At 42.0% G+C, this 142,164-nt stretch overlaps 1 protein-coding gene across 1 annotated transcript; it reads right to left on the minus strand.

Moving 5' to 3' along the window:
• Window positions 1-63,614: 63,614 nt before the first annotated feature.
• On the minus strand, window positions 63,615-107,257 carry tox3 (TOX high mobility group box family member 3). The gene is given in 8 exon segments (XM_048263001.1): window positions 63,615-65,980; window positions 66,610-66,690; window positions 67,302-67,529; window positions 67,937-68,200; window positions 74,855-75,054; window positions 75,057-75,093; window positions 82,111-82,176; window positions 106,432-107,257. Coding segments are annotated over 8 exon segments (1,881 nt in total). The 5' UTR covers window positions 106,534-107,257; the 3' UTR covers window positions 63,615-65,077.
• Window positions 107,258-142,164: the final 34,907 nt, after the last annotated feature.

Raw genomic sequence — 142,164 nt, forward strand, 5'->3', positions numbered from 1 at the left:
AGCCAGTTTTACAGGGGGAGGGGGTGTCGATTTTGTCCAGCCTCTTTTTTTTTGTCAAAGTTCACAAGCCCACAGCGCAAGAACTAAACCATGTAGGAGGCTCAAATTTTGCATGGTGGTCCATCAATAGGAATAGTATGTAGCAAAATCGTCACGTTTGGTCTGGATAATCCTGCATGGTCATAGCTGTCCCTCAAAGTTGATACAAATTTTATTGGAGTTTTTGGCTGGGCTCTGTTTAAGCCTTCAGAAGACATATTTGTACTCAACATAGGCTCTTGATTTATTTTCCTTACTGAGATAAGTAGAAACACTCTCACAAAAATCAATGAACAGAAAATAAATCCCTTCAAGGTCTGAACAGCAGACCTCACAAGTCTGAAAAATCATTTTGGTTATCATTTTCAGAGCACCCAAACACCTTGTGGGAATATACAAAGATTTTTTAAATGTTTTTCCTTATTCTCAATGATCCCTTCTTTTTGAAAACACCAATTTGACTTGTCTTATTCAAATCTTTCTTTTTTATTTTCCACCCTGAACATGGGCAAAATGCCCCATTGACATCAATATGTTTTATATTTATAACATTTGAGCCTCCTACATGGTTTAGTTCTTGTGCTGTGGACTTGTGAACTTTGACAAAAAAAAGAGCCAAACAAAATCGACACCCCCCTCCCCCTCCCCTGTAAAACTGGCTGTATCTTGGAAAGTATTGATCTTACATAAGAGTAATTTTACAGTGTGTCTCCTGGGTAACATAGGTACACCTGGTAATTTTTTCAGAATTTTTTGAGACCTAAGTGCGTGGGCCCTGGTTGAATTGACGTGGAATGACCCCACTGTGTTTCCCACAGAACGGAATTCTATTTGTGGGGGTAGGTTTGCAGAATTAACTTGAATTCAACAGTTTTTAACAAATTAGCATAGCATGGTTATGATGAACCACATTTAAGCACAATGTAGTACAACCTGGAAAATCATTGTGTGGTGGTCAATGTTGATATTGTGGTAGGCCGCCAAAAATAAGTCAATGTATGGGAAACACTGATACATAAAAAAATATTTTTGCATTAAGTAGGCTAGGCCTATTAGTGTTACAAGTGTTGTAGGTCTGATTTACATGCACTGTTAAAGCGCTATGAGCTTATTTTCTGGTTTAGGCTAACTAATGACAGACAGTTGAATTTCCGAATAAAAATAATTTTGGTGAAATTCATGTAGGCATATCCTATAACGACGACACCCCCACCCACCCCCCGTCCTGAATTTCACCCATTCTCATCTGGTCACCCTAGGTCATGGCCACACTGGCCATCACCATCCTACACCAAGGGAGGTTAAGACCTCATACAAGTCTGGAACGGAATATGTGCATTTCCCACTCAAAGACATGCGAAAGACTGCGAAGTACCCATCAGAACCTGACTGCACTGACCTCTGATTCAATATTGATGGCCTACCCTTAAAGGGACACCAGGCAAGCCTGATGCTTTTTCTCTACGAAACTCCCCCTCGCTCGGTCTGAAGCTCTTTTCCTTTTCTTTGCATCTTCCGTTAAGGGTTTTCGCTGCTTCTTCACCGGCTCTTGCATTATACACACGTTTGCAACAATCGCTAGCGTTTCGTTAGCCTCCCTCTGTGCTGTGGATGCAGGATGGAAACTGAAACTGCTTCGGTCGCCGGGTACGATACACTGAACTTGCAAGCGGGATATTCTTCCTACAGGCAGTAGGGGCAGGCGAGAGAGTCTTCATTCGCCCTGTAATGAGTCATTTAACCATATACCGACTTACGAAGATGAGTAATTAACACGAAAACGTTGCCTGGTGTCCCTTTAAGAGTTCTGGAAGAACAACGTGTCCCATACTATGTGCAGTCCACCTGAAGCCCATCTCTGTGTTTTCTATAATGTTGACTTATAGAGGTGCAAAGCCACATGATCTCCATTTCCTGGATGACATGTTGACCGCCATCGACCACCTGCTCTCCAATGGCCCACAGGGATAAAACAGTGACCTTCAACCTCCTGTGCATTGTGTGTGATGCTCCTGCAAAGGCCTTTGCAAAGAAAGGTGAAGCTGCATGTGCAGTGGGTACTATGGGTGTCACAGGTGTCTCCAAAAGGGAGAGTGGCACCATAAAGTCACTTACCAAGACACGGAACCCATGGCACGCCTTAATTAGTAGTTCTGTCAGCAGGGGCAGAGCAAGCACCACCATGGCAGCAACCCCTACTGGATTTGCCCACTGATATGATTCGAGCCTTCCCTGTGGACTACATGCACCAGGCCTGCTTGGAAGGAATGAAGAGGCTTCTCGTTGTCTGGTGCAGAGGAGAAACGGGATGGAGAATGAACACCCACTTAGTGCTACACATCGTGGAAGATGCTGTTTCTTTCAAAGGCCTGGACACCTTCAGTGCTTTCAAGTTTGAAAATTACCTGCAAACAGTACGATGGTGAGGCCATTCTTCATTAAATATCAGTATGTTATCTTTCATATTTTCACACGCACATATTGTTTATGGTTTTAGCTTGACTTTGACCTCTGTTTTTGATTACAGGATTTATAATATTGTGGAGTTCCTTGAAGACAGGCTGGTTGTATCGCAATGTTGGACCTACACAGAAAGTGGGGTAGGTATACAATGAATCTGTGACACTGTGACACACCAATTTTCCAAGTTCTACCAACCACCCCACCTCAACCACCATTCATATTATAACACAAACATCCCGTTTTAAAGCAACACCAAAGAACTTTTCCTCTGTCGCACGCACTATTTGTTTATCCAGTGCGGCTTTGCAAATAATAATGTCCACAGACAAGGTACAGTGGCCATCGCTTTCAAATGGCCACTTCAGTCGCGCATTACGAGGCGTGAAGCTGCGTGAAGCTTTAGTACCACTTTCAGCCACTGTGCGTCGCTCTGCCACTGTACATCGCTCGGCCTGCCGCCCCTTCTGAAAAAGCTCGATTTACTGTACCTTGATTTAGGCTACTTTGGTATGGCTTAAGGCTTGACTACACGGTGGTAACGGAAATCGAAATTTGCTATCTACATTATTGTCAGTGTTGGGTTAACGCAACTACGCAAATCAAAACAGTGGTGTGATAATTGAGCCAGTAGAGAAATAACTGTTCAGAATTAATCTGTAGCCTTGGGTAGGCTTCTGCGATGTTTTTAACAGGGGTTTGCACGGCGTGTCATCAGATCTGGACATCGCCATATTGGAGATACTCGCCTCATTAGAAAGCATTAGGAACTGAAGTAAATCCCTAACATCGTCAAGGAAAATGGTTAATTATTGCCGTGTTTTAGGTTGTACCAATAGGTCAGACTGAGAAAAACATCTGGTGTAGGTATCGACTTCCAAACGTTATTAAAAAAAAACAGGGAGAAGGGACAATAATGCCAGAAGTTATCAGAGGAAGGGGGGAGCTTGTGGTTGAACTTGGTACTTTGTCTCCCTCACCCAACTCATATGGATCTGCGCTGCCAATAATCCGTAATTTCTCGAAATATCGCGCCTTTTCTTGTGGTCCAAGTCCTGCCCTATATGCCTTTGCATCTTAGACGCATTTTGATGAGCTTTTCTGTTGTTTAGACACGGCTACAACCACGTAAGATATCCAAAGTGCATAATACTCCATTGTACTTCATTCACTGAGTATTGCCAATATGGAAACTATCATGGTCCAAACTTACAGTACTATGTAAGTACGACAGTTTTGGGAAACAGTCGTAACTTACATGTTGGTTAGTTGAACGATGCATCCTGTTAGTAAAAGCTAACCTCCGTGGTTGTAACGGAAACGCACCCCAGATCAGCTTGTAGGCCATTAGCAATCTGTTTATTTTATTTTATGAAGCCTACACAGTAGATCACATGCCACATTCTCACTTTCAATAGACAGATGCAATAGCCATTGGTCAAGTATTGAGTATAAAGCAATCAAGATAGTATGAAGTACTTTTTGTATAGGGTACTATCATAAAAATTTGTTAAAACGAATAGCATTTTGCAACTTGACAAAACACTGGATTAAATATTGTAGGCACAGGAGAAAACTTGTACATCCATTGGCCCGTGGGGAGATCACATGCCAGTTGCCTCTCCCTTCAATGCTATGACTCGTTCGGCTGTGAGCTTGTTTCGCCAAAAATAAACTATTGCAGATATAAATGCGTCTTTGTTCATGGGTTTGGCCTATAGAACGGGCACATTTTGGAGAGAATAGAGAATGTACACACGCAAGAATCTGTAGGCTATTTGTGGCTGGTTACCAGCAAACAATGTTTAATGCATTAACTCAAGACGTCAAACATTTTCTAAACTATACAAACAGAAAGGATGCAGCAGGCAGCAAATGTAGAAGAGTCATTTCCAGTGGAAGAACAAAATGCTAAATGAAGCCCAAAGATATGAAGGCATATCTGGCAAGTTGTTATTTTTTGAAGACGTAAAGCCCATTTGTTTACAACTAACATTACATTTAATTAAACTGCTTATAGGCTATGCCGAAATAGTTTCAACATTTTGAATATCAGTGTCGGGTGAATTAGGAAATGCCTTATGGCTGAAAGCTGCTTGGGATCCCCCCTGTCAAGCAATAACCATACAAAAAGTTAAAAAACAGATGACATGATCTGGCGTCACTGACATAATGCGCCAAATAATATAGCCTAGATATTCCAATATATTGAATACATGTGTTTATTTTAGAGGGGTAATTTTTTCGAACGTAATTTTTGAGCAATTTTGACAGCCCTAGTCCACTGTAGGCTACGCCAATCGTCTATTAACACCTTCCACCTAACCCCGGTGAGTGGAGGTCACTATAATGCGTGTGAAATAGCACCATTGAGTAGCCTATGCGAAATAGCCTTAAAATCGTTCCGGTGTTGTGTGCCTTCTGGTTTCTCCACCTACTGGTTTCCCTTTATGCGTGCATGCTGCAGTAGTTGTCAGACATTCACAAACAAGTTGTTTTAGGCGGTTTGAAGTCGCTTTTCATACGCCATGAGCGCTCGGCTACATTACAACCACTTGGACAAAAGACATGTCAAAAATATATGTTTTGAAAACTAGCATTAAACTGGATTCGATCCCGCAAAAGCAACACACGCGTGACTCTCTCCATCCTGATTCCCTACTCTTTGAGCCAACTAATATGTTACGCGAATCAATTAACTATTGTAGGCTACCATTAATTAATAACGTAGGCAACACCCAGGTAACATGTTGTCCAGGCTATCTGAAATAAGGGGTTGCCTCTCATCTACAACAACTGGTTACCTTGGGCTGCTACAGTCGTCAGTGCACTGTGCACAGTAGGCCTATGCTACTCTTTGTGGTTGATCAACCAAAAAATAAAAGATGTATTTGGTGATGACGTTATTGTAGGACTAGTAGACCTAAATTCTGAGAAATTAAATGGAATGAGAAACGATCTACATAGCGCACCAGACCATGATGTCTTCAAGGGTTGAATGAAGGGAGTTTGCAAAAAATTAGTGTATTTTTTCAAGTCAATAAACATTCTTAATTTTGAATGTCTTTGTCAGGGAACATCTGACTTTTAAAACCATAGGCCTGGTAGTCGCTCAGACAAGGAGTTATAAGATAAAGGCAATACCATTTGTGTCACCTTATGCAGTTCAGTGAATTAGCAAGATACCATCAGAAGGCAACAATCATAAAGCACAGCACAATGCCTTGGCCTCTCTCTCTCCCCCGCATAAAGCTGTCTGCGTGTTGTAGGCTAGATTTGCGTGAGTTCTTTCTATCTGCTTTACTTTTTGTGAGTTGCGACCACCTAGGCTATGTTATAGACGTTCTATGAGGTACCAGTGTTTAGCTGTGTCACAAAACAATAAGCTTTGTCAGACTACTTTTAAAATGATATTCAGGGCTATATACATTTTAAACATTCGGGCTGAAGACCGACAAAGCCTTTCGTTAATTCTTCAGGTGGGAAGTGTCAGGAATTTTCATACGAGAGACGCTCTCATTGGTGTTTAGTATATGAAGTAGGGAATTGACAGCAACATATCCAATCACATTATGAGAGATGCTGAATTTAACATAAACTGCGATGTTTGATTTTAAATGAATGTAAATTAAGCGGGACTGTAAGCTGGCTGCGTGGGTGCTCGATGTTTTCAGTGGGTGCCCGAGAGAGGGAGCACCCACGGTATCGGCGCCTATGACAAGCGTATCTCGTGGTTGCATCCATTACAAACAAACATGCAATGTGAATGTCTGGGATTGGGGAGAGCACTAAATGCTCTTCTGAATAAGCACGAAGTCAAGCCTTTAAATGAAAAACACTCTTTAATAATCAAAGAAATAAACGCTAATGAAGTAAACTTGTGACCATCAAAATAGTTTATCGCCTGTAACTCCATTGATAACAGGACGTAACAGGAAGGCATTTGGCTGAGCAACGGAGGTTAATATGCTCTATATTTTGTCCAAATGATGTCTGTGTATCATCGTTGCACTCGGAGAAAACCAGAATGTTTAATTTGTCCTGCGTTTCTTCTACGACTGCAAACGGGATTCACTCGCCGTTAACCAAATATTTCTTTATTAGGGCAGGGCAGGCTGGCTATTAAATTATTTCTAAACCAGTCTGCTAAAGTCTGTAGTGAAGTCTGTGTAGGGTTTTCCAGCTCCATTTCTTTTTACGAGACACCCTGCTCACTTGAGACCTCTGCCGGTTGTTGCAGCGTCGTTGCAGCGTCACTGGAAAAATACAAATTAAAGTCGCGTGATGCCACGTGATCCCGCGCGCGGACCGCGAGGGAAGCTGGCCAAGTCGAAGCACTGCCCACTATAGAATATGTTGCATGATTTTATGAAAGTACGATGTATTGCGACATCAGATGCAAGTCAAATTTGTAGTTTCTCATGTCTCAGTCCATCGAACTACAGATCCGCTACCCGATCCGGCAAACTTACATAGTGCGGTTATAGCCGATAGAGGGCCGCAAAGCGAATGCAGAAAGTGCCGTTCACCCTGTTACGAGTTGATGAACCACTGAAACGATTTTTGAAACATTATTTTAAGGTACAAAAAACTCTTTGGTGTTGCTTTAAAAACGCTTAGCTTGCTTTGAATTGCACCCCGGCATTAGCCGCCCAGCCGTCTGTCCTTTTTCACGCTGCACCTCCAGTTGTTACCTCAGATCCTCAGCAATATAGGCGCGCTCACTCAAACACTTAATAAAGTATTTTGGGTGCGAGTTAAAAATGTCAGTCTTGAATTGGAGGAAACCGCACTCTCTTGTGTATTATACTTTTAAAAGGAATTATTGCACCATGCCCTTGACTACAAATGCGCTTCGGCGTGAAGCCGAACACTGGTTACAAGGTAACCAGCGTTCATACCTCAGATCCTCCTCCATCACCTCAAACTGCTCTCTTTGTAGAGAGAAGAGACTAGTGCTCATTTCAAATAGATCAAGCAATTGTACCGTCATTGGCAATTAGGCAGGCACCATACTTAACACAATAGCAAACCTGTGTTCAATTAAAAATAGATAAATATATAACAGTCTCTCCCATAGTGAGTCTACCTACAGTCCATAACGCATAAAAATCCACCAGTATATCAACAATCAGTCTGTAAACAAGGCACAAGATGCACAGGGTATAAAGTTAGTGTACAGTATTTGACTACAGATCATTTTTGTCCATAGCCTATATGGCACTTGACACACACACTGGATTTAATTTTGTCTGCAACTGATCTCAAATTTTTGGGAAAATAAGCATTGATAAACACCAGCTTGTACTAACACAGCAGACCATTTATGGCAAATTTGCCTGAAAAACTAGCTTCAACTAAATAAACAGGTGTCTTGTATAAGAGCAACATGCATAACAAGTCAGGCTTATAACCTGCTTATGTCCCACATTAACTCAAGTGCAGGGTACAGTTTTGCGGGATGTAAGACAGATGTGTTATAGAAGCTTGTAGTGCAATTTAGCTAATCTACTCCTATAAAACATTTGTAAATGTTCATTAAAATGGACCTGGATGGTTTTCCAACTTAAATCAAGCTATGTGTATTGTGATCCAAACAAATTCTGTGTATTTAATCCATATTTACATTTGTGAACAACTACTCATCATTACTGATATGCCCAAAACAGACAATAGAGTCAGGGATACAACTCTATTGAATATAATGTCAAAATCATCCCTCAAACAAAGTTAGGCATCACATGAAACCAGGCATGAGAAATCATTTTCATTGGACCATAGCACAGTTAAAAGTAAAATTAGCCTAACCTCAATGACTTTCTTTCAGCTCAGTGAAAGTTTACAGAACAAATGAACTACCGGTAATAAGGCCTGTGTACCACAAATCAGCAGCATGGCTATTTAAAGTGGAAAGACCATATTGCATATTCTTTTATAGACTAAAAAGGGGCCTCTGTTCGCTTACTTCTATCAGTGAGAATGTTTTCTGGCTTGCGTCCACTAGCACACTGTTTATCATCAAGTGTTCAGTTGGTTGGCTCTACATGGAGATGTTATCCATATCACACTAATGAGTTCCCTGACGTTTTTGTTCTAATTAATGCCTTTAATTCCTGTTAATTAATTGTAGCCAAAGCTTACTCCATCTGCTAACTTGTGAGAAACCTAAAATTAGGTCAGTATTAAAAGAGAAGAAGATAAAGTTTATGTATGGTCTTTGTTCCAAGAAGAAGATAAAGTTTATGTATGGTCTTTGTAACCACCACCTCGAGATCCCATTAGAGTATCTAAGGCAGTGGAAAGGAGCAAGTGTTCTGTCTCACATTTGTAATAATAATGATACAGTACATCTGAAACAAGAACTAAAACATGGCCATATTGTCAAATTTTAGCTTTCAATCAGAAAACAAAGGAAGCTCCTATACACTTGCAGTTAAAAATGTATATATTGCAACGTTTAGGTCAGATGACTATCATCAGGCAATTCTAAAATAAAATGTTATATTCATGTTTTAATATAAGAGGCTGACACATGTGTTTTAGCTAAATTATATGACTGTACTACAGTATAATGCAGTGGTTCTCAATGTGGGGTTACACATCTGCCAGAAAACATGGGATAGTGAACCTGGCTACAACTTCAGAGAATACAAATGGCATATGCTTAATTCTTCAGATTATGAGAGGGGACTAGAAAATGTTCTCCCCCTAAACGGGTCCATGGAACCAAAACGTTTGAGAACCCCTGTTGTAATGAAATGCTGGAGTTAATACTGACTAAATAAATTTTTTTCTGAGATCAGCATTTTTATTTAATCAAATTTCATAGGTTGAAAATGGCTCAACACACCATCTTATCTCCTGTATTGTCATTAAAGCAACACCAAAGAACTTTCCCTTTGTCGCACGCACGCTATTTGTTTATCCAGCTCCGGCTTTGCAAATAGCGATGTCCACAGACAAGGTAGAATATGTTGCATGATTTTATGAAAGTATGATGTATTGCGACATCATGCAAGTCAAATTTGTAGTTTCTTATGTCTCATTCCATCGAACTACAGATCCGCTACCCGATCTGGCAAACTTACATAGTGTGGTTATAGCCGATAGAGGGCCGCAAAGTGAATGCAGAAGTGCCGTTCACCCTGTTACGAGTTGATGAACCACTGAAACGATTTGGAAACATTATTTTAAGGTTTAAAAAACTCTTTGGTGTTGCTTTAAAGGCTGATGCTGATATTTTTTAATTCTGATGCTGATATGTTTTAATTGGAGTAAAGAGCGTAATCGGACTGAAATCTGATTGTTTGTTTGCATGTAGCTGAAATGATAGACACAAACAGACACAAACAGTTGTTACCTCTATGCACTGTATGTGTCTAAACAATCATATGATGTCATTCCATAAAGGAAGAATGACAGCCCCGTCAGGATTCTGTTATCTTGCATTTTTACCGGGTCATGAATCCACTCACTTTTTACCACAACACACCACACACATTCCACATCCACAACACAGCACACATCCACAGCAAACCACAATAACCTGGAGGGTCTGGGATGAGAAGAAACAGTATTATCTAACTGAGAAAGTTTAGACTAAGAGTCCATGTATACAGTATCATAGGGATGCCTCTCATTCATATTAATAAGAAATGTGCATCGCTAGGACTCTTTAATCAAAATGCATGCAGGTTCCATGGAACATGTCTCTATTAGTCACCAATTAGTCTAAGAGACGATGCTTTGACTTATGCTACACATCTAATTATGCCTTGAGGTAGAGTCAGACCCTGTCTCCGTAGCAGTCCGCTGGCACTTGTGTGATGAGCGGTAACCTTGCTCCCATGGTTGGCATGCACGGTGTCACTTTCAATCACTCATACCTTTTTTGGTGGTTTCATTTTGTATTATGTGCAGCAAAATTGAAATTTTCATGATTAAAAGGCTCCGAGATGTAAGCATTAAAAATACTATGACCATGAGAATCTATCAAAGAGAGATGGAGAAAGCTTGTCTAATGGAGGGTTTTTTCCCTCTCAAATGCATTAGCTTTTCGTAGATATTATTCATAACATTAGCAAAGCCCAGTCTATAAACTCTGTGTTTAATTATATACATATTAAGCCAACCTTCTGAGGCACAGAGAGGATTTAAAGGGAAAACAGGAGGTAAAAATCAAGACCTGTTCAGAATGCACATGATTTAAATGGTGGCAATTTTCTTGATCTATGTCTGCTTCAAGGTCTTTTAATGCAATTTCCTCTGTGCAAGTTGTGAGTGAATCGTTTTAATAGAGAGCAGAGTAGAATGCGGGAAATGGAGGTGATAGAAGTAGGCCTTTGCCTGCAGGAGTCAAACAGAGCAGCTCACAGAGCAGCTCACACAGCAGCGCTTACTTTCCCCACGTGCCCGGAGAACAAAATACGCAATATGGATTTAATCTTCCACTCGACCTGGCGCTTTACAAGGAAATTGTTGTCTTTGTTTTAATACAAAGCTTAGAGCCATGGTGTAAAACTCTATTTATTTCTGTCCTCTGAAATGAGCAGATTGTCACAATGATTACCATCAAGGAAAAGCAATAACACACACACACACACACACACACACACACTGTTGCTAAGGGATGATTCAAGCTCCCTTTGCTCAGCTAACAGAAGCCGGTTAGAGAGATGACGTGATTACATCTGTGTGTCTCCCTCAATAGTCCAATCCACATAAGGCATGCACGGGCAAGGCCAACATAAGATGGCCGTTATTTTACAACAACAGCACACACACACACGTTTATAGGCACACCTGCCCATTGCCCATAAGTGGGATCTTAAACATGGTCTTTATTTTAGAAACTGTTTTTTCCCTCAGTGTTGCAGTCAGGATGACTGATAGGGAATTAAGTGCGTAGTTACTCGTTGCAACCTACAATTGAAGTCCTTGCAGGTGGGACCTGGGGAGAATGAGTGTGCCGCAACACTACAAATGTCCAGCTGTTTGCTTCTCAGCTTGGGCCCAGATGTCACAAAACACAAGCTTCTCTTTCTCAACCCTAAAGAGTGTGCACAGCAAACCAACAAAGGTATAATCTGCTCATCAAACCATCTAAAAGGGTAAAGACTTAAGGGTCTCTGTAAAAATCTATACACAGCAAAGTATGTCAAAAGTACAATTGCACAAGTCTAAAGTAATATACTAATCTTTGACAATGATTTGATTTTTGGAAGTCTCTTAATTATAAGATGCAGCAATATCATTACAGCAAGGATTAACACTTGTGTGAAGGGTCCTTAAGCTTGGTATTTACAATTAAGATGTAAGAATTGTTTAGAGACACTAACAGACTCAATGTTAATTTTCAATGTGATGTGTCTTAATGAAAAATAAAGATCAAAACGGCCTACTTCTGTTTACTTTCCAGTTCATTGGACAGAAACTGTATTTGCACATTCAGAAAAGGTCCCATGCAACATGCAAGCTGTCCCTTGTGACTTAGTAGACCATATGCTACCAGATGTGTGTAATTTGCCATTATACCTCAAAATAACCCCATTCTTAATGCAGCTACAGCTACTTAATGCAGAACAGTATTGTTCAAAGTGCAACTCAGTGTTCTTTGGTTTTGGCTCTATGTTTCCTGTGCCTCTGTAAACTGTTCTGCCAAACTTCAGATGGTGATCATTATCATTGACCAATCCCAATTATGAACAAAAAGCACACAAAATATAGGCAAAACACACTTTTATAATTGTAGAAATAATCTGTGTTATATCTTGATGCATTGATGACATTTCCTACTTAAGACACAAAAACTGGATTGCCCTGACAGTCTGGGAGAGAGCTCCATTCTGATCAGTAGGGTTGATTTCCACTGCTTACAACAGGCCATGTCTCTGGACACTTGCCACTGTGTGTGAGCATGCCAACTCCATATGTTGCAACATATGTTATCTAACATTTCAAAGGACCGTAATTATTTTTACTCATTGCATATGACTAGAGAAGGCTGTGCACAAATAACAAATAAACAACAGAGTGTAGTGATTAAGTAAATAAATAAGTCTACTTCGTGTCTGCCAGACACAAAGACTAGTGTGTAATTTAGAAATAAAACCACTCATTGCTACTTTGACATGCTTAATTCTGTCTTTGCCACCTGACAAGCATATTGAGATTATAAATATCTTAATAATCCATTTGCAGACTTGCTCTCAATACAAGCAATAAAGCAGAATGATCTTACAATGTCGGTGACCTCAAAAGACAAAGAATTAGGCTATTCAATGAAGCAGTGCAAAGACTCCGATCACCACTTAAAAAAATAAAATCCTTATCAAGCTACTTTATTCAAACTAATAAAAATCATGTGCATACAGATTAATTTGCATAGGTTAATTAAAAGTACTGTCCTACTTTCAGATCCAATTGATGAGCTGTTATGTTATGAGCTGAATACTAATAAGGATACAATTAATTTATTCTGTTAATAATGCTTTGGGCTGTTCCCACAAGTGTTTTCTCCAAGCCAATGGGCAAGGAGACTGTCATGCACTGTGTGCTTTTTTGTCATTTTACTGAAGCTCATGACACCAAGAGAACTTTCCAATGTTGTTGTGGTGTAAATGCCCAAACCTTAAATAAGGATGCCTCGTTCACCTGGAGTGGAAATATGCTTAATTAGTATCTCAGCGACAGTCCAACCTCAGTGTGAGGGTGAGTATCAAGAGACATCTTACAGGGAAATTGTATAATGCCTCTAGCAACCAAATGCCCTCACAACATGGTTATAAACCATAGCATTTTTTCACCTGCTACAAGTTGCAGAGTCTGCAGATAGATTAATAAAGAATATTATCAAAACCTTTAAACTGACACTTAAAACGGTGCAAGACAGTCACCTGTGATTACCACCATTTAAAAAAAATATTGTCCAATTAAAAGTAAAATATTCCACATTAAAGAAACATTGGGACATAAGGCAAAGTGTTGCTCCCTTTTGACTTCCTCAAATCATCTCTCTAATGCATTGCTTTTGTGGCTGTCGTTTATTAAGTCTAGTAGCAATTAAGATCACGCAGCTGCTCAACCAGATGCTTGCACACCCAGACTCTTTCCTTTCTTGAAGGAATTAGGAAAAATTAATCCAGACACTCACTCAAACATCAACTCATGAAAATTGACCTTCACTGTTTAAAATGTATGAATTCATGCAGTGTATCTTTTAACTGACCATAAAGTTATGAGCAAATCACAAATGTGTGAGTTATATCCTGTGTAATTTACAGCTATATTGTACTATTTACTATATACTTTGCATAATTTTTGCATCAGTGCTAGACATTAAAGCCTGCAACCATGCAATATGATCTTAGCTAAACAGGCAATCTGCAAGCTATAAACTCATTCATCATTCATATATATGCCTCTCTATAATCCCCCGTCACTTCAGGGGGGATCAAGTTCAAACTGGGCTCTGTAAAGTGCCTTGAGTCATATTTGTATGTTATATAAGGGATAATGTATTGTCCGCCAGTCATTATCGGAAAATATGTCCCAACGGAGCAAACATTTCTTTGTCCTGAAGGGACTTATTTTCCAATAATAACCAGTGGAGAATACATCATCTTTCTTATTATACAGCTACTTGCCAAACCGAGAAAAGAATACAATGTGTCTTTTTAAATTATTTTGTCACCGTTTCATGGCTTCTGAATCAGAGGAATCAAAACCGTTGCTATTATTATTATTATTTTGTAGCGGTCATTATACAGAATTATTGGACATCTGAACGTTGGGCAGGCCCGTTCATGTTAATTGAACTCTTCTGCAGCATTCTGAAGAGCCGTATAATAAGCTTTTTTATAAATTAAACTGAATTGAATAGGAAAGGTGTGGGGTGTGTGCACTCCACTACTTCTGTTATATTGCTCCTTTGCTTCCATTGGTTTCTATGGGAAATTATACCTGGATTGTAGTAGCAGCAAAATAGTTTGGTGCTGGTGTGTGGAATAGTTCTAAACAATGCAAACTAAGTAGTCAGTATGCCAGTACATCATTATGTGACATGCTTCATAGACATGTCACATAATGATTGGGTTGGAAATTTCAGTTCAGTAGATTGTTAGTACTAAATTAGATAGACAGACAGACAGACAGACAGATACTTTATTGATTTAGTACTAAATTACTTGTCAAATCAATAGCATATACTTATATCAACCTGAATCATGATAGTAAGGCACAAACTGCAAATCTTTCCATTGTCCACTAACTGCATTTTTATTGTATTTTATTTTTTTCATTTCAGCCTTATTGTCATTGAGAAGCAGCTTATTGACTAGAGAACCTGCCCAGTCAGCTACGGCAGCAGGTAAGTCTATTTAGAATATAGAATATTTAGAATATAGAATATAATATTTTAGAATATATCAAGGGTAAAATATGTAATACTCACACAAGCATGTTCATTTCAAAATAGCCACTAAAGCTCAATGATGCAAGACGGTCCAGTTTAATCTACTGTAAGTGTACTGGGCTACTCATTATAATTTCCTCAGTTGCACATCCTCTGCACATCCTCTGACATGTAATAAAGACAAAGAAAGGATGACTTGACCATATCTCAGGCATTATAAATTATGTCCTGCACACAGGAGAATCCCTACACTCTTAAAATGAATGTGTTAGAAACAACACAAATTGTGTTGTCCCTATCTGGACATAGAAACAACACAAGTTGCGTTCTTTTCAACACCTACTGTGTACACTCTTAAAGTGAATAACAATAGCGAGGTGTTAGAAACAATAAAGACTATAATAGATAAGAAGGTAATAGAATAATAACAACACAATTGGAGCAGTTTACAAAAATTAACCCATCTGAAGTGCTGTCCGATCCAGCCACTTATAGAATACATCTGAAGTAGTTTTGATTCCCATTCTTTTATGTAATGTCCTACAGTATATGTCACATCTCTGTGCACACAGTCTACGTTAGCTGTGTTAGCTGGTGCAACAGTCGACATACTATACCCACCAGGGGTGCGTTTCCCAAAAGCATCGTTGCTAACTACGGTAGCAACTAACATGGTTGCAACTATGTAAGTACGACACAACTGTTCCCCAAAGCGATAGTGTGAACTATGGTGGTGGTTACCCCGATGCAAAACGATAACCAGTAGTTGCTACACCTCTCGACCTGTAGTATGTAGTAAGAACCATAGTGAAGCGATCCCATAACATTGCTGTGGGATACCATACCATACCATGCATTGTGGTGGAACTGTGGTACATAGTACCTGTGGTGAAGTGCTATGGTGACCGCAATCATCGAATTTACATGTACTAATGCTAATGTGTCAGCACAGATTCCCGTTAAGTGTTATCTGGTGATAAAAACCATAGTAGCTAGCATTGTAATTGTTATAAAAGGATAACATTGTAGTCGTATGTTAAGTGTGTTTGGATAACGCTAATCATAACATAGCACGGTATATGGACTCTACAGCCCATTATGATGTGGTGAAGTGACTGTGCTGTGGCAGAGACTGTGTAGTACATTAGGTGTTCAGACTGACGATGGGTGTGAGGTGAGTATGCCTGTGGAGTGGGGTTTGTGTTGTATCTTGTCTGATCACAAGCTATGTTTACTTGGTGTATAAGTTAGGCTACTCTGTTATTATATAGATCTTAATTTGAACAATATATGTTGGTACAATGACATTGGAGAATGCTGCTGTGAAGTTGAGTACCTTGGAGAACTTTAAGATGGGACTTAAGTGAGCACAGTGCTGTGGTCAGTGTCAAAATGTGACATGATTTTCACTGATTTAACTTGTCCTTCATGGCCCAGATGGATGATGGGAGGAAAAATGGTAAGTTGCCCTTTGTGATTAATCTGTGTATGCATTTTGATGTCCTCATAACATTGGGAGGGATCATGGGGAGAAAGTGATGGTACATTTACCCCCTCACCCCACCAAACTAAAAGGATAAACAAAGGGGAAAAACAGGTAATGTGGCATTGTGGGGTTTGGGTGTTTAGGCCAAACCAACTAATTCCCATCCAGGCCAGCAGGAAGGTTGCAGCAGCCACTGGAATGAATCATACAGTGGGATGTGATCCTGAAGGGCCATGTTGCAGAAGCGCCGCCACCAAAACTACACTGCACACCTTTGCAGGATGGAGCTTGGATTTGCTCACACACCTTTCCACATGCCCAAGGAATTCCGGCTATGGGCGTTGTTGTGCGCCTCTGCCTCTCGCTGTTGGGCTCCTAGATGGCAGTTGACATGCTTGTATTATCATAGGGGTTGATGGAATAAAGTAGGTCTTGAAATGTCAGTGCACTCACAGGGAATATAGACATGCATTTGAAAACAACAGTATAGACTTTGCTACTATCTCAGCAGCAGAAGGCAACAACATGAGCAGCACCTACAGTAACACTGTGTGTGTGTGTGTGTGTGTGTGTATGTTGGTACAGCTGGCATGAATCCTTCAACCATTTGAGCATTGAAACATTTGTGCTATGTGAACTGTGATTTTGTGGTTGTGATTCAACACACAACTTCATAACTACAATGGATGAAAAGTAATGGTAAAAAAACTGTATCTGTGCATTTAAAATATCATGAAATACTTGTGTGTGGTAACAGTATTCAGTTTTCAGTGTCACAGTGAAAACACATAACAAGGGGCAACATTGGGCAAATGCTGCATAAAGGCATGAAAATATTCCAGTGAAATGAAGGGCAATGATAAAGTAAAGTATTCATTTATATGGCTTTTTAGTACAGAGTGAAACCCAAAGCACTTACACAACAACATGTTGTTCAACATTGTTCATATTACATATCCATATTTATTCTGCTCTTACTGTAAGGTAAGTGCTAAGATACTACACATATTTATATTTCATTTATATTACTCTAAACCACCTTCTGCAAAACCAACTGTATACTACTGTATAGTACTGTATACTATGTTGAATCTAATCTAACCATGCCAATTTTCATAGAACATAATATACATGTATCCTAAGCCTAGGCTAGTAAGCATATGGTCTCCAATCAGTAGTTAAAACTAGGACTACAGGTTCTAAGCGATCATAGGAATATTTAGTGATTGAGCCTATCCAAGATTCCAACACCATTGTTAATTGATCATTATCCAAGCCCGAACCTCGACTACAAGATCCGAAATGCAGAGGTCTATCCTTCCCGCCACCTTGTCAGCTACAACAAATGAAAATATTGGCCAGTATTTTATATGTAGGCTATTGATTGTGTTTCATTAAATGTGTAACTTATTTGTTCACATTTGCTTTCGTGGGTTGGCGATTTATGCTTCACTGATTAGGCTAATTAGTAGGCTATGTTCAATAGACTGTGACGTTATTATTCAAATTATTATTATGCCTATTATTATTATTAATAGCCTATATTTTTAAAAAGCATACATAGCCTAGGGCCTATTGAAATTACTGCCTATTGTTGTAATAAGTATTATTATTATTATTATTATTATTATTATTACTAATGATATTATAACTGCTGGGCCCAGGAAACTTCATGCAATGTAAAATGTCATTACTTTTACGTGACTTCATGCGTTCGGCTCTAACCGACATAGCCCGACATTCTCCGAACACATCTGCAACTATTGTAGTCTGAACCAACATGGTTCAAACTAACAAAGTACTATGTAAGTGCGACGGTTTTGGGAAACAATTAAGTAACTTACATGTTGGTTAGTTGAACGATGCATCGTACCACGTTAGTAAAAAGCTAACCTCCGTAGTTGTACGGGAAACGCACCCCAGCAAAGTAGGAGGCAGTAAAAATGGCAGCAATACTTATTTCACAAGATAAATGTGTCAGGCAACACTGTATCCAAATAAATCCAAAACAATGCATCAGACAGATCAAGAGCCTTAATCTATTGCTAAAAAATATAATGATAATAATATAGTGATATATATTTTATATATATATATATATATAATATAGTGATGATAATAATAATATAGTGATATAAGGGAGTTTTTCCTTGCCCCTGTTGCTCTTGTTGGTGCCCCCACCCCAATCCCAATCCTCCCCACCTTTTGTATGCAGCCCTTGCCACTTAATCTACTAAACCCCCTTCTTCTGCACTTTTTACCCCCATTAATGCACAAATAGGCTGACACCAGACATAATTTCACTGCATTTCTTACTTCCAGTAACTATATGCATGTGACAATAAACTTCCTTGTATCCTTGTATATATATATATATATATATATATATATATATATATATATATATATATATATATATATATAAGAAGGAACCCGGACTATCCCCTCATATATATCCGTAAGGAATGTTTTAATGTCATTTGAGGGGATAGTCCAGGTTCCTTCTTTCATCTTTGTTAAGATCAATGAAACACCACAATATACATCTGTCTCATCAACAAAACTATTTAGATGTTTTGGCAAATGTGTAGAATGCAGTGCAGTAAAATATAGTTCCCAGCGGAGCTGAAATGCTTCAGAACTCTGAGGAGTTGGCACTTTAACTATGGTAAATGTCATTTTTTAACATGAATCTACACTGTCAAATAGATTTCCAATATACTGTACCGAATACATTTTTGAAATAAGAAGAGGATTTATCCTAGGCTTAATGTTGGCAGACTCTGGGATTGCAAAATGTCTAACCACCTGAAAATTCAGCTGAAATGAAAGGACTACTGTTAGTTTTGAAAATATAGAGCTTTTTTATATAGCCAAAGTTGGCCAGTGTGTATTTCAGCGTCATGTCCCTGCGCTCTACTTCAATGAAGTCCTTTGTGTGGAACAAAAATGAGGTAATGATAAGGGTCAAACTTCAATATATGCCACAAGCTCTCTTCAAAAAAACCTCAGGATGTTCACTTGAGACACAGCATTCCTGTGTCGACTCAGGATGACAAAATGGAGAGGTCTGTGAGGCTGTGTTTGCACTGAAGCTTTATTCATGTGCACTTAGTGTCGTCTCTTTGGTGAAATATTTGAGTTCACCAGTCACATGTCCTTCATTGATGTTGACCACTGGGCTTGCTGTTGAATCTTAAGACACTTTCTGACACAAAATTAATCACAATATTGTTTTTTTACTGGCTCTAGTTTGATATGTTAGGAATGCTTGACATGCAGTAGTTTTGTGTGCAAGGAATTTATTGTTGAATGGTGGCAAGCTCTCTTTGGCTCGTCTTCAGTTAAAGGGCCGTTGAACTGAAGCGATTTGTGCTCGACATGGTCAAGTCTACCTTAGGGAATAATGCTTACACTGTTCTACTGCAGAATTCCAGACATTTTTATCAAGGCCACTGGGCAAGTGAATACTGGATTTCAACCCCTGACCCTTTCGGTCCATACCCAAGCACACAAAACACCAGGACAATGGAATGAAACCAGTATTTTTTTAACCCCTTTTTTGAGAGTGAATTACCCAGTGCTGCGGTGCAGATTAGATTTGTCATCTCCTTGCCCCATTAAGGCAAAAATGCAATTATGCTACTCCATCTTGTTTCTGTACTCTCCAGTTATAGGCAGCGAAGACGATATACAAGAAGATATTTCCCTTCGCCCGAATACAGAGACAGTTTGAAGATATATATATATATATATATATATATATATATATATATATATATATATACAGTACATACATATATAAATTTATAGTTTTATGTTCTCTACAATTCATGACCTCGTCATAATTTGGAAACAGATTCCAAACAGTCTTTTCTTTTCTGCTATATCATGGCTTCCTTTTGTGGTAATACTCTGTGAGCAGAAAAAAAGATCTTCAAGCCTGTCTACGATGTTGTAGATCAAGTCAGCCTTAATAGTGCTCTCATCAAAGAAAGGACTATCTTTGATCTGACACATGACAATAAATCTCCAACACGTCATGGCTGATAGTATTGCAGTAAAGAACCTCAGTAGGGTCTGAATAAATGTAGTGCAGAGATAAGCACAACTAGTCAAACTGATTAAAAACAAGGTTGAATAATGTTAGAGATGAACTTGCTTTGAAAAAGGGCATTGTTTATTACTTCATTAACCCATTTGTTTTGTTTTTTTTAAGCTATGTCCTACAGTAATAGTAATCCCCTAAATTCATGTACTTAAAAAAAAGGTGTTAATAGGTATTTGTTTCAAATAAGGATAAACATGCATTTATACCAAAGTGCACTTTGATCATTACAGTTTACTGCAGCTGACAATACGTTTACCTCCCAAATGACTTGCAATTCTCAGAGCATTTTTGGTAAACCACACTGATGCTCTCTTTGTTGAGCACTAAATGTTGTGACCTAGATTTCTCACTCAGTTGAACACAGTTCAAAATAGAACGGTGGAGGAGAAACCTTGCTCTAACAAATACCTTTAGTTCATCTCCATGAAATAAAATTACCCAGTGTAAAGTCACACTAAGATCCCAAATAGGTTCAGTCTGTCCAGGGTATTCTGCTGTAATTTTGTAGAACGGTTCATACCCCAACGTGCTAAACAGGGACATCTGTCTCATCTGTTGCTATTCTATCTTGATGGGCATTCATGTAAATGTTTTACTTTTATTTTCATTTCAGTTAAAGCTGTTACTACCCATATTGTAAAATGGCGTTTCATGCTCCCCCTGGTGATCCATAATCTCATTCAGCCCACTCAATTTATAGGACCACAGATATTATAGTATAAATGGCAGAAAGGAAAATATAAAAATGTAAGATCTGTTCTCTAAGATGACAGTGAAACTGTAGGTGAAGCAAGTGGTGGTGTGTCCCTTGACTGTCAGCCAGAGCAGACATCAGAAAACAGACGTCTTTGAAAAATGTCAGATCTGAGAAGACTGAGAACAACAATACAATAAGTCAGAACTCCATTTGTTTGTCACTCAGTCTATACAGACGTAGATATTAGCCTACAGGAAGAGTGAAGGATTTTGAAGTGTTTACAGCTGACAAAAAACCTATTTCATAAGTGAAAAAGATGGAGTTTGCAATAGTATAAGCATGTAATCTATACCCTGCCTACACCCTGCTGTGTGCTAAGCCATAGCAGCATCCATCAATGCCACTCTGAACTCTAAATCCTTACATGAGTCATGGAAATCAGTAGACTACAAGTGACAATGTTTTCGGCCCATTAGGAGCTGATCTGTGACCAAAAACAAGAACAAAAAGAGAACATTCTGTGCTGGACCCAAGTGCTTATGTAAAGGTTAAATCCCCACACAAACCTATAATTATGCACTACCTGCCCCAGTTTCTGATGTTCAAAAATAGCCCCTTTTCACTGAACAGATGTTTGCATTTTAATAGCAGCTGTCATGGCGATGTTCTGGGTCCAAACTCGCTTGCAGCACTTCTACTTGTAATTGAGAGGTAGTTCTGCTTGTCGAGCGGAGAAATACATCTGTCATAACATACTGCTGCAGCCACCAGTAGAATTTATTGATAAGGGCTTCTAAGGGGGTTTTGGCCATCCTGGAAATAATTTGAACTTTGTCATGGAGCCCTGAGCTCTTGAGATTCCCGAAGCCTCTTTGCACCCACTATCAGAGGCAGCTTTAAATAGCCATCCTTCAGCAGGCCGTATCAGAAGTCTTCTGTCATGGTTAGGTCTCTGCTGGAACAACGCTGCTCAAGTAGCACTGGTGGACACAGGCAGAAGAAAAGGGTACAATTTCTATAGGCAGCCTATTCATTTGGGCTTTTTTCATCCATGTTGACAGGAAAAGTAATGTGTTCTTGTTATTTGACTGATATTTGAAAGAGCAACATTATGTGTGTGTGTGCGTGCGCGCGTGCGTGTGAGTGTGTGCGTGTGTGTTTGTGTTAATATCTCTTATCAGCCTTGTTCTTCTCTCATTAACTCAGCTACTATTGTGGACGATACACATTATATAGATTATATACCCATACATAGACCACATACAGTTAAGCACAAATATATTCATACCCAAGGCAAATTTTGATTTAATGCACAAAGGCATGGGGCAAAGAGGATATATTGTGTGAGACAGATGGAAATGAAAACAAAAACTCTGTTTTCTTGATCAAATAAGTGTGTGTGTGTGTGTGTGTGTGTGGTGTGTGTGTGTGTGTGTGTGTGTGTGTGTGTGTGTGTGTGTGTGTGTGTGTGTGGTGTGTGTGTGTGTGGTGTGTGTGTGGTGTGTGTGTGTGTGTGTGTGTGTGTGTGTGTGTGTGTGTGTGTGTGTGTGTGTGTGTGTGTGTGTGTGTGTGTGTGTGTGTGTGTGTGTACATAATCGTTTTGTGTATACATGTATGTTTGTATTTTGTTCTGCTATAATCTGAATTCCACTCAATATTACTGCCCAGTGGCCATAATAAGCTATGACACGCATAATAACTTAACAGGCTACACTGTTCATTTGCATTCACACGTTACATCCCTGACCACACTCCCATACCCAGCATATCAAATCATTACCCTTAAGTCAAAAATCATTTGGGACCTTCTAAGTCATCTCTATGGAATATTTTCTTACTGAACTAAACATAATGCTTTTGTGTTTTTGTTGTCTTGTTTGGTTTTGAGCCAACCCAAGCTTTAGAAGCAACTCTCCGGTGACCACTCCTCTCAAAGATGCTTTGTTAAATAAATAAACAAACAAACAGACAAATAAACAAGCGTGAAATGCATCCTATGCTCAATGTGAGTGGGACAAGCAGAAAAGCCCTAATGCAAACATTTCAAACCAACCCAAGTTCAAGATGGAACCAGATCATGGCGCCCCGTAAACTCGATCCCCCATTTCCCCTGGGACTGGGAGGTTTAGCCTATGTGCCAAAAGACTCTCAAGTTTACAAGGCACAAAGAGCACGGACGCAGGCCACCTGCTGCTGCCTGAACAATGCAACTCGCGGCAGCTACAGGTCACACAGACAACACTCAGAGGTCCTGGAGTCTGGCCACTGCAACGTGAGTCCGGAGACGGACAAAGGAAGCTTCTCTCCTCCCATGATCAATAATTCATAATCATTCATAACCACACTCCTTTATTAAATGGCCAGACATGTGTCTGTCACTGACTAATGGGTGTAGTCTCCCTATGATTACAACCCAGGCTGTGATGGGCCACCAGAAAAATGGAGACAAACCGAAGAACTATGAACGATGTCTTTTAAAGGTGTATGTTTTTTCTCGTTTATTTTTCTTTCACTTGTTCAAAGAAATAAATAGAGAAAAGAAAGATGGCTGGCTGCAGTTCCAAGAAATGAATGCTTAGTCACTAATGAACTAGTGACACCGATAGCTCAATCTACCCAATCCCAAGAACAGAATGTGCTGTCCTTACAGCCACAATTAAGTTGTACCAATTCCTGGCATACAATCTGCAGTTCACAGAAATTGAACATTCCTTCTCTGATATTTTTTCTCTGCTGACATGAAATAGCTAACAGTATTACTACAAAATGGATTCGCTTGCCTGTGCAAATACCATATTTTGTATTGGACTGCATTGGAAGGCAATACAGTACATCAATAACACATTTTAAATGAATACCAGATCACTGCCAGGTCAAGAAAATTCTGACGTTTTTTTTCAGTTCATGGTATCTATCAGTGTTTCAATTATAAAAGGGCAAACTTGAGTGCATGCTCTGTATTTGACATTCATATATCATGTTTAATACTGATCATATGAAGAACATAAAAATAATCTTACCATTAGATATTCAGAAAGACAGACATCAAAGGATGATGAGCATTTTTAAAGCACAACATTACATACTACTAGCTACCCAATCCCCTTTCATGTGAAAAGGGCTTTTGACACTACAAGTTACTCTTGATTTTTAAAGAACAGACCCAAGCAGGCACTTTACATAAAAGAAGAAAAAAGATCAAACCCGCGTAATTAAATAGGCCGCTGCAGGATCACTGAGCCTGACTTTCTAACCCAGGCCAACAGGCTCGGGAAAGGCGGGTTTGACAGCCAAAACAGTTATGCCTCCTTCAGCATAACTTATTTCAGGGTCCATGCTGTGGAAGTTTGAGACGGCTACATTTAAGAAGAAACCAGGTCTCTTCCTTTCCGTTCCTCCAGTCGAGCAGCTAGGCCAGTGTACTCCATGCTGCTGACATACCAGAGCTTTACATAATGACTGCTATTTTGGGCACTGCTGACAGGAGATATGATCCCAAATATCAATGCCCCATTCAATGTGCATTCCTCAGCTGCTGAGAGCCAGATTAATGGAGGGGCCGCAGCTCCAAATGTGCATCGCAAACTCACTTGCTAAAATAATCTGCTGTCAAATATCAGACGTCAACTCGCATACAGAGCAAAAAAAAGAAAGGCTGGCATCTGCTCAGTTCAGTTATGCTGTTGTTACACTATACTGTACCTTGTCAGCAATGTTAACATGCAAAGAATCACATCTTGCCCTTGTGTTCTCAGATGCTGAAAAACCACATCATTGTGGATACAGGGTGTCAGTGTTAATGTGCCAATGGGTGGGGCAGGCACAGTACACTACACCCACAAATCGCCTTCTGATCCCCTGTGGACGGCACTCGTTTCTTTGAACATCAATGTGTCAATTTTTATGGGGAATCAAACCGGCATATTGGGAAGCAGTCAACATAGCAATGGATTTAACACAGAGCCACTTGTTTGCGTTATCAACAGCACTCCTCTACTCCAGGCGCTGGTCTCCAGGCAGTGGGGCCCTCTTGCCGGACCCCTGCGGTGAGCATTAGTGCTCATGTATATAGGACTGGCAAAAGTGTCAGTTTCACATGCGAGTGAATGGGAACAGGAAATTGCACCTGCTTCTTTGTTCTACCCCCCTCAGCCTCAGGGAGACCTGCGTGTTTGTGCTGAAGCACTCGAGGGTGTAGTTAGCCAGTTTAGCCTCCGAGGCCATAGAACCACTGAAAATGAATTAAAGAGGCTTTCCCCTCTCATTTAGGGCTAAACATAACAACATGAAACCATCCTATTTTGTGGAGCAAAAAAAACTAACCAGCAGACAGCAGAAGACAATACTTGTAGGGAGAGAGCTTTGTGTAGAGTTTTCTCTTGTGCAAACACACACCTACTCACATATAAACACAATCTGTCCACACTCTCTCATACCACATATATACACAAACACACACACCTATAATATATATATATATATATATATATATATATATATATATATATATATATATATATATATATATATATATATATGTATGTATGTATGTATGTATATATATATATATATATATATATATATATATATATATATATATATATAACACGCACCACACACACACACACACACACGCACAGTCTAGATGTGGAATCAGGCACTCTGCCAAGCTGTTGCCATGCCTTTAAAATGTTTCAGTGATTACAGACAGAGAGTGCTCTAAAATAGAAATCATTTGAAGGAGGGACTGTGTACAGTGTGAGCGGGGATAATGTGAGTTTGTTGTTTAAAATTCACATAGCATCCTGGACCCCATGCTGGAAAGAGGTCTGTCCTGTTCCCTTGAGTTGCTTTCCATAGTCTTGACAGAGAGCCTGATGTAGAGGGGTGAGGGGAGGGGGATCAGAATAAAAGGAGTGTCTGTTCTCTTCCAGGTCAGTCATGCCCTGTTTGGGAAGACTGGAATTCGAGATTCAAGGATAAACATCACCTCCTTAGACAACGCCTGGTAGTCATGTTTGAATTGTGCAAAAAGAGCACGAGGAAAGAACCCTGTCAAAAAAAAAAAAAAACACAAATGATGTAACCCTTCATTGACTAATTTGCACCGTCTTGCTGGAAGGCAGTGTAAAGTCATATTTACATGTGTTGTACTACAATTTGTACTTCTGCCCGAGGCAAAAAAACAGTGCCTGATTTCAGTATGCCAATACAAAGGCTGGTGTGTACGCAAAGATTCAAAGCACCTCATCACTGTGTATCTTATACCTTACAAAGATACAACAATATTTACAAGGCACTGCATAATAGGTTAGATTACCACTGGATTGTTGATCTGGTTGCTCCTATATATTTGGATGTAATTCAGAGAAAATAAGGGCCGAAGTAGCGAACATGTTTTTCCTTCTGTCTTTCTTCAAGGACAGCCATAGAGTGTCTCTCTATCAGCAGAGACATGAGAAAACAGCTGTGGCTTTGTGTTCAGGGCGCGGTGGCTGCAGGTAATCAACAACGCATCCACTTACTCAGAACCTTCAAAAAGAGGAGATTGCCTCCGGCCGCACCGCATGATTGGATGCATTAGCTGTGAATGACAAACCACTGTTTATGTCATTTTCCACACTCACACCAAACCATTGTGTCTTTGTGCGGCTGCCTAACGGAAAAGAAGTCTCTTTTGCACTCTAGAATCTACAAACCATACATTCAGTACATTGAACCACTTACAAGATTATGATGAGGACATTATCCTCGTGTTTGTTCAAAACAAGTAGCTGCACTGAACCCATTTCAAATTAAGGGGAAAGAGTAGGAGAGGAGGAAATGAATGTTACGTTCAGACGGCCATGGTCATATTTTGAAAGAAGCCAAGGTCTTTTTTGAAAACACGGTCTACTCCATAGGATTATAATGCGAAACGGACGCCGGCAGCTGCAAAGTAAAAAGGCCTAATTGAACGTACCTTTACACATTACTTTTTACAAACCGTAATGCCTATCTTGACTTATTTGCCCCCTGTGGACCACCAGTTACATTACTTTTGCATTACTCCGCACCATCGGCTCAGAACCAGTGTCACATAATTCCCAGTTACTGTAGCGTGCTTATTTGTAATGTTAATATAAGACTGTAAGGCAGTTACTACATGTAGAAACAGTAATGTGTTACATTGCTGTTACAGTCTAGCCTGGCTAACGTCAGACCTCATCTCATTAAGATGGGGTCTGGGAACTAGACATTCATTTTCTCATATTTGAAACGTGGTTTCACTTAATGCCCAGAGCCGTTTATTGCGCCATTTTAATGTCTATCAAATGCGCCTGTACGTAGCTCATAACGGCTTCGATGTGTCGTCATCGTCTTGCTGCCCTCCCTCCATTCTGTGATTGGTTCCTTCGTTGAGGTGAAAACGAAGTCCATAGAATCCAGGCTGCCTAGCAGCGTGAATAAAATCACGCGCGTAAGGCAGCATGGGAAAACCCAGGCTAGTTACAGTCTAGTGTGTAATGTGAACCTAGTCGTGCAGTCTTTTGTAATGTGTTACACCCAACACTGCACAAAGCATCTTTTTAAACCAACACTCCAATAATGTAGCCAGCCAAAACACTGTCTGCACAGGAAGCTAAATATCATGTGTAGTGTTTTTTTCCAGCTGGCATCAGCATTTCAGATTCGTTTTCCAAATTGATAACTAAATACTTGTGCTAAGACAATACAAATTGTGTTTGTGGGTGCACGTTCTGTAGCATACACTTATGTCATATTGCTTGTTAGCCTGAAGGATATCAAGTGTGCTGGATTAATCACCTGAGTAATTATGTCATTAGTGGTTGATTGTGGCTAATAACCAGAGAGAAATTGCAATATGAAGTGGAATCTCAGAGCAGAATGACTGCAAGGATCAGTCATGTCCATCAAACTTTGGTTTTGCACCATGCAGAGCACAAATGGTACAGAAAATGTTGCCATGCGGTGTCATTTCTAAGACTGAAAGTAGTGATATGTTCCCTTAACCTGACGTACTGTAGTCATACACAATTCAAGTCAGAATTTGAGTCTGATACTGCTCCATTGGGACGTGATTATGGGGCGTGTTTCAACTGATACAGGGGGGTAAATGCATCTGCACTGAATTGGATAGACCTAACCAATCACAGCAATATAATAGCATAATAGCCTTCCGGGAACCCTGTAGGAAGAACACCCAACCCATCCTTTTTCTTCACAAATGCCTTAACGCGGTTTTCTGGTTGTTCATTAAAGTTATTGCGCTGTCAATATCAGACAGACACGATATAACAGACATCATAATATCATAACAGACACGATAGCGGAAATCTAAATGTCTAACTTCTAGCGATAGGCTTTTTGTTGCAAACAAAATCAACGCATAGGGAACATATCGCTGTAGAGCCCACATTTAAAGTAGATGTCAAGTCATCTGTTTAAGACAACAGTGCCATTTACCTCAAATATTTTAGCACTAACACTATACTTACAGTAGTAGAGATAGCATCATTTTAAATCATGTTTGGTGCTTTTAGGGAAATGGACCCTAGTTTAAATGCACCACAACACCTCAGCAATAACTGTAGCCATAATCAAATCAAATATAAAGCCTGTGTACCATGGCACTCCTGGAGAAGTTTCCAACCAAAGATTTGACATGAAGTACATTCCAGTTATATGCCATATCTTATCATATCGCACACTACACACAGGGATGACTGCATTCTCTCTGGAGATATGAAACAACACAGTGAATTGGTCTTTTTTGTACAACAGTTATGCATTTTGTTGATAAATTATCTGGAATGGAAACAGCACTGTGCTCTTTGTGTTAGCCTGTTTTGTGCTATTGCATGTCGGTATATATTTAAGTACCACCCACATCTCAGATTTCACTTTATTAGATTGCTTAAGGGGTTGCCACCAGTTACACATGAACAAGATAATATGCTTTTAAAACAAGACAGGCATTTGTGCTTTGGAGAGAAAATCAGCACATCCAAGGCTATAATATATGTCTCTGAGATTCGAGAGTGTAATTTGATGATTAATGCCAAGCTGATTCGATTTGGCCCAATGATCGTCTTCTCAGATGCACAACATAATGGTGCAAGGCACTTCTAATTCCCATCCTGTCCTATCGTCCGGCCCCTGACTTATCTCTCCGTCTCTCCATCCCAGTGAGATGTCATGCCCAATATGTCTCGTGCCAGCCAGAGTTAAGAGGACCAAAAACAAAAGCGTCTGCTCTCAGGGGTGAGCCCTGGCTACGGTACACCTTTTGCCGATCTGAGCCGGCCCATTCTCCTCTCACTCTGCTTGACCACCTGTCAGTGGTGAGGCTTAAGGAACCATTCAGAGATTCCACCTCTGGAATCAGAATCACCCTGTCTTCGGCAAGTGTGGATGGACACAGAGCTTCTTGCCTAGTGCATGGGGTCAGTGCGTGGGTCAGTGCGTGGGTCACCCCCCCCCCCAGAAAAGAAGCAAACCTGAATTTTAAGATGATTAAGAACCCTAAAGGTTTAATTTGTGGACTGGAGAACTCATTTGAATAAGAAAATGGGCAAGGATCCTCTTCCTTATCGTCCTTGTAAGAAAGAAATAAAAGGATTTTTGTGTCTAATTTACACAAGAATAATTATGGGCACACAAGGGAACTGGAAAAGAACAGGCGAGCACGGCACATGAAGAAATTGGAGTGCACATGATTATAACATAATTACAGGGCCTGGCTTACCTTGACTCCATTAGGACAGGGTGTTTTTTTTTCCGTCAAACGAACCTCTTGTGTTTTTCCCGCGATGCTGGTGGTGGTGTTTATTAACATGAATCAGCTCTGGGCTATATTTAGAGCATTATCATAGCACAGGGAAAAGGCCTGACTCCTCTTCAGTGTGACAGAGATGTAATTTGCTCTGCAAACCTCCACATACGCCCAACAACTAAGTAGCTTTATGTGAAATGTAGGCTTACATAGGCTTGTATATTTAACCTTAAAGGAAAAGAAAATAAAGTTCTATATGTGAATGTCAAGAAATTACAGTGAGAAAAGGCACAGCAGTAGAATGTTTGCTTTTCCACATTTTTACAGTGTCTAATTTTTTCCATGGATAATGGGCTCACAGGGGGTTTCTGTGAGCCTATTATCCAGGGGTTTCACCAGGGCTTCTTTTAAAGGAAGATATCCTTGATTACTGTAGCCAGTTTTTCCTCCCAAGGAACTGCTTTTCCAAGGGAGAAAATATCAGTGGTGAAATAGTCAAACCTAATTACCTTCAGCATTACAATCTACACCACATGATGAAACATTCATGTTTGGTTTGCACAGCTTTCAAAATATGTGCCACATCCCCGTTTAAGGCAAATCCATCATGGGTATATCAAATGTATCAAATATAATTGTATAATTTTGTAATTCTAACAAGAAGGTAAAATGTACTATTTATATGCATCACATGCAGTTGGACATCAGAGCTATTGCTTTTCCAACACGAGGGCAATGCACAACACACACCCCCACACACACATAGACACAATCCTCTTCGTAGTGCTTTGTTATTTACCACTGGCTTGCCTGGAGCTGTATTCCAGCTCTTGCTCCAGTTGTGTTGTGTTACATTGGATTAGAATCACATATGACAGCCCAACAAGTTTGAGGCAGATGGCTCTCAACGTGGCATCAGTTACAGGTCTTACAAGCAGACCCTTTCATCCTTTTGTTTAACCTTTTCTTCAAGCACAGCGAAAGAGAGAGGAGAGATAGAGAGTGAAAGAGAAATAGAGAGAGAGAGGGAGGGAGGGAGGGAGAGAGAAAATCACATCATTAGAATCCCATTTTTCACCACAGCCATTGCACCACTTGGGGAGACAGATGTCGAATGGGGTGTGGACTCTGTTGTACTCAATGGCTTTGTTTGTTGTTTATTGGTTAACTGGGCTGATCCTCTCTTAGAGACTGTTCAAGGTCAAGCGTACCACCACCACACAGGAGTCCCCCGATGCCAGATCTGCTCGTTTGATCATTGTGCCGCCGAAAAGATGCCTTTGTCCTGCCTGCCTCCAAACAGGCTAACACGTGCATCTACACCACAATCATGAAGTCTGTTTTGTGAAGGAGACCGACCCCCAAACACACAACAGGGCCCTGTTTGTGTGCTGTGTGCAATCTGGAAGACGAGCAGAGGCTGGCTGCTGTCATCTCAAGCCTGCATTGTAGCTGCAGCTGCAGCTGGTGTTTGTATTAAATCACCAGGCTACTATTGAGACTGAGAAATGTGTCCTGTTGATGAGTTTGTGTTTAAGGAAATGCTTTATTTCTCGGTTTCAAAGTACGCCATTGAATTTCAAGAGAGTAAATATTGCTGTTCACTACAAGCAAGGTCCAATGATCAACATTCTCTTCTTACTTTTAGTAGAACAGCTCTTTAGTATTAGCCCTTATGATGTTCAGCTCACACTCTCTTCATGCCTGTGTGTGTGTGTGTGTGTGTGTGTGTGTGTGTGTGTGTGTGTGTGTGTGTGTGTGTGTGTGTGTGTGTGTTTTCTTCTCGGGTTACAACAAATGAAACAAAACTGCAGGTGTTATCAATTTCATAGTGTCAACACTGAGGACAATCCTGCAGCATCTTGGTAATATCGTTGTCACAATTCTCAATTTGACTAAACTGCTCCTTGGGGGAAGGCTGTTCTTCAGGTTCATTGCTCCACTGGGCTCTACTGTGTTATGGTCTCAAACTCATGCCGTTTGTGTGCTACCAAATGTGAAATGAAAACAGATTTTTTTCATAGATCCTATGCTAAGATGCTGAAACCTTTTTGGGTTATATTGCTATGAATATTGTGGAACAACCTCAAACATTTGGTAGGCTACTGCTGCTATGATGTTTATCTTATAAGCTGTGTGGTATTTACATAATTTGTGGAGGACAAAAACGGAAAAACACTTTGTGCTACACACAGTCTAACTGGTAAAGCAGTGGATCTTAAATGGGCCCTTCACAGAATTGGATCTATATTTAAGGAACAGCCGGATATGAACATTTACAGGCATAAGATAAAGTACACAGGATGTTTTAGCTGATGTCCCCTAATGTAAGATGCAGCGAGAGGACATTGTGTTCAAATCTGGAGCTCATCAACAAACTTTACTGAATGCTGCAGACTGCAACAAGTTACCATGTTGAATGTGTCTGCCTTTTCCATTTGTACAGCTGCAATGACTCACTCTGTCCATGCACTGCAGAAAATGAAGGGGGGAAAAAATAATGGATGATGTGGGTGATGCAACCAACCTGATGGAGTACATTTGCTGCACACAATAATTGATGTTCAGAAAAAGGAGTCTCGTCAAACCACCATGTCTGGTCTCAGTGTCTGTCAGCTAGCGTCTCCCAAACTCTGTTTTGCTGGCCTCTTTTTAAAAGTGCTTTTTTTGAAGCCATACTCCTAAATCGGTGTAGAACTGGAAAGATGTTTATCTCGAGACAGTGTCTCTTATTTCAGCCAGTGGTCCCCATAAGTCTGGGTGATACTTGGCTGAAAATTGCCTCTCTTGTCCAGTTAGTCTGTCTGGAAATATGGACACATTTCTGTAGTGTCTTGGTGGTATCTCCCCCTCTCTTGGTTTGTTAAAGTGGAGTTCGCTTTGGCCTCTGGGGAGAGTTCAAAGCAGCAGAACTACTTTATCTTGTCCAGCATGTTTCCTCTTCAACATTTGAAATTTCATGGATAGTTTCAAGGTCTTTTATTACCGTCAGGGGCAAGTGTGTGTGTAAGGTTCTCAGGAAGTGATGAGACTTGTGGAGCAAAGATATTTCACTGCACCATTTAAAGATATCACTGTTCGCCCAGAAGCGGTCCACACTGTGGCACCCTAAACTTTGAGGACCACTTAATTTTTGTAGCTGGTTAAAGTATCATCTGAGGATTTAGGATTTTTGGCTTTTAAGGCCATTGTCTTTACTTTACTTTTGCCATCATTGGCAGCTCTGCAGCTTCTACATAAAACATTTCCCCTCATCATTATTGGTTGATAGTTGACTAGCCAAACCCTAACTCTGATAGAAGTGATGTCCTTTCAAAATCACACTTCATACTGCATATGAAACTGTCCTAAAACAGGCTTTGTCATGGAAATGTATCAGAACACAGAATTGTAACCTGCCCTTTTTACTTCAGCATATCACATTTTATTGACACCTCCATTAACAGCTGTTTGTTGGTCTGCTTATGTGTGCTTGTTTTGTTCTGGGACAGCATAAAAGTAATTGCACTGCTGACTGCAGCATATGACTGTGTCCCAGTTTCTAAGAATGGCTGACTTTATTTTTGTGTGTCAGATTGTTTTAGACACACCATGTGCATCTGCAAACTGGAATTTAAGTAAATAAATCCCTTACATGAATAATGAATATTTAAGTCATTGAAAACAAATAGTCAACAGGGTATGCATTCAGCTCTATTCATCTTTAGAGGCTTTGGAGTGGATGTAATGCTATTCAGAATAGCATATGGCTGCACCGAGACAATATGTTATTTAGTGTTTGCAAAATTGCTTAATTAATGTAGTCATAAGGTTTAAAATATTTATTTACCAGGGGCTACAACTTATTCAAACCTTGCCAGAAAGCCAGGTTGAACTCAGATAACAGAAATGTCTTACTGAATAAACCAAACCGAATGAACCAAATCCTCCATTATAAAAGAATTCAGCAACAGCACACACTTTTCTCTTACTGAACAAACACAAGAAGCATTCTGCTGAACTGTGTCACACTTTAAAGAAGAAAAAAAAAACAATAACGTCTTTATAATAACACAATAGAGCCAGCTGAATTTTCAGCTTCCCTCTTGTTCCCTGTGAATAAAACGGTAACAAGTGTGGGTTTAAAAGGGGGCAAATGGTGTCTTGGTTACGTGTGTGAATCAGATAACAGAATGGGCCTGATAATTAAGCCCATGCTGAGTCAGTATGAAAAGAGAAAATTCAGCAGCTGCTCTCTTCATGAATAAGCCCGAGTTGCCAGCCGAGTGTGTTTAGCAGAGCTATATGGAGGGCCTCAGCGAGGCTGGATCACTTTACCCTGAGTAGACAGCCACAGAAATGTTGTTGAAGGAATTTGGGCGAGAGAGAAGAAAAAAAAAACTTCTACTACCTCGATATTCCGTACAAGCTATGTTCGCAGGTTTTCCTTTCGGTTCGCTGTGTTTAGATGAGCATTAAGGGTTCATGTGTGTAAAAATAGTCGACAGAGTATTAATGCGATTTTTAACAGAGATTAAGATGTTATTGCTCTGGTAGGAAAAAAAAAAATCAATAGGGCTCTTTGTTGAGGAGATGAATCCGCACTTCCTGTGCCAATAACAACTATGTAGTTCTGGAGTGTCTTTTACACTAGCCCATAACGGAGGGAGCCAAAACGTAAAGAGGACTACACTTATGCTCCATCATTCATCATAGAGAGCAGGAGAGCTAACATCCATCTCCACATCACCTTGTATACAACAGTGTCTATAGATCACTTTAAAGGGGGCGGCTGGGGGAGACATCGCCTGACAGTAACCTTACCAACGAATCTGGCACACATGAACATTGTGTGGATGTCTAACTAATTGGCACGCTGTTGTATAGGAAATAATTGGCTCATTTATGGTGGCTGAGTGATGGTTGAAGAGTGTGTGCGGTGAAAGGGTAGATTTTTCTGTTCTGCTGGGAGTAATCTGTGAAGTGTTCATATTTATTCGCTCGTCTCAGATAAACATAGATTTCCTTGTCTCATACGTCAAGGCTCTGAAAGAAAGCAATGATTAATGAACTGTGTTCCTCCTTCAAGTGTCATTATGTGCAGAATGTCCTCCCAGTATATGTGCAGCTCTGGTCCCTTTTGTTTAGAATGATGCTCCCTTATTAGAATGTGCAGAGGAAAGTAAAAGGTCCGACTTGTTTACATAGATTATTGCACTGTTCAAAAATACAAATTTGACCTGCCATTTTCTCATAAATGGCTTATTTCAAAAACGATCTTCAAATGCAAGCCTGGTATTAAACTTGACAAAACGTAATGCAATCTGCATGGCAGGAACACTGCCTAGCACTTATTGCTGCAAAGTTAAATATGCATGACAAAAGGCTGCAAAATGTGTTATATCAAAGCCTTAATGGAAAGTGAGGGTTTTGTCCTTGTAAACCATAGCCATAGTGCAGAACACATTGATAAACACTGTTTCAATTATACCTAAATCATGCAATGTGCAAACGACCTAGAGGCTATTTGCTTGCAACATAGTTGTTTGTGCAGTATCTGTTTATGACAATAACCCATCCTGATGGATGCATTGCATGCTGAAAATGGAAAAAGTTAGGTAAGAATATCACTTATATTGTGAGATGGTAGCCTTTGAAAAACATTAAGGAGCATAGCATTTACATCTCTGGTTGACTTGAACCCCCAACACGACAGTTTTTATTTTCTGACAGCAATCACAAAAATATCTGGATGTCAATGAATTTGTATGTGCACAGCACATTGGCAGGGAGGGGGTTATACTACCTCTCAGAAAAAATATGTGGAAAAAAACAACTATAAGAAATCTGACAGAATGTATACATATTCCATATTTGGAGTGCACAAGTCAAGTCACTGTACAAAACTAAACATCACAATCCTGTAATTAGTTTGGTCATACAAACCTGCCAACCATGGGCCTGACACAAGCATGCAAAATCACAAACCAAGAGAAGAGCCGCAAAGACTAAACAAAACGAACATTTGTGATGGCACAGGGAAAATACAGCCAAACCAGCTGGTACATCACTCCATGACATCTAAAAAAATATGATTCATCATGCTAAACAACAGAAATGTTCTTCCTTTCTAGTCCCAGAACTGTACTGAACTGGCTTTGTGAAATAAAATAGCCTCATATATTTGGTGGCAGTGTCAGCAATGGTCCACTGCACACGCACTGTGTGTTTAAATGTAAAAGAACAGCACGACCAAACCCATTCTGTAGTTCAGTTTGTCTTAATTCAATGCAGTGGAAACTAATGGTTCAGTATTGAGATTCTGACAATGTTAAGATTAAATTGCCCTACAGCTTCCATTAAATCATTGAAAGATCGCTGATGTACTTAGAGGGAAAAAAAGAAATGACAATGTTGCTGAGTATAAGGGATGAAGGATCCATTATGAGTCTTATGTCTCATCATACCACTCCAAGCAACATTAAAAGCACACATCCACTGTGGCAATATATTTGCTGCTATGTGGACTACTTTATTGTTGCAAGAGATCTAAATCATGTTGTGCCAACATTTCACATTGTTGCATAGCAACTGTGGGGAGAAATAAGCTTAACACGGTGGAAACGGCTGTGCCTCACTCTGCATTTGACTCTTCTGGATAAAAGCGCCTGTGACATCTCCTGAGGAAGAGAAGAGGGTAAAATCATGAGTAATGATCTTGCCGTGCACAAAGAACCCTTCATTCCACGAGCCAGACGGAAAATTCAATTCAGAAAGATACATAAATAATGGAATGCAATAATGTAAAATTGCTAATGAGCTATGTGCACCTGGCAGTTGGGAAGACCGTTATTTGGGTAAAACCACTTTGTAGGCAGTATGACTACATGTAGGTTTATTTTAAACCGCATAGCCTCTGTGTGTGTGTGTGTCTGTCTGTCTGTCTGTATCTGTATCTGTGTGTCTGAGTTTGTGTGTCTATGTTGGCATATGAGCAATGCATATTTCGGTTTCATTACTATCCGATCATTGCAAATAGTTACAAAAGGGGATTAGCAGCGTTGCAAAACCCCACAGCCTCATTCACATAATAACTGTGCTTGTTAAAGCTCAAAAGCCATTAATCAGGAGGGATCTGCAGCCGAATATGGTGTCATGGAGGCCACAGCCATATTGGGCCACAGTTAATCTGATGAACTGCTCTAGGCTGAAACTGAGACCATTTACAGTGGATGGGGTGTCCTGCAGTAAGTAGGCCAACACCATCGTGGAAGCTAATAATGAATGTTCCTCCTGCAGCTTCAGGGGCCTGGCCTGAGGTACAGTGTGCTCTTACAACTGACAATGGATTAGGAGCCACTGCCTGGGGAACAGATGAAGGGCCATGTCTTTTTTTCTCTCTCTCTCTTAAACCAGGATGAGCTTATTGCTGTCGTGGCTGTGGTACCCACCTACCCTTTTGTACCATTTTCCCAGAGATCTGTGACCGTGTCTCTGATGAGTTCAATTACAGAGCAGACAGAGTCCGTATAGGTTTGGACCTGATCTACTGACTCAGTCACCACCACAGCTTGTCACTGAGACACTCACTACTACTGACCTTACACCTGGGGCTGTGGAAACTCACTGCAGGCCTCATCAGAAACAGGGATGGTGTGGCACTAATGGAAGACAATAAACGTAAACATCACAAATAAGGCTCCATATTTCACATTAGTGACAAACGAACAAGTAAACATTGGTTTGTCATTAGAAGATGGAGAGTTAGCGGGTTAAAGTTCATCCATGTATCGTCATGTTCACAAATCTACACCTCAAGGCCCATTTAACTGCTTTGAGAAGACATGACGAATCTGTGTCATGGGGACTGTAGAATCGATGTTGTGAGTAGACAGTAGTAATGATCACACTTATTTTTATAAGGGCTGACCTGTCACTGTCAGGGTATTAACGTATGAAAAGGGCCATTGAGTGCTGGTGCCTTAATTATTTCCACAGATTTGTTATAGTGCAAGAGGTTCATTGACCCAAATCCATAGTCAGAGTCACCTCCTGCTACCTATCTGCTGATTCAGCAAGCTTGTAGAAAGATATCTGTAGGCACTCGATTGAACTCACTGCATTTCAATCACAATCTTGTCCTGGTAATTTACTCACACATACACACACACACACAAAATATTACTATCCCCATGTCATCATCACATCTTGGGAGAAGCTGTTAGAAAAAAAAGATGTGGGGTATGTACGGAAAAGAGATTTTTTATTAGTTGCCTTATTTTGAACGATGCATGAGTCTATAAGCCACTTTATGCAATGTCTTCTCTCTCTGAACTACGTTTATTATGTAAAACCAAGTGACTGTGAAATGTTACCACTGCCCATTGATTTCTTTTGGGCTGATGAGACATGAGCAGAGGCCATTAAGTTTGCTCCTGGAGTGTAGCAGAGTTTTTAGGGGTTTTCCCCCCATCTGTTGTCAGACGCCACAGCTTTGCAAATGAACAGCTACAAAGGTAGTCAAGTCATGTCAAGTTTATTTATATAGCACATTTCATACACAGAGGTCATTCAATGTGCTTTACATAAACAAAACCAAATTTTTGATAACCTTTTTTCCTCCCTTTGTGAAAGATATACTATCATGCTTTCAGTGGAAATATAGTGACAGCTCTCACAGTTTCATAGCTTAGTCATCTTTACTATTTGCCATTTGTACATATGTTTGTGATACAAAACAGCTGCAAGACAGTTTCAGAGAAAGAAAAGGGAGTCAACTGCGAGACGACACAGCCAGTCTAGCTCTTGGCTGCATCAGAGACTTTCTAATGAGGAGACACAGCACTCAAAAAATCCTCCATAGAAATGCATGGGGTTAGTTTGTAACGCCAATATGGCAGTTGTCTACACATATCACACCCCTTCCACGGCAAAACGTCGACATGTGAATACATTGAGCCAATCATGTGTTGTGCTGTGAATACATTGAGCCATTGATGTGGTGTGTTGTGAAGACATCGTGCCAATCATGTGTTGTGATCTCTGAAGCAAGATTGGTGTCGTGAAGCCTTGCGCACGCGCATTTCTGCTGAAATAGATGCCCGATGAGTGCCCAAAAAGCGTTGCAATATGGCCACTGAGTGGAGGGACATGCCTAAAAGGGCTTTGGCTGCATTACATTGACCCTGGCTTTAGGTACAACTTGTGTCCATGCCATGGGTCTCGTAGTTTTTGCAGCATGAGTTCAGGGGTTGGAGCAGTCAGTGAGACGTGTGATCCCTCCCCAATCGCCGTCTGTCACATTCCCCTGCCCTGGCAGTGGTGTCCAGACTAACAGGACTAAACACCCTGAGCCTTCAATCTCTCCCACGAACAGATGGACCAGTCCAGTCAGGTGCGGGGCGTCCAGATACTGTGTAGACACACTTGCTTGGTCAGTAAGTGAACAGAAACATATTATTACTGGGTGGAATAATAAAAGCTGAGGCTGAGAATGTCTGTGAACACTGGGCCCACTTCGTAAAATAAACAAAAAATAACTAAAATATAATAACAATGTTATGAACAGGGCCGTTGTTTCTGGTCTGGCCCAGAGAACGCTGTGGCCAAGCCTTTGAACTTGTTTCTGAACGACTGCAGGCCTGAGTTGTTTATCCAGTCATAGTACATTACAGACCTAAGCATGTCGACATTCAGAAGGCATCTTAGATGAAGCATACTGATACTGGATTGGTTTTCCCCTCCGGCTCGTAATGAGGACCACCTGTGCCCTTATAAGGCACGAGTCTCGCAAGGATATTAGCCTGCAATCGATATCCTTGAGGGGTTTCTACCTGTTTCAGCCGCACCCCCCTTGCTTTATTTGACAAATGCTTTGATAAAAACCATACAATTAGCAGTTAGTTGCGAGTCGTGTTAAAGCAATTAGTTGCACTCGGTTCCTGGGGACGACTGCGAGTAAATGCGATGGGAGCAGTGCACGGACCAGGACTGGCTTACATTAATCGCTGCACAGAAAAGCCTTAGCAAAATTACCTAATGATTTGAGTCATCAGAGAGGGCGCCATCAGCCTTGCACTAAGGGCTGAGATGCAGTCAAGGAGTTAGTCTTCCTATAAGCAGAGCTCCAGGCTCTGAGATATTACACAGCAGAGAAGCAGATGTGGGGGCGGCCAGAGACCCTGATCTGATGTTTGGCTGCTTACGCTCATAACAAAGTATTTATGTAAAGAAACATGCGCTGCCTTGGAAACAAGCAATGAACATATTGTTAAATCCCATATTTACTTAATTTGAAAGAAAAATGAAACATTTATACTATGCTGGTTATTTATAATCTGTCGTGCCTTCTCATTCTTTATAAGTACTCTGGCCATTTAGATTCAATCTGCTCACACATCCAGCTGAGGTGCGTGTGCTCAGCGCTACATATGAGATTTGCCTGTGCTCATTTGTCAGACAATGTGGGTGTGTGTTTGCACGCTGCCTGTTTATGCGGCTGTGTTAATTAAACGCCTGTAAAGGCCCACAGAGCCATGCTCAGTGTTTATCAAACAAATGCGATCACAGCAGGTTTTTTTGTCCCTCAGTGGAGCAGAGAGAGAGAGAGAAGAGAAAAAAGAGAAACAGGGACTCCAATAAACAAGTTCTCCATCCTTTGTTGTGCCTGATGACTGATTGTTGTAAAGTGACAACAGGGAAAAGGCTAAGATGGTTGCTGTGTCTCATCTGCTTCTCTGTATACGAACAGCAGATAACTACCGCTAGCTTCGCTTTCAAAGCAGGAATTACTGTTCGACACTAATAAATGAGAAATTCCAAGAAGGGATTTCTCAAAACTCAGACTGTGTGAAATCAAAAGATAAAACTCTGGAACAATGATTGAATGCATTCAATTTAAAATCATGTCCTTCTACCGAACAAGCAGGGGTGGTTCTAGGGGCGGGGCCACAGGAGCCCGGGCCCCATCTGAAATCTCATTGGCCCCTGACTTGCCCCTGTACCGTCAATTATCAATAAGTGTCAAACTTGTTGAGAACGACGATCAGAGATGCAATTCCATTCCCAAACAACTGGTGGCAGTAATGCACCTATGAAGCTTGAAAGCTAAAGCACACAGTGAACTGTAAAACTGGCTAACCAGAAATGTCTCTGCTAATGTGAAGAAATGATACATTTGGCTCACGGAAGTATCAGCTAACGTGAAGAACCGATACATTTGGCTAACGAAAGTATCAGCTAGAATTCTAACGTGAAGAACCGATGGCAGCGTTTCATCCTCCACAGAAGTTTCTTGGTGAGTCACAAATCTCTATGTTGGTTATTATCATTATGTGAAAGGGACGTTTATTTGTTGCTGTCACAATATGTTAAGTTTGTCAATTAAATTACGAAGCAGCAGCAAGCTTGCAGTGAACTGTTAACTGACTTAGTCAGTGAACTGTTAACATTAACTTAACGTTAGGTTACTTGAGTTGAGGTTTGATTGTTTGTTAGCATGCTGATTGATTTTATGTATGGAAAGGTAATGTATGAAGTGTTTGAAATGGTGTTATATGAAATGCAGAGAAATGGACATCCTGTTTGTTTGGGGTCCAAAATTAATAATATTACATGCGCTAGTGCGTGCGCCTTACCAAATGTACCGTAAAACTCCAAATAATAGCCCGGGCTTTTATTTTCCCAAATCGCCAAACTGCACCGGCTAGTATTAGAGACAGGCGTCTATATGAGACAGGCCTTTAATTCCCTTTACACAAAACTTTTCCTCTGCAAAGATGGAAAATATTATGAAATGAAATATGAAAATATGGTGAATGCTTTGCGACGGCTTGAAACGACGTGCAACATCTAATTCACACTGCTGTAACCTCCTTTCTGTAACGGTTTCGTGTCATTGCGAATCTTAGGTGTGAATTGGGCTTTAAACAGACGATCTGACGGGTTTTAGAAGATTAAATACAACCCGAAACTAAAAAACAGACCAGGCCTCTACTGGAGACCGGCCTTTAACCCAAACCTGTAGCCATGCCAGGCGTTTAAAAGAGACAGGTGTCTCTTTGGGACTCGGCGATTATTTGAAGTTTTACAGTAAGTAACGTTCGATTTTTTTTTGCTTGACGAAAACGTTTGGCAGCTGCTAATATGAACATGAGAATACATGCCTAATAGCTAACACTACGTTTTTGTAGTTAATGTGAGCTATCATTGCAAAGTTATTAACCACTATTCTGAGTTTATTTGATTCATGGGCTTCGCATGAATTCTGTCTCAAAGTGTTAGGACAAGGAGAGTTTAATTGAGATAAATTGGTTACATTTTCTACTCTATTCACTCAAGCTTTATATGATTTTAAAAAATAATAACTGGTTTTACAGTTGCCAGACAACATGCTGAATACAAGCATGGATTTTGTGAAACCTACACTTAGGCGCAGGAGCTGACTTCAACCCACAGTCTTCAGAACCACCAGTCACCAAGCATAGCTGCTCCTAATGGTATGATGCTATTTCCTATTGCCACTACAGTGAGCATATTTTGTCATTCATTTTAAAAACGCCAGGTTGACAGTGGGTTATGTAAGTTAATAACAATTAAGTTACTCAAACTTGTTTCATTTTCTTCTCTCCAGACATTTCCCATTCTAGAGCAGATGGTTCTGTGCAATCTCTCCTAAACTGGTATTCCGCAAGATGCAGCACGGAAATAGGAAGAGGCCACTCAATGACTTCTGATACAAAGACTTCAAATGGTAGGAATATTCCATCTTTAGTGTTTTGCTACCCCTTCCGTCGCTTTCAAATGACCCATCGTCAGTCTTCAAATCAGAATCAGGCTTTTCTAACTGGAAGCAAGATGGTGGCTTCAAAGACCATTCCAAATAAGTTGTTGAAAAAATTGTGTAAATATGATGTAGTTGTTGCTCACATGCTGTGTGTGTGTGTGTGTGTGTGTGTGTGTGTGTGTGTGTTTGTTTTAATGTACGCAAACTGGCAGTGAAAGTGGTTTCTCTTATCAACAAAAGGGGAAACAGTTTTATTGAACGAAAAATGTGTGTATGATGATGTATGATTTCTGTTTAAAATATCAATGTATTTCCACTGAAGTGTCTATTATATTTTAGTTTTATATTGTGTTTTCAATACACATTATAAATAAATGGGAAAATTGTTAAGAATTGTATTGGCTTTTTTGTTTTTTAGCATTTAGCAACAAGGTAAGACTGGTGAAAGGTATGCACCTTACTGCTGTGTGTCATGAGCATTCTCTCTCCCTGGTAACAACCTTAATTGATTCAATTCTCTGCCACTCTGCTCACTCTCTCTCTACTCTGCCTAACGAGCTCCACCTGGCTCCGCCCTGCTCTGCTCTTGTTACCTGGCCAGCTGCGCTGCATTTCCCACTCACCATCCTCACCTTGCCCCACTCTGCTCTAATTACTCTGCCAGCTGCACTGCATTTCTCCACTAACCTCTCCCAGTATATAAAGCCCTGTTTTTCAGCCAAGCCCTGTCAGATCGTCTTCAAACCTGGACCAGTAACCTGCCTGCCTGTCTACTCTCTGACTCCTACCTGTGATTCGGATCCTTTCTTGACTGCCTCCCTGTCCGTGCGTGGGGAAGGAGTTGTCACCAGACCTGTTTAAGGGGGGCCACCCTGCCCGTTCACCGGGAAATATCTAGCGCTACCCAGGACATATCCAATGTTCCGACCTGTTACCACAGCCTGAAAGAGGTGTTCAACAAATCCAAGGCGACTTCTCTACCCCCGCACAGACCCTATGACTGCACGATTGATCTCCTGCCTGGCACAGCACCTCCCAAGGGTCGTCTGTTCACTGTCAGCCCCGGAAAGAAAGGCCATGGAAGACAACAATAATGACTCTCTTGCCGCTGGGATAATCAGACCGTCTTCTTCCCCCACAGGAGCGGGATTCTTCTTCATCGGTAAGAAGGACGGTTCTCTTCGTCCATGCATAGATTACCGGGGTCTGAACGACATCACGGTTAAGAATCGCTACCCACTGCCCTTACTTTCGTCTGCCTTTGAACGGCTGCAGGGAGCCACCGTATTCACGAAGCTGGACCTTCGCAATGCCTACCATCTGGTGCGGGTGAGAGAGGGAGACGAGTGGAAGACTGCGTTCAACACACCAACCGGCCACTATGAATACCTCGTCATTCCAATCGGCCTCACCAATGCCCCAGCAGTTTTTCAAGCTACACGACATGCTAAATACATTAGTTTTTGTACCTTGACGATATTTTAATATTCTCAAAGACTCTGTCAGAACACACGCACCATGTCCAGTTGGTCCTGCGCCGCCTGCTGGAGAACTCTCTTTTTGTGAAGGCAGAGAAGTGCGAGTTCCATGCCAAGACCGTTTCATTCCTGGGGTATGTGATCAACGAGGGCAGCATTCAGGTGGATCTCACGAAGGTGTCGGCTGTCACGTCCTGGCCAGTCCCTGAGTCTCAGAAAAAGTTGCAACAGTTCCTGGGCTTTGCAAACTTTTATAGGAGGTTCATCCGAAACTATAGCACAGTGGCTGCACCACTCACGGCGCTAACCAGCACTAAACAGCCGTACCAATGGACAGCAGCTGCTGATAAGGCCTTCAATAGCCTCAAGACACATTTCACTTCCGCTCCCATCCTCCAAATGCCAGATGCAGCAAGACAGTTTGTGGTGGAGGTAGATGCTTCGGACGTGGGAGTGGGTGCAGTGCTTTCTCAGAGAGCAGCCGAGGATGGCAAGATGCACCCCTGTGCCTTCTACTCCCGTCGGCTAACCCCAGCCGAATGCAACTACGACATTGGGAACCCATGAGCTGCTGGTCGTCAAGCTCGCCCTTGAAGAATGGCGGCACTGGTTAGAGGGGTCAAAGGAACCATTAAGTAGTGTGGACAGACCACAAAAAACCTGGAGTATATCCAAACAGCCAGGAGGCTGAACTCCCGTCAACAGCGGTGGTCTCTGTTCTTTACCCGCTTCAATTTCACGCTCTCCTACCGCCCGGGATCTCGCAACATCAAACCTGATGCCCTTTCCCGGATGTTTCAGAAGGACGAGATCACCGCCATGCCAGCTCCCATTCTTCCCAGCCACTTTGTCGTAGCGGCCCTCACCTGGGAGATCGAGAAGCAGGTCATGGAGGCTCTTCGGAACCAGCCAGGCCCAAGCACCAGCGCCCCCAACCGTCTGTTTGTTCCAGCAAATCTCAGGTCACCTGTGATCCAGTGGGGGCACGAATCCCGCCTGGCCTGTCATCCCGGCATCACTTTCGCACCCTTCATCTGGTCCCGCCAGCGGTTCTGGTGGCGGCGGATGAGACGGGATGTCAAGAATTCATCCGAAGCTTGTCCCACTTGTAACTTCAAACAAGACCCCCAACCAGCCACCTGCTGGGTTGCTGCAACCCCTACTGCGTGCCCAAGCGGCCCTGGTCCCACGTTTCACTGGACTTTGTTACTGGTCTTTCCGCCCTCTGACGGACAGTCATCCTTACCATTGTTGACCGCTTTTAGTAAGATGACCCACTTCGTGCCTCTTCCTAAACTACCCTCTGCTAGGAGACTGCCCAGGTGGTCCTGGAACATGTGTTTCAGATCCATGGCCTACCCCAGGATATAGTGTCAGACCCAAGGGCCGCAATTCTCAGCAACCTTTTGGAAGGAGTTCTGTCATCTCCTTGGGGCCACCGCCAGCCTATCATCTGGATTCCTCCCCCGCAGTCAAACGGCCAAACTGAACGCATGAACCAGGAGCTGGAGAAGGCACTGAGGTGCGTGGCCTCCCAAAATCGGGCCTGGGCTCAACACCTGCTCTGGGTGGAATATGCCCATAATTCACTCACCAGTTCGCCACCGGGCTCTCCCCCCCTTTCAGTGTGTCTCACGGGTATCAACCCCCACTGTTTGCCAGCCAGGAAGCGGATGCCACCTGTCCGCCTGCTCTTTGCGATGCCCCCCGCTGCCCAGGCTCGCACTATGCTCCCTGAAGTCAGGAACCAGCCACGCCGCCGGTGCCAACCGACGGAGGGCCCCAGCACCTACTTACCGGGTTGGTCAGAAGGTCTGGCTGTCTGCCCGGGATCTGCCGCCTTGGGTTGAATAACGAAAGCTGGCCCCTCGCTTCATTGGTCCTTTTCCTGTGCAGAAAGTCATCAGTCCAACGGCGGTTCGGGCTTCAGTTGCCCACTTCCATGCGGGTCCATCCCACCTTCCACGTCTCCAAGGTCAAGCCGGTCCATGAAAGTCCCCTGGTCCCCTGAGGGCTCCGCCGCCTCCTCCCCGCCTCTTAGATGGCGGGTCCTGTCTTCACCGTCCGGCTGCTCCGCCTAGGCGACGGGGTAGGGGTCTCCAGTACTCGCTGACTGGGAGGGATATGGTCCGGAGGAGAGGACCTGGATCCCGCCAGGAGGATAGTGGACCGGACCCTCATCACTGACTTCCACCGACTACATCCTGATCAGCCTGCAATCCAGAGGGGCCGCCCCAGAGGGGTCCCTAGCCGCCCTGCCCGCCCGGCTTCCTGTCCTGTGCCTGACCCTGATCCTGTCTCAGTACCTGTCCTGTCTCCCCGACCGGGACCCTCCAGCTCCTTCTGAGGATGAGGATGCTCACTCGGACCGCCGGAGGAGTTCTGACCCGCGCCTGCTCCCTCCACCCTCCCCCGCATGATGTTGTTCTTGGGACTTCTGGGGCCGGCCCCTTAGGGGAGGTCCTGTCATGAGCATTCTCTCTCCCTGGTAACAACCTTAATTGATTCAATTCTCTGCCACTCTGCTCACTCTCTCTCTACTCTGCCTAACGAGCTCCACCTGGCTCCGCCCTGCTCTGCTCTTGTTACCTGGCCAGCTGCGCTGCATTTCCCACTCACCATCCTCACCTTGCCCCACTCTGCTCTAATTACTCTGCCAGCTGCACTGCATTTCTCCACTAACCTCTCCCAGTATATAAAGCCCTGTTTTTCAGCCAAGCCCTGTCAGATCGTCTTCAAACCTGGATCAGTAACCTGCCTGCCTGTCTACTCTCTGACTCCCACCTGTGATTCGGATCCTTTCTTGACTGCCTCCCTGTTCTACTGCCCCGGTTATCCCGACCCCCTTTACGGATCTTCTCGACACTCTCCGATCTTCAGCCCCCGGTGTAACTCGAATCTGCCTTCTGTCTCTCACCACGTTTAGTGCCTAGCCCTGGTCTGTACTACTGCCTGCTGTTCACCTTGCTGTTGTGTGTGTGATTCCCCAGGCCTCCGACCACCAGACGAGCGAGCCCCGACGCGTCACCACCCTCAGCCCGAGACGCCGCTCGATCACTGGGGGACACACACACTCAGCACCTTGGACTGGAACCCCCCGGAGACTTGGAAAACCCCAGAGCCCCCGAGAACCCTGGAACCCCTGACACCCCTGGCACTCCTAGCACCACTGGAACCGAACCTCCAAGACCTCACGGTTTCTCTCACTCCTCTTCCCCTGAACCCTTCAATAAAAAGACTCTGAATTTGAACTTGCGCTCTTGGGTCGTCTTCTGTCCCTGACACTGTGGTGTAGTCTAGTTAGCTGTAGTGGGTATACTGTGATCAACCCCAAATATTAATACCTATCCTTGTCTGTTTTGGGTAGTGGGTATACTGAGATGGTGATGCTTTTTAAGTGGGTATACCAGAGACTTTCTAATGAGGAGACACAGCACTCCAAAAATCCTCAATAGAAATGCATAGGGCTAGTTTGTAACGCCAATATGGCCGTTGTCTACACATATCCCACCTCTTCCTTGGCAAAACGTCAACATGTGAATACATTGAGCCAATCATGTGGTGTGATGTGAATACGTTGAGCCAATCATATGGTGTGTTGTGAAGACATCATGCCAATCATGTGTTGTGAACTCGCCGCTGGAGCAAGATTGGTGTCGTGAAGCCTTGCGCACACACATTTCTGCCGAATAGGATGCCCGATGAGTGCCCAAAAAGTGTTGCAATATGGCCGTCGAGTGGAGGGACTTGCCTAAAAGGACTTTGGGTATACTGCGTATAGTCCTGCATATCACGTAGACAACGTGCCTCTGCCTTACTGAACAAGGGATTTTCTGTGTATGGATGTTGACCAGTTCTTGGCCCCTCAGTGTATGATGTGGCCCCTTTATGGCCCCTGTCTCAGAAAAATCCTAGAACCGCCACTGCGAACAAGGAAGGAACATAAACAGTGAACCAGCATGAACCTTAACGGAAAAACTTTAGGCGGAAGCTCCACAAACTAAACCGAACACTTGATTGGCCGACAGAAGGCCATGACCTTATTAATTGCGCTGTTCTTGCTCACATGTTGGAATCATTTTCAGACTGTATTTGACATCACACAGCCCAAGATGTATAGCTTTTCATCACGTCACATAAGCACATCCTGAACTGTGTTGCTGTTGGCACAAAACAGATCCTGTTTATGAGGTATTTACTGTCTGTGTTCATAGCGTGAGCTGTGTGGTATGTGACTCAACAACAAGCACATGAAATGGCAACAATATGTATTCAATTATTCATTCGGAAGAAAAGGTCAACTAATGTGTAAATGAACTAAGCTGTGTGTTGGATGGGCAATTAGGTAGGAGCTTGTATTTTGGGTGCAGGGGATAAATAATGGAAAGCATGACACATACTTGTAAACCAGGGGAAAACCTGTGTGATGATGTTCATGCTTTACTGGAAGTGAGGTGACAGCCATCAAAACATGCTGTCTGCTGTTTTTTTTTTTTTTAATTAGTTAATCATTGTGCTGTTTATATTATTGCTTTGAAATGATATCATCATTGCTGTTCTGTCTTGCCTTTCCTTCCCTTATAATATTAGGGTAATATGCCAGATATTCTGAGTACTCAAAATGTAAACAGTTGTATGTACATATATGCACACTTAAAGCAGGGTATATTGCAAACTTGTAGATTAAGTTTACATAACCTGGCATAAATCCAAACCATAGAGGCAAGCATACTGTTTTTTTTTTTTACTGGTGGAATCCTCCAAATGAATGGCATTGGAATAAATAGTAGAGTTTGGTAATCTCTGTGCAGGATCAAATGCTCAATGTGCAATGTCCTGGTGAAACGACATGCCTCTAGTGTTAATGCATTTTTCAATGCTGTCAACTTTGCAGACCTTTCGGCAGCGACATGTTAATTTTTCAGATATTATTTCATGTGCACTTGAAAAATGTAACCAATGAATGTCTGTGCTTAGAATTTTAAAGCAGCTTAGAGCTTTTGGAGTTGTGTGCATTATGGCGTTTTGGTCTATAATTAGCAAGCTAAAACTGTCTTTTAGGAATGTTGATGGCACTGTCGTGTTGCAAAGGCTTTTTGCTTTTAAAAATACTGTAAAAAGACATCAATAACCTTATTTGTTTTTATGTAATACTTTTCACATGGTTGATTTGCTTCCACAGAGTATATGGTACATTTTGTAAGGTAATGTTCTGATGGATCATGAAAAATTGTGATTATGGAAAATCATGTGATTAATTAGTTATCTCTTTTAATGAATTGACAGCTCTTTTTTTTTAATAATTAAATTATGCTCACATCATCGCATGACTGCTGATCATTTCATGACAAGCCCTGATGACATTCTTACCATCAAAATCTCATCAATATTTGCCATCTCACACCATTTTGTTTCACCCCTGATGCTTAACCTATATGCCTCAGGTTAATGGACATCTGATTTTTTACTCCTTTCAGGTTATAAAACTATTGTGCACCCAAAAAAGCACAATAGTATTTCATAAACAGCATGTATAATGCCTTGTATAGAGTACAAACACAGTAATGTATACATAGACAGGCAAAAGGTGGTAAATATTACTTTTGTGTAAATACAGTATGAACACAGTACAATACTCTGAAGATATATTTACCCTGAATGTGAAATCAATTTATATGGAGTCAAACAGGATATTATATTGTACACTACCTAATATTGTACACACACACACACACACACACACACATACATGCACAAATACTCAGCCTTACAGGCTCAGAAATCCAACCATTAAAATAAATGCTTGATTATTATAAATAAAATGTTTCTGATCAGTCAGCAGAAAAACTAATTTCATTTTCTCATTAGAAGTACTGCCTGAGGCCCATTCTCATGTCAATGTTTATTACTCTGAAAACAGAAAATTAAAACCATCAGCTTGCTCAGAACTGGAGCAGTGAATCACCATGTTTATGAGAGAGACAGAGAGAGAGAAAGAGAGAGAGAGAGAGAGAGAGAGAGAGAGAGAGAGAGAGAGAGATGAAAACATTCATGAATGGAAATGATAATAGGTATCCACCTCATTTTAAGTGATGCAATGAATGTATAGTCCACCTGACCTTTATGTTCCCCTGAGATTTGTTGTCATGCACTCTGAGATCACCGTTTTGACATGTCATGATGTATTGACTGTGTATTTGCAGGGGAAACTGATCCCATTTTTACTGTGCATTTTTCCGGGGCACCGGACAACTGCAGTGGGTGTCTGAATTGAAATTGTTTGTCTGAGAAAACGGATTCCATCTCCATGGTTTTGTTTTGAATCTAACAACTTGGAGGATTCCTCCTGAGGTTCATCAGTGTGATATTTACTGTTCACTTCCACAAGAGGTCTTGAAGTCCAAGGCCAGCTGCGTAATTTATTATCCAAAAAAAACTCTTCAAAGCATTTTGAAATGCCAAGGTGCTTTATTAAGCCTGACAGCAACACAAACGTTTTCCTTACTCCACTGCAGATTTATACCACCGGGGTAACATTATTTCAACAACTATCCCAAAGCCATTTTTGTACTTTCTAGCAAGACATTAATCATGCTCTTATGTTACTTGAGGATAATATACACAACATATTGGAAATAGTGGAAAACAAATCTATAGATTATTTACTATTACTATAGACTATTATTTTCTGTTTTGTTTATTTTGGATGAATGTATGTCTATAGATATACATTCATCCAAAATAAACAAAACAGAAAATAATAATCTACCAATCTAGTCTTTAGGATTGCCCATGTTCTGTGGTTAGATGTGATATCTGCAATGCAAGTGTCTTGTTTTTCTTCCTGTATTGATGTGCTGCATCCCATCCTGCCAACATCAAAACACTAGAGTTTTATTACCTCTCAATGAACAGAAATAGGAGCCGAGTACCTTCTATGCATGAACAACATGGCCTCAACTCAATCATGTTCTCTTGATAGCCTTGTCAGATATACAACCCAGCATGTTCAGATTTCTGTGGATGCTGAAATGGGGAGCAGTTTCTGAAAACTGTAATCTGACATTGGAAGCTTTCACTAGTTCAGACCTATTCATCTTGTCTAGAAGACAAGAAGAGATTATTTTCAATGAGAGCAATTCTGAATCGGTAGTGATCTTACATATTTCACTGTAAAGCCTGCAATTCAATAAAAGTCCAGTCTGAATGCATAAATAACAATCATGTTTCCTACCCACAAACGTAATAGAAAAAACCCATGAGAAAAACCCCTGTGATACATAGCTTGCTGGACCAATGAGCAAAGGAGTCATGTGTTCACTCAATTTCAATTACATAATTGAAATCCATATGAGTCTGCAAACCTAATTTCAAACTCCAGGCAACATTGTTTTTGTACAAGGCATAGAAACATTCACGCACTATGAAAACAGCTTAAGCTGAAAAGCCAATTGCATGCCTTGTCCAATAAAACCTCATGATTTGAAATTACCCAAACGAAATAAAGAGGAGGAGAAAAAAAAGGAGAAAAGAGGCCATGGGTCTATAGAAGGGAACAATGGGTAAAGTTCATCATGGCTTGGTCAGTTCATTTGCCAGACTGTGAACAGTGCAGCTGTTAGAATAGCCCCCACACCTCCCCTCTATTGTATCAGCACATTGGCCTGCCGCAATGGCCCAAACCATTGCCAGAGTCACTGACCCGAGGTTGCACGTAAAGACCCCCAAATGAAATGTGGCGTAAGAGTTGCATAGTGCAGTCAAAAGAAGGGGAGATTTTGGGTGCAAAGCCCCTGCCTATACAAGCCTCCTGACTGTGGAGGACTGGGCCTTTTTTTGTTTCTGTTTCCTTGGCCCACTCCACAGTGTTGGTCCTGGCAGGTAAATGACTAGAAAGAAGGAGCTCACAGATGTTACAGTGAATTATTGTCAAACTGTGTAGTTAGAGACCTAAGTGGTGATGTGAATAATATTTGCCGCACTTCAGTGCAGCCTGAATGTTTGACATTCAAACAAGCAAACTAGAAAATAAATACTGAATATTAGAGATGTTTCCTAAGAAAACAAAGACAATGTTTTGTGAATGAATACAAAGTTGCTGTCATAGCATAGCATCTTTGCTAAAAGGCTAATGCTAGACCTCTCAGAAACATGTGTCCTGACCTTTCCAAAAGCCCATCCATTTACTTTTTTAATATAGTTGCTCTTGTGAGGTGCCCTGCTCTCATAAGCCGTGAAAAGGTCAGAGCAAGAGCTCATGTTTTGGGCCGTCCATCTGCCGAATTAGCTTTGTCACCTTTAATCTCTAAAAACCCTCTGCCGCTCGCCAAGGCTACAACAGGAGCCGTCGGAAAAAGTGGTTTCATCTGCTGCTGCTGCAGGCGTGAATGTGTCACAGTGCTGAGCTCCTATGACACTCAACGGTGGAGCCAAACATTGTTAGCAAAAGAGTGTGAGAACTAAATAATTCAGAGAGTCTGGAACTGTTTGTCACAGAAGAAATAATTTACAGTTGAACCCCTGAGGGAGAGGAATTGGGGGGGGGCTGAGAGGAATACAGTGTGCTGTCAATTTTGACCATCTCCGAGATACACACTTTTCCACAATGTAATGGTCACCAAGAATAAATGTGTGTGTGGTGTTTTTTGTGTGTGTGTGTGTGTGTGTGTGTGTGTGTGTGTGTGTGTGTTGTGCATGCGCGTGTGTGTACATACGTGTTTTCTATCAACATCTGAATCTGCCTTATAAATATTATTACTTGTGTAAGCAGAGCCTTCACCTGGTGTACCTGTACCGAGATAATAAGGATCCTCTATCTTTTCATTTCCCCAGAGGAAAGCATTGTGAAACACATGCCCAGATAACAATGTGTGGCTTGCACACATTTAACTTATTTGCTGTATTTGTTATTTGTTTGTCTCTGGAACTCCTGTTCAGGCTATTCAGGCAGGATTCTGAGTTATGACTTACCAACACGCAGTTAAAACTGAGTGATGTTTTGAAATGATGAACATGTTAAAGTGTCTTCCCTTTTTAGGTTATGCAAATGGGTTTTTGAAAAGGACATGTGGGGGCTGGGGTGTGGATGGGGGGGGCTTCTGTCAACTTGACGTTGATCGATGAAACCACTGAAGCTCGTGAGCACAGAGTTAACACACAAGAAATAGCATGATAAATAGACCCACCACCGCTTACAAATACAAATTGACTGTAACCAATCAGCTGAACCCTCAGACATAGTGGGTACAAGGTAGTGGGTCGAACCTTCAAATAATGGGATTCAATTCAATAGGTTGAGTAGTAGGTAAACAAAGTAAACAAATAGGCAATTGGATACGTATAAGTAAACATACTGTAATACTATGAATTCAATGTAGCAAAAATGTATGTTTTGTCAGAGCTATATCTTTTGGTTCATGTGATGTAAGTGGCACAAATCTGCATAAAGCACATTGAATGGCCTCTAAGCACATTGAATGACCTCTGTGTATGAAATGTGCTATATAAATAAACTTGACTTGACTAATGAAATGCAGGGTTTCAGGCCACTTTACACAGCACAGAACATAGATAATAATAAATAATAATAATACATTTTATTTGTTACATAGCGCCTTTCAAAGCAGCCAAGGTTTACAGAGTAAACAAAAAATAATAATAATCAGCACACACAAGACATTTTACACATAAGACAAAATATGCCGGACAGAGCGCGTAGTCGCCAGCGTTCCCGCGACAACAAGGCATAAACAAAAAAATTTACAAAATAACAAATGACACAAGACAAACGATGCCGGATGGAGCGGCGTAATCGCCAGCGTACCCGAGACACCTAACAGTAGACATATAAGACAGACGACAAACAAAAATTAACAAATTATAATAAAACACTTTAATTGGTGTTGGAATTATGTGATTCAAATGTATACCAGTTACGCATTCTATCTGTGTCATGGTCTTAGCAGACATAAACGTTAAGCTTACTCCTAGATAGGTACATCCCTTACATATGACTGCAGGATATCAAAATAATGTTGATCAATCATCAGGCAGAAGTAGTAGCATGTCACATGTTAGACATAGCTAAATATTCCTAGCTGTGAAAAGCACATACAGTTGTGCAAGCCACTCCATCTAAAATAGTGCTCTACCTTCCTGTTTCTTCAACAAATAGCTGTTGCAAATCTCAGAAGCATCCTTTACATTGTTGTCCTGCTGCCTGATCGAATTTGCACCTATCCGGTTTGTAACTCGTTGGCCTCTGTTTAATTCTCACAATTTACCAGCTGGAGAGCAGCTCTGAGTAGAGGGTATCAAGTTCTCCTCCAGTTGCTCTATCACTTGTTTACATCTCTGTCTACACTTTAATCCAAACACATCCAACACAGGCACATCTGTTTGGAATGAGCCCAGTAGCCCGCGCTGTGTTGTTTTGCCCATCTTAACCTTCCCCTTTTTCATGCACGTTGTTGCTTTTCCTTTTAATCTCTTAGGCCAACACTGTTGGTGTGCACTGAAGCAGCCAACTGAGAAACTTTACAGTGTCTCAGACTAAAATCAAAAACTATTCAAAACTACTGTATCTTATGTAATTACGCTCTTGGTTGGACCTCCCTATTTTTTTCAATCCTGATCAGATGAAGTTTTGTTTGTTTATTTTTTGCATTTTGTTTTTGGAAGGTCAAATATGGATGAAACTGTATAAGGATAACATAAGGGTTTACAAGTTCATACTGATGAGATGATTCTCCATAGAAATACACACGTTAGGGTTGCAATGGTATAAAAGCCTGACAGCCTGGCGTCTATTTGCCTAAGGCCACCACTGTCCTCCCAATTAGCTTAGCTTTAGCTTGTACCAACTCTAGCTATTTTAATAGCATGTAGTGTCACTGCATGACAACTAAAAAGTTTGGTTTTACTCTAATGAATGAAGACCTGTACAGAGAGAGTACAGTAAAAGACATGTTCTGCATTAATGAAATACAAATAAAGCAAAGCAAGATGAGAAGCTTGTGCGTGCATTCTTATTATATTTCTTCTCACATGTTTTGTCGGCATGCTATCTAACAGTGATGGGCAGTAGCTTACTACTCAAAGCTACTAGCTTAACTACATTTCTCAGTTGCTTGGTGGTAGCGTAGCTTTTTTTCTGAAGCAGATAGCTTTTCAATAGCTTAGCCGTTTTTTTGACCAAGTAGTGCAGTAGCTTTTACAGAAAGCTACATTTTCCAGAGCATTTGGGGAGCTTACAGTAGAACTTCCTTCTGGCCACTCATTCATGCAAGTATATATGTGTATATATATTCTATTGAATGGATCTGACAATCATGACACATTTGTCCAGGAGGCATTGGTCCTTTATTGCACTACATTGTCTGGGAAACATTTAGGCTACTCTATTCGGTGTAAACTTGTAAGACAAACTCATTTTTCATGGCAGAGCTGAAGCAACGAAATTGTGCTTGCAAAGATGTTAATGTGACGTATTTTTTGTATTAGTTTTAACTTATAGACTGTCTGGGTAGTCTAATTGTACTTCTAAATGTACCACCACAATTTCTGCCAAGTGGCATTGAACTGGGATGATCAAGAGATGTTATATGTTATGTATATATCCACCAAACAATGAAGATGCAAACATGCATGCACGCACAGTTACATAGTGCATTCCTTTGCTATTGTACTTCAAATGTAGTTAAGGAGTTTTGAGTTAGCTTGCAGTTTATCCACACATTAGCTTAAGAAATGCCCAAATTGAGCCTGCCCATGGGCCATATTGACTCTCTCAGTACCTGCCTTTTGTTATTATGTGGAGCCTTTTTCATGTGAAAGTAACAATCAAGGGTAATTGTTTTTGAACTGAACATATGTTATAGCCTATGTGTAAATAAAGGTAACTAAGTTACTGTGTATCTGTTTGACTGAGTTATATTGACTAGGCCATTAAAATAACTCTGAGTTGGCATGAAGCTGATTCACTTTTTGTTTATGTTAATTTTTTGTAAAAATACAAAGTACCTTCTGATGTAGTAAACTATGAATGTAACTTAGCTAGCTACATTTTGTCTAGAGGAAGCTTTTGTGTACTTAAGCTTCAATAGAGTAACTGGTAGCTTAGCTCATTACATTTTCTAAGTAGCTTGCCCATCACTGCTATCTAAGGTGTGCTATAAGTGTGCCATCATTCTGGCTTTGGTGTTGTCAGAAGAGAGAGGGTTGGTACAAGTCTGTGGCTGCCCATTCTATGTGGTTGATGATGAACAGCATCATTTTTTCAACACTGAGGAAATGTCACATTTTTATGGGCAGCTTGAGTGAAACCAATGCTTTAAAAGAGCTTAGGTTAGGAAAGCCTAATTCACATGCAATATACTGTATGAGCTTATATATCTGCCATGTTTCTGATTAGATAAAAAAAGGGCTATATCTGACTCAAGATGCATATCATGAATCGATGAGGTAATAAATGAAAAGTAGTGTGAATGTGTGTGTGTGTGTGTGCGTGTGTTTGTGCGTGTGAGTGTGTGTGTTTGTGCGTGTGAGTGTGTGTGTGTGTGTATGATTGTGAGTGTCTGTGTGTGTGCTGCAATAATAAATGAAAAGTAGTGTGTGTGTGCGTGTGTTTGTGTGTGTGTGTGTGTGTGTGTGTGTGTGTGTGTGTGTGTGTGTGTGTGTGTGTGTGTGTGTGTGTGTGTGCGTGTGTGTGTCTGTGTGTGTGCTGCAAACGTCTGGCACACCCAGAGGCCCCCAGTTCCTTCTCCCCCTGTAGTGGCCCCCTCTACCCTCCCCCTTCTCTCTCTCTCTCTCTCTCTCTTTCTCTCTCCTCTCTATCTCTCTGCAAAGTCCAAACAAAGAAAGGACACAAACAATGGCTCACTCTGAGTACTGAATGGCTTCACAGGTCAAGCACTGAAAACCCCCCTTTTGACAGAAACACAACCCATACTTGTTCAGCTCAAGAGAGGCCGACCCGCCAGGCAAAGACATAATGAACATTGCCTGTGCATTAAACTGATAAAAACTACGCTGGACTCAAAATCAACGCTGTAGACAAATCACTATGGCGAATACAGAGAGCCTGTCCCCCACACTCACCCACTTTGTCCTTCATGTGAGCCACAGTACAGTGCACAGATGAATATTTATGATTAAAGGAAGCGGAAGACTGATTGACCTCAAATGTTTTCTGAGGCAGGTAGCAAACAGCTTCGCTCACTGAATTCAGCTTGTCCTTCACATGGTTTTGCTTTAATATGGACCTCTGGCTTCTCCGAATTCCTTTTATAGCGAAAGTAGACAAGTGGGTGCTTAAATAAGGCAAATAACTCTGGCTTTGCTTGTTGCATTCTATTTTATGCATTAATTATGTATTTATGAATACATTGGAGTAAATATCGTGGTCTTAAGTGTCACATATGCATATAAACATGTATGCACTATGCACACACACACACACACACAAGAAAATGTAAACACAAGATTATGAATACATTGCATACTTATGCTCTTCACTGTATTTTGGCAGTATATATAATCACTGTACATCACATTAGCATTTCATAGAAATAGCGGATGTGTATGCTTGGTTGTCAGGTGGGGTGATCCCCTGCCTGCATGGTGGCATCATGAATGCTCTATTAGTACTGCGTTAGCAGAGCTGTGACTATAGCTCCACCAGTGGGCTCGGGCCCTCGGCACTGCAAAACGCCAGGCTGAGGGTCTGAAGGCACGCAAGCTGTTCGCAGTCTTTCACATCCTCCTCTGGCCGCCCACTCCTCCCCCAGGTCAACAGCCGTGCAGTATTATACCAGAGGCTTCCATCAGCGCTCCGGCTACGGCTCGGGGAGCCTGGTGCCAATCACACCCCAACACAGAGCATTCAGAATGGGGGAGAATGGGGGGCCTCATTAGATACACAAGCAGATGCCCTTGCCCCTGTTGAGTTCTCTGATAAAGGTCTCAGGACCTGCAAAGAGTCAGAGTGGGCGCACAGGCTGCTGTGTGTACAATATTTTTTTGGAGGCTGGACTGGAAAACCATAGCAGCTATATGATTTGATTTTTTTTAAAAAACATGTTACAGGGCAGCATTTTTAAACTTGCATATCGTAACGCCTCCAATTATCACCACTTTCGTTCGAAAATTCTAAAACAACTATGTTTTTCAATACTTCAAAATAACATTTGATAAATGAACCTTACATTTTTCAGGAGCCATAGGTGTCTAGATTTGAACAAAATCTGTTTTGGTTCTTAACGGGAGCATTTATTGCCTGAAATATCCGATCTTGTTTACCACGTTCGGAGGTTAGTGCTGGCCTGGTGGGTCGCCTATTTACGCCGTTTCAACAGCACATGAACGGTTAAACCGAGAATTCTCGTCATGAAGTTAAAATTCCACTGGAGCTCCAAGCACATGTGCCTTACAACAATGTTTACAGCTCTTCGAGTCACGGTAAAATGTCATTTTTGGTACATAGCTAATTTAGATACACCTATGGTGTGAGTGCTTGCATTTCTTTAGGAATCCGCCGTCTTGGTTTGTATAGAAATGGATATTAAGTGACACATACACGCAAGACGGTGGAAATACGGGACCGACAGTAATAGGCAGAGTTCCGATATATACTTTGAATTCAGTTTTCCCATCTGGATTTGAGCCGCACAACATGCTCATACTCATTTTCACATTAACACTAGACATTTTGTCTAGTACAGCATGGTACGCACATGCAACGCTAAGAGCATCGTGATGAACCATTCAGTCTTCTGATAGTGAATTTGGTTTTGTTCCAGCAAATAATGGACTGGCAGTAATTGAGTAAGAGCTTCTCACTGCACTACAGCATTCCCCCCCCCCCCCGAAAATATATTTTCACCGCACTGTTTGTTTATTCCTCCATATAGTATTTTATTCCTACGATGAATGGAAAGATTGCTCTGATGTGCATGTTTTGTTCTCTTCATCTGTACAATTTTTACTGATTGGATTACCAAGCCTATGGTTTCTGTCACATTTTCATCTGAGCTATCTCTTTTTTCTCTCTCTCTGTTTGGAACTTGTGTCTAACCTTTCCCTGCCCCCTTTGTTTGGCTTTTGTTTGGCAACAGCTGTTATCAGGGTTTTTTTGGTCAGCTGTGATTGCTTCAGGCAAAACAGGAGCAGATGGCGTTTAGCTATGCATGAATGGAGCGTTAGAGGAGTTTGGACTGAATAGGCCAAGTTTTGAATGGTGTCTACACAGCACCTGCCTCTTATAGCAGCAGTACAGAGACATCCTCGTGGCACGATCCGTCTCTGCCTCCCTATTGCTGGACTGAACAGGAGGAGGAGAAGGGGGGGCAAATAAATAAATAAAAAAGACAAGAGGGGACCTTGTTGGGCACTGTCCATATTTATTGATTTTTCTTGGAGGAGTGGCATAATATGCCATACAGTCAGTTTGAGCTAATTGGATATGACACAGCGTGCACATGTAATCTATCACTTTGGTCTCCTGGTACACTTTATCAGTTTTGTTGCTATAGAAACCTGTGCACCCAGTAATAGCTTACATTAACAGGCTAAGTAAGTCGCAATAAAAGGCAATTTCAGAGCTAGGCCCTCTGTCGAACACAAAGCCCATAAAATACTGATGAAGGGAATTGGAAAGTGACAATGGGGCCGAATAAGCATGGTTTTTATATTCCACTACTGAACGCGAGCGGATAAAGTGAAACCGGTCCCTCTTTAATCAAGTCTGAGGACATCCGTCAACCTCTGGGGCTTCATGGTCTGTCACAACAAAGCAAGTGTTCTCAAATCATTGACAGCCTGCAGAGCAATTTTCAATTTGAGTCTCTAACTCAATACAAAACAAATACCACATTGACACTGGCGCAGTACATTAGTTCAAACGCTAACTACATGCAGCCAGACTTCTAAGTGTCTGTGCTATCAGTTTCATATGGCCCCAGAGCGAAGATAAACCATTGTCAGCTTTCACTGAAATGATTCCTTGCTATTGTTTATCACAGAGTGTATTACATGAATCAGTGCAATACTATGAGAGAGTCTGTCATGGCTGTCAAACTGATGTTTTGTGTGAAATTACCAGGTCATGTCGTAAAGACAGTGTAAGACGCATTAGAAGGGAAATAACACATTCTCTAGGATCAGGTGCCTGTCTCGAAATGAAATAATTGAACTTTTAAATCATGAAGGAATAAATTGTGATTGGTGAGTTTAACCAAAGTAGGCCTACTAAGTAGATTTAGAGACAATATTTGAAATGTGTGAGCCTTTGCATTAGCCTGCTTGTGTGAACAGTCATTCCTTTTTTGAGTAAAATGAATAATTCCTGCACATTTTGTATGCAGCACAGAAAGAAAAAAAACAGCTTTCCCAACAGCAGCTTGAAATGAAGTTAGGACCATAATCTCTCTTGACATTAACAAAACCACACATGTATCCTGCAATCATAAAAAACCCTTTTTAAGGATTATTTCATTTTTCTTTACTCCTAGTGTGCCTCACGGAACACATGGGTTACATCTCGAAAGAGGATATCTCAAATGCCTTGGTTTTTAAACATTTATGTTACCAAACGCTGAATTCTTAACAATTTATTTATGTGGTGTGGTACTATTAGCTAATCTTGTGAATATCATTCGATAAACAATGTAAAACCACAGCCTCTCAACTCACAGATGACGTGTACCTACTGGGAAAGTGTAAGCATCTCCTGATGAACATTGTTATATATAATCTCCCTTAATGGCAATGACAAGAGACAACTGTTAGCAAGGTCAGCGCCAACTTATTTTTGGGGAACCGACTGCTATACTGGCAACTGCAATCCTACTAAATGACTGTGATCCTCATATGCCAAAATAACTAAGATCATTCTTGAGAACTTAATGTATTTTCCAGTCATTAGATGCCTTTATCAACTGGCCCCTCTGAAAGTCAAGTTTTTCCATGCAAAGGTTACCATGAGCCTGGTTCAAGTGGACAACCCCAACAGAAAGAGAGAGAGAAAGAGCAAAGAGAATCCCCCACACAAAGTTCAGAGCTGAAGTTAAAGGTCAGCAGTTCTGTAAACAATGGAATCCACTGTGCTAAGCTCAACAGGCCGCTTCACAAAGCCTGCCACTGAACGTAGGACTGGTGGACTGCTCTTCCAAGGACCAGGTGTCTCTAGTTAGGTCAAAGGCTATATGTGCCTTTTTTGGGGAGGGTTGAGGGGGTACATTTCTAATGAACAATACAGAGCACAATATGGCCGATCCACATCCCCGACGCTGCCCCAAGCTGAGTGGTGAGTGGCTGTGGTCTGGGCTTGTAGGTCGCTGGCAGCAGGACGATTGTTACACTTGCATTGTGTCTGTGCAATGAGCAGGAAAACACAAGAGCAAATCAATCATTACAATGTAGTTCAATACAGCACCCACATCTGGCATCTACAGCCATACAAAAGAAGCACTTGATCTTTATCTGATGCCAGACAATAATATCCACCCCTAGTGTACTCATTTTGTATCATTATAAACATAGTTTGACACGTATAGATTTTTTATGCATGGCTACTATATCTATATGTACTTATGTATGTGTATATAGGCTGATAGCATTCTGCTTGTGCAAAATGGATTGCTGATGTGCAGCTGATGTGAAAAGCATGAGTGGCAGTGAATATTTTTTTACTTTTTTACCCCTTTGAAACGTGCTGGCAGAAGTCATTAACATCACAGTATTACCACAACTGGAGGTCACACTAACGTTCATTGCAAATGTCTCCGTGTTTAGTGAAAATATCAGTAACCTTTTTTATTGAAGTGCACCAGAACCCGAGCTACGGCCCTTGCTGTGAGATATTTGTACACTCGCTGACCACAGTGCTAAAGGGTTATGGAATAACAAGCCGCTCCATGCATTATTGATGTCTTCCACTGTGAATCTGTTCAGAATAATAACAGCCATTTCCCAGAGCCTCATTACTGTGTGTTTTTAAAGCATGTGTTTGGTCGCCATGGACACCACTCTCTGGAATCACCCCCTCCCCCTCCCCCATTGATATTCAGGTCATGCACAGCACTTGCTGTTTTTAATTTTCATTTCATCATAAGCGCTTTAAGATGTGTTGCCAGCGTTTATTTTCAGTTTTTCCTGTGGACCTCTTCAGCACCACTCCTGACAGGACAGATGCCGCAATTAATCACGAAGGGAAGAGAATTGGGCATCGCTGCCACATTGAGCTGAAGAGCCAATCACTTCATGCCGGACTGACCCTCATCCGAAATTACAAACGCATTTGAAGACCAACTAATTGAGAACAAAATTCAGTTTGGAAAATTCTGTCAAGCTGCGGTAAAATATGTGAAGGCACATTTTTGTGTGTCTCTGAATAAAAAACATCCTTCCAGTGCATGCTTTTGATGTGTTCTTCTTTTCACAACTGCCCAACCCCCATAAACACCCAACCCTATCACCCCCCTCACCAAGTCCTTTCCAAGTCCACCCGCTCCAAATGCTTATTGTGGATTTATGATAATTAGTGTTTGCTATCTTCCCCTCCCCCTCTTACCATTTCTCAGAACGCCCACAACCCTAACTCCCTCCCACCCCATCCCTTACCCACCCTCCTCCACCCCCACTCCAGGGGCCATCTTAGAAATGTAGCAATTCAAAACAGAGCAAGAAAGAAGAGTCGGATTCAGAGTCACTGGTCAGTGAGAATGGGACTGTTATTGAGACAAGTAGCAGTTACATGCTAACCCTGTCCAGTCTCTACACTGATTTTTTTTTAAACACACACAATTACAAGGGTACTCAATTGTAATCACTGAGAAAAACAGTACACACTATCATAATGGCAACATGAACCCTCTGCAGAGGACTGCTCTATAGAAAACATACAAATGTTGCCTCTGGCTTGCTCTGAAGTGATTTTGGTGCTAAGCATAGACATTTTATTTATATTTTATTTTCAAATGGCCAACATGAAAACAGGATGAGATGCCTCGTACAAAATTATGGCTAATATCATCTTAGAAATGAACTGATTCTTTGAAATAAATATTTGTGATTGTTTTCTTTTTTTTAATTGCAAACAAAGAGACACAAAGAAATATATAATACTCCATACAAAATTATGGCTAATATCACATTAGTTAAGGAATGTCTCTTGTTTCTTGAGTGGCCAAGCAAAACTGAAATAAATTTGCCTATTGAGAGCTCAAAAATATCAGATTCCATACTTAAATGTGTTTATTCTATGGATAGATTTTTAAAAGCAGTTGATTTCTTTAAATCTGTAAGCAAAATACAAACAAATGAATTGCCGCTAATGTAACTCATAAAAAAGTATAAAAGAGCAGAAATGCACTATGTGATATAGCAATCCACAGGTCAGTTTACCAATGTTTTAATTAAAGCCTCACATATTAAAACTTTACACAAGGTGATATGAAAAATGTACATCTTTTTCTCTTTTATTTTTACAGAATCAATTACAGCTGGCACAAAATACCTCCAATGCCTTTTTCTGTTGGCTTTGACAGTGCAACGAAATGTCTCAGCTAAGTATCTTCTTTATCTTCTTCTGCCGTACGATAAGTTTGTGGTATCAAGGAATAGTGTAAAAATACATTAATCATGAAACCATCATCAACCTACAACTGGAATTTTGTTTCCCCCACCCCCATAAAATATGCACTTTATTTCACAAAATGAAAACAAATAGAAACATAATTTAAGTTCATTAAACATCTGAGGTAAAGACAAATACATAAAAGGAGGATTTATTTCTATTTTTGGAGTGCCATTTACACACCTTTGAGCAAATAAGCTTAGACCTGCTCAGATTTTTCTCTCTCCCTTCCATACACCAAACAGTACAGCAGGTATGGGGTACAGTCTGACGACGTACTATGACTTAAAAGTATCTATGACAGCCTCTGGACCCTCTGTCCAGTCTTCTTCCAGCAAGACACCATACACTGTCCTTCAGTTCCCTTTTTGTCCTCAACACTTGATAACAGAGGATGAATGTGCTCATATGTCACTTGGTTTGAAAAGCGTTTTGAGTTGATCATTGAGTTGATCATTGAGTCCCCTCAGGTAACTGTTGAACAGCTAGATCTACAGGAATGTGGGGTGGGGGATCGGTTAAAGAGAGAGGATATCGGCGGTCAGGGAGAGAAAGAAGAAGTTCGACAAAACATACTGGCCAAGGAGGAAACAACCGTTTGAAAAAAAGAAACGTGTTGACCACCGGGCTTTGTACCTGTGTTGTTAAACTCAGTTCTGGTGTTCACCTTTTTTATGTAAAAATGTCTCCTTCAGGATGTGTCATCCACCGAGGTCAAGCCTGTGCAGTTTTCTGTTTGAGATCCGCTCGCTTTGCCAAGAGCTGGACGAAGCACTGGCAGCAACGTTGACCTCATAAATAAAGCTTTGTTAAATAAAACCGGGGCATGTGTCCATGATGGAAATCACTGTCTGTGTCTCACCAAGCTTCGCCCCAAAAGTTCATTTTTAAAATCGACGACTGAGAGAAAAAACAGAGCAAGACTAACATTACATACAAACAATAATCGGGCACTCAGCAACCAGCTTTCTCATAGCGCAGCCTATTTTATAGACAAAGTCCAGCTTAAGATATTTCCCCCAGCCCACCCTCCCCAACCCTCGTTTTTTTACACATCTGAATATCCGTCTAGAACAATGGACAGTTCTTTGTAAAACATTCTAATTCTTACACACTTCTTAAGTGCAACTTAGAAAAGCAACTTGGAATGATGCTTTTATTTTTCTTCCTCTATTCCTCCTCTCTGAAATAGGATTGACCGCACGTGTGTGTGCATTTTGGCTCAGTAAATGCTGACTTGGGAGAGGGCGTGGGCCTGGATCTGCGAGGGGTGGTGCTGCGGAGGGGCCGAGGCTTGGGCAGGGGCTGGGCTGCCTAGCGTGGACGAGTGGGGGGTACCGGGGGAGTGTTGGGCAGGGGAACACTGAGACTGGTGCTGCTGCTGTTGCTGTTGTTGCTGCTGCTGCTGCTGCTGCTGCTGCTGCTGCTGGAGATGCTGCATCTGCTGCTGGTGCAGCTGATGCATTTGCATGTGCTGGAGCTGCAATTGCTGCTGATGCTGCTGCTGCAGATGTTGCTGCTGATGCTGCTGCTGATGCTGCTGCTGCTGCTGCTGCTGCTGTTGCTGCTGCATGTGATGCTGCTGAAGCTGCTGCTGGAGGTGGTGCTGGAAATGCTGATGCTGCATCTGCTGCTGGATCTGCTGGTGGTGCATCTGCTGCTGCTGCATCTGGTGGTGCTGCAGATGCTGCTGCATCTGCTGCTGCTGCTGCTGGAGCTGCTGCAGGGACGCATGCTGCTGCGGTGGGGGCTGTTGCTGCACGCCCGGCATGGGCGGGCTCATTTGTGACCCCGGCCCAGATACCTGCGGCGGGCCGCCGCCGCCTCCTCCCATGGCCCTGCCGCCTGGGCCCATCTGGCCGAGCAGCTGCGACGGGATGCCACCGGGCATGTTCTGGTGGGCCACGGCCACCGAGGTGACGATCTGGTTGCCGCCCATCTGCAGCGGCTTTGGGGCGATGGCTCGGGGCAGGGCCTGCTGGAGGGCCTGGGCGGCGGCCGCGGCCGACATGGAGGGGTGCTGGTTGAGCGGCGAGGGCAGCACTAGGGCAGGGGACAGGGTGGTGGAGGCCAGCGTCTGCTGTACAGAGCGGATGGTCTGGGCCTCAGCCGACTCCGCTGCCGCCTTGAGGTGAATAAATAGAACACTTCAGTTGGGTATTTCTTGACGTAACACACATAGACGGTACACTACATGATAGATAGATAGATAGATAGATACTTTATTGATCCCCAAGGGGAAATTCAAGTGTGATAGAAACACAGATGCACTAGCATGGGGTGGTGGTGGTATAGACAATATCACAATAGCTACCACTATTGTACCCCTAAGCAACAGAATTAACCCCGAGAAACTGTAATTCGCTCTGAATAAGAGAATCAGCTAAAAAATCAGACAAATAATATATATAATAATATAATAATTATACAATATAATAATTTAAATAATATAATATTGGATGCATTTTTATGGAATTGTTTGTGCCTCAATGTTAAGCTAGGGGATAAATATGGATATTACAGGAGGATGATAGATGGTAGAGGATATGGATTAATTTAGAATATGTAAATATCAGTGAAGACATTAAAGATACCAGCGGGCATGGAAATGTTGCTGAATACCTCACAGATGCAGCGAGTTAATGAGGCATGTGGCAGAATGTGAATCTATAATTTAGGATCATTAAATGCACTCGCTACTTGCTATTATTGCACTTCCACAGTGGGAGAAAAAAATGAGAGAAAAGATCTCACCTTTGAGACCAGACTGGCACGGTAGGCTGCGAGGGCCTTTAAATATTCCTTTTTGGCAGCTTCTGTTTTGCTTTTGTAGACCTGAGAAGACAAGAAAGAAATTGGTGTGAAAAACAGGCAATTAACAGCACATCATCTTGTAGTGTGTGCGTGTTTATGTCTGCTCCACCTGGAGGCTGTGGCATTGCAAAATGATTTAAATAGGGACACAATTAGGAGCCGATTTAATAAATCCTGAAGATCTGACACCGGCACTGCCTAGCATTGCTAAATGTTTTTATACAGTAAATGAGAACACAGCTAGAAACCTCATCCAAATAGTTATTGGTGGCAAACAACAGAATAACATTTTAAGGGCAAAATATATTTTCTTCAGGATTCAGGTCAGGATTCAGGTCTCAGGTTATTGGGAACTGAGCATGTTGTATTGTTTTTTTTAACAAAGAAAAGATAGCAGTAGACAGCTAGCTTTTACCATACATTTTTAGCTGCGGTTTATACATTGATTTTGCAAAATTTCTTCAGCTATGAGGTTAATGCAGGGGGGGCAGTTAATATGGTATTCATATGTTTTTGTTTTTTTTTGTAACTTGCATAAAACACTGTCCTGCGGCTTATACACAATGCGGCTAATACACAGGAAATGACTGTAGGCTAACTGAGGAAACAAACTACAGCCACACAAATAGTACCTGTTTCTGTTCCTCTGCCAGACCGTCCCACATGGAGGCCACAATTTTGGACACCTCCCCGAAGGTGGCATTGGGGTTCTGACCCTTAATGGCGGCCTGGGTGTCTCTGAAGAAGAGGGCGTAGGCCGAGACGGGCTTCTGGGGCTCGTTGGGGTCCTTCTTCTTCTTCTTCTTGGGGGTCTTGGGCTTCTTCCCGGCATCGGGGGCTGGACGTTTCTCCCCGGTCATCTGCTGTAGAGAAGAACAGATGTAGGAGGTTAGTGATTTCCTTGGGCAAATATTATCCAGAAAATGTTTGTTTTCCCATCACATTTACTCCGCCAGTAGATACATGTTTGGTTCAAGTAACATTTAATCTAAAACACAGCACCATGCAAATGTCCCTTTTAACCAAACACAATGACTTTGGCAAACCAGATAATAACATAGTCGATTTGACCTTTCCTGTGTTCTCTAAAATATCACTGGCACAATAACACAGTCAGAAGATATCCCTTAAGTGCGGTGAAGAACCGCTTCAGGCAAAATGTCAATGAAATTTCTATGTATGTATTTGGAGGGAGCGGTACTGGCATCAGTTAGGGAATTCTGTTCTTGAGTATTGGTAGTTGTGAAAGTAAAGAAGAGTCACTCACTCGGTTGCCTTCGTCGCCTTCGTCCTCGTTGATGGAGCTGGAAGGGGAGGGCGTGGCCGACTTGCTGGCAGGCGGGGATGGGGAGGTGTGAGCGATGTTGGGCCCGCTCATGTTCATTCCCAGCTGAGCGTTGAGCTGGGACTGGTTGATGGTGGTCAGCTGGTTCCGCGACATCATACCATTGGGATTGTTCATGCTGATGATGGACCGCATCACCATGGCTGGGTTGGGGCCGTACTGGCGAAGGTGGGCCTGCCCAATGTTCTGCAAGAGAGAGGAAGACAAAGGCAACATATGTAAGCATATATCACCTCTGATTTACGGCTGCCTGTCAGCATCTGAAGAGATATTATTTTTCATATCACCAGTCTTATTATTTCACATAAAAGAAAGCTCCTACAGAATGCGAATCCTCCAATTTTTCTGTTGCTACTGGACTGCCAAACCATTACATTATAACACTAACAGAATTCCAAGTAATAGCTTTTCACAGAAGTCTCGCCATAGCTCTGGGTTATTCTTTGCCACACCCTTGGGACCCAAAGTGAAACACAGTCCTGTCTGCCAAGCGCTTGGACACGTAGAATAAAACACAAAATGCAGACACACTAAGTACAAGGGAGGCCTTTTGGATTTGTGTTTTACAAACAGAAATCATTCAGCGTGTATAATTTTTGTGAATTCTTCCTAGAGCCTTGAGCATTGAGTTTGTGACAAAGGAACAAAATAAAATCTCAAATACGAATGACTCAAATACGGATGACATTCTTTTGGCAGCTGTCATACATAATGCTGTCAAAATCCAAATTTGATACATGTGTAAGGATAAGATGTGAGAACTGAAAGATACTCATTTTCCTTTTCCACATAAGCATAATAGTTGAGTATAATATTCTATCATTTTCCACTGTATGTTTTGCTCTCTCTCTCCTCCTCGTTTTTATATGATTTGTGATAAAGCTTTTTCGTGGACAAAAGCTCTTAGTGGAATGCGGAGGTGAAGTGTTTGCATTGATTGCACGGCCAGTGAAATTACACAACCTGTCACTCTGGCTCAGTTTAGACCGATCAGGAGGGCAGAGGCACTGACAAAGAATCGCACAAAATAACCCAGCCCAACAACGGCGACGACAACAACAACAACAACAACAACAACAAGAATGAGAGGGGAAGAAAAGAAGTGATGATTTGTTCTCCCTCAGCACATCCATCTGGCATTCAGCAGCGCAAACTCAATCTCCCCCAATGTCAACACATCATAAAGCTACGCACCTGGCCATATTGAAAAGACCTCATGAACTCACTCTCCGACACACACGCACACACGCACACACACATACAAAAACAATATTTCTAACACCTTTTCAGACACACCCGTAAAAAAAACATATTGGATTTGGAGTTGCTGTCTCTCTCTCTTTGTCTTAGATGCCAAATCCATGACTTGATTGTGATCACAATCTGCAAAAGGCAAATATGGTTCTGTTGGTGTTCCAAAAAAGATTCCACACCACGAGGCACTGAGAGATGAACCGTGGCATCGCCACACATTTCCACAACAATGGCGAGCACATCGATGACTTTGATTAGAGCGGAGCGAGGCCATTAGCGTGAGTGATTTGAGATTGACTTCTCTCCAGTTTTTAAAGTGCCATGCTTGATCTGATAGTATCATTGTCATTCCCATTACCAGGGAGCAGTGGAGGGCTAGCCGAGGTCTCAGCTCATAGAGAACATCAAAGATGCGCGCACTGTGCTCATTAGCAGTGGCCATCTGTAGAGAAGCACTTCTGCACAGCCCCAGAGGTACCATTCCACTAAGAGCAATGACACATTGTGCAAATTAGGTAAAATGCACTTTTTTTTTTTTGGGGGTCGGTTTAGATCATATCTTGTCTTTGTTTTAACTTAAGCAGACCCACACTTATGTGTGTGTGTGTGTGTGTGTGTGTGTGTGTGTGTGTGTGTGTGTGGCTCGGTGGTATACTAACAGTTTAATTATCCTAAATGGGCCATGCTTGTTTTATAGACTACCGTCACTGATGGGTTTCCTCAGTATGATCGACTAAGGAAAAAAAAATTGCCACTCTGTCAAGTGAGTCAAAATCATTAGAGTAATTAATATTATGATTAAAGCCTCTCCGCGCTGACACCACCGGCCGTGGTTGATATGGAAATGAGAAACGACGGAGCAGAACTTGCCGCTTCCTGACATGGGTGCTAACAGCGAGGGAGGGGGGTCTGAGGCGGAACATTTTCTTTAGCCACAGTGTTTTTCTGCGAGTGTGTGAGGTGTGCGCCTGTAACAGATCTGTTTATTTATGTCCTCCCGCCTCGGTCCCCATTTGCATTTTGATTGGAACACGGGAGTCACAGCAGACATCTAAATAGATACTTTGATAGTCATCATAAATCTGGAAATAAGGCCTTATCCTGAGTGCAAAGAGGCCAGATGTGCCCTTGTGTGTGTGTGTGTGTGTGTGTGTGTGTGTGTGTGTGTGTGTGTGTGTGTGTGTGTGTGTGTGTGTGTGTGTGTGTGAGAGTATGTGGGATGGAGGGAGTGGGTGTTTACGTGTCAATAATTATACATGTGTGTGTTCATGTGTGCATGTGTCTCTCTCTCTATCTCTCTCTCTCTCTGTATAACAGAGGTTTTTTGTAATGGAAATACTGAAGATGGATGCACACACAGCAACACTCAATGCTTTTAAACGCTGCAGTCTGAGGCTGCTATAGAAACCTGCAAGCACAGGGGCAACAACGGCAACAATCGCCTGTCAACTGGCCAGGCCATGACAAACACACTGGCAAGTTTGATAGATGACTGCTCGCCCCCCAAACTTCAAATACTATCCACTGGCCCTATATCAAGGGCTGATGGAACAGCACTAAAGCCCAGCTACAATGGTCACAGCTCCACTTCACAACACACGGGCTAATAAACATAACAGCTGGAATGAAAAATGTAATATTAGTCACTCCAAAGTATGCGGATAAAAATCTAAAGAACGATGTCAATAAAAAAGGGGAGCCGTGGGTCTGTTCTAAAAGATTTGGGGAGGTGGAGAATTTTTATTAAAAGCAGCACTGCGAGAGCTGTAACAGGCTGAAAAGAATGTTAACAAGTTCAATTTCCATTCAATCAGCCGCAGTGCTCTTGGAAATGTTCCATTGGAGGAGAGGGGTAAAATCATCTATATGGTAATTATAAGGATGAATCCCCCAGTAACTTTTGCCAGCATGAAAGGTCAGTCCTATTAAAGATAGTTTATCAGTCCCCTGCACATATTCCTTTACTGTGCTTTTTAAACTACAAAACGATTTTATTTTTTCTCTCAGTCTTTCTCTCTCTCCCCCCATTTATGACTACCTGCAGAAGTCAGTGCTTAAGCCAAATAATAAAAATGGAATTTTGAATGCTGGCAAAGGCTATAATAGTGTGAAGATAAATTGTTTTTGCTCTCTGCACTCCCCTGTTTCACATCACATGTTGTGCTCTGCATACTGTCTTTGCTTCTACCTTTTCTCCTTCCATCTCCATGCTTAAGAGAAATGTTATTCTACCTTCTACATTGCTTTCCTCTGGTTGACCATTGGGGTAGCAACAACAACCACCTCCACCAACCCCTTCTCTTTCCACAACCAACCCCCACACTCCCTTTATCCTTCCCTCCTCAAACCAGCTCCATCGCTCGCTCTCTCTCTCTCTCTCCCCTCCCCCTCTCTCTCTCTCTTCTCTCCCGGTGCACTGTGGGTATTTAAAACTTGTTCAACATGATTTCATTTCATTTCAAGCACTGCCTGAGAAAACTAAATTACAGAATCAATCACACAGAAGGTCAGCTTGAGACTTCATTACGAGTATTGCATGCCTGCATGAATATCTCTCATTTCTGACTGACCCAATATGTCACAATAGCTGTCTGCTAGAGCAGGAGAGAGAGAGTGAGAGAGAGAGAGAGAGAGAGAGAGAGAGAGAGAGAGAGAGAGAGAGAGAGAGAGGAGAAGAGCGAGGGTGGGGGGAAAAATCCACTTTCTGAAATTGATGTCCAACTGATGTCAGTGCTAGTCAGCTTGGAAGGGAGATAACAGAGGTGTTAAAAAACATGGTTTCTGCAACACCGGTCATATTTTCCATTTTATTTGAGATACAGCAGCCTGTGACCTGTCGCTTTCTTCTCAGGGTTTTGTGTGAGGGAATTGTATTTGCAGACAAACTGGACAAAAATCAGAGTATTTATTTGTATACTCTGACAGGCAAGGATAGCCCATTAGGTAGCAAACACAGAGAAAATCACCATGTACTGCAAGTCTGCAAACAACTACAAATCAGATGACATAAATCTACAACAGCCCAGCTGGGTTGTTATGATGGCATTTGCTGCATGTCGACAAACATCTCACAAGCCAGCAGACTAATAGTAGGATTGATTCGGAGAAATAAAAACAAGATGTGCGTGTTTGATTTTGGCTTGCACAAACACTGCATCTGAATACACTTATGAAGTAGCGGGGAGCAGGGTTTCAAGGCCAATCCAAGACAATGTTTTTATAATCTGTAATCCCATGGAGAGGAAGGCATATTGTGTATAACAATGCCATGGGCTTTAAAATAAATTAACAGGTCTAGTTCCACGGAACAAGCAGCATGGGACAGAGAGAGGGATAAGAGAGAAAGAGAGAGATAGAGTGAGATAGAGAGTTAGAGTGAGTGCTGTCCACACCAATCTTGGCAGCGCTACCACCAATGGCAAAAGCAGTGGGGGCACAATTGAAACCGAATCAAATAACCAGAGGGACTCATGCTGGGAGACAAAAATGAGAGTCAGGAGCTTGTTAGGGCAGCAGATTAAATAAATAATGACTTCAGATTCAGGCCTTGCCAGACGTCTCCGCAGCTGAGAAGTGTATTTTGCTTTGTAGGGGCCACAGCATCTGTGGCCAATTTGCAAGACATACGCGGGGCATTAGGGATTGCAGAATTAGCGGAACACTTGGCAGCGCGGTCGCTCAGAAGGGCAAGTGAAAGTAGCACAGGTACACTGTTTATTTTCTCCCCCGTTACAATATGGCTTGTATCACGGCCCGGCGTACTCACAAAGCCGCAAGAATGTCGCTTTGAAGCTTTTAATGAAACGAGGCTGGGCTATCTGAAGAGAGGTCTCATGGCAGACTCGCAGCAGAATGGTTGTTGTCTCCCCCTTTCTGCCAATCTTCGGTTTCGAATGTGAGCCCAGTAAGATTCAAAATAAGATTGAAATATGAGCAAAATGGATTTCGCTCACACAATGTTGTCCTTGGCTGCAACACGTCTGATATAGTCAACCCACTGGATAGCACATGAAAGCCCTCGCTATTGGGCATTGGAGTGTGTTACTTGCTCAAATCTTTCAGCCTTTTCATGATTGCGACAATGAGGGAAATCAGTGGGATTTCAGCGCATTGTCTTTTGGTCGGAGGGGTTTTTGGAGGGAATCAATCCCATTTGCTCGTCTGAATGAATGCCACTGAAGAAAAAGAAGAAGAAGAAGAAGGCCTCTCTATGGCTTTTTTTTCCAATGTGCGATGGGTGATAAAGTGGCAGCCCAGAGCCCATGCAACAGACTCTCTGCCACCAGGCGAAAAAGGGAAGAACGCAGCGCCTCCCATTCTTCTCCCGTACTTTTTAATAGAGTCTCCATACAATCAGAGACATGAGGCATGCAAATGGCGTTAAAGGAGGAATAATGTTTGAGAATCAAATCTAATCCTGCGCCGAGTTGTGAGAACAGACAGCGCCCGTAATTGTGTCAAGGTTCTGTTTCTTCCAGATGTAGAAAGCTTAACTGACCATGAAATGAAAATTCTTTAGGCAAAAGCCTTCAGGGACTCACTTATGCAGGGCAGATATTTTAAAAGCTGCAATTATTTTTACACGCCAGCAGCACGGAAGGTGGGGGAAAAAAGCTATAAAATTTTATAGCGCTTGCCCATATTGGAATGTAAATAAATATGCCTAATATCAGGGCGCAATTCGCCATATGTGTGGAATTGTGAGGTTTTGAGACCCATTTAAATAAATGAACAAAGTGATCATGAGGCTAGTCAGAAATGTCAGAGTCTGCCTTTCCCCTCAAAACCTCCACAACATCAAAAGCACAACATAGTACCCAAACCATGGCTCAGCTCAGGCTAGTTCATTCCTTCTGACAGTGGCTGCCTTTCTGAAACAGTGCTTTTAATGCAACTAGACAGACTGTGACATTTTCTCCTTTCTTCTTTTTCAGATGTCTTACCCTAGTCTGTGGCATTTCAAGAAAAGTCTCTCTATTTTAAAAATCAATAGCCCAAAGTCCCCAAACACATTAAATGTTATGGTTACCATGTAAGTGATTATTTGGACTGTTATTATGAAACCTCGCTCAGTGTCAACAGCATTGCTATAAACGGCTGAGCTCTCTAACCCCTGTTTCTCGTGGCTAGTAGTACCTTGTGTTCTAGCCATGGAGAGACCACACTCGCTATTGGCCCTGGAAAATGCTGGAGGTCTAGACAATGCCCTGCCACTCATGCCAGCGCCCAGCTGTAAAAACAAGCTCTGGTAACGCTTCACGTGGCTGCAGAAATGAACTCTGTGTCAGCACTCAACAGTTGCTTCTAGAAATCCCCACCAATAATGTATGAGTGTGCCGTATGGTGCACGGTAGCTGAGGCACAACGCTCACTTCTCACTAATAGAACTGGATGAGGTCTGTCATGAAGGCAGCACAACGCTGTGTTTGCATCAGCTGTTTTTTTTTTTTTTTTTACTCGGGACACAATGAGATCTTTGGTTCCTAGGCTGTCAGGATTATATCTGTTATGAATGCGCCTGTATGTTTATTTGCATGTGTTTGTTTTTTAATGTGCCAGGTCTGTTTGTGTTTGTCGAGAGCTCACCATGGGCAACAGGCCTCCGTCCTGGTTCATCATGTTGCGGGAGATTGTGATGGAGGGCAGCTCCAGGCTCTGAGGGGGGAACTGGGGGGTGAAGTTGCCCCTCTGTGGAGGTGGGGGCTCGGGCAGGTTGGGGAAGGGCGTGTCACCCTCTGACAGGCCCATGCCAGACTCCGTCTCCGGAGGAGGGGTGATGGGGGGATCTCGAACTCCTCGTCGCCCAGGCTGGGGGTGTGGAACGTCTGCAAAGGGGTAGAAAAGGTGATGGAAAAGGTGGGGTGGGGAGGAGAGGGAGGATGAGGTATAAATCAGACACAAGTTTCATTAAAGTACGAAGGCATACAACTGCAAAGAAAAACACCCTCAACACCAAACTCAAATGCAAGACAGTAAAAACTAAACCCGCAATACACTTGACAAAAATATAACTTAAAACATGAATTTTTGCCTGGTATGGGGGATATTAGAAGCAAACATGTCAAAGCGCTAAAATATCGGCCAGCCATCATGGGAGAGGGAGAAACGCGATGAAAACCTTTAATCTGGGGGCTGGGAGACGCTCGGCAGAAGTGTAGAGAAAACTACATGTCACAGGGAGATGGGCTTAAAGAACATTTCTCCAGATTATTATGCTTGGCCAGAAGTGTTTTTCTTTGTTCCCGTCGCTTGCACTCTTAAATCTGCTCATCAAACACGCTAATCCCGCTGCCTTCGAATTAAAGCTGTTGGTCACACTTAATTTGCTTAGTTTGGATTCTCCAAGGCGGGATTTGCTCACCTTCTCCTCTGGTCTTGTCTTCTACAACTTCCTGCAGTCTCTCTCTCTCTCTCTTTCTTGCTCTCTCTCTCCCTCTTTCTATTATCTACTAGCATTCCAGTAAAGTGCCTTGTAAGTCCGCTTTAGGGGTAGGTGTTTACCTGGCATACATAGACACACAGGTTTGTCTATGTATGCGTCTTGAATACAAACATAGTATCATCATCTCCATCCGTGTTTGCCTTGAGACAGTGCTCAGTCATCATTTTGTTGGGTGTAATGTATCACTAGAATGAGCCCACAACCACTCTTTCTCTTTTTCTCACTTATTCTCACTCTCCATCCCTCTCTTTTCTGCTCTATGTTCAGTATTGTCAATTACAGCCAGATAGGACATCTAGAGGCGTTCGCTCCTCCTCTCGCTGTCACTCTCTAGCCTAAGTTGTTAGAGGAGAAAAACACTGTGTAGGCAGCAGAGGGAATATGCCAGCATAGCCCTTGATTAGAGTGTATTAATGTTCCCCTTGCTTGCTTTAGCACACAGACACTTGAAACTAATTCACAGCCTCCTCACAAATGCCGCCTTGACGAGCCTGATGAATTCCAGTGGTGGTGGCAGCTAATAGAGTGGAGTGCCTTTCTTTTCTCTCTCTCTCTCTCTCTCTCTTTCCTTCTCTCTCTCTCGCACTCTCTTTCCTTCTCTCTCTCTCTCGCGTTCTCTTTCCTTCTCTCTCTCTCTCTCTCTCTCTCTCTTCCCCCCCTCTTGCTGTCTCTCTGTCTCATTTGTATTACAGCTCCATCCAAGTCTAACTTTTTCTGACACTTTATTTCCCAGCTGTGAAATCGTCTCTGGTTTCTGCACTGAGGCCAAGCCGAGTGGAGCATAGCGCAGCGTAGCGCGGTGCGGCATGTTCGTCTCCAGTCGACCCCCTTCGCCACGCCTGCAGGTTTGCACATCGCAGTGGACGCATTAGCAGCACTTGAAACTGAAACCATCGCCCACCCCTCACTCTTCACTGCACTGTTTTCAAACCCCCCCCAAACACCCACACACACAAAGCCCCCCTCCCACCCACCATCCTCTCCCTACTAGACCAGTAGCTCCTGTGTCTTAAAGCACGTTTCTTCTCCCATCCCCACCCCTACACCTTAGCCCCATTACCAAGCGAGCTAATCGAAACAGGGAGGGAGCTATGAACTATGCATGCGAAGAAGGAAAAAGGGGGGGGTGGATTCAGCCGTGACTCAAGAGTGGGAAGAAGAAAGGGGCAGCAGCAGCAGCAGCAGCAGCGGCACAGGCACATGGAAGTGATCAGGGAGATCAGATCATAGCAGGCCCGGCGCCAAGTGTTGAACCTGTCATTAACAAAAGAATGACGTGCTGGGGAAACACTGGGCTGTTTGTTTGGCCCTGTCCCACAACCCGCCGTGGGGATAGATTCAAAAGGAAGGCAAGCGAAAGGGAGGAGGTGATGGAGGAGGACGTGGAGGTGGAAGAGGAGGAGGAGGAGGAGGGGGGAGTCATATTCATTTGCTTTACTCCGTGACCTTTTCCTTCTCTGCAAGAGATGGGGAGTTGCTCTGAAAAGCAGGTTTTCTTGTTCAGCAGCGGACCAGCGAGAGGAGTGTGGGGGGGGAGAGCGCGGAGGGAACAGTAGCCCGTGACCTGGTTCAGAGGGCCCTGAATAAAAGCCATAAACAAAAGATCTGATACAACATGCAGAGATAACAAGGTGAGGTTAGGTGAGTTTCTTTCTTTCTTTCACTCTCTCTTTTTCTCCTGGACTCTTTTTTTTTTCCACCATCACCCCTTCTCTTCTGCTTCTTCAGAATCAAAACATAACAAATGTGACTCTGACCTTTTAGACAAACAAAGACCTGCCTCTGCAAGAACAAAATGGGGGTGGGCGGGTGGGGTGGGGTGGAGAGGAGAAGGTTCTACAGCCCAGCTCTGAGTCAGCGAGAAAAGAAAAAGGAGAATGTGTAGAGTGGGTGGAGTGGGTGGAGTGGGTGGAGGCACAGTAAGCATATTATAAAAGAGAGAACAAGTGATATCTCTATCAGAGGACCTCCGCAGTTTCTCCATCTCCCGTCAGTAATGATGATCTGAATGAACATCTGTACAAACGGGGGGGGCTGAAAATGAAGATGTGAACTTTGGGCTTGTCTGGAGTGTACGGAAGGTGTCAGCTGTCAACACAAGTCCCTTTCCGCGGGGATGAGGTGCAAGAGTAAGGATATCGCCTGGTGGAGCTGAGACAGAGTTGTACCACACTGCCTGCCTAGTGTCACTTCACATAAAGCCTGCCTAATTCTAACGTTGGGAGCAGCTTAGGGACGCTGTTGCTGCTGCTGCTGAGTGTGTGTGTGTGTGTGTGTGTGTGTGTGTGTGTGTGTAGGTGTGTGTGTGTGTGTAGGTGTGTGTGTCTGTTTGTGTGTGTGCTCATGAGTTGGTTTGTGGTGGTGGTGGAGCTTGGGGACTGATCTGAGATTAAGTGATGCACAATCCACTTTCTTCACGTCAGCAGCTTGATTATCCATTTAAATTGCTCTGAAAGCTCAGTGCAGGCATGCAGCAGGGCCAGATGCTGGCTGGCTCGCTTGTGTGATTTGGGTAGGGTTGTGTGTGTGTGTGTGAGTGTGTGTGTATGCATGTGTTTTCACTCGTGTTTGTTTGTGTGTGGATGTTCCTGGCAGTGTGTGTGCGTGTGGATGTGTGTGTGTAATGGGTGTGATGTGTGTGAATGGCAACTTCTGTATTTGTGTGTGTGTGTGTGTGTGTGTGTGTGTGTGTGTGTGTGTGCACGAGTGTGTGCGATCTGATGCGATGTGTATCTGTGTTTGTGGAGTGTTTGCTGATTGTGGCTGGTTCAGCTGGCACACGCCGCTCAGATGGCGAGGCGGAGAGGATGGCAGGACGGCAGTCATAAGAGACATGCCCAGCGGTGGCAGTGAAACCCTCGCCCTCGCCCGAGCCACCCAGCAGAACTCAACAGCCACCACGGGCATCCCCAAATAATCCCCCTTACATCTGTTCAGCATGAAATAACCGCTGCTGCCCAAAACAAATACCTACGCAAATGATGAGGTAGGCAAACAGGACATTATGAAACCATTGTTGAGTTATGCTGGTTGGCTCAAGTGCGGAGTTATAAATCAGAATTTTGGGCCAGAGTAAATGAGTATTCTTGTCAGTTGCCACTGACTGTAGAGGAGTTGGAGGAATGAGTTGGACATTTCATACCCAAGTCTCTTCCAGACCAGAGGAAGTGGTGGGATAGAGCTTTTTGAAGCAATACCCTCACTTTCTCAATAAAGTTTGTAATCCGATTCAACGATGCAATAACTGGGACTTGTTAGAGGGAGCAGCAGGCAATTACAGCCTATAATAGGCTGGGGATCAATAGAGGAGGGACAAAGCCGAGTTTCCAATATTGGTAAGGCGGAGAGCTACGCCGCTTGGATGACATCACCACTGGGCCCCAGCAATGAGCATACCTCAAATTTCTGCCATCGCAAAATCCATTTCAGCATATTTATAAGTAATTACATGTGTCTAATTTGATTGCTTGAGACAAGCGATACTGCTCCACGGAACTCAATCTGCGCGTATCGGTTTCCGTTTTGGAACGGCTCCCTGCTAAAACGTACACTCTCGGGCAGGGGAGCCAAGGTCATCTTATCAACCATGCCCAAGTGCATAAGACAGTGATACACGATCCTTCCCAAACACCCACGCGCTTTCTCTCTAGAAGCAAAACATTTTATTTCAGCTTAGCTTTTATTATTTTTCATTTTGCAGATGTATTTTGAAACAGATTAACGTTAAGTAAACAAGCGAAGCTCGAGAAATAAACAAATGACCTGATACAGAAATGGCTCATTGCCATTAGACAGAAATTAGATAGTACGTTAAAATACTGTTAAGCACTTCTCTCAGTGGAGGGGGGAATTAAACAATGCCTACATGAGCACCATTTTTTGAGATGTCACTGCTGGCAGATCAGGCATTTGTCACTGAGTCAGACGTGTTTTGGCTGGAGCTGGTGTAGACTCCTGACCCCCCCACCCCACCCCAGTCCACCCACTGCACCCAGGACCCGGGGGCTGACACATTAAGTAGATTAATATAGCGTTACAGTGGAGAGAAAACTCATTTCAGTGTGAAATTACACAACGCTGAGTGGAAAGTCTCTTTTAATACCACTTCTGCTCAGGTTACAAGAAACAATGCTTTGCAGACACTCAAAAAAAAATCCCCCAGCTTTTCGTTAGAAAGTACAACAACAACAACAACAAAAAAGTAACACCGAAATGAAATCTCTTTCCCTGATGCCGTTGCACTTTTCATTTTTAAAATGTGCGCTACAGTGCAACACCATCTGCACCATGACAGAGGAAACAGTTGTTCCTTTTGATAAAATGCAAATGAGTTGGGGACGGGTGGGGGGGCTGTTCTCTCGAGTCCACCCAGCCCCCACTGCTCTCACAAGAGGCCTTCACAGCTGGGGCTGGCTGCCTCAGCTCATTGCCACAGCTCCGGGTCCGGCTGGCCAGCGCTCAGCACAGTAGAAGCGCTCCGATCCGGAGGGATGCAGCCAGTTGGATCTAACGTGGGGGTAAAATTATACTTGCCCCGGCAGGTCCAGTTTCACGTCTCGAGCCGCGAATCGGATAGGAACTGGGCTGTAGCTACCGTGAGGCTCGGCTACTGTGGGTATACTGCTGCCGAGGCGAAGCCGTATGGATGCTATAAGGTCTATCTCCCCCCCACCTGGGATTTGCATTGGAAATGCTTTAATGGGGAAGGAAGCACTATGTGCAATGCCTGGGCTTGTTAACAATGGTTGCTATGTGAAAGTGGAATACAGCAACACAAAGGGCGTTGAATCACTGTGTGAAAAAAGAGCCCCCTCTCTTGTGTAAGATCATTTTTTCCTGTTAAAAGGAATAACAGTATAGGCCAGAGCTGTTGAAGTGCAGATGAGATGGGATGATCAGATGATGCCGGCGTTTCTGTCACTATTCCAGCGTCAATGAAAGAGCTGCGACGCGGGCCAAGGGGGAGCAAAAAGTCTATTTTGAACACAGCTGGATCATAATTTACTCCAGCCTCCAGAGGACACGAACCCAGTGAGACTGGGAGTCAGAGGGAGAGAAAGGATGAAACTAAAAAAGATTCAAGACAGTAAAAGAGGGGGACAGAGAAAGAGGGAGAGAGAGAGAGAGAAACAGATAGAGAGAGAGAATTTAGAATGTATTTTTCAGACGTTAGCTCACTGATTTACAGTAGCGCACATATATTATTCAGACTTATCTCTAATGACAGGAGATGGCAATTGAGGCAACCCTCCTATGACAGAAAATGCCAAAAATATAGATTTTTTGGGGTGGGGTGGGGGGTGAGCAGTGGCACGCGCATCAGCAGAGTCTCCTTGATCACGTCTCCCAACGAGCCTGGGAACAGGTGTTTACAGACAAACTCTCTGTGGTGTCGGCGTCAGACCCCCCTCTCTCGCTCTGTCTCTCTCTCTCTCTCTGACGGCTGAGTTCTGTCAAGGCAGATGCATCACTCACACACACTCACGCCTGCTTCCTCCAAAATCCATGATATTACACCAACTCAAATTGAACACGAACACCCATAATCCCACCCCAACACACCTCCAGGCTCCCGAGTCGTGACATCACGAAAAATAGCTGTTAAGATACTGCGCCGCCGCGATGGAGGCTGTATGAAGAGAAGGGGTCAGGCGAGGGGAAAACACTCTCCACAAAACACACACACACACGCACTCCCAAAGCCCTACAGAAATGGGATCAGTGCATCTTCCACTCAGCTTTGCTTTATTTGGACACTTCACACACAGCTCCGGTGCATCCGAGCGGAGGAGGACGCTGGTTGAGGGAAGATCATTTATCACTGCGGGCCCCAAACAGCCTCGCAGCTCCCAGTGACGATGCAACCACATGTCGCTGTGTTAGCGTTGTGAGCAGATGGCCGCACATTGCGACACACCTTATGTTTCCCTGACAAAGGCCAGTGCTGCTACTGCTGCTGCCGCTTGCATTCCTCCTCACCGTATTTCCATACAGCCACCGCCCAGGCCAGGCCCAGACCATAGCGCCTGCTGTCCACATCTGACCTCTCCACGCGCGGGGGGGGGGGGCGCCACTGCCGCGCCTGAAACTGGGCAATCTGGAGCAACGTGTTTCAAGAGGCTCCCGAGGTCCGCTCTCCGTTTCAGGGTCAAGAGAAAGGGCTGGAAGGCGGGGGGGTAGAGATGCAGATAGAGGGATAGAGAGAGGTCGTACAGGGGTGATGTTTGTGTAGAGGGGGAACCTGATCTTTTGTGTACCCGGCGAGTGACTCTTGCCTGGCACAGGGACGATGCTGAGCTGGAGGTGTTGTGTCAGGTTAATGAGGTAACTGTTTTTGAATGAGGTGTGAAATGCTGTGCTGTGATAGGGAGGAATACTACTAAATAAGATAAATACTCACATCACCACCCGGGAGCAGGCCTCCGTTGGCTTCTGCCATATTCATGTAGTTGTTGTTGTTTGCAAACTGTGTGAGGGAAAAACAAAAACAAAACACATGTTAGTGGCCCTCTAAGAACGATGTTTACACAATGACGCACACTTAAGACATTCCTTTTCTTCTGAGGGACTATGGCCACAAGCAATTAAGCTCCAGCTGAAGGAGCACACCCTAAAATAAATCCGTGCGGACAACCCTAGTAACAGTCTTCTCTGTGTTTACATACGATGTTCACCTCTGGCTCTGCTCACACACGGGCAGAGAGCCGCCGCATTACTCCATTGTGGCCCGCGAGACGCATGAGAGGCTCGGCCAATTCAGCCCAAGGTAATGAGAATCCGGGCTCAGTATTCATGCCTTATGGGATGCCAATTAAGGATGGGTTTGCATCACAAAGCAAAGGATCGAGATGCACCGGCAGGTTATTAACTTCAAGTAACCCAAGGGGTGGGGGGGGGGGGTGACTCGGTCGAGTAACAAAAACAATGATGGGGGAGTGAGGACTGGAGAAGCATCCTGAGAACATGGAGCTGTTTGGGGGTCCAGACTAGTGGCTGGAGAAAGGTTTGGTGTGGATGGGCTATTTAAATAGGGCATGCTTAAGAGGGCAAATGGAGGAATAGCATGGTCCTCACAGGCTGTTCGTCCCCACACCCGCTTCACCCCATCCCCCCACACCAAACACACATACACACACACACACACACACACACACACAAACACACACTCCTCGTCCTCAGGCCTGTTCCCTCTTAAACCCACACACACAACCCCCTAGCAGAATGGCAGCCACTTCCTTTCTTCTGAGACACAAATGCACTGACAGGTAGGAACAATGGCACACAGAATGAAGAATTATGGGACGGCAGCTGGACTCTGGAGCACAATGGGCCTCTCTGTGACCGAGCAACACAAACCCCAACCTACGCCAGGGGAGCGCAGGACAGAGAACAGGGACACCGAGAACTTTGGGTTGCATCTTCATGAGGAGTTTGGAGAGACAACGAAAGAGAAATAAAGAGAGAGAGAAATAAAGAGAGAGAGAGAACGAGGACATAAGGAGAGACTCTCCCTCCACAATTTCTAGAGGCTTGTCTAAACGGAGCTAAACTAAACTAATCGTCTTTTGTGTATTCATTACAAAGACTTGCTGACAGACATAATGAATGCAAAGGAACTTGAATAAGAGGCCTGTATGCACACACATGATGGAAAAAAATGGTGTCTTATCTTTCTCTAGTCCAAATAATAGCAGAAACAAATTAAGATCAGAGCAAAATGAGAAGTGGATTAATTTATTTTTCCACCCCCCACCTATCCCTTCTTCCCCCTCTTCCTATTTTTCTTGTTCTTTTCTTCAGAGTGGTTAGTATGCGAATGTAATTACCTAAGGAACTGCGGCTAATCAACTACGAATGGTCTCCATTAATTAGTTTATGCCCTGGAGAGGGAGAGGGGAGAATCGGAGGCAATGTTAACAGCGTAACGCTAGACTGAGCCAGGACCAGTAGGCTGATGGCAGCTGGCAAAGCAGGTGGTTCCAGCCGCCTCTTACCTGGAACCATCTCTTCTCTAAACTGCAGCTCAGATCTCCATTGCTTGGGGTCTTTAAACACACACACGCACACACACACACCAAACAAGACTGATAACCTCTGAGAAAACATCTGTCCGGGAGTAAACCTGACAACGTCCCTCACAGCAACTCCACAGTATCCTCCTACACTCCCCCCCCCAGCCCCCCCCGCCTACACTCTCTCCCCCTGCCATCTTGGTGAGGCTAAGTCAGTCATTCTGAGAAATACTCGGGTAGTAATTAACCTTACGAGCGGCTTATCGGTGAAGTGCTACCCCGTCCTCCTTCGTCTTTTTAGATTACAAATTGAAGTCGCGGAGATATCCCTCTCTATTCAAACACAGGGAACATTGTGCCGATGTGGGAAGAGATAGCAAGGCTACACTCGACTCTGTTCTACTTCGCTCTCCCGCCTCTCTCTCTCTCTCTCTCTGTTTGCTGGGATGTGAATAAGACTTTAGTGGGGCGGACGAACAATGGCTCCCAAGCCACAGACAGAAAGATCTCTCTCTCTCTTTCTCTCTCTCTCTCTCTCTGTCTCACTGAGGATTCTGGGAAGGACAGTGGAGGCCATGAGACTGTGAATGCTTCATTTCATCCTCAATGTGGGCACTGCATAATGCTAACAGCGTGAAGGGAAGCGAATGCATATTTCTTTTTCACTGCAGTTGGGGGGGGCACTTTCGAGTAGGCTAAGGTGCCACCGTCAATCCGAAGGTTTAAGTTATTCATTAACACCATCAACATCCTCCCCCTTTTCCCACAATCCAATTACCTGCCATGTTTGGCCTCTTCGCCCCTGTGCTCGAAACACATGGCAATCCTCAACCCTCATGAATATTAACTCCAGCCTGTCCGCGAACAAATACGCGCCAATGAGCAAACGGCCTAATAGAGTGGCGAGACACAGGAGAGAGCCAAAGCCCGCTCTAATTCCTCCCACAGAGTCAGCCTTAGATAAATAACTCGGGAGGAAAGTATACAATGGGGGCGCGAACCACCTTCAATGGCGCGGCGCGGAGGGGCCTGTGAGGACGACGCACCTCAACGGCACAAAGTGGGTTGCGTTTCGGCAGACAGGAAGCTTAATGTGTGCCTTTTACATTCCTAGACGTTCCAAAGTGGACGTTCTTTCAGTAACATTGCTGATAATGACACCGGTATCACTTCTGAGCAGCTCGTGGGTGTAGGAGATCAGGAGGACCTTGTGGAGAACATGATGAACCCTGACTGGATGCCAACCAAAGGGTCTTGCGACAAACAGTTCCTGTTGAAGTTAACATTTTTCTAGTTTTTGTGTGTGTGTGTGTGTGCATGCGTCGGAAATAGTCATGTTGATGATTGGCCCGACCGGAGCCAAACGCCAAATGAAATTAAGAATGATTGGAGGGTCTCGGCAGCTAATGGCAGCTACTGCTTTAAAATGGGTCAGTGTGGACAATGAACTCTCTGTAATTAAAAAGAAAGGAACTGCAGAGCTGCGTCGGACCAAGCTGACTGATCAGTTCTCCGGCCTGGTAATAGCCTACACAATGCAAAGACAGAAAGTGCCCCAAAAGCACTCTGGTCAGAAGAAAGACTCTGCCAAATGGCCAGAGTGACCATTTAGAGAAAAGAGGAGGAAGGTAATAAAGATATTTTCTGAAGCTTCAGGGGGCATTGCTTTGATACAATGCTAATAGGAACCACAAACCACAAGAAGGAGAAAGCATCACAGCCATCCCCTTCCAGAGACAAGTAATGACTTAGTCAGCCCCAAACACCTAGGCTCAGCATTCCTGGGAAGATGATTGGTACATGTACTAACTGCATCTTCCCCCTTCTCTCTCTCTCTCTCTCTCTCTCTCTCTCTCTCTCTCTTCAGGAGGTCTTGGGCTAAAGGAAACAGACATGGATCTGCGAGTGGAACTCTCTTAAGTACAGCTACAGTGGGACAGCAAGCTTTAATGAAAAGGCCCCCTCTCCATGGCTGCAATTATACAGTGTTCTGGAACATGAGAAGACAAGTATGCAGACTACAAATACGACCAACCGATGGAGGCACCAGGAGCCGTGTGTCCCTTTTATCTAGGCTGCGATGCTAACAACATATTTCCTTAGCAGTTACATTCCTTCCACTGGCATGCAAGTAGCTAATGTTCTGTGTGTGTTTAGTATTCGCTCTCTGAGGCATTTGATGTTACTGTATACTGTGCATAATTTACATACAATATCAACAAATGCAACAAGGGTCATGGTAGCTATTTCGTTATTTTGTACCGTAATCCACGGGCGGACTGATCCGAGTTTTCATTTCAGTATTTATGTCTCAACTGGACAGGATTTCATAACCTTAACAACACAGGAATATTCTTATGAGAATTGGCCCAGTGGGAAATAAGCAGGTTTTGGCAGCTATTACAACATACAAAATTATTTCAACCCTGGGGCACAAACAATATTACACCAACGTGACCCCGCCTCACCCCCAATATGAAGGAGAGGCCAGCCTGATCCTATCAGTAAATAGGCAAGGAACATGTTAAGCTTGCATAAAGCATGTTTCAGAGGCAGCAGCAACACAAGAAACAGCTTCTGGAGAGGAGGTGGTGGTGGTGGAGGCTGTTATTTATTTAAAGTACAAATAAAGCACCTTGTACTGTGTGCAACATGGGCTGACTTGTGTCACTGAACTCTGTCTGTTTCATTATTTTCTCATCAGATGCTATTTTAGTTTAGGCTAGCAGGAAGAGAAATGTTAACTGTGAAACGCAAGGCACACTTAGATTCGAGCCTTTGAACAATCTGTACCACACACAAATATAGCAGACAAGCATATAATTCTACAGTGCGTTTGGCACTTCTGTGTAACAGTGAACATGTACTGTATCCAGCAAGGGGTATTCTCTCGATGCTAAAGTGTTTAAAATGTTAAAGTGAGAAGGACAGCACAATTTGCAAATCCTCAAAAAAAAAAATACATTATAATACTTAGCACCCAATGTCAACTCATACATGGCATAAACAATTGTTTATATGTGAGTCTAACACGAATCTCTAAACTAAACCTGAATTTGTGCAACTGCTCCTCTCAGCATGTCAAAACCCCAACACAGAGAAACCTAGCCCACAAACATGTCTGATAAATAGGTTAGGGAGGATTTGAAAATAAACTTCATGTTAATGCTCTTCTATTTTGAGTATCAGCGGTGCTTGGCCACTGAAAGCCCTGCACTGTGTGTGTTGAGATAAAGCATTAAAGGCTTTGGATGACAAAGACGAGAGAGAGACTGTGGAGATTGCAATATGAATGGTGGGGGCAGAGGGGACTATTTTAACACAACGCAGCAAAGAAAAAAAGCAGCCCCTTCACACAGGCAATATTTCTGAGGTTCAAACCGCCTTTGCACAATGGGTCATCTTTTAATCCACAACATTCACAAACTCTTTGGCCTCAATACTGGGGGAGGCTTTATTCCTTAAGAGCAAATTCATAGTGCTATGAGGAGATTCTTCTTTGAGGGCAGAAAACATTGACAGAAACGGACAAAGCGGGGAAAGGGGGTCACAGTATAGATGTTTATTTTTAAATTTGTCAGTGTGGACCCCCTCTGGCTATGACTCCCATTTTGTGACACACAATATCAGGCCTTCGAGTTCCACAAATGGCTCCTGAGGGTGAATGTCTAGTCGACTAAAATAAATCGTCTGAACAAAAGTGTCCGACAAGTTACATGTGTGCTGATGTGAATATGTGGTCAATACCCAGGGAAAAAATCTGACCCCTCCAATGTGTCTACAGAGCTTGGGTTATACAGTCCCCAATGGCAGGAGAGCATTAATTATAGTATCTACCCAGCATGGTGAGAGATAGTTAAACACCATGGGGATTTCACCCCTGGCATAAAAAACTAATTCAATCAAGACCATATTCCTGGCAGAAACCTATCAGCTGCTGACAAGCAATTTTACAGTTCAGCTTGAGCCCTGCAATCACAGGGAGGCCTCTGTTTGCTGAAACCCGAGTCTCTCCCACTGATGTATTCTCCAGTCCACACACTGGAGCATAAATAGCACAGTTACAGCAAAAACCCGCGGTTTCGCGCTAACCAGGGGTAATTTGCTTTGTTTCATTTTTTTCTTCCTGCCTGCCTCAGTTTCCCTTTTATATTTGGCAGAGCTCCATCTTAAATTGCCTGAGTGACTGTGGAGGAGATGGGCACAAAAGCCCTCTGAGGAGCCTGCCTTGCACTTCCACAGGATCCCCTCCAAATTCACCCTCATTTACAACCCTGCTTGGCAGATCGGCCTTCTGGATGATCACAGAGGCCACAGAACATGAAAAAAACACACCACCCTTTCCATACACACACACACACACACACATATAAACACACTCACGTGTTAACACATAGACACACAGACACACAAACACAGACACACAAACACACGCACACAGACACACATGCACATGTTGCCGTGTTGTAGTTAATTTGTAAATGGACTCTGGTGCTCAGTGTGTCCACCCAGCCGGTTGCAGAGCCGAGTGTGATGTACTGCGCAGTCAGATCCCCCCCCCAAGCAGCTGCTCTGGAGGGCTACAGAAAAGCAAATATTAAAGCTGACGCTCTCTCTCTCTCCTTCTCTTTCACACTCTCTCCTTCTCTCACACCCTCCGTTCCTTCTATAGCTGCAACAGTCAAAACCAACAGATTAAAAACTCTCAAGAAGGACCGGCCAAAGAGTATAGAGAGAGAGAGAGAGAAAGAGAAGGGAACGAATGCTCTTATCAGGAACCTGGATCTAGTGAGATGACAGTTTCATTCAGCGCTCTGTCCTGATAGTCTCCTTCTGTACCTGCTGGCTGCTGTGGCACTGTATTGTGTGTTGGGAGGCCCTGTTTGCTTTTACAAGGGGCTGGAGCTGAAGGAGTTGCTTAACCCTTTCCATGAGTTTTAAAAGAGAGAGAGAGAGAGAGAGAGAGAGAGAGAGAGAAAAAACACAGCGATGAAAGAACACCTGTCCCCCTCCCCCTCTGCACACAGGGCTCTGTAAAAGGTTAGAGTGTGTTAAACAGCTCTTTGGTCCCTGGTCTCCATGCTTAGTGATAGACTGGGCTGGATTTAAAGGACATGTTTATATGAGTGGGTTACACACCTGAGAGAGCTCTTTATGAAATATGAGTGTTCAACAAAAAAGGGACTTTTTCCCAATGGCAAAAACACAGTGCGTGACTTAAGATGTTTTTCTTTTTTTTTTTTACTGTATTTCAACACATGTGCGATTTGTACTTTGTTTTAGAAAAAAATGTGTGTGACTTAAGACGTCTTTGCCTTTCTGAAGTTCTCACGTAGAGAGAGCTGTGTTTCAAAGGGGCTTTTGTGTCCCGCCAGCTTTTGGGGGGTTAAACAAATGAGCTCCACTGCAACGTTGAAAAGAGTCTGGAGATTGTTTGGAGAATGTACTCTGAAACCAATTCCAGTGATGAAATTCAATTTCCTTGTTTCCTTGCTTATATTAATGAAATCAAATGTTATGTCCTGGCAAAACATGGACTAGACTTTGTTTATTTCTGGAATGCATGGAATGTTCTATAAACAAACAAAATTTCACTGAAAAAATAACCAAGCCAAGAAACGCATTGCAGCTATATCAAAATTCCAACCATACAATACTTGTTGTCAAATCTATTTCCATACCAAGAAACTGTTTTCAGAGCTTAACTATAATTGCAAACATATGTATGGAAATGAGACTAGGGTTTAGTTTCAAGAGAAGAAAGGCCCCAGAAACACCCAACTGTATCTCCGAGCCTGTAGTGAGACTGGGTTTTAGTCTTAAGAACACCTAACAAATACCACTTTTACTGGCCTCAATGAAGCCATGGAATAGAATTAGCCTGAAAACCACCACAGGAAAAAGACTGGAGCCTCCGTTACCATTGCCTGATTGGACTGGCCTTTACATGTGCCCACCATATTCTATCTAACCATCGCAGATTTAAGGACAACCCTCCTGGCTCTTCATCTAACCCCTACTGAAGGCTCAAGTCAGGGGCTATGGCCTTTCCGAGCAAATCCTGAAAGAAAGTGCTGGCTGATTGCAGCTTCATCTTTGATCTAGCGGGGTGAAAAGCTATTGGACCTCAGCCACAAAGGGGCTTAGACATGAGAGCGAGCTTCAGAAACATGAGGCACAGTTCCCACAATGACTACAGGCACAAGGCCCTCCTGACCCCATCAGCAAATGGCGCAATGCTTTAGCGGAATGAGATGAACTGACTCAGACAAGTGGGACATTCACCATGACATGCTAGCCATGTTCCTATGGTGTTCTTGAATTCTTGAATTATGTTACTCATGTAGGTTTTTGCCTTTGGACCACTAGAATATTTTGAAACAAAGTACATTTTAGTAGGGTATACTAATAGTATGTTGGTGTGTGTTGTGGTGATGGTGGGCAATTCCCAGTGGTGAGAGAGAGAACACAACCCTTGCAGTACAGAGATTAAGAATCAAGCTCAATGGGACATGGAAGTCAAGCTTTGGAGAAGTAAAACAGTTTTGCCCCAGCATGTGGTGTTAAACGTGGGTGCTAATGCACTTTGTTTGACAGTCGCGATCAGGCTCAGTCACTTAAGAGCAAGATGAAACCACATCAAAAAAAAGTGAGGCAGGGAATGAGGCCTCTCCTTCCTCGCAGGCCTGGTAGTGTGAGGCACGCTCCCTCTCCTCGCTCTCTCTGAACATTACGACCGGCTAATGTAGCCATCAGAGGAAATGTCTGCGGATAAGAAAGAGAGGGCACTGTGGAGGTCAGAGCGGAGGATGTAATCATCTAATCCCCGACAGTGCATCAGGGAAATGGGTGCAGGGGGACATACATAAGTATAATACACCTTTTTTTAACACAGGCACACAGCACACACACACACACACACTACACTACATTACACTACATCACATTACACCATCTTGTTGCTAGGAAGTAAAAACATGCCTCTTTAGTTACTGAACCAGATAACATACTGGAATTCAGTTAAATGTTACCATGCATGGAATGTATGCCCTTCCTTCCTTCCTGTCCATTTCAAATTGACGTTAGCATTCCATTCCAACTAGATATGTTGTTTTTCCCACATGATTTTCTTTACAAACGGTCTCCTTTAAAGTGTCCTCTCATTGATCTGTGCATCGGTGTTTCAGTGCGCATTTGTTAAAATGGCATCTGTCAGTGCTGACCGCTTTCACCACGCCAGTGCTCTGCGGCATCGCTATAATTGTCCGTGCAGTCATTTGTCGTGAAATAAACACACATCCCGTAAATGAGCCTCAAATTAAATATACATGCCATATGCTTACACCGTGGAAAGATATGCAACATATGGTCGGAGGCTGGCAAGGGGTGGTTCCTCCGCACAAAGAATACATGTCTTTCCCCATGCATGTTCTCTTGATAAGGCTCCAGTTAGTACAAACCTGACCAGTTGTTCGGTCTTTATAAATCTCAGGAACACAAACTGCTGAGTGGTGACTCATATATCAGTCTATTACACACTGCAGGGCTGACTGTATTAAACAAATGGATGTGCCTACAGCTGGAAGAAGAGAAGCAGAGGAAGGGAGCAGAGGTTATTGTCTAATTTAAATCTTGGCTCCCTTCCCAGAGCCCAACCACATTCCAATTTGTGGCTGTGTTGCTTGGCACTTCTGACAGGGGTCCTGCTGCAAATACTGTTGGGCGCCCCTCCAGAAATGTGTCTGGAAACTAACGATCAACAGGTCGCACAAAGATTAACGGTGTGAGTGGAGAAAATTAGCTTGAATTATGAAAATGCGAGGATAAGGGTGTTGTCCTTAGTTTAGTTTGTTTTGAATAGATTTTTGCTTTTGCTCTGTCATTTTGTCTCTGGAGTTTACCTATATTTTTGATGCTTTTAAACGTAACCAGGCAACAAATGGTTGTGGGTGCAAAGTAGGCTTGCAGCCACACACACACACACACACACACACACACACACACACACAGTGCCTCTTGAAGGATGCTTTTTGTAACAGTGTGTTTTATTTTTACATTACACAAATGGACGGACAGCTGTGAAGGCGGTTCTGTGGCTAAAAGTCAGACAGCTTCTGCTCTCCTGCCCAAACATTAGAGACAATTCACTATTTCAAGCACTGAGTTTTCACCAATTACCTACCATTCGTCAGTTTGACTGACACTCTAACAAAAGGATCTTGGGAGCTCGATAACAGATGCACTTACATCTTCTTTTCAACACACGCAGGGGTTGTTGTTCTTTTTTTGACAAGAATTACCCCCCAGTCTGTGCTGCTAGTATATTCTTTCTGTATTTACTCCTAAAATTGTCATTTTTAAATGTTTTACATTTCAAATGAAGAGGAAGATTATGATACTAGTGTAGAATAATTACAATAACTAATCTGAGCCATTCATTTCCCATCATTATAGTGACATTTAGAAAGCTGGCGAACAAAGCCGTACTAAGGATTTATTCAGATATGCAGTGAAATTATTCCATTCCTTCAATGTGGGGAGACAGCTCAGAGATCAAAGGCACCTGCAAAAAATGACAACCCTTAAGAATTACTGGAGTTGGTCCATGTTTCAGAAGATTTCTTCTTTTTGTGAGGAGAAAAAACACACTGCTTAAAGACCAATGCATCTGTTATAAACTACACAGAAATGGCACTTCTTTTTTGATGATGCAAATGTTCTAGCAAGCTCCAACCAGTTGGAATGCTTCCCACTGTGGATTTCCTGCAGGATAACAACACGCTACTTACATTTTCCACCACACTTTTCTGCACTGAGGTATGTGTCAATCACATTAAGTCATAAAGCCAGTTTTTCAAATACACATTACAACCACAAGCCAGGGTATGGATATGTAACGGAAAAACCAGAGTCATGATTTTTCCCACTTAAATTGCCTAGGTGCAATAAAACTGGCTCCAAAGACTCCTCCCAGTAAGATGGTTTTGGGCTTCACATAGGACTCCTGTCAGGTTTATCTATGGTGGGGAATAAAATGACTTTGACAGAGGGACAATATCCTCTGAAGGAAAAAGCAATGGACCATATGTGGTGACTGAATGCTCAATCTAGTGCTCATTATAATCCTCCCGTGTCACATCACTGATGTGATTTATTTACATGTGGAGGCAGACATATTTCAGGCATATTCTGCTTTTACACACAGCCAATTGTATAAAACGTTTACTTAAAAAAATATATTTGGTTTTGATCAAAGCAAGTGTACATGTTCGCCTGGCAGATTTTTATCCCATTTTCAAGAAGAAGAGACAAGAAACGGGGCCAGTGACACATCCTGTACACAAGTCTCGACCTCTATTTTAGGGGCAAATGGGAACTGTACTGTGGGTTTCTGCATTAGAAATAAATGGGTTTCGCGCCAGATCCACACACGATGCGATGGACCAGACCCCATCAGACCAACCACCCCACCCCACCCCCACCCCCAGCCCTGATCCTGGGCACACACGTGAGAGGCACTCGGCTCCATTCGTCTTCATTAGACTCACGCTTGACCCGCTTCTCCACATCTCCGTCATGCCCGAGCTCTTCAGGGAGCCGCGCATGTGTATCCTTAGCGATGTTAGCCTAGATCTCCACGGAGCGCCGGCTTGCGTCGCGCCACAATTGCAGATTTAGACAATCACGACTGGGATGTCGGCATGTTGAGATTGAAACAGAGCTAGTGTAGTGGTTGACACAGTGGGTGCTGGAGAACAGGAGAACATTCCAGTTATGTCCTGGAGTCAAAGGGCAAGGGGGAAAAAAGAAGAGATTCTACCTGTCATTCTGCCATCAGCCAATTTATTGTGAAATAGATAGTGCTAGATTTACTGGACACATAGGAAGAATTAATCTCTCCATTCATCGCTGCTGAAGAGATCGACCCAATTAGGATGCAGGATTGGCTGTCAGCTCTTGAGGTTTTGCATTTCTCTGATCAGGAGGAACCGCAAGACATGTTTCCCGCTGGCCCTGATAGAGAAGAGCAGATGGAAGCGATGCAGGTTTTGCCCAGCGTGATCATCATGTCTTTTACCTAAATCTGCAACGTCTGGATATCCATCCCTGCAATTCGGTGTGACTTGATTGACTACAGCACAGAGGCTGCCCTTGGATAGTTCTCCTGCACTTAGTAATTGAGTGGGGCTTTTATTTCACTGCCGTTTTTCTGCTGATAACTACAAGTGTCTCCTTTAATGTATTATTCCTTTTTATGGGCTTCACACAAGAGCAGATTGCTCAGTGGCCGAAAAGAAAAAAAGATTCCACGACATTCATCACTGCTCGGAGGCATTCCAATCCCAATGATTTCAGATGATCACTTATAATCGTTCCGGTAAGCAGGTGCCACGTTAGATCAGGGGACACTCATAGTGGTCAATGTAGAACTGTCAGGGACAAAACTGCATGGCACATCAGATCAGCTAGCGTTTTCTTCCCAGGGTTCACTGCGTATGACTGTCCATCAATCTGTCGACTTATTTGTGTAATCAGTCAGTCACTTCAGCAAGGGCTTGAGCTCAATCGGCGTCGGCCTAATTGAAGCCATCATTATCAGCTGCCTCTGGAAATGGACTAAGAAACCAGGGCTAATGTTGACTCTCACTCCCCCTGTCCACACGTGTATACAAAGAGCAACAGTTCAAAATGGCAGACCTGTCTTCAAGGGACATTCCATCACCGGCGATGACAAAACAGATCATTCTTGTCACGTCAAAAGGATAAGAAGACAGAAATCAATGAACCGGTTTTCAATGTGCTGGAATTAGAAGCAAACAGGAGTGACCCAATTTAAGTAGTCACTACTAGTCAAACCACCCCATACCATTTTTGGCATAATCACCGCATTATAACCTATTTTAATCCAGGTTGTTTGCATTAACATGTATGAGTGGAATAACATACAGTGCTATTACCTCCACTGTACAAAGATAAACATTATAAATGCACTCATAAAGTCCTCACATGCCATGTAATCCCACACGGGTCATTTTGAAATGAATATTCTGGCTTTTGAGGGGTGGGTTCTTTGCCAACAACAGCAGTAGTAGCATCAACGAAAAAACCACAGAAGTCTCCATGCACGGCTGCATTTTTAGAAATGCTTCCATTCAGATCTCATTTAAGTTTATATGAAATAAGATAGGGGCCCTTTTTATGTTCCAAAATGTTTAACTAATGCTTCGGGGGCACGATTTGTCATTATTATGCAGCATGGTCACCTAACACTTAAAACAAGATCCTTCTAGATTTTAATTAAGTACTGAGGCACCTCCCAAGGGGGGCCGTTTGGCAAAGAAAGCCACTTTGATTTATGTACTACTTGTGTTGTTGCTTCTTGAGCCTTGCCTGTTGTGCAGAGCCTAATGTTAAAAATATGGATAAACCAATTGTTCTTATTTGTTAATTAACTCCTGCAATATTTCAAGAATGCTGTTGTTACCAATCTCCTGTACTGTTAAACAGAAAAATGCTTTACATCACTGTTGGGAAATGACTCATAGGAGTGTGAGAGAACGCCGTTAGGAAAGCGGTAGCAGCAATCGTACGGAACTGATTGGCTTTTAAAACATTAATTAGCTCTCAACCTTCGTGGCCACCCAACTGGATCAGACTACTGTGAGAATACAGACTAATGAATTAGTCAAAACATCATGTACACTTTAGATTCACACTGCCCTGTGTCATGATCCCAAAAAGCAAACATATTCGACCAAATTACAAAAAGAAAAACTGAAGCATTCTGATGAGTGTTCAAATGAATCTGAAAGACAATGCCCAATAGATAGATAGATAGATAGATACTTTATTGATCCCCAAGGGGAAATTCAATATAAGATGTATAAAGCCAGAAGAGCTCAACGATTCTGCACATGATAATACTGTAATAATGATGGCTATGGTATGACTTCCATGTGACATTCATTCCCCTCATTAGATGTTGCTTATGGATGATAGGCCACACCCATCTCCCACCATGTCATATACAAGTAATGTAGAAAGGATAATACTAGCTATTCTTCACTGTTCTGGCAAGTGCACAATCTTGATAGCCTTTCATGCTTCACAGAAGCACTATGTCTTCATTCCATTTGTCCTAACTACTTCCAAGACCAAAAAAATGCACAAAGATAAAGTGCAGATAATAACTTAATTGACTCCATCATTACAGAGTACACAGATGAATAAGCTTTATTTTAATTTATGAACAGAATAGACCATCATTGAGGCAATTATGAAAATAAGGCATCAGAGTTAGCATCCTCTCTCTCTCTCTCTCTCTCTATGTCATCTCTGCATGTCAGCTCATCAACACTACGCTTACTTCTATTAAGATTGAAAGTATTACTATTCAGATTAGTTTCACTTTATGACAATTACACGGGCTGACTCAGAGATTTAGACCTTGGCGAATGCCTGAATAAACAGGGTTGTTTCACTCCATCTGTGACTGAACATCTGGGCCAAGAAAACAGGAGGAGATGAATGCCTTCATGACAGTAGTTTATTAGGGCGGACATGCTACGTAATGGCTCTAAAACAATACCCCATTGAGCTGCAGGAGCCTTGGACCTAACGTGGAGCACATGATCCATGCTACTGTCCAAGGATTACAGGCGGACTGCTGTGTGCAACGCTACTACACGCGGTGACCTCTGCTGCACGAGGCTAGAGATCTCAAAGCACAGCGAAGATGTTTGTCTGACATGGAGCAGAGCTTTCACCTTTGGCACTGACTTTGAGGAGTATTAAGGCAATGCAGCACAAGCTCTGCTATATCCTACCTTCAGAGAGGGAGGGAGGGAGGGAGAGAGAGAGATAGAGAGAGAGAGATCAGGGGGAAAATATACTAAAATAAATATTTCCCTGTTCAAAGGTGCGCACTTCCAATTCTAAAAGAGGCAGAGGAGGTGACTGATCTACCTACAAAGGGAAAGCGCAAGACACTTCAAAGGCCGGTCAAAACTTTACCACCCCACCCCCAACGCTAAGAGGTTGTCTCCGTACACACACTGTCCCCTAACACCTGTGAAACTAAAAGGCGCTGCAGCATACAGTCTTCCTAACCTCACGCCAGGGGCAGAGGGAATCTTCCTGAAAACACGGCTGTGATAAGGGGACTCGTTCCGATTAGCTCGTATGACTTGTGAAGGTCAGAGCAGCCTGGCTGAATGGCCACAAGCTTTCATAAAACCATGCAGCGTATCATTATTTTCACAGTCTTTCATTATGGACGGTTAACCTTGGATAACTCTGAAGTAATGCTTTAATCAACTGCCTGTAATGTCTTTGATACAATGTAATCATTCTACCTCTCTCTTTCAGGAGAGCTTTCATGGGGGTGGATTTGTGTTTTGTGAGGATATCAAAAGATGAAATATGGAGCAAGCAGAGCAAATGGTTACTGTTGATTGACAGGGAATTTACATCAGTTTTACAGGGAAATCAAAGCCCTTGTTACAGGAAATCTCCCACCAAATATCCTATAAAAGAATATCCATCTCCATCTGTAATGGTCTACAGCCACAGACATGCGGTAATGCAACAGAATACACTTATTCTGATACTGAATACAGGACAGTCAGAATCCTGCGCTTAACTGTAGATCCTGCCAAAGTCTCTACATGGAGATTTACTGAAACCCACAGCCCCTGCCTGCCCCTGATATCACCAACAAAGTGGTGCCATGTCCTGAATACCAGACGAATAAAAAAGGTGGACCTGATAATTCACTCGGACACTCAGACAATTGTAAGTGGAAAATGGCACGCCAACGACAACACCCCCAAATCAACACCTTGCTTGTTCTTATTGCTTTCATCATTTTAGCAAACAACCGAGGGGCGGTCGGTCACCTCCAAAGTCCACCTGAATGGCCTCAAATCAAGAGCGGATGAATGGAAGAGGAGTGGAGCCAACTACAGGGTGACTTTCTGCGTCTCCTCCCTCGACATCAATACAGCATTGAGAGAGACAGAGAGAGAGAAATAGAAAGAGAGAGAGAGAAAGAGAGAGAGCAGATGGAAGCCAGCTGCAATGTGGCTCTAATTGGGCCTTTATTAGAACATCCTAAACGTACCATTCAATTACATCCAGAGGGAAAGGGCGGGCTCACTCACTCCTTTTTTTGTTGAAGATACTTTTGAGGCCAGTAAAAATCCCATCAGCAATGAAGCAATCACTGGACAATTTTTGGAAACTGTCTACAAAGCAACCACTCCACGGTTTTAATGTGCGTATGAAATAAATATCAGAGTTGGGCCTGGTACAGTATGAGAGAAACCATATGTCTCCAGGCCGAGAGACAAGAGCTGTGCAACTTTTTATCCCCTCTCTCTTTCCCTCTGTTGATTTTATGCTTTTTTAATGTCTTCTCTATATTTTTGCTCACTAATGAAAATAATGTATAAATGGAGCCCAAAACAATGTGCTATCAAATTTAAAATTACTGGCAGTGGACTGAAAATGTATACTCTGAACACAAAATACTTTTCTGTGGGACGAATGGAAAATGTCATCCAATGCTACATGTATATTAAATATTAAGGTTGTGGTACCCATGAGGACATGCTTTGGTCATTCAGTTCCTCTTCTTCAGTGTTTCCTCTATGCTGATTTGGTAGTGGCAGCCCCCCACGGTTTAATTTTCTTCCCCCACGGTATCAGAAATGGGACAGACGTACAATAGTCGCAGTTGCCTTTCAAAATTCATTGTGCAGACCTGTTGTAGATTCTCCAAATATACAGCTCAATCACAACTGAAAATAATGGCTCATTGTGTGTGAATAGAGGTGAATACATATAATTGTTTGTGTTGCAGCCAAGTGTCAGTTGTCAGTTCCGTGGGACGGGGGGACGGATTTCGGACAGGCCTTTCCCCACTGCTTAAAAAAATCCTAGAGGAAACACTGTTCTTTAATATTGCAGCTTTCCATATATTTACCCAAGTAACCTAGAGTTGATTTAGATAATTTGATCCCACTCTTGCCAGCACTTGAGGCCAAGCCAGGTTTAAAGTGAACAACTACAACACTGTTTACTTTCTTAAAAGATCAAACTTCCTTCTCAGACAGATCAACGTTTGTGGTTCAAAGGAATGGGCTTCAAGGGAAAACATATTGTAAACAAAATAAGGCTTAAGTCCAAACGTCTTCGTACAACGTGGCATAAAGCTAAAGTCTCTCTTAATGACACAGTATTATAGCTACAAGCTGGGGAGCCGAAAGCAACAGCAGCAGCCTCAGTGAGAAAGATCTGCCACTTAATTTAACATAAATTATGTCGAATTACAATCCTGGGGAAAACAAAGGACCTCAGACTTATCAGCCTAATGCACTTCTATAAAAGATCCAATTAAAGTCTGCCACAGTGTGCTGGTGCTTTTCCCATTTATATTAGCTTTTGTGAAGACTATTAAACTTTATTTATTGGGCGAGGATGACTTTGAATGCCATGGTGTTAATTCTTTAGTGGGACAGGATTAGCAGATTTTTGAACCATGCACTGTGCTGTTGCTACAGAGAATATTATGATCTTTGAGGTGGAAATGTGTGTGTGTGTGTGTGTGTATGTTTTGGGGGGGTGGAGGGGGCAAATCTATAATATCTTTAGGCTGTGACCTTTCAAACCAATAGTGAACACACATGGTTGTCCAATTTCCATAACACTAACTAACGCTGGAAAGCTCCACCTCCCAGATAGGCAAATTTGTGTGATGGGCTGGAGAAAGGATGATAAACATGAAACAGGACCTGTTTACTAATGGCCAAGTGCCTTTAAATAATGAGCTTTTATTTTTTCCCCCTATGTTCCTGGTCCACCAACAGCGAGGTGATTTAACCATAAAGTAGCACTGTTATTGAGGAACAGTATGGCGTTGCTGCCGTGGTTCATTTCAATATGCCCTCTATTTGAACATTCAAATAAGCCTTATATTTACTCCCATTATCTGGGCTCTTTGCTCAGTGAGCCTTATGAATATTTGCACACCTGCTGCCATTGTCACTCCCTAAAGGACAACCTGGTGGCACAAAGCATTATGGGAATGTGTGCCTCGGCTACAGCCAGCCCCTAACAAAGAACTAATGAAATAATCACCCCAGTATGCTTCTCTTTCATCTGACATGTATGTGAGACCCTCCATATTTCCCTGTTGAATGCTGCACGCAAATGAAAGCTGATTATGCACTCGGGTCAGTGGTCTGCCCATTTGCAAATGAATACCAAAACAGTGAGTAATGACTGTATCTTGGACGAGGGAAAGGCTGTTCACGACAATGGCAGTATGGGTCACAAACATAACTGAGGTGAAAGAAAAGATCTAGATGTCAATAACGGCAAGACAACATTTTGGCTCTTGGGTTTCAGAAGGAAAATCTTCCACCCCTGTGTGCTAAGAGAGGGTTGGGGCAGATTTGGGTTTGTAACCCAGGGGCTGGGAAGGGTTTCCATTATCATGGCTTTGTCTTAACGAAAGCTCTTAAATCTCAGGTTACTTCCTGTTGAGAACAATAAAATTCTACTTTCTCAGGCCATTAAGACTTTAATGAAAGCAGAGCCTAGTGTAACGGAGTTGTCAAAAAAATCACTGTGGTGAGAGAATGGCTAACCATTTAAGTTAACCATTTTGTTGTTAACCAACATGTGTTTAGAAATATGTACAGGTCTTGAAACAGAGCCTAAAATATAGCAATAATGTGATTGCTATACCAGATGTAACTATATCCTAAAGCAAAGAAATATGAAGGTCACTTATGAGAGAGAGAGAGAGAGAGAGAGAGAGAGAGAGAGAGAGAGAGAGAGAGAGAGAATCCAATTGTAATTTAATATATTTATGGAAACTAGGACAGTAGTTTGGCAAATCATAGCAATCACTAAGCTTACATGTTTTTTTTTCTGTATCTAAGGGTGGAATACCTTGGGTGTCTAATATAATTTATCAACAGATATAGTACTTCCAAATAAAAGAGGCACAGTGCAATACTACTGATACCAGTGGCATTGCCAATCCATATGTATAGAGAAGTCAGTCTATTTTTGTCTCACATGTTCTCAAGGAGAGCTTAGTGACTATTTCAGCTGTTCAAGATGAATGTTTCTTGTCTTTCATGCTCCTGTCTCTAACACACACACACACACAGATGTGTTAGAGTGGTATAATAAATAGTGGACTGAAGAACGGATGGTGTGTCATGATAAATGGCTGTAATACGACACCAAGCCTGACACCAATTCTTCAGCACTACAGTCCTCTTATCTAAACTGCAGTCACACGTGTTGGCACCATCCACTACTGCAGGAGGCTGTCAGAAGATTCCAGAAGATATCATAACATGGGTTTCCACATGTCTCCAAATTCTCCTTACGCTAAGGCCTCTGGGATGTTGTTTGAGGAAAAGACGACACCTATTCAATTTATGGCCTGCCATGAGATTAAACATGCTCTTTATGAGATCTGATCAAGCTAATGGGCTGTGTCAGCCAAAGATTTACATATTCAGCAGCATCCCTGATGCACATTATTGAGATTACACCAAGGGGCCATATCACTGCTTCTCAACAGTGGAGGGGGAAGACCATTGTTTTTGGCAAGTGCATTTACATGTGTGTCACTATATTTAGAGGTGCATTGGTATCTTTTTGTAATGTTCTAAAAATGATCATTGAGGGATGCATATACATTGGCAGCTACGCTATAGGGTGGTTTGTTGTTAGATTTATTAATACAACTGCTGCATGCAAAATGGCCTTGGTCATCTACAACCACAGGAGGATTAAGTATCATCTACCAATTTGTTCAGCATAACATCTCTCATGGCCTGTCAGTAAAATAAGCCTGCTTGGCTTCAGCTGTTTCAGGGAAGACTGAGTCCTTTGTCCTGAAGGGTACAATCACATTAGAACACAGGTTGATCTTACAAGACAAAAAAAATGGATCAATATGAACAACAGCAGAAGCAACTTCATTGGATTTTATTTCAGTGCTTTCTGCACAGATGTGGTGGGCTGAAACAGTATCATGCCAGCGTTTATCAGAGTGTGATTCGATATGAAGGTCAGCTTAGTGGACTGTGTGTACTGCAGATCCAGTGAAAACAGACCCCACTGCGGGTGTCACGGCCACAAGTCTTGATGTCAACAATTTCTATATCTGTTCATCTTTATGGAACACGATACCGCTGATGACATGAAGGCCGAAAAAACATTATACAATAGCTGGTCTTTCAAAAAAACAACGAGTGCTGTCTGCTCAAAAATAGGAACCCATTTCATGATTAATCAGCCTCTGCATCTGGTGTACTCTGTTGTTTATGAAAGCCTGAAATGTCATTTCAGTCCTGCAAGTATCCCATTGTTCTTTTGCTTCAGGGCCACCAATCTCTTTACACCATTACAAAGGCAAATATACACTATCACTCAAGTGTCTGAGCATGGCTCCCATGGCAACATCACTGCTGTTGTTCAAGGGTTGTCAAGGAAGCTCTTCCTTCACAGGAGTTAAAAAGAAGCTATGGGGTGTGGTCAGAGAATAAGGAAAATAACACTAATGAATGTGAAAATACATGTTTCGTGGCACACATATCTGTGTTCTGTTTGACTGGAAGTGTAACCTAATATAGTTGAAAGGCTGGAAAAGCAGAAAGAGCTGTAAGGAGTTTACCTTTTTCCAATGAGAAAGCACATTTAATAAACATGATGAAACAGTCTACGTACAAGGGGTGATTCAAAAGGTTCAGAGCATACAAAACAGGTATTCATTTCTACCGTGGAAAAAAAGGGCTTCAGCAAGGAGCTTTGGTTTCATCAATCAGGCCTCAAAAATAACTAAGTAAGCAGCTTCTCAAGGTACCTCCATTTAAAGTTGTGTTTGGATATGTTTAGAATGTGTGTGATGAAATGGCACCAGCTGCGTACACTGTCGGCATTGCACATGCAGCTCAGTGTTTGGAGAGGACTTTAACCCTTTCAATCCTCATCTCACAAAAGGCCCAGAACAACGGATGAATGGGGGGTAGGTGGAAGAAGAGGGTTATTGGGGGTTTGGATGGAGGCACTGTGAGTTTTGCACTGTGAATTTTGCCTGGGGTGGGTTTACAGTGGAAGAGGCTGTAATTTAACATCACTGATGTCTCCCCCGCATTTCCTTTTAGCTTTGTTTTCCATGCTGAGGCGTGAAACAATGCCAACCAAAGTCCTCACAATCAAGCTTTTGTCTCTGCCAAAGCAGCGTATACAGGGGGGCCCCTCTGACATCTCTTGATAACCACAGCTGCTTGCTCCATCCTTGCATGTTACACTATCCACAAATCTCCCAACAATGGAGGGGGCTGGATTGTTTTACTGTAACAGTTGGTGCAGCTCCACGTTTGACATCAAGTACGTTTTTTAATAAAAAAAAATTTGCTTCCCTTATTTATTTGGTCTACTCTAATCCAGTGAAAGCAGGGGAAATTAGTGCATGCACTGTACAGAATTTCAGAGGTAATTTGTCATATTTTTACAGGCACCATCTGCTCTGATAAATCCTCCATGGTACACACTTTCTGACACAAAGTCCAAAGAGGTTGTCATGGAGAAAACTCCACAAAGAGAATCATCTATGCTTGTGTAACTAAATGACGGTGATCATTAGAGAGAGAGAGAGACAGACAGAGAGAGAGATGGCTTTCCACCTGCTAATTTGGCTCATACTGAGCCTTTTGACTCCAACTGAACTAGTTTTAAAAAAATGAGTTATCAAAATATTGATGTGTTTGCTCATATGCCTTTTAACAGTCTAACCCACATGCAAAGCATCTTCATAAGCGAGCAGAGTGCACTGTAGTGCACTAACTAAAGATACAAGCAGTAATGGAGTCTTTAATATCTCTTGGACAACTATCTTGATTGAATCCTGCCTCGACTGATTCAGCAGTGCTGCACTTAAAGAGTATCTCAAACTGAAGAAAATAAATGCGCCTATTCATGTGAAAGGGCCAGTCAGTGCAGTAAGAAAAGTCTAACCTTTCAAAACCTTTCACTAGTATTTAAACTGAACTGTTTTAAGAAAATATACTAGTGCCATACTGTAGATCCAAACTCTACATGTTCAAAATAAGTAATGTAACATATACATTATTTTACCCCTATGAGGTAATTCAACATCAGCCCATGGCATGTCCAGGATAATATGGACAAGTATTCCTTTAAGTATCTCAGAAGTGAAGCTATTCTCTTGTAAATTTCTCTGACTACAACCACATGTTCTCTGTATAAACCAAAGGGCCAGTAAAAACCGCAGCCATTACGCAGATAAATTGAGTTCTGGTAGAATGTAAGACTGCGCACAATTAAAAAAAAAAAAACACCAAACTAATCACTGAATGAAAGGGGTTTTCTGTTTGAATGCTCCTGAACATTGTTCTTATTGTGTTGTGGCCTGCAAAGAGAATAATGTAGAAGGACAAGCCTTTCTTACCTGAAATATAATTAATTACCTTTCATGTATCAGAATTAATGACCTCAGCTTGCTCAGAAGTTATAAAAATGAGCTATACTAACATTTATTCAATGACTAAATCCAGAATGTAATAATATCCATACAAAAGAAAGTTGTTTTGACTTACAACCATGTACGTTTATTTGCAGTTGGTGTCTTTGGATGTAGAACCTCATTAAGTTTGAATTACTCATTGTGACTGCATGTGCAACAAAATCTCATTTAATGTTTTGAAACACTGACTGCACAACTTCATTTTTCTGTCATTTAGGCTACATCACAGCCCTTTGGGAATGATGTAAGATTGTTTGTGATAAGCACAACTGTTGGCGTCCCAGTACAAGCAGATTTCTGTCAAAGGATAGACTCCACCTTGCATGCAAAAACACACACAAAGACAATGCTAACTGGACACATAATGTGAGTAACTAATTGCTTTGGTTTGACTTCCTCCCTGTCTTCATCCCTTTCAACCCCTCAAATCCCTTATGAGGCAGTAAGATTGATTAGACAGTTTGGGGTAAATAATGTAGTGGTCTCTGGAAGGTATGCTGATGATGTGATGACTCAACATGACCTTTTGATCAGTTTTAGTTGTGTTATGATTGAGCACCCCACACACACACACACACACACACAGCACACCATTTATGTGCTAACTCAACACATACCCTGAGAGAATCTGAACTGTTTTTACATTTCTCCCCTTTTGACATGTGGACAGATTTGAGATCACATGTAGGCCTACTTTGAAAGTAGGCTATATGCTTGAAACGTGAGGTCATATTAACTATATAATGACACACATTGATTTATGATTATTGTAAAGAGAGCTGATGACTATCACAAGCAAATGTGCATGCATATGCATGCCAACATAATCATGTTGTTCGCATTGAGATACTCGAAGAAACCAAACTTGTTTACGACTCAAAAACGCTTTACACACGGCCTCATTATGCAAGCTTAATAAAACCATTATAACTTCCACATTACCACATAGCTGAATAACTTTTACAAACCCGTAAGGGATATGACTAATAGGCCTACATAATGTGTCAGGAAACAAAGAACAAGAAACGAGAATGACAGACATGATCAACTACACTTCTAATTCGGTGCAAATAAGCTACTGATAGCAATTTGTTTCTGATAACAATGACTTTTTACATGAGGTTTGACATCTTACTAACCTAGCCTACATATCAAAAGAGCAGGTTCTAGAGGCAATGGCCTGCACAGGCAACTCGTGTGCACTCTCATTTATGCCTATGACCATTTTCACATTGAAAATGGCATGTGACGCTACCGACAAGTGCAAGCAAATCCAACAAAGTATTAAACTGCTGGCGCGAAGTTACTGCATATTGTTCATCTGTAAACTTTATCGAGTTTAATACTAACCTAATGCACTTTAACGTCATGCCTTCTGTTATTCATTATAACGTGTTTATAACTAATTACAATTGACGAAGAACATCGTTATTTAGCCTACACAGCCCTTTTACCAATCTTGTAATATGAGCTCTCCTATTGACAAGTCTTTGTTTTGGGTCAAACTATCGATTTCAAACACATTGTAAACCCTCCAAGTTGAGAGGACCTTTTAGATCTGTACACCTATAATAGCCATGAATTGAAAATTAGGCTATGTTCCATCACGCAGTAAGTTTCAAATGCGCCCCCTCCATTCCGAACAATAGATTTTCGGTTAGAGGTTTTACTTTGATACAACATAGGCTACTCCCGAACCAATTATTTGAACCACTTGTATGTCTCCCTAATTGTCCGTTTATTACACTGCATCCGAGCATGTTATAATAGTGACATCATACGCTAATACTTACACTTCCACCTACCATAACGAAGTCCCTGACCTAAGTCTTACACTATAACAATGACATAATGAAGTGCCAATGAAGTTTGTATGGCCGAAAGATAGGCTAGGCAGAGCCTCCAGGTTATCGGACATCTATGCACCCTTAAACAGAACTGTTGTATCACAGCAATAACGAAGGAACAACTCAAACTGGTCTGCGTGTCAAATATCAAACCTTATCCCAGCATCCGCGAGCATGTCGGTTTATCGGACGGAACACAAATCAACTTCAACCCAGCAACGACGCGCTGTGCTAGTCCCACAAATACTCACAGTCCACGGTGCAAACAGAAAATATAGCCATCTCACCTTATTATAGTTGTAATAGCCCAAACAGTGGGAAAAATCCAGGTTCTGTGGATCTCCAGGAATAGAATTCCCTCCGGCAGCCGGGTAAAAGCGTACATCCATGATGTTTCTGTGTGTAGAGCGCAGCTGTACAATGAACTGAGCTCAATTTGTTTTCTCTTTTTACAATCCACGCGCAGTAAGCAATGGAGAGAGACGAGCAGGCTGTAGTCGGGACGGTGCGGGACAGCTCGGGGAAAGGGAAAGGGGCGAAGTGAAGTTTAGGTAATCCTCTTTCACTGGCGTTTGTTGGTGCTCCTGATTTAAAGCCTAAAAGCAATTGTGTGATGTTAGACCTTTTCCTAGTGGGTTGGGAATTCTGTTCCAGGCCACGGTGTTTCAGCATGCACATATGAGCAGCAGCTGTACACAAAGAAGCCACGCGACCGGCAAAAGAGACTCCACAGTCCTGCCTGCTGGTGTGCCACAAAACAAAATGGAAAAATACACGGTGACTATTACGAATCTACAAAAATAACCACTTTTCGCTGAAACGTAGACTCATTCAAACTATTCCCATAGTGATAGCACTGTCTTCTGCCCGTTAAGGTCCATGCGTATCTTGTTATTTAAAGTTTTTTAAAACTTGGAGAAGTTTGTCCTATGGTTGCACCAGTTTCAATTACATTAATTCCCTCTGTGGAAGTCCCACGGTGCGGATTGTGGTTATCCCGCTAGTTTTGTCCCTTCTTAGCTTTCAAATGGTGTTTTACACTGAACTGACTGGAGGTAACCTTCACAATCAGCTCCGTGCCACTTCTTGACGCGCTCAGTTTGTAAGCATAATGAACAAGGGGAACATGCGGAGAAGTAGGACCACTCCCCGGGCACCGCTCGCCACTCCCCGTTCTGGGAGATACACAACTGTGACACTTCGTGTAGCACTACTGTGCTGTGATACAGAGGTTTCAGACTTTGATACCCTCGATCGTTTTAGCTGGACTGGCATGTATAATCACAAACGGCGTCAACATCTTTTACATCCAGTCCCTCTGGGAAAACTGTCCTATGCATAAAAAGCACATACCTACACCAAGAAAGAAACACATGTTATATAAACGTGTCACTGTTTTATGTCAGAGTGATACCTACTTGAGGTGAGTGATAAAATATGTTAGTAGAGTAGTAGAGGTAGTTACATACAACAAGATATTGTGTGTACTGATGCACAAGTAATCACATGGTTGGCTTCACCAGACTCCAGTTCTGCAGGTGGAATTTACATGTGAATGAGAAACTTACTCTTTCTGAATACACAGCATCTAACATTGGTTCTACAAAACATGTGTAAGTAGAACAACTAAAAGTTGTTTTCACTACTACTTCCTTCATAGTAGACTAATACTTTATTTTGTTCTCATTAAGAAACGTTGATGAATTCTAAATTCACTTTCACAAAGCACAATGGGACACTTCTGATGACTGAACATACGGTAAGACTCAGAACACACAAATAAGTTCAGGGTATTTAATGGGGGGCAATTAACAGCTGAAGAAACATCATATTGTGCATATTGAACTGAGGGAAGCATAGAAATGCATGAAACAGGGACACTGAGTCATTCATTTAATCATCTATTTGGGTTACTGTGTACAGTGGTCAAACCTGAATTCAGCAGAAACACAGACTGCAGTGCAGATATAAATGATACGCATTAAAGACATGTTTACAGCATCTGAAGTCATAAAGACAATTTAACAAGCCTGTGACTATACAGTTTTGTTCTACACAGAGTGGACGCGTGTTCAATACATTACTTGCACAAAGCTAGACAAGTTCTTTGTTCACCACAGAAAACATGTCTGAACAAAATTTTACATAAAACTACATATGCAGTGAGTCGAGTTGCCACAGGAAAAAATGAGCTCAAAGCCGCATGTGTTCAACAAGCCAAGCCAAACAGCTCTGTCTATTGAAATAGCATGCTGGCCTTCCGCAGAATGACCACAGGGGGCAGAGGAATTAAAAAGTAAAAGGATGTCTTTACACTTTATGACTTTGTGAAGCCCCTGGGATCATTAACTGTATTCTGACTATTGTGGTTTTACTCACCGACTGATCTGTCCTGTTATACGTTTCATTAAGGTCCACTGGTAGGAGGTGCAGCACCCTATGGAATCTAGGGTCAGATAAATTATTGGAGCTGGTCTACCCACACTCAGATTTTTCTGTTTTATTTTGTACTGGTATACATATGAGGGCTAGGAAAAGACACACAATGTTGTTAATTTCACATGTAACTATAGTGACGAGGATAAATAAACTATGAGAAATAACAAGAGAACTAACCTGAACCAGACAAGTAAAAATAGGTACACAGTTAGTGTGGGCACAAACCATTAAATGAAAACAGTTTTTGATTGTTTATGTAATATCATAGAGGGGCCAGTAATGGTACTACATTTCTCCTGTTGCCTGAAAAACAGATGTCCCTCTCTAACCTACAACCAGGGGTTAACACAATGCTTTGATCAGATTATGCTGTCCTTGATACAAAGACACACATTTCAACTCCCACCTAGCCCAGTGCCCTCTGACCAGAAGGTTAAGTATATTCCTTCAAATGTTTGTTGACTTTAAGGTAAATTTGTGTGTGTGTTTGGGTGTCTATGTGTGGGTGTGTATGTGTGTGTGTGTGTGTGTATGCGTGTGTGTGTGTGTGTGTATGCGTGTGTGTGTGTGTGCGTATGTGAGTGTTCATGTGAATGTGTTGTTGTGTATGTGTACATGTGTATGTATGTATGTGTGTGTGTGTGCATGTGAATGTGGTTGTGTATATGTGTACATCATGTGTATGTATATGTGTGTGTTTGTGTGTGTGTGTGTGTGTGTTGTGTATGTGTGTTTAGTGGAAAGGTAATACATTTTCCGTTTCCAGCATTTTCCGTGTCCATGTTTGTTTACAGTATATGCACATGCCGTGTTTGTCAAACATATTGCAGAAAGATTTAATGTCTGGGTGGAGATCTGTAGCCTCAGTAAGATTTTGCTGAATAAGGTCAAACATCAGCTAATGTAGAACATACAGTGTTATGCTGCAAGAGCTCGTATGACATTGTGTTTTTTTATTCATAGAGGTATCAACATCTAACCAATCCACTGCTTGTTGTAACAGTGAAACATGCCGGTGTAGTGAACGCAGGAATGTTGAGCGCGGGGAGAAAGTGGGACACAAGTTTACTAGATGTATGTTTATTTCACAGCGTCACAGCAGCGCCTAGGCAGCGTGGCGGGCTTGAAGCAGGCCGGGGTGAGTGGGAAGCAAATGGTGCTATTGAATTACGTGGATGTGAGCGCTGAATGTATTTTGCATGTACTATGCTCCCCGAAGAGTGAATCAAAGAGGTATAAAATGCACTCACATTCCAGCCAGACCACAGTTGCCATGCTGTAAGATAAGCGATAATCCTCATGGCTGTGCTTGCTCCAGTGCGCCACTGATTTCTTTGTGCTGGGTTGTACCCATACATGGAGAGAGATTCCATATGGCATGAATTGCGAAAAAAAAACGCAGCCAACAAATACATTTTGTCACACTAACCAAAGGCATGTGTACACATGTGGTTACATGATAAAAAGCAAACACATTCTCTCTCCCTCACTCTCTCTGTCCCTCTCTCTTTCCCTCTCTCTCTCCCTCCCTCTCTCTCTCCCGTTCTTACTCTCTCTCTCTCTGTATTCGCTCTCTGTTCTACTTTTTGCTTTCCCCTCTCTTTCCCTCCCTTGCTCACATATTAAATAGGTTATGCAAAAAGACCATCATGCATCATATTATTTCTCCAGAAATAGCACTTCTCCATATCTCATATTCACCTGGTTGGAGTTGTTGTATTTGATATGTCTGGATATCAACTACCTCAGTCCCCGTGCTGGTCTTTGATTCCCAATTGTTATTCATTTCTGTGTTTAATGTTGTTTGCCAGTGTGGCTGGGGAGCTGAATTAATTTCCTTTTGTTGGTTTGGTGTCAGTGTGGCAGCCAGATGAATTATGTCTAGCTACCATGTGTCATTTCCTCTCAGCCAAGCAACATTGTCACCATTTGGTAACCTGAAAACAAATTATCCTCCACTGGCTCCGGTTCAAATTCAATTATATCCGCGTAGAGTAATTATGTGGAGGTATAAGAGAATAATAAATGCAAAATAATTAATTAACCTAATAATCTTTATTTATGCTCCATTCAAATTAAGGAGGTGATTTTCCTTAGTGGACATTATTGCTGAAGCATTTCAACAGCTATAGTATTTATTATGTGCAATATGAAACCCATCAGGAATGTCAAGGGCATGTTGTTGGGATCCTATGCAATGCATACCACATGTTAAGATAGTATGCTCTATAAATGGTCTGAATGAGCATACTGAACCCACTGGGTATTTGTTGATTGCATGTCTGTGGTTGATTCACTGCGAGCATTGAGAATGGATGGCTGAAATGTCTGCTCTTGCTCTATTAAAACTAGTTGCTCCTTTTTGATTTTGTCTAGTTTTTTTTTTTTTTTATCAGAGTGCGAACCACTTACAGCTTCATCTTCACATTTTTGGTTCTTACGCACATACGCGGAGTTTGTGGGGGGGCAGGAGGAGCACTGCCCCCCCTGGTGGAAACGGGTAATTGCATTGTTTCAAAAATTAGTGAAACACGTCTGGCATGACCAGATATTTAAAAAATAATTTAAATAACACAAAACAATAATATAAGGAACGGGCTGCGGCTGATGATGGGAGCAGCCAGGTTTTCTTCTCTTGTGATCCTTCACATCGAAAGCGACATTACGGCCAACCTGACGAGGCAGGACGCAAAAAACGAAAAATTACTGTTGCACTAGTCTGGACATCTTGCCGTGTCAACGTTGCAATAAAGGTTGCCTAAATGGCATGTATGGAAATGTCCTGTCAGCTTACTAATTGATTTTGCGTTGTGTGTAGATTTGGACTTTTTATTTTTACTTTGTTTAAACAGCAAAGTGGAGAGGCCTCGTTCACCTGTTTGGAACTGGCTGGTGAATGTGACGTGCGTAAGCCTGGCTAGATACACCATGACTCTTTTTGTGCATCTAGGCCTACTGATCGCTGTGGATTACTTTTTTTTCCATGTCATTGGGTTTACAGCAAAATCTGAATATTTTTTTCTTAACACGTCTTAACGTAATGGCGTGATTGCGCTTTGTTAATGCGTTTAGAGAGGCATCAGACAGTAGGTGAACACTTAATTTGATTCCTGGAGTTCTCGCCATGATTTAGGTCTGCCCTGCACTCAATAGCCTACAGTTTGGAGTTTACTTACTTTACCTATTCGAATTTGAGTTTTCAATGACTCGTTCTCCTTAAGCTAAGCGTAACGAACCGATGCATCTTGTTATTTAAAACTCCACTCTGCTAGGTGGCTATAGGCTATATAGTTCGTTAATAGCAAACAGAAATGTCAAGATGGCAACAGGTCATTATATTCTTTAATTGACAAAGTATGATTGTACAAAATATTCAATCAATTTGGCGCAAATGAGGCAGCAACCAGACTCTATATGGGCTGAGCCCTGAATGTTTTCAACTGCTATAGGAGACACTCCTGTCTATTGAGTTTCAAGACAGCCTTGCTGCATTGGATTTCATAAGGATGAATTGTTAAATTGTTACAATGTAATTATATATATCTTTATTTAGCATTTTTGTTTTCTCCTTATTTGTGCTCATGCTGTGTTCACCAAGTGGTAGGCTAGGTCTCAGCTGCTACAATTTTTTTTTTTTTGTCTGCCCTCCCCTGGCTTGAATGTCAAACTCTGCCTATGCTTACGCACGTGGACTTAGAAACTATCATCTGAGCGCAACAATACTTCTCTGCATTCTGAATGAACATGCAACAGAATAAACAAATGTGACCAACCACATTTCAGTAAAACAATATGTGGCCAGGAAACATGGCAATCATGGACATTAGTTGATTGCTAATGAACCACAAATTTGTTGGGCAATGGGTTCCTGGATGAAATGGCCTAAATAAGCTATTGGAACAAGATTTGGCGAACACTTAATTGAGCGCTCAGTATCAGAAGAAAGAACATATTTCACTCATCAGGCTCTGCCATGAGCAACAGGAAGCTGATTACAAAAGGCATATTTTCAATTAATAAAAAATACTCTTTACTGAGCTATACCATTCTGATGAGTTTTTTTTCCGGGCTAGAGATTTTTAACACCAGACTCTTTCTTAAGCAGTGAAGAATGTTCCATCCCAAGCAAATAAATGAGAATTCTGACTCAGCCACTAGTCAACTTGCCTGCACAAGAGGATGCTCCAAACTCCACAGAGACTCCTAGACAAAGTCATTTAAAAGCTGCTAATTTCTGGGTCTTTCCACTTGCTCTGCTCAGCAGAGAACACAGGCAGGTTATTTTTCCTCTATGCTGGTCACACCCATAACCCAGAAAAAAATGATGAATGTCTCTATGTCTGTTCATACAGTGTGTACATTTCGATCTCTAGGTATTTTTAGTTCTGCAATAATATCCCGTTCACTGTAATAAGGGAGAAATAAGGAACCATAACAGCACATGAGAGAGAGAGGGATGAGGTTCATGATTCAGACCTCAGCATCTAGGGCAAGTTTCCTCACTGATTTCCTCTAACACGAACATTTCCCCAAGCTGATTATGTGTTTTTGAAAAGTAAACCTAAGGACTATGGTTGTGTGTGTGTGTGTGTGTGTGTGTGGTATTCAGAGTACATAGCAGGCCTTTTCCTGCAGGATATTTGGAGGCTCTAGTCTTCTGTGTTTGCATTTATGCTGTGCCCTTGGGGCCCATTGCCTCTATTACACTACTCAGTAATGATGAGCAAGATTAAAGATTAAAGCCATAACCCTTCTCTCCTCCTCCTCCTCTTCTGCTTTCACTCTCTTTCTTTACCACTCTCTCTCTCTCTCTCTCTCTTTCTCTCTCTCATGTACACACACACACACATACTTGCACACACAGCCTTGGTTACACTGCAGTGGCTTGATACTGTACATAATTGGCCAGAATCCTCACTGCTGAATAATAACATCTGTGCACAGCCCTCAATTTTCGGTTAAACGTTTATGCTGGAGACTTGACTGTGGAGGCAAAGCTCTTTGAGAATATTTTCACTTAGATTCGCTGTTTATTTGCTTCAATAGCGCTCAAATCAGACTTCCTCTAAACAGCTTGTTTTTATGCTAACGAGAGGCAGCCTGTTTCCTGATGAGTTTACTTCACAAGAAAAGTTGGCTTTCGGTTTGCACAACAACTGAAATAAAAATGTGAAAATATAAACAGCTATTGCTATTTATACTGTATACACCAATAACTACACTAGCTCTACAGTACAGTAATACATTTATGACAAAGTGGAGGTCTTTCAGTGTCCAAATGGGATGAATGTTGTTATCATGAATCACCTTTAAAAAATGTCAACGGGGCTATGAAAAATCTTTGCACTGCTCCGATGAATTCACCGGATACTCCATTTTATTATTCTCAATTAAAACCTGTCCACCAAAGCATTAGTCACCTCAGTCCTCATAATTCATACTAATTAGGGGGAGCCGTCATTGCATCTTTCTGGAAGAGGATATTTCAATATCCCATTAAACGATGCAGCGATATGTCGGTGATTGACATTCTGTGAAACTTAGGGAAGTAATTACATTTCATGCTTCAGTGTGTTCTGCCACCTTATAATTTCATTTTTCAAGATGTCCTCTCTGCTATGCAGCCGAGTCTATGCTCACAAAGTAAAGACTCTGGCTGAGATTTCACTGAATGTACCAGAGAGAGGGTTGTAGGCTACATAAAAAAAAAAAAACAGATGATTAGATGCATTTCGGAATATTTATCAACCTAATTATTGTGATGATAGAGCCTGTCTTGACAAAAAAGGCTTCTTGATGGTGTGTTGATGAACTCTGGTGAATAAAACTGTCTCCCCTAGTTATGTCAGTTGTTTACCATGAAGCACAGAGCAAAAGCTTTATTAATTATTCATTTAACATGAGCTTATGCTGGCTTTAAGGTAGGCATAACACTCATGGATATTAACAACATTTGCCAAACAACATGTCACACATAATTGTCTCTGAACTTTTGTGTGTGCATGCTTGTCAGACATCAAAGCTCAGATTCAGCAAATGAATTAACAGGATCCATAAAATATTTCAGCACAATTAGCTGATGAGCGATCAGATTTTTAATATGCTCTGAAACTGTTTAATCTCTTTTGCACTGCAATCACAGTTTTACATTAGGCTTGTGGTGATAATATGCTACTGTAAGGGAACAGTTAAAGATATGCCCCACAGTCTAATAAAATACAGTGGTTATGCTGATGGAGGGTGCAAAATTGCAAACAATATCCAATTTTCCTAGCAGAGATTTGCAATTCCTTTCATAGTCTGTTTAATAGATCATTGGAGTTTCTATTTGCAATCAATTACATTGTCACAATATGCCTTCCTTTGGTGCTTGATTTCTGCTCAACGCTGAACGAATTTTCTCTCAAACAGAGCTGAATCGTTCCCAACTCACGCTTTAACCCCTTCAGACCCCAATTATGTTCCAAGGTGAAAAATATGTTCCAAGGTGAAAAATATAATAATGTTTTTTTCCCCATCCTTAAAGCAACACCAAAGAGTTTTTTGTACCTTAAAATAATGTTTCCAAAATCGTTTCAGTGGTTCATCAACTCGTAACAGGGTGAACGGCACTTTCTGCATTCGCTTCACGGCCCTCTATCGGCTATAACCGCACTATGTAAGTTTGCCGGATCGGGTAGCGGATCTGTAGTTTGATGGAATGAGACATGAGAAACTACAAAATTGACTTGCATCTGATGTCGCAATACATCGTACTTTCTTAAAATCATGCAACATATTCTACCTTGTCTGTGGACATTGTTATTTGCAGAGCTGGTGCTGGATAAACAAATAGTGCGTGCGACAGAGGAAAAGTTCTTTGGTGTTGCTTTAATGCAACCATAAATGAGAATCAATAAAAAAAATGTTTTTATCAAAACCTTTTAATTGTTATTTTTTTTTGTCCATTTTAATGGACATCCAGTCCAAACAGTTGTTAAAATACCAACATCATATGACAACATCATACCTATTTTTTGTCTTATAATTCACATTGACATCACATGGAACATGAACTTGAACAGTTCAAATGATGTTTTTTTGTAAGGTCCAAAGAGTTTTAAAATATAACATCATTTTTTTTTTTTTTTTTTTTGCAGGTCAAAAAAGTAATGTGCCGGATTGTGTCCACACAATAGACCTGTGGTGCTAGTGCTAAATGTTTTTTTTTTTTGCAGGTCAAAAAAGTAATGTGCCGGATTGTGTCCACACAATAGACCTGTGGTGCTAGTGCTAAATGTTTTTTTTTTTTTGCAGGTCAAAAAAGTAATGTGCCGGATTGTGTCCACACAATAGACCTGTGGTGCTAGTGCTAAATGTTTAGCAGTTTTCGATACACACAGTTTGCATTGTTTTTTGCAATTATGCACTCATTTTACTTAGAGTGCATTCTTAAATTGCCACTCCAAATGCACACTCTGAAACTTTTAACCGTTCGTAAATTCGGAGCGTGGGTCGGATTATTTGTTTATTCAGAGTGTCACAATCTCGGAGCTTTCAGTGCGTACTCTGGGCACTCCAGCTGAAGGGATGGAGTGGCAGAGCATGACATCACACAGTAGGCTGAGAGACTGTTATACCAGAGAGGGTTGAAGCTAGCCTAGAAATCTAGACACACCCTAGCGGCAGCAAATAATGTGGATCTGGTTCGTCAGGCTAGGTTGAAGTGGACCTAAACACTGTTTCACAAGTGCTGTAGTGGTGTCCATATTGTAGGCCTAAACCAAACTGTTTGTAACCCAAAATAATTCACAGAGATTTAGACTGCTTGTCTTTTTCGAACTCCAGAGCGCTATTCTCAGTGTCAGACTGAATTTACAAACACACCCTAAATTTTGCGCTTGTTTTACTTACATAGTGTACTTTCGTTTTACTAAATCTTCCACACTTTTTTGCACAACAAATAGCTAAATGCTCAGAAAATATAGCTGTATAAGTCCATGATTTAGTAAAATGAGGATACTATTTAGTAAACCGGGCACACAATTTACTAAATTCTGTGCACAATCTAGTAAAATGAGAGTACGATTTAGTACAACCGACTACACATTTTAGTGAAATGAGTGCACATTCATCCAAAATAGCTGAAATAAATAAAAAATATATTTAGAATTATAGCTTGGGTCTTGAGGATGTCAGAACCTTGCCTGGTGACAATAATTAAATGAGTGTTGGCTAACATCTCCCAACACCTGGTGTCCATTGGGATGGACATTAAACTTCTGTAAACAATCCTGTACTACACTGTTATGAAATATATTCAAACTAACTTTAAATATCATCACCTGTAATGGTTAAAATTATACTAAGTGCAAATTGGTTAGGCTATCATAAATATAAATTCATATTGATGAGGGAAAAAAGATGCTTACTCCTGTTCCTATCTAGCTTCAGAGCCATGCTTGTGTTGTTTGATGTCTGAAGTGCTCTCAGAACAAGTTACAGGTCATAACTGCATTCTGATTTGGTCATCAGGATCCAATCAGTAGCAAAGCATAATTAAAATGGTGAAACCACAGATTTTCATTGGTTTAGACCCAAAAATATATCATGTCCATTCCAATGGACGTGGGGTCTGAAAGGGTTAATTTGAGCCTGTCTGTCAACCCTCCTTGTGCCACTGTGCTGGTATTCATTACTTATGCATCACACTATAACCCTCCTCTCCTACACATGTGACATTTTAACCCTTTGTGGGTAGGAGCTGTGCTTATGTAAGGATGTATATATTTCTTCGTAACCTATAAACATCTATAAACATATTTCTATTCTGCTTTGAGCTTGAAGTTTTGTACTACAGAACTACACCCAGTCACACATATTAGCATCTAAGAAAGAAAAAAAGAGTCCTTTTTCAAATCCGAACAAAATACAATCTTAACCACTTTGTCCTGCTCAAAATATCTAGCTAAGAGCTCTGCACATGAATGTTCAGAATAGATCAGAATGGTCTTTAAATGGAGGCATTTGTTTTCAGCAGTCAAGAGATGGAAAATTCAGTGGACAAAATACACACAACATAGACTATGTCTATAGTCACACTTACACACTTGCACAGTATACATAGACTATGTCTATAGTCACACTTACACACTTGCACAGTATACATGTTGCTGGGGTGACAGTCTGATTGGTGCATGGTGACAGAAACATGATTCAGTGAGCTGAGAAACTTTGCAAAGGCCTGCAGAAGAAGTCCGGCACTGTCTAAGTCCACTAATAGCAGTGGTAATGGTACTGCTGATAACCCTGTGGCATCAAAGACAGATTATTCTGTTTGATTCAGTGAGGCCACTCTCTAATGGCTGTCAGTAGCCATATTCTGATGTTTATGTACTGGCTGCTGGTGAAGGCTCATGCATATTAATGCAGTTCCTCCATGCACACATTTAGTCCAGTGCTCTAAGAGAAGAGAAAAAGACACCACCTACAACTCTGCTGCTGTTGTAGCTGACAAATCCTCCTCATTGGCTACAAAACTTTGCTAGTGCATTCCTGTTGGTGGGCTTCATCCTGAGTTTACTTTCAATTCGGGAGACGAAAGACAAAACTTCATTTGTCCACTGCCGACTACTCCCTCTATCAGACTTATATGTGCTGTTACAGTGGGTCTTGTCTTTGGAGTAACTAACCACAGCAGTTCCGATCCCACGTCGTCATGGAAATATCATCTGATAACATGGGAAATGGAACATGTGACAGGGGTGACTGTAAAATGGAGGAGTATAAACAACAGACAGAACAGGAAACAGAGGGTCAGGCCTGCTGCTTAAATGTGTCATAAATACAAGGAAGTGGCTACATGTTTACTTAACATTGATTATCTACATTTGAGAATTGGATCTTTCATTAACCCATGTGAATAAGATGTAATAAAAACAAGAAGACACTTTAAGAAACCTCTTTACTTGGCACAATCTACAAATACAAATAATGCTCATATTAACTGGCTAAATCTTGATTAAAATGTTCTTGAGATAGTGAGATATGGAAACACATTTCTGTTTGTAATTAGGGTCACGTTACCGTGTAGTGGTGGCATTAGTGCAAGGGTTAAGTTTGAGTTACATTGAAAGGTTAAGTTTAGACTTAGTTATGGTTTTGGTTATAGTTAAAGATTCATGTGTACTGTAAGGTAGCTAGTTGTTTGATAGTTTACAAACTATTTGATTACCATTTGTTAAGAATCTAAAGTTAGCTACACAGATAAAGTGTTAACAAAGATATCTGACATACTCAATACTGTCTTCTTAAATCTATTCCCTGCCCCCTTCCTCATATCTACTTTACTTAACACTATATGCAGTGAAATCTTGACTGGACATTATGACTGCAGGGAGCTCAAACACATTAACCAGGGCTGGAAAATGGTGTTGGCCCCTTGGTCGTTGTCTTTTTAATCAAATGTCAACATGACAGTAAAACCCAATGTTATCCCATATTCCCTGGAATGTAAATGTGTCCTTTACCGATATGGATGGGTTCTGGCGGGAGAAATAGTGATTTCTTAGAGTTATAAATTAAGTGAGATCTGTCCCACCTTTGACTGACACGTTGTTGAGCTTTGATTTGTAGAGAGTATTTAATTATTTCTCTAATCTGGTTGGCTATCATTTATGTCAGCTTTTCCCATTACCCGCTCTGACAGGGAAGACAGCCGAGGGTTAGTTTCATGTGCCCTTTCTGTCAGGACGGTGAATAAACAGTGAGCTGGGGTTAGTGAAAAAAAAGATCCACAAACATTGAAAGTCATATCGCTCTGGAAACACATTGTATAGTGTAATCACTTAACCAGATACTGTAGGGTGTACATATTCACCTTATTCAGCCCCGCCCATTTTTTAAAATTCCACGTTGTCTTTAAACTTCCGGTCGGCTAGCTACGTCTAGTTAGATTCATTGGGATAACACGGCAGAAGAGGATAGAGAGGCTAACTTACAGAACAGCCGCTCCAAAGCCAGAAAAAAATTTCCTAACTTCAGATAGGAAAGCTGTATAACAGAAATGTCTTAAGTCACCAAAATCCTAAATAAACGTTCCTAACTTTAGGATGACCCATAATATATGATGCCAGTCATCTCGATAGAGCTCTGCTATCTCAATGTATCGCAATGGATGTACTACTCAATCGGAAGTTCGGAGACAATGTGGGCAAAGCTAGCGTCCCCATGTTTGCGCGCGGAATGAGGTGAATAGATTTCATCATTGTGTTGTGCCTCATATAGGTTTGTCTCCACTGGAGGAGAAACCTTGAACTTGATATAGCAGTTTTGTGTCGATGGAATGCATGCCTCTGTACAGCTCTATCAGGAACAGACCTAAGTGAGGTATCATGAATCAGCTTGCTTGTTATCTTATGCGTCATTATTGCAACATTGTTAATATCAGCATTCTATAGTCTCCCAACCCCCTGTGTGAATGTGGCACAGGAGCTGCCACAACTGCTTGTGTGTCATGTTCAGCTCAGAAAAGAGAGGGGGGAGAAGAGAGAGGGGGGGAAGGAGAAGGAGAGAGAGAGAGAGAGAGAGAGGGGGGAGGGAGGAAGAAAGATGGAGAGAGAGAAAGGGAGTGAGAAAAAGAGAGAGAGGGAGGGAGAAAGAGAGTTAGAGGGAGAGGGGGAGAGAGAGAGAGAGGGAGAGTGAGAGAGAGAAAGGGCCCAGGGAAGGTGGCCAACCCAGAGAGAAAAGAAACAGAGGAACGCCTGGCACGAGGCCAACATTCTGCCAGGCCCTCCCTTTCAACGGCCATTTCCTCTAGTGCACACACAGGCCTAGATATAGTCAGCTCTGCCCACGACCAGACCCCAAGTCTTTTATTGCCTTGTTCCCCCATTGTTTACCAAGTTTGGGTTCTGTGTTGTCTTAACCGCTGACATTGAAAAAGTGGCCGTGTCAGTCAATTACCTTCCTTGGTTGCACTGCTATTGTTGGCCAAAGTAGATGATGTGAATATTAACTCTGACACAAGCCAGATTCATAGAATTCACCACTGGGCCATGCAATCTGGATCTGCGATAATAGCTACTCCTCTGTTTTGTGAATATGGATCTACCATGCAGCTCACATATGGTGCAAAGCTGGAAGCTAACCCACAATAGTGTGCGCACTTGCACCTCAAAGGAAGAAAAAAAAGGCTCCCACCACATTAAACATAAATCATCTTTCCTCTGTCCCAGTTACTATTTCTCTGCACAAAAATAATCATACAAGGAACTCTGGAGTCTCTTATTTTCTCAACAGGCCTATTTTGTGGTCAGCGTGTAACTACGTATTTGTATGTTGCTATTCTCGAATGTTAGCGAGTGTGTGTCCAAACGCCTGGAGTTTTTTTTCTGCTCGGTGTGTGTAACAGTGAAACTCAATCAGCACAGTCATGCTTCTGCTGCCCTACTGTTTATTGTTAATCCCTCCGTTCTCACCGTGGGAGAAAGGGCTTCAAGTTATTTTGCAGTGATAGTATAAGGTTCAGCAGAGGAAAAAGAAAGGGGCAAGGAGGAGAACAAAGCCAAGAGAAAGATCCTTCACTCACAAACACTCTTCTACTCTTTCTCTCTCTCCCTCTCTTGCTCACTCTCTCTCAGTCTCTCTGTTTCTGCAGATGCTCAATTTACTCCCAAGCCCAGTTTAGGTTATTGGGAGTGATAACAACACAGAGGAGGGAGCTTTCTCTAGTCACACACAGACACATGTTTCTCCCGGCCCTGACATAATTGCCATTCTTTCTGCCGTGTCTATCTGGGCAACATCAATCTGAGTAGCAGGGCCTGTCAGAACTGTCTGAGGCTCGGCGCGGCCCAGAGCCCGGGTAGAGAGATCCTCGCACAGGGCTCTGTGAAGTGGTGGAGCTAACCACCAGCTCGAGCACTGGGGATAAGAGAGAGAGAGAGAGGAGATCGTACCACTGGGTGATGGAGGAGACCCCGTCCACCTCTTTACATGGCGTGCCAGGACGAGAGCTTTTTTGGGGTAAAAAATACCAGCCTGCAAAAGCCCCACAAATGCACAGCGTGCAATGATGACAGATGGATTACATTTCTTTTGTAGGCTACTACATTCTGTTACTATGAATATGTTGGGGAATGCACTAAAAAGCAATGTTGAAACAACTAGCGTCACACAGCATGTATGTTATTTTTGTTCAGTAGACTTTAATCAACTATGATTTCTGTTTATGCAAATCAAGAATATATTTGACATATCAACAGTATTTTCCAATTCTTTGCCGAAGCAAAAAAGCATGAAATCCCACAAACAACCAAATTTATGTTTTGAAAGTCCTTGTAACTTTAAGATGAAAAAAAGATATTGGAGAGCGAGGCAATATTTCACTGAGTGAAATAGGTGCAGGCAATCTGCCTGAAGAGTGGAGAAGGCAGCAGTGTTTTATAATGGAAGAAATTCAATGTGACATGTTGAGAATGAATTGTTCAGTCAACCAGAAATATCCCTTGTTCTAATGGCTTGGGACAACCAATGGCGTGCTCTCTCTCTCTCTCTCTCTCTCTCTGTTCTCTCTCTCTTTTTCTCTCTCTCTCTCTCTCTCTCTCTCTCTCTCCATTCTCTCTCTCTCTCTCTCTCTCTGTCTCCATTTCACTGCATGTGTTAAAGTAAACAATAGTTATAGCTATAGAATATGGTAATAACACAATACCACACCCTGTTCACAACAGAGCTAAAAAATCAATACAGAGCTGTAAATGAAACAGACAAATGAAATAGAGGACAAAAGTGTCATGTCGGCTGCAAATATCCATTAAACAAAATCCAAGCTTTAACGAGACTAATGGTTCAATTACAATGAAAATGTAAAATTGATCAAATAGTACAAGAGTTTTTAAAATAGTGACACAATCATTATTTTTCTTAACCATTAACAATTTCCATGTCTTGATAAATGGTTAAAATCTCTGCATACTAAATTGCCATAATGGTGACATATAAATGCCATCACTCATTCAATTTTGAATGATACAGCCCTTAGATGAATTTGTCAAGTCTGGAAACATCTTAACATACTTTATGTTTAGAAAAGAAAACGCATCTAGTGTCTTTCCTGTAGTCTCCCTAACAGCTGACAATGATTTTGAATAGTGTAATCAAGCATAGGAAAATTGCTGTCTATCATGCGAGAGTGAAAAAGAATAATTGGAGAGAGAGAAAGAGAGAGAGAGAGAGAGAGAGATCTATGCAGAGCTGACAGATCTATTGTTGTCTTTACATGCAAATGCGCAAATGCACACACACACGCATGCACACACACACGCGCGCACACGCACGCACGCACGCACGCACACACGCGCGCGCACACACACACACACAGAGCAAGAGAGAAAGAAGGAGAGAGAAGAGATTCTTGGAGTGTAGTTTCTACCCCCTCATCAGCAGGTTTTTGTGGGGGGACGACACAGCACATAATCTGCCCTGCGGCTGGTTCAGTTCTCAGTCAGTAGTGGCTGCATGGTGCATAGTGGGGAGAGAGCTTCACTAACCCACAGCCCAATATTCATGTATTCCAGCACAGTGACTGTATCTCAGTGTGAGGTGTTGTATATGCTAAAATCTGGCTCTAGCAAGCTCAAAACACACATCTACAGACTACGGCTGATCTGTATGCCATCTAACCTTTATTATAGCTCTAAGCAGAGATCAGAATAAACCAAACTATTCAATGGGATGACTAAATCACTTTGGAAAAATAACAAACATTCCTCGCATTGTGCTACTTGCACAGCCATTCATTTCAGCAAGTGATGAGCTCACTTGGTAATTGCAGCATTGTTGACGTGTAATGTATTGTTGGGGACACACATCATCATATTTCCCCCACCCAGGGAACCTACGGAATCTCCTGATACTCATACACATGGAGGCGTTAACTGCACCGGTCTGACGCATTAGCTTTGGCCAGGAGTATAATGTCCAGTAAGTCCTGCTAAAGGATCTCCCTCTGCGCTACGCTGTTCAGCACAATGTTTAGACACCACATCATTAGTCAAATCTCCCCATTGCACAGAGAAAAGGGGGGTGGGGGTGGAGGGAGAGAAAAGGGGGGTGGGGGTGGAGGGAGAGAAAGAGGGGGTGGAGGGAGAGAAAAAACGCATGCATAAATTCTACACATTTGTTCCCATGGCAACCATTCACCATGTCATTCACATGTCAAGCTGCATCAGCAGCGATGGGGCCCATTGTCTGCGGCCTGATGGGTCTCTCTCTCTTTCTTTTTCCCTCTCTCTCTTTCTCTCTATCTCTCTCTATCTTTCTGCACCTCCACTGCTCTCTTACCCATATTCAGAGAGACAATGTTTCCCCCTGACCGCTAACCAGGTCACTCACTATTTTTTATTTATTTATTTTTTTTAAGCGCTAATCGCACAACAAATGACAAATGATTTTGAAAAGAGAAAGCCAAGCAAAGCAGGCAAAAGAGTGGAGCCCTGGTGATTTTCTTTGGGCTTTGCGGGGAGGGAAGAGATTAAGTAGGTGTGTGTGTGTGTGTGGGGGTGGATTCAGGAGCAGTTCTTTTGAGATCACAACTCAATGATTTCTGCTTTATTTAAGATGCAGAGATTAAGAAGAAGAGGCCAAGGCACTGAGAGTCAGTTCTGGCCTGTTTGCATGCGTTGTAGTCACACGTTTAACCATAACTGACAACCCTTAGTTATAGAGTCAAAATGTTACATTATTCACTTACATTCAACTCAGGCTCCATTTCGACCATTTGGCAACAATCAGGCCGGAGCTCCATTGAAAGCATGTGTCCAGGAATAAATACCGCACAGTTTAGATTGACAAGGGCTAGATCTCTAAAGCCTTTCTTTTCAAACAGGCCAAATCAATTACTTTTAATGATCTCCGAGCACATGAATTCTTTTATATACAGTACATTTTATAGGGCCCCAAATGTGTCCCATATTGAGCGTTATGAGAAAGTGCAGTTTGTCAAATAAAACTTCAAACAGCCTCCAGATTGTTACAGAGCTCTGGCAACTGATTTCTTAGTCCACCTTGATGGGCTTGCGTCAAGCAGCTCGACATGCATTTATGTGAAACTTTTAGGTAAAGACAGACTTAAATGCTATTCTTAAAATCTGGGGCTACATCTGGTGTGTCTATAACTTGAACCATACCTCTGTTGTGTCTGCATCAAAGGTAACATTATTACTAAAATAAAAAATATAATTTTGCCTGATTCCCCCTTTACCCAAATTTGCGATCAAAAGAGTATGTATACGATATGAATAAGAAAGACAGATGGATGGACAGGGCATTTGGTCAGAAAGATATAAAATGCACTAAAAGATGCTAAGTCCTTGAAACACAGGATAAGAAGTAATAAGAATTGTTAAAACAAACACAAAACAAACATCTAATCGCCACCCATTGTCAGCCTTATATATTTGGGGTACCCCAAAAGCACAGGAAATATACATCTGTAACAAATCCCTGCCACTGGCACTGACATACAGTAGAGCACTGTTGGTAGAGACAGCCCGCATGGCAGCAATCTGCACTAAATCTGGGTCCGATTAGGACCAGGTCAGGGCCATTCCGGAAGCATGCAACATTCTACATTCTGGAAGCATGCAACATTCTACATTCTGGAAGCATGCAACATTCTACATTCTGGAAGCATGCAACATTCTACATTCTGGAAGCATAAAACACACAGTTATACCCTCATGTCCTAACAATACTCTCTAGTTCCATAGCTTAATATTAGAGATGTGCATTTCAATAACCTAATATTGAACAGCCAACCTAAAGTTATTCGGTTATTTGCATTTTCAACAATGCTATTTTGATTATGTGCATTATCAAGCGCATAAGATTGATAGCTCCTGGCCTTTGCAGTACAGTGTCCCTTCATAAAACTGTACATTTAAATGTTACATAAAACAGGGCAAAGAAAATGCAAAAATGTCTCAGACTCACTGTTAATTGTGATTGCACCATTTTAACTTAATGATTAGTGACCTGGAAGCATAACCTCTACCATGACAGCATAACTTCTATTTGCTTTGCTACCATGGTAACACAACTTCTACCATGATTCTGTGCATCAATGTTTCCCAACCTTTTTTCTCTTGTGGCACACTATTTGCTATGAGAACATGTCACGGCACACCACCATAAGCAGCCGTGGCCTACTGGTTAGTGCTTCGGACTTGTAACCGGAGGGTTGCCGGTTTGAACCCCGACCAGTAGGCACGGATGAGGTGCCCTTGAGCAAGGCACCTAACCCCTCACTGCTCCCCGAGCGCCGCTGTTGTTGCAGGCAGCTCACTGCGCCGGGATTAGTGTGTGCTTCACCTCACAGTGTGTTCACTGTGTGCTGAGTGTGTTTCACCAATTCACGGATTGGGATAAATGCAGAGACCAAATTTCCCTCACGGGATCAAGAGGATATATACTATACTACTATAGTGTTTATTGTCCCCCCATCCCCACGCCACCTAAAAACTCTGGTCGTTTGAGGCATAATACTGGCAGGTTATGTGATAACCCAAAGATCAATCAATGATTGTAGCCTACAGTCTGTCTTTTGCCTGCTTCATAGTGCAACATAAAAGGGGGCGGGCCAGGTTCATGGTCAGGCATCTTTTTTTCAGTATTTGTTTATTTATTTCAATGCCTCTCAGCTATACAGCATGCCTGTTATTAGAGGGCACATTTTTTGTTGTGTCTTACAGTGTGCGCAAGTGTAATATTTCTTGACCAATACAAATGGTATCACATGAAAGACGGATGAAAAGTACTTGCATGAAAAGTGATTTAGCCTACAATTTTAAGCAAATTGCTACGGCACACAGTTTGGGAAATACTGTATTATACAATAACCGAATGGGGAGTACAGTCTCGAACAGTTAACTGGCTATTCTACTATCTGTGCACACTCCTACTACAGATGAAAGCTGAGAAAATAAATAACATCTGTATGGAAACAAATAGGAAGCATACATACACAAGCACACATACATATTTAATCATATGTACATTGAGCCATGAAGAACATTGAACAAACACTGTCAAATCCATCACAACATGATTTTGCTCAGCAGTACCATTACACACACACACACAAGAGTATTCATAGTCGCAGTGACCCTCCTCACACGTTTGTGAATAATGTGTTTCTGTGTGCAGGGGGCATGTAGCCTCCGGACAGCTACGGCACCTGTGAACTACAGACTGACCTCCAGAGGCCACTCGCTCAGAATCCGACATGATGCTCAAACGCCCATCTCTCGAACAATATGTCTCAGCGCCAGGGCTTGTAGGAGCTTGTTGGCCACGCACCTCGCTCCTGATCAATACGAATCAGCCGAGATGTTATACAATATTGAACAGTGAATAAATCTGGCCTGATGTCAATTTGCGGCATTTCCATTTGATTTAGCCTCTGACAGGCCCTAATTGAATGGAGACATACATAATCCAGCGATGGCTTCCGACAAGCAAAGCGGAGCTGTTGTGCTTAAACATCTCATAATCGTATAATCTGCCAAACGAGATCTCCCCCTCACGCTGTAGCCCGACTCGTTGATATTAAACAATCAAATCAAAGCCCTTCATGTTTGTGAGCCGTGCCCTCTCTGTTATCCTTCCCCGGCCATCAGCAGGGAGGGGATTTGGGAAAACAGAGAGTGTGGCCCTCGATCGTGGTCCAAACCGCAAGGCCCTCTCTCGCTGGACACAAGGACAACCTTCACACAGCCCCTCTCATCTGACTTTGTGGAGAATTGTTCCACAGTGATATATTTCAGATGAAAATCCTGATGGATATTGAAATGAAGCTGGAGGGGGGGAGAGAGAGAGAGAGAGAGAGAGAGAGAAAAAGAAGGAGAGAAATAGAAAGAGGAAAAGAGAAAGGGAGTAAAGAGGAGAGAACGATAGAGGAGAGAACGATAGAGTCTTTTCACAGCAGTAGCTCAGAGCTATTCAAACAAAAACAGAAAAATGATTAACTCAGCACAGGAGCCAGAGAGCTGCATAAATGAGAACTTTATTTTGGTGTATTAAAAAATGAAACAGAGCTGCACAGTTATATAATGATATACAAGCACGTCGCCATGGAAATGGAAGGTAATTGATGGGCGGCCTGCCTTTGCCGGTGGTTTTACACAGGCTCTCAGAACGCACAAGGGTATAGGAATTCAATCAAAAATTCTCTTTTATATTCAACATCTGTTATACAACTTGTCCTAATGAATCCTCGGCATACTTCTGTTGTTTAACAAGACACAGTGAGTAATGCACCTCTCTCTCTCCCCCTCTGTAGAGGCAGAGCAACCCTCAGCACGGTTCTGTGCCCTTGACGGCTGTCTGTGAATGAAATATTATATGGGAAGAGCTTCATGTATCTACATGGTGTAATAAATTAAAATAACATACACCATGTGAATTCGGATCTATTCTTTTACATGCACTGAACACATGATAAACTATCAGATAGTCCTCATATGTTCTCCCCTACTTCAATACATCTCATGCAAAATTTACTGTGATGGTATTGGAACAAACTGTGTTTAATATTCAGAAACCTGCTTCTTCAAATGCTTTGAGCCTTTCTCTCTCTCTCTCTCCCTCTTTTAGCAAGCTCTTCAAAAGGATTATCATATAGGAATAAACAGTTCGTAAGTAAGCAGTCACCTATGAAAATAAAGGAAGAGGATCATTTCAAAGGCAATCAATGAACCCCACTGTGCTCTTTAACCCCCCAGCATAAAGCCTGGGTGCGGGAGAAACGGCTGGTAAGCGATGCTTAAGTTTGGTTAACATCTCTCTCTTTACGCTGGGCTCAGGGTGTGGGATGGGGGCTTAAGGGACATAAGACAGGTGCCCCGCCCCTAGGCAAAGGGCCTGGGTGACAACTAATGAGCCGTTAACCTGAGGTGTTGGATGCTTTTTGGCCGACTATAGGAGGCATAGAGGCACAATGAATATGGCTAAACAAAGAGTGAGAACTCAAAGCTGCTGCCCAAAGGGCCATTTTACCCCTAAAAAATGTGTGGTCAGCAAGCACGCCCTACCTCAATAAAACATGAACAAGAGTAGAGAACATTCACCAAATTTCTATAGTGGCACATCAAATAGCCCTTTGAAAGCTTTTGTTTGTCGTTGAAATCTCTATCTCGCTCTCTCTCTCCCTCCTGGTCAAATGGTTGTTCTTTAGAATTAGAAATATGGGTAGAACATTCTATGGTATTACTATAGGGTCACTGTAACACTTACCCCATGCGTCCATAGCCATAAACTAGAGCCCATATGGACCCTTTCAACAATAAAAACAAAAACAATGCTTGAACGTTCTATTTGGGCCCCAATCTACTTCCTCTGCATTAAGTTAACATATGGAATGTTAAAAAGGAAGTCTTGTGGGGCCAACTATGATGCTGATAATGGAACGCTCTTGAAAGGGTCTATAGTCTGATCACCTTACTATCGTGACTCCAACCTTGTACCTATATTACCTCAGAGCCCAATGGCTGTGGTGGCCCCAAAGATTGATGCATCCTACAGTATCATTGTAGCAGTCAACCGTGCAGCATTATAACCTCATAATAACATTAAACTTATAGCATTTGACCTCTTACTCTTTAAAACCACACCATTGTAACAACATAGCCTCCAACATAATAACATGATCTCTTTATCATTTAATCTCCAATCACAAGGACAGCAGTTCCAGTATGATTTTTCAGTTATTTCTAAAGAAGAAGTAACTGCCTTGTACATAGGTCATTGGTATTGAGGCAATGTACTGAGAGAGTGTTGTTGAGAACACATGCTTTTATTTCTGCTTCCTTTTGCTGAACTCTGTAGATGGTGTTATGTGAACTTTTTCAGCGTCAGCTCATTTGTTTCATTCTATGTAGCACTGAGCATTGAGGGGATTAATGAAGACAGTTTGTCTGCTAGCATACTTCTTAGAAATGGCAGATTCTCTGTCCCCTTACTGTGACACCCAGTGGCAGAGAATTACTATGAATAGATGTGCTCAGCCAAGGCTATAAACAAATTGGATAGTGCACTATAACCTCTTCTATCCAACCTGCACCCAGCCCTGCCTCTGTTATTAAGCTAGGCACTGAACACTTGGAGTGTCTGCTCAAATCCATGAAATAGTTCTTACTTTGCTTACATCTGTATTAACTGCTACTGGATTTCTTGAGGAACACACAGGGCTTTCGATACCTCACAATTTACTGCTTTTGTTTGGTTGAAAACAGTGAGAGAGTGAGATTCTGGCACTGCATGTTCTGAGATCTGAAAGAACACAGCTTCACTTTGGCCAAGTGGGATTGATTTCCAAGCTGGATGACATCAATTACACAGAAATGAGTCAACCTCAACCAATTATATTCCAAACCTTCTCTGACATCCACAGTTGTCACCAGAAAAAGACTCTACCACTGAAAGTACAAAGGTTTCATTACATGCATCTTCAGACGGGTAACTCGAGAGTTCTAATTATCTAAAAACCAGAGCCATCATTGCATGCATTCTAACAACAAAGTGTAATCCCATCGATGCCTGAAGCATGAATTGCAAGACAGGCTGATCGTGTGCATGAAAGTCTGAGAGAACAAATCATTTCATGTCAGCACAGATGTTAGGATGCCATTGCTTGTATGTAATTGCTTCCCAATTTGTGTTGTGATGGAAAGTGGCTAACTATGTGGTAAGCCACTGCTAGCCAGAGCTGATGTCATCTAATCAATGCGGTGTTACTATGCAGGTGCATCTACATGCCCTCACTGGTTTCAGATTATGTATGAAGTCACATTACACACAAACACACACACGCGCGCACGCACGCACGCACACGCACACGCACACGCATGCACGCACACACACACACCCCACAGATTTTGGATGAAGTTACATCACACACAAACACACACACATCCCACAGATTATGTATGAAGTCACATCACACACCAACACACACACACACACACACACACACACACACACACACACACACACACACACACACACACACACACACACACACACCACACACACACACACACACACACACCTATCTACATACATTCATCATCTTTGCTCTCCTGATTATTGCTTCAGGGTATGTTACATAGTGCCCAATAACATGACCTAGAAGATATTGCTCAATAGCCTAGAGCCTCTGACTTGTAGTCCACTTCCAAATGTTCCTCTATGATCTGTGTCCTGTGAGTACAAATAACGGAGAAGCTAGCCTAATAAGATTTCTTTTCCATGGATGATTTTGGTATATATCCGAACGTTATGAAAGCTCAGTGATGATTTGGTCCCTAGCGCTTGGCTGCACAGTGGGCATGTTTGACTTCCACTGACAAACTGAAGACTGAGACTTTTTGGCTAATTAGCAGGTCAGCTGTCAGCGACACTGACAGGTTCTCGGGGCGCGTTAGCATCGGGGACAGATGGGACTGCAGCGTTGAGGACCGCGGACTGTACAGTTGTATCGAGAAGAGTTTAACCATGAGTGCACACTCAGACATCTGAAAATGAGAGCGAATTTATGGGAGTAATGAGTTTCAAAGTTGTTGATGCTGCTGCAGCAGCAGCAACAGTAAACATCCCCCTGTTTCTCTGTGTTTACATAAGCATGAGCAAAAAAAACAGGGATACACTGATGCTACGTGTAACCTCAGTGATGCGCCTTTGGACGGCAACAGCATCTTAGTCTTAGAAAAACAAGAAATGTTTAAAAGTAAATAGCACATGCTTAGTCCCTCGTTTACATCAGTAATAAACACGACTCAGTGTCTTGTCTGTTTACATAAGAGTCAAGACGGGAATAAGGAGTCAAAATGTATCCTTGCAGCATCGCTCACTGATACTGACAGGTTTGTTTTTTCAGCGCTGGAATATGAGAAAGTAGTTTGTAACTAGAGGCCATTACACATGAAATCAATAACAGGGTGGAGTCATGCCTCAGCCAGGGAGATTGCTTCTTCAAAACATAACTTGGGCATAGAGTCTGAGCCAAAAACAGTCCACATGACTCATCATGGAAAAAGGAATGCCCCCTGCAGTGGTGTTCTTGTTGTCCCTGGCTTCTTTTTCGCTCAGTAAAGTAATGAAAGGTGGTGTTGACGGCAAAATCGAAAAGGCCATCTTTGCTTCAGTGAGCTATGTACACTCTGTAAACAAAGTCTGCATGGTACCCCAATGCCTATCCCTCATTTAGTTCTATGGATATCCAATCTAGTTTTAATGAGATGTTCCAAAAGGAAAAACAATGTTACAGCACTGTACGAGCTAACTCAAGACTACCACGGATTGAGTAGGAGGACACAAGACACAAGTACAATGTGTTAATTGCAACTTAAGGTGGTAGCATAAGAGACAGTGTAGAGCACCAAGTAATAATTATAGATGAAGGGCAGTCAGCCAAGCTTTTCTGGAGGGTGGCAGAATTCCAAACCTCTTCAAATCCCAGGGGCTGTGAGAGCTGTTGTTGATAAGGTAAGAACCCTAATGGCATGGCCTCCCAAAGGAAAGTTATTAAAGCAATAATGCACCACCCCCCAAAGAAAAAAAACTGTTTAAAGATACATCACCAGTTCATAGATAAAAGTTCTAAAATGTTATTGGACCTGAACAAACATTTTCTGACATTAAGTTCGGTTTATCCAAGGAAGGCACCAGCTGTGTTGTAGCAGCATCTTCTGCTATAGTCTGTTCCTTTCGTGTGCGCAGAATATATTGTTTATGCCCCACACGGCCCACCTTTAGCATTTTAACATGCTCATTCACTAGGTACAACATGCAACCGGGTCCATATTAACAGGTTCACTAAAACAACACTTCCTATTGTTACATCTTTACAATTTTGTGAGGTATAGCCGATGACCGGGGACTCAGCAGTGTTCAGCTGCCGTCCGTCCCTCTGTGTTGGTCATCTGCTACCTCACCATATTGAAGATTACGCTCGACTGTACATATATGAACTGGCTAAAGAGCTTACTGTGCATAAACCGAGTTGAGATGATTTAGTTGAATTGAGAACCTCTGAACTGGAGGTATGTGGCTAATCCATGTAGATACTATACATTTGTGTATCCATGTACACTAACATCACACTCCCTGATAATCCATTTGATCATGCTATAGTGAAGCTAAATTATGAATGTTGAACTGAATGTTTTTGTTTTGTCTATAGGATTATTGTAGCACTTTTATAAAACACACAGATCTTTGGCTCATGACATACATGGTGGCTAAAATGTGGCATAAATAAAAGAAGAAACAACTTAAGACACCTTAACCTCACTAACAGCAGACAATTGCATCAGTCACAAAGGCATCAAGGTTTTGAAAACACCTGAGTGTTGTCCCTCATTTCAGAATTTCTGTCAGGCATCTGGCTCAGGAGGCATTTCATTATTATGACCGCCGCGCAGCGAAGCGGCGGTCATATAGGTTTAGTCAGATTTTTTTTATTTTTTTATTTTTTATTTTATTTTATTTATATTATTTAAATAAATAAATTTATTTATTTATTTATTTTTTTTATTTTTCTTTTTTTTCTTTTTCGCATGCCCAAATTTCCGTCAATGATTCCCGGGACACTGAAAGACCGGGGTACACGAAACTTGGTGGGTATGTAGCCCCACTAGACTTTTACGGAAAAATTTCATTTCGTCCCCGGGGACCACCACCATCTCCGGGGGTATGCCAAGTTTCGTAGAATTTCATCCATGGGGGGGGGTCTAAAAAAATTAGGTTATGTATACATTTAGTGACTGTACACTCATTGGCCTGTAAATGGCGGTGCACACATATACACATGCACACACACAGGCACCCACATACTATCGGTATTAGAGCGGCCGATACATAATTACAAATTCAGTAGGATTAAAAAAGAAAGCCAAAATAAATATTCATCATCATCATCATGGCTGCATTTTTCAGTATTGGCGAGAAGTAGTCGTTTGTCCACTAGATGGCGCATCGTTGCAGTGAGGCGTAATTTTGTTGGAAGTTAAAAGTGGGTTGGAAAAACAATGGGCGTTTCATACAAGGACTGTAATTTACGCAGTGAACATCTAATAAGGATAGGGCGATGTTCACATGAAGTGTAATTCCCATTTCTTCTTGAAGCCGAAATAAATCTGAGGATGTTTATCGGACATGCTTGTTTTTTTACTGCAGATGCGTTAATCTTGTAATATCAATAAGGACCTATGTAATGTTACCGTTAAGCGTTGGTTGAGTGATGGAGGCATTTGATTTATTGCATTTGAACTATAAATGCGGTTATACCAAGCAAATGAATAGCAGCACTGTTTGTATCTTTCGACTGTCATTTATTGCGCGTGATACAAAATCATTCTGTGCAATGGAAGATTTACCAACGTTACACCGGTCTGATACAGTTTTGCCTATACATGCGTGAGACTGAGGCGCCCTGTTTATTTTGTTTAAAGTGCGTGCAGGGTGTGAGAGGGGAATCAATGTGCTTTGATTACAGCTTGGTAGTTGTAGTCTGTGAAATTAAAAAGCTGCGTGTGTGTGAATTATCCAAACAATGACACCTTCATTTCATTATGGCTGCTTTAGCAAAACACCTTAAGCTACTGTGTAGTGGGTCCCATTTAGAAGTGGCTACTTCATTCGCTTTCCTTGACTCATGGAGCTGCATGAATGTTATTACAACTTTTAGCCCGCGATATGACAGTTTAAGTCCGCTTGATACTGTAAAGCGTGAAGCCATTGGTTTCAAAGGAGATTTTTTTTATTTGTGTAGCCAGCATAGCCTATTGACAATTTATGTTGTAAATAGGCCTACCTTATAATCCTACCTGTAGCTTAGGGAAGCTAACAGCTTTCTATTAGGATCTAGTTTGTTAGTTACCGTTTTGTCATAACTCCCTGATGCATTTTTGCATTTAGAATAACCAGAGCGTGTATATCTCAATCGGAAAATTAAACAATATCAGGTGCCTATGGACTAGGCTGGGTGAACCCAGCCTGATCTGCCCGCTATTTATTTTTTGATTTCTTAAAAGATTGAGCTTGGTCTGATGAAAGCCAGACTAGCCATGGACCTCAGTTAAACAATGCAAGGGAACATGAATCAGCCTATATTTGCACTAACAATAACGGACAAGCTCTTCAACTTTGGCCCGTTAAAATGTGTATGAACAGTCTAGCGACGCATTTCATCAAGGCCCATTTGGACATGTCAGTTATTTGCACCACTGGTTAGATGTAAAACAGCATTTCGTTTCAGACTAGGCTACTGTTACTTAATTTGTGCATTAACAATAACGTTTCAGACTACTGTTACTTAATTTGTGCATTGACAGTATTACATGAACTAAAGATGACTAAAATCTTATGTAGAAGAAGAAACATTCACAAAAAATCCATCCATCCAAAATGACCTTTGTTTTGATAGCTGTTGAAAACGGCATGGAACTGACAGAGATGTTTTGTTAAAAAAATACATAAAAAAATAAATAAATAAATAAATAACATTATGCTGATACCTTTTGCTTTTCCCAAATACAATGTAGCCTACAGGTGTAAGTGACCTTTCATCAATCCAGTTGCAATGGATGAACTGTGATGAACTGCCCTACTTGTGATTGTTTAGAGATTTTAAAGGTTTTATAACAATGCTACATCTTCTTTGGCTATTCTACAATCTATTCACCTTTTCAGCATCAGTAGGCTACTTTCTGTGCAGCCGCACACACACACTCAGGCATGCCAAACAAGCATACACAAAAGTTTCAAGAGTGGGGGATGGAGTAAAATATGGAGACAAATTGAAGTGTGATTTATTTTCGCGGAACGGATGTACAGGACTGAGCGGCGGTCATATTTTGTACCGCTATGCGGTACATCTAGTTTTACAAGGAATTGTTTCAATAGTTACTCGGTAACCTAAGCCTTAAAACATTCCCTTTTTGCAGCCCCAGGAAAAACCTAAAGCTAATGAGATCTTTTGACAGTGTGTAGGTACTTGACAAATAGAGACTTTGATTTATATACTCAGCCATAAAGGGAGTATGTATATTCACCAATCACACATCATTGATTGATTCCAACACCATCCAGCAGTGAATTCAATTATGACTCCCTTGTAAGTACCCCTGAGCCATACATGGAGAAGAGATCATTTTCCCCTTTATGCTGCATGATGGTCTATCAATCTATTTGCACATAAGACGCTACACTGTCCAATTTATGTCCGCCTTAAGACAAGTTCTCTGGCTCATAACAGATATTCAGCTCACTCATAGCAATAGAGAGGTTAAATCTGCCATGGCTATATCGATTTCAGTTGGCTCGCAGACAGAATCTCATCAAATCACAAAAGACATTAAGCCCCAACTCGCAATTCCTTTATAGTTTACCGTTGAAAAGATAATTGATTGGGAAGCCAGTTCATTTTCTGGGTCTTTAATGCCCATTTATTATCCAGATCGATAATCAAACATGTCAACTAATTTTGTCAAGGATATGAAATGGAATGCTCTGGAAAAATACAGCCCTGGGTTGAAGGGGATGCACATGTCAGTCCTAGCTTACGGTATAACGGTTCAGCACAATCACTTTGAAACTTTAGTTTTTATATCAGATCATTTATCTTAGATTTAAGCGTGAATTACCCAATATGCACTGATGTCTGTCTCAATGCAAATGTGCTACTGTGCTAATAAGATCGTGTTTGAAGTGTTCCAGAAATCAGATGGAGCCAGAGACCAAAGAAAGATCCCTGCTCTTTGTCGAGCACACTAACACTGAGAAAATAGATTTCTCTGGACCTTTGTCATCGAAACATTGTCCCAAGGTCCTATTTTAAACATCTTCGGCATTGGCCTTGTGCAGTGATCAAAGACTAGGCCTTTTAAAACCAGCAGATATTGAACACTTTCTTTTTTTCCACAACAATGGGATCTATCAAATGGTGTTGCCATGGCAATGTGCATCACATAAACTGGAACAAGTTGAGGTGTTTTTCCGCCTTGTGTGGACCCTGTAAATGGCATATTTATAGGAGGACTGGGGGCTGCATCTGTATGGGTACTGTTTTTCCCTCTAGCTAATTAGCCTGGTATCAGGAAAGACAAAGCAGAGGTGACAAGAGCTAGTGCAAGCTAAATATGACCATCAGCCGTGTGTGCTTGAACTCTGTACACTCAAGGCTGATGGCGCAGCAGTAGACAGGAATTGATCTCCTTCTCTCCGGTTTAATAATTCCCCAGTGCTTCGCATCCACTTTGCTGGAATACACTGTAATTGAGATGTATCCATTACCTTCAACTGGAACTGTGTCTGTGTGCGTGTGTGTGTGTGTGTGTGTGTACTACGCTATTAATCTGTGTTTGACATCTGTAAAGACTCACTACTTTGTGAACATACCACTCACTGTAAAACATTCTAAACCTCCAGATTGGTTGCAGTGTAACAATTCTCTCCATCAGACGGACAATAAAGTCTCAAGATCAGTCAAACTAATCCAGCATGTTTCATGGTCCAATGGAGCTTGGTATTTTCTAAGTGAGAGAACCTTTTAGTTCAGCCCATGACGACACCAGTCGGGAATCTTTAATAGCATGTGGTCTCTTGTAAGACACCAAAAATCAGCAGTAAGTAATTTTTCCAAAACAGTGCCACTAAATTCTCTTACTCCTACTCAGCAATTTGTGAGCCACAGTGAATTGCAAAGGCAAAAGGTCAAATCTTTCAGGGCAGCTCATACTTACTGGAATTCTGGACTAGAGTTCTTCTCAACTGTCAAACCCAGGAGCCTCTTCACTACTACTCTACTTTGCACTTCAATTGAAATAGACAAAGGCCTACACAGCACCAAGGCCATGCGTTCTCTATGAGTGGATAGTCTACACTAATGCAGATGACTTTTTTGTTGAGTAGTTGCACCTCGGATTCTGTGAAGTAAAAACATGTAATACATAGCAGATAATATAACTCAAAATGATCTGTGAATTGCAGCACAATAGTGGCTAGCATGAATACCCTCAACATGTTTAGTGACATGATCAAATCCATTTTCCATCAAGAACAATTGTATAAATTGATGTAGTTTTGTAATAATATATCCCAATATATGCAGAGGCGTGCAGAAGAAACTGTTTTCAAGTGTGCAGCATAATGCATCCATTTACTCATTGCCATATATACGTTTTCTTCCAAACGAGAGCCACTCAAGATAAAAATCTTCAGTGCAAGGTCTATTAAGTTTGAGGCTCCCATCTCAGTGCATGTCGACATCAGAGAGCCACTGGGCTGGAGAGAGGACTGAGCCACGTGGGCATCAGATTGTACCGCTGATGATAATTTAATCTCCGACCTCTGCACTGAGGAATTCGCAATGCAGCTGTGCTGTTTGGAGATAAAGTTAGCTGAAAATCATCTAGGCCCTATGTAGTGCAACCACTTCCCTTTCAGACAAGTTGAGCGTGTCTTGTTGTATGTCTGTATATTGTGCCGCAGTCCTAATAAGAACCAGTCTGGCTAGCTATAGGCTCAGGTGGGCTGGTGTAGAAGCCGAGACGATAATTTATTGGAGGGAAGAGGGGGAGATCAGGCCAAATCGAAATGAAATGCAGACAACTTGAAATCTGAGCTCTCCATTAGATCAGAGCTGATGTAACAGTCTGATAATAATGGAAATAATAATGGAAAATAAATAAATGCCAGTGTATTGACTGAAAGCAGGTCAGTATAAAAGGGTAGAATAATACTTAATTAAATAATGCTGTGTGTGGAAAAGTTCTTGTAAGACAATAGATGGGCAGATTGTCTCCAGCCATAATCCTGCAAGTTAAGATGCATAAGCCCTGTTTTGTGTTGCACCAAACAACGTAACCATCTTCCAACCATTCATGTTTTTTTTTTTTACTCTAAGTCATTTTCAAACAGTCCACAAGGTCCACATAGACAAAACATATGAAGGTTTGGGTCACACTCATTTCAAACGATGCAACATACACAACAACAACAACAACAAACCTGTAACTCGATAAATGTGCCACGTCCAAATGCTCAGCTCATCAGTCAGTGAGATGGCGTAAACAGGGATGTAGTGGAGGCTAAACGCAAGTAAACACAGTTTATCCACCTCTGAAATTTCAGAAATAGAATTTACCCACCTCTTATTAGAATTTATCCACCTCTCAAAAGAGTTTATTCACTTTTAACATTCAAATATCACACTGTATTATCCAATATTATCCTATATTCCCGATATGCACACTCATCAACACTCTAGGAACCATTTAATACCACTGGTATTGTTATAAACATTGTACAATAACCTTCACCATCATCAAACATGTTCTGAATGCCTTTTTTAAAAATCTGATACCGCATGGCGCAGTCCACCTCACCGAGATCGCAGAATTCATAGTTTACCCACCTCTTATTTTACCACTACAGCCCTGGGTGTAAATATTAACAACAGGATAGGCCTATACAATAGCATCATGACATGAATTAAGGTTATATCTTTATGGTCATAAGATAAGAAAATGAGTATAGCAGTAGTTACACTAACTAGATGTACCGCATAGCGGTACAAAATATGACCGCCGCTCAGTCCTGTACATCCGTTCCGCGAAAATAAATCACACTTCAATTTCTCTCCATATTTTACTCCATCCCCCACTCTTGAAACTTTTGTGTATGCTTGTTTAGCATGCCTGAGTGTGTGTGTGCGGCTGCACAGAAAGTAGCCTACTGATGCTGAAAAGGTGAATAGATTGTAGAATAGCCAAAGAAGATGTAGCATTGTTATAAAACCTTTAAAATCTCTAAACAATCACAAGTAGGGCAGTTCATCACAGTTCATCCATTGCAACTGGATTGATGAAAGGTCACTTACACCTTTAGGCTACATTGTATTTGGGAAAAGCAAAAGGTATCAGCATAATGTTTTTTTTATATATAACAAAAACATCTCTGTCAGTTCCATGCCGTTTTCAACAGCTATCAAAAACAAAGGTCATTTTTGGATGGATGGATTTTTTGTGAATGTTTCTTCTTCTACATAAGATTTGTGTCATCTTTAGTTCATGTAATACTTTATTGTCAATGCACAAATTAAGTAACAGTAGTCTGAAACGTTATTGTTAATGCACAAATTAAGTAACAGTAGCCTAGTCTGAAACGAAATGCTGTTTTACATCTAACCAGTGGTGCAAATAACTGACATGTCCAAATGGGCCTTGATGAAATCGCCGCTAGACTGTTCATACACATTTTAACGGGCCAAAGTTAAAGAGCTTTTGTCCGTTATTGTTAAATTGCAAATATAGGCTGATTCATGTTCCCTTGCATTGTTTAACTGAGGTCCATGGCTAGTCTGGCTTTCATCAGACCAAGCTCAATCTTTTAAGGAATCAAAAAATAAATAGCGGGCAGATCAGGCTGGGTTCACCCAGCCTAGTCCATAGGCACCGATATTGTTTAATTTTCCGATTGAGATATACACGCTCTGGCTATTCTAAATGCAAAATGCATCAGGGAGTTATGACAAAGCGGTAACTAACAAACTAGATCCTAATAGAAAGCTGTTAGCTTCCCTAAGCTACAGGTAGGATTATAAGGTAGGCCTATTTACAACATAAATTGTCAATAGGCTATGCTGGCGACACAAATAAAATCTCCTTTGGAAACCAATGGCTTACGCCTTACAGTATCAAAGCGGACTTAAAACGGTCATATCGTGGCGAAAAATTGTAATAACATTCACGCATCTCCATGAGTCAAGGAAAGAGTGAAGTAGCCACTTCTAAATGGGACCCACTACACAGTAGCTTAAGGTGTTTTGCTAAAGCAGCCATAATGAAATGAAGGTGTCATTGTTTGGATACTTCACACACACGTGCTTTTTAATTTCACAGACTACAACTACCAAGCTGTAATCAAAGCACATCGATTCCCCTCTCACACCCTGCACGCACTTAAAACAAAATAAACAGGCGTCTCAGTCTCCGCATGTATAGGCAAAACTGTATCAGACCCGATTAACGTTGGTAAAATCTTCCATTGCACAGAATGATTTTGTAGCACGTGCAATAAATGACAGTCGAAAGATACAAACAGTGCTGCTATACATTTGCTTGGTATAACCGCATTTATAGTTTTCTACAAATGCAATCAATCAAATGCCTCCATCACTCAACCAGCGCTAACGGTAACATTACCTAGGTCCTTATTGATATTACAAGATTAGCATTACCTGCAGTAAAAACCAAGCATGTCGATAAACATCCTCAGATTTATTTTCGCTTCAAGAAGAAATGGGAATTACACTTCATGTGAACATTGTCCTATCCTTATTAGATGTTAAGCTCGCGGTAAATTACAGTCCTTGTAGGAAGCGTCCATTGTTTTTCCAACCCACTTTTAACTTCCAACAAAAATCGTCTCACTGCAGCGATCGCCATCTAGTGGACAAGCGACTACTTCTCGCCAATACTGAAAATGCAGCCATGATGATGATGATGAATATTTATTTTGGCTTTCTTTTAATTCTACTGAATTTGTAATTATGTATCGGGGTGGGGGGTGGTGGTGGTCCCCGGGGACGAAATGAATTTTTTTTCCGTAAAAGTCTAGTGGGGCTACATACCCACCAAATTTCATGTACCCCGGTGGTTCGGTGTCCCGGGTATCAATGACCAAAAATTCAGGGAGTAGATGACGGGAAAAATTCTTGAATTGTGTGCATGTGTGCGTGTACAAATGTATGTTTATGTGTGTGGGTGTGTGTGTGTGTGTGTATGTGCGTGCTTGTGTGTTTGCCTGCGTATGTGTGTTTGTGCATGTGCATGCATGCGTACACATGTCTACTGTGTGAGTATGTGTCATACGTATGATTACTGTAAATGTATGTGTGTGCGTGTGTATCTGTTTATGCACATGTGTGCACATGGAATGGGTTAACATGACCCCTGGAGGCAAACATACGGAAAAAATTGGTCATCCTAGGCCCTACAGTTCTCAAGATAATCACAGAGAACTGTGTCTGCCCTACCCTCCTTTCGGGGGGTCCAGTCCAGCAGGGGGGGGGGCTACAGATCAAAACGAAGAATGATGGTTCCATGCTATCCATGTGGGGGTACATGCCCACCAAGTTTTGTGTACCCCGGTCTTTCAGTGTCCCGGGAATCCTTGTTGGTGTACGTCACTAAATGTACACATAAATTATTTTATTGTAAGCCCCCCATGAACGAAAGTACACAAAACTTGGCATGCATTCGGAGGGTGTCATAATGATCCTACACTTTTAATTTCGTGCAATTTTTGACCTTGTCAGCCAGAGATATTGTGATGAAAACACCTCATTTTTTGCTTTTTAATTTTTAACTAGGTGGCGCTATACATGAAATAAGTGGTAATGGGATGGGTTGACATGCCCCCTTAAGACCAACATACATAAAAAAGGTGGACCTCCTAGGCCCTACGGTTCTCGAGATATTCACAGAAAACTGTCTCCGGCCACCTACAGGCCAGTTGGTGTATAGTAACATAAATTAATTTAT

Source organism: Alosa alosa, chromosome 14, assembly GCF_017589495.1.
Source record: "Alosa alosa isolate M-15738 ecotype Scorff River chromosome 14, AALO_Geno_1.1, whole genome shotgun sequence".
NCBI classification, from domain to species: Eukaryota; Metazoa; Chordata; class Actinopteri; order Clupeiformes; family Clupeidae; genus Alosa; species Alosa alosa.